At 41.0% G+C, this 144,179-nt stretch overlaps 2 protein-coding genes and 2 long non-coding RNA genes across 5 annotated transcripts; 1 reads left to right on the forward strand and 3 right to left on the reverse strand.

The window, feature by feature from the left end:
• Positions 1-34,876: 34,876 nt before the first annotated feature.
• LOC145434927 (uncharacterized) lies at positions 34,877-36,604 on the reverse strand. The gene is made up of 3 exons (XR_013913635.1): positions 36,108-36,604; positions 35,588-35,718; positions 34,877-35,078 (listed from the first exon to the last, which is right to left on the reverse strand). It is a non-coding gene; the product is annotated as an uncharacterized LOC145434927 (long non-coding RNA).
• A 1,967-nt stretch (positions 36,605-38,571) lies between these two features.
• On the forward strand, positions 38,572-42,908 carry LOC145434921 (uncharacterized). The gene is made up of 4 exons (XR_013913627.1): positions 38,572-38,952; positions 40,261-40,355; positions 41,656-41,841; positions 42,735-42,908. It is a non-coding gene; the product is annotated as an uncharacterized LOC145434921 (long non-coding RNA).
• Positions 42,909-49,764: 6,856 nt separating this feature from the next.
• Positions 49,765-109,859, reverse strand: LOC145435805 (protein patched homolog 1-like). The gene is made up of 28 exons (XM_080313078.1): positions 108,935-109,859; positions 103,988-104,180; positions 88,112-88,289; positions 86,360-86,432; positions 85,598-85,704; positions 83,486-83,600; positions 82,297-82,389; positions 78,768-78,889; positions 70,295-70,439; positions 69,565-69,711; positions 68,058-68,213; positions 67,300-67,398; positions 66,203-66,328; positions 63,983-64,101; positions 63,322-63,472; positions 62,631-62,873; positions 61,320-61,598; positions 59,131-59,305; positions 58,665-58,799; positions 57,659-57,843; positions 56,758-56,977; positions 55,934-56,163; positions 55,037-55,200; positions 54,198-54,314; positions 53,478-53,690; positions 52,914-53,241; positions 52,269-52,430; positions 49,765-51,449 (listed from the first exon to the last, which is right to left on the reverse strand). The coding sequence occupies exons 1-28, from the start codon at positions 109,667-109,669 to the stop codon at positions 51,183-51,185; spliced, it is 5,277 nt and encodes a 1,758-aa protein (XP_080169204.1). The 5' UTR covers positions 109,670-109,859; the 3' UTR covers positions 49,765-51,182.
• Positions 109,860-116,517: 6,658 nt separating this feature from the next.
• LOC145434902 (uncharacterized) lies at positions 116,518-136,114 on the reverse strand. 2 transcript variants are annotated; one of them, XM_080312134.1, is made up of 11 exons: positions 135,904-136,114; positions 132,727-132,849; positions 129,734-129,881; positions 128,896-129,070; positions 126,725-126,988; positions 125,696-125,933; positions 124,607-125,031; positions 123,444-123,660; positions 122,572-122,705; positions 119,721-119,823; positions 116,518-118,808 (listed from the first exon to the last, which is right to left on the reverse strand). In XM_080312134.1, the coding sequence occupies exons 1-11, from the start codon at positions 135,946-135,948 to the stop codon at positions 118,587-118,589; spliced, it is 2,094 nt and encodes a 697-aa protein (XP_080168260.1). In that variant the 5' UTR covers positions 135,949-136,114; the 3' UTR covers positions 116,518-118,586. The 2 variants fall into 2 exon arrangements, with proteins under 2 accessions (XP_080168260.1, XP_080168259.1); XM_080312133.1 differs by having other exon boundaries at positions 125,696-125,936.
• Positions 136,115-144,179: the final 8,065 nt, after the last annotated feature.

Genomic DNA, 144,179 nt, shown 5'->3' on the forward strand with positions numbered 1-144,179 from the left:
CAATGTATTCCTGAGGCATCAGATTAGACCTGGGCATTATACGGAGCGATTCTGAGTGGTTCGCGAAAAGTTGCTTTTAATTCAAAATATAAAACCCACTTTTTAATGTTATTGCGTCGACTAAAACCATAAGCTGTATGAACTGAACCTGAAATTCATGTACTCTGAAGCCTGTTTACTGATGCCTCACGATTACGTGGTCAACGTACGTCGCATGCATAATTCTGATTGAAAACAAAGTCAATGTAGCAAAGTATGCCTTAACAATTGAAGTCACAAAAAGTAACTGTTTCCATATAGTTAGTGTCCATATAGTGTCACATTACGCATTACACCGTCCTTGATCGCTAAACAAGTCAACAATTGCTCGCGATTACCATCAGTCATCATCGACCGTGAGAATGAACGGGCATGCCACAAAAAGAAAGGTGAGGGCTGAAGGCAGAAATTCTAATAACATTTTGAGCGGTAAATGTTAGTTTACTGGACTCAGTGGTAAACCTGTATTTTAGATGATTGTAGGTCGCCGTGTTTAAGGACTAATTTAAGTCGGCCTTATGACAAAAACAACAAGGACAGCCAATTGGCCGGGGGATGGCGAATTTTGGAAGAACTACTAGTTTATCTAAACATACAAGGCCTTTTCCCCAAGCTGCTGGGGAGGCAGCGATTGAGTCAAGCATTTTAGCATCCCGAATACATTTTGATTTCTTTATAGAAAAACTAGCCTTTGGGTTAGAAATAGTTTAAAATGTATTATGTTTAACGTTGTGTTGAATTATTAAAGGCGAATAAATATTATTTTTGGTAATTAATCGTCACTTCCCATCACGTACGTCCTATATCATCACGTCCACCGAACAGCATGTAATAACAATATAGATCATTGCTTTCAATTAAATCCAAGAAGCTCTGCTTTCACTTTAAAAATAAACTTAATACACTGCAGATTATAAGTTAGAATTTTTGACTCGGCCCGCCAACGTATTTTCTGTTTTTCATTTAGCCAATGGGGAGAAATAATTACCCAACCCTACCCAGGACTATTGCTAAATTACTACAGATAAGAGTGAAAAGCCGATTTCTATATACTTGCTACATATATTACAATATAGAGCTAGCCGCAATGTTATCTATGACGCAATGGAGTGCGAGCTAGAAGTTCAATAAACCCACCCAAGCACGACCTTGCCCTAACCATGTGTACATAATGCGTGTTGTTCGTGCATTTACGTTCGGTGTCGTACAACTCTTTCTTTCTATAGGATTAGTAATTACCGCCAATCATTATTTCCTCGTGTGTCGTGCTTGTATTTATATCCTGTGTTCTGTTGTCTCGTGGTCTTTCATTTAACTGCACTCTGGATCGTGTTGCCTGTCTTAAAGTTATTCTGCTGTTAATATATACTGACTTCATATTGCAACCTCGTCGTATTGAGTTATTGTTCGAACAAGATCAGAACATAACAATTGGTGTCAGAAGTCGGATTCATAGTTATTTCTGCGACGAAGATAAAGCATGGATTCAGGTATACTGAAGCTGCTCGAGAAGCAGCAGGAAATGATGGCGGAACAACGCGCACAGCATGACGAAGCAATGGCGAAAGTGATGGCTGGGTTGGAACAGCAAAAAACCCAACACAAAGAAAACATGAAGCAACAAAATGCTCAGCACAAGGAAGAAATGGCGCAATTAACGCAGAGATTGAATCCCGGTGCATCAACATCTGAAGCTGCCGCTCCCAAGTTTGATTCGTTTGTAAAATCAAAGGAGAAGTGGGACCAATATCTGCAACGATTCAACCATCACCTTGCAATTTACGGCATTTCCAACATGGAGAAGAAAAGAGCGTGTCTACTCTCATGGGTTGGACCTGAAACGTACTCGCTCCTACGTAATTTGTTTGGTGCTGCTGATGTCAGTGCACAAACCTTCGACGCGTTGACCGAGAAGTTGTCTACACACTTCAAAGACTCCATTCATGTGCAAGCAGCCAGGTACGAATTTTACAATTGCAAAATGCAACCGGGGCAATCGTACGCTGATTGGATCGCAACTCTACGCGGAATCTCCAAGGATTGCAACTTGATATGCTCAAGAGATGGCTGTGATCAGAGCTACGTTGATGAGCTAATGCGCGATCTCATTATTAAAGAAACGCCGCACGCGGATGTGAGACGGCATTGTCTAACACAAACCAATCCATCCCTTGACGACCTTCTCAAAGTAGCCGCAACGTACGTGAGAACGCTGGAAACCGATAGGGTTATCCAGGGCCAGAGTAGCGGTAAAGACACTTCCATCGTCAACAAAATGACGGGAAGTTATCAGAAGGGGAGTAAACCTTCCAAATCCATTCAAGGCAACTTCCCGGAAAGACTGAAATCCTGTAGCCGCTGTTTCATCGATCACCAGAGAAAAGACTGTGAATATCGACATGCAGTATGTCAGAAATGCGGTCGTAAGGGTCATATCAAACCTGTGTGCATGTCCAACAAACCTAGTGTCACGCAACAGGTCACATCCGTCAATTTCTGCTCAGTACCGCTCCTCTCCTTCGACATCGATCAACTATATCGACGCGTAGGAAACCAGCTCTGGATCAACTCCAGCATCAACGGCATTCCGTTGCCGACACAGTGGGACACTGGTGCACCCTCCGCCATGGTGGGATTGACTGGGTACAAAACTTTGGGCTCTCCGATACTCTCAGCATACCATTGCTCTTTCGTAGCGTATGGCGACAAGCCACTGAAAGTGAAAGGTATTTGCACTGTAAGCGTGAAGGTGGGTTCTGAAGTTCGAGTTGGCTTAAAATTGGTGGTTCTCGACGAACACCGTGGGCAAAACATTTTTGGTCACAATTGGAGCGATGCTTTCTCCATGACCGCTAAGGGAACGTCTGCTTTGGATGCAATTTCCTCGCAGATAGTCAAATCGCAATCATGTAATACTATTGACATTTCTGATTCGAACGACAAACTGGTATCTTTTCAGTCCAAATTCCCTCCGTTTTCTCTAATGTATTAGGACGATGCACCAAGACGAAGGTGACAATTCACTTGAAACCTGATGCCAAGCCCGTATTTAACAAGCCACGCCCTTTGCCTTTCGCAAGGCAAATCGCTGTTCAAACCGAATTGGATAGATTAGTCAATCAAGGTATCCTCGAACCAATCAATTACAGTGATTGGGCAGCACCAATTGTTGCCGTCACTAAGTCTAATGGATCAGTACGCATTTGTGGTGACTTCAAAGCATTGAATCAACAAATTCAGATAGATCAACATCCCCTGCCCTCCTTGGATGAAATCCTTCACAAGTTACAGGGTGGTTGTATATTCACGAAAATTGATCATGCCGATGCTTATTTTCAGCTAGAGTTAGATGATGATGCGAAGAATTTGTGTGTCATCAACACGCAATTCGGTCTATTCCGGTATCGACGCATGTGTTTCGGAGTCGCATCTAGTCCCGCAAATTTTCAACGCTGTATTGATGCCATGATCGCCGGCTTACCCGGTGTTGCTAGTTTTATCGATGACATAATCGTTACTGGCATTGATGAACGCGATCATTTTCGCAACTTATCGCTACTCTTTGAGCGCCTCACCGAGTACGGTTTCACCGTCAACTTCGCGAAATGTGAATTTTTCAAAAGTAGTATCGAGTACCTTGGTCACATAATCGACAAGGACGGCAAACGCCCGTCTAACAAATCCGTTGAAGCAATCAAACAGTAGGGTTGTTCAGAATTGACCGACTTTCAAAAAGTCTAGGTTTTCAGTCCGTTTCCCATGCCTTATACCTTAAAAACAAATTCTGGCTACTTTTTTTTGTAATTCATCCCCTGCATCCGTGTGCATTTTGCCGTTTTTTCATGCACCAAAAAAATTCTTCGGAATTTGGGGATTCCCCCGTTGTGAGTGACTCGACAGCAATCGCATGTGTTCTCATCAGAGATGGGCGGATTCCCAAATTTCGGGATCCGAATCTATCCGGATCCGGCTGGCAATGTGAGATTCGGAGTCCGGCTGTTGAAAGTCCAGCTTGGAATCCAAAAAAAATCCTGCCATAACAATGCTAATTAATCATATTGCAGCAAAAAATCCGGCTAAAATCCGACCGTCACCGCAAATTCAAAATCCGGATCCAGTCCGGCCAGGTAAAAATTCAATGAAATCCTGCTCCGGCTCCGGCTCCTGAACCGGACTGTGGCCATCTCTGGTTCTCATTGACGTGAAGCGGATGTTCTATTTTTGGTGACGCGCTAGGCACGGCAGTGAAATGGGGATCTTTGATTACTCAGGTGTTTTGCTGCTTTGTTGTTGAAGAACTGTATTTACGATTGAGGTGCAGGACTTACCAGGTAGCTTTTTGACTCATGGTGTTAGCGAGTCTAGCGCAGGATTAGTGATTATATTATTCTAGCAGTATTGAATTAAATAGTATATTCATATTGAAATGAACCCGAATATTTTCGGCTGACACTCGTCAGGGGTAATCGTCAGCAACTAGTAGAGAATTGGAAAGAACATTGTATATCAACAATCGTATCACAAAATATGACGTCACCAGCATGAAATTTCGAATGAGAGAACGTTCAATGTACTATTTTTAGGTGATACACGAACTCCTTTTGTTGACAGAGTTTTGGTTGGTGTATTTTGATAAAAGTTGATTCCAAGGCACACAAATGGAATTGTGCCTTGGAATCAACTTTTATCAAAATACACCAACCAAAACTCTGTCAACAAAAGGAGTTCGTGTATCACCTAAAAATAGTACATTGAACGTTCTCTCATTCGAAATTTCATGCTGGTGACGTCATATTTTGTGATACGATTGTTGATATACAATGTTCTTTCCAATTCTCTACTAGTTGCTGACGATTACCCCTGACGAGTGTCAGCCGAAAATATTCGGGTTCATTTCAATATGAATATACTATTTAATTGTATATTGAAGTTCTGTACCTCCAAGAAGCTCTTCAGTATTGAATTATTCGATCTAATGGACCTGATACTCTTTCTTGTCTACTGGGATAGAAAACAAAGCTTGTAAATGTATTTTCCAGTGACTGTGGAAAACAGCCAATCGGTTGCTCTGAATTTTATGTTATTTCCTAAGATAGCAATATACTGGTCGGAGTATTTCCAATTTAGGAATCATTATCTTCCAGAATCAATAACTGGATCTAATCCGACTATTCTTGCTCAAGTTCTGCAGTATGCGTTTGACCTAAGAGAACTGAAATGTTTCCAACTATTCTTTGTTGCTTGACTGAGTTGATGTATATTTATTTTTTTAGGATTAGCTCTAGTGCGAAATGTCTGAAAAAAAAGAAAATTGCCATCTAGTCATATAGTATCAAAGAAAACTAGAAGATCACGGTCACAGACACAGCATTTCCTAGCTGGGACATCTGAGGAAACATTACGAGATCGAAGCTGCTTACTCTTAGGAAAGTTATGCAGTATGTGTTACACCTAAGAGAGCATTCATATGCGAAAAATGAACCAGTAAAGTTACACATCCAGGTCGTAGGAGATGAAGTACGGTAATAGGTTTTTGGTTCCTGGCTGCCACAAAGACCATCACACAAGTCAATGCCATTGAAAGATTAGAGACAGTGGGAAAACAGAAACCAAATGACTGTCACTAAAGAAAACTGCAGGCCAGCAATATGTATCAAGAAAACAAAGTGACTTTGAAGCCAATTTGAGTAAGCTATGGGCAATGGGCATAGAGGAGCTCCTGACGCGATGACGACAATTGAAGCAGGTCCACTTCTCTCCGGCGATAAGAAACATGAATACAAAACAATTTATTAGGATCAAAGGGGTCCGTGATTAGCAACGATTGGTGGCAAAGATACAGTGTTGAAAGTGAAAACCATGCAACAAAAGAGACGGACCATGAGTGCGAGAGAGTGCACCAGCTTCAAGTAGCGAAGGTGAATTTACAGAGAGCTCATCTATATCTTCGCAGGTAGCTGACACTTCCCACAGCAGTGATTTCGAAGTGGCGCAGTTGACATCGGGTCATTCCTTTAAATTTGTGACTCTAAAAGCGCCTGTAAATCTGTTCAACGACTAAGACATATGCCAGGTTTCTGATCGCTTGAAAGTCAGCGATAATGCTGCTACCATGATAAATGCAGCACTGATTAAAGCTTGCGATGGTGACCCTAATGACTTTCATCTTTCAAGATCTGGAACCTATCGACGACGCATTGCAAATCGTTTTAAAATTCCTATGTCGATTGTTGAATAAATAGCAAACGATCCACCAAAGCACATCTCATTGCGCTGGAATGGAAAGCTCTCTAGGAGTCGTTTGAGGCCTTGGCAGTGCTGGCATCGTCTGCGTGTTCCAACGCATTTGAGAAGGGCAAACTTCTTGGCATTCGAACTCTGAGAGTGCTACAGGAAATTACGGGCTGATCCGTCATTTGAACTGCTGGAACTTTATAATTTAACAAAAATGTCGGAGCTCTTGTGTTTGACGCAACATCCTCAAACAATGGAAAAAATAAAGGTGCTGTTCTGTTACTTGAAGAATTGTAAAACCGGAAAGTTTTCTACAGTGCTTGAATCCATCATATTCATGAACTAGTCATCCGGGAGATATGGAAGTGAAGTGTGTATTTGGATCGGCGACCACAGGCCCTGAAAACACAGATTTTAATACCTTCCAAGAAGTGGAAAGATATTGATCAATTAAGAAGCTCTGAAACACTTCTGATTGATGAAGGCAGCGGGTTGGCGATGAAAGCTGATGAAGCAAAGCAAGAAATAATTCCACTGATTAAGCCATATAATGGAAAGCAGAAAGAATTCTTGATAAGAGATGAATACAGAGACTGTGCAACAGGCGCCTTGGTGATTTTAGATGAACAATATGTTGATAATCGTTTTCGCAAGCCTGGTGCTACTAATAGCACTGGATGGACGAGTCAAGTGCTGTACTGTCAAAAAATGTTCATGTGGAGTGAGCAAATGGGCTATTCTGAAGAGTTCATTAGAAACTTGGTACGAATGAATATTGCCCAGTTTTATGTCTCAGCTTGAAAACTGGTATTGCATGTGACGCACAGAGTAATGATCTCAAATTCCTTCATGACATGACGGACTTAGCATCATGCGATTTCGCGGTTGCTGATATGGCATATAAAAAGATGTGAAAACATCATTGGCATCTCACCAAGGAAACGGTGGTATCTACAATGTTCTCGGCTAAACCAATGATTCCTGACAAAGTGAAGGAAGCGATGGCTGCTAAATTGCTGCAAATGCCAATTCTTGAACAATTTCGCAGATGTGTACCTCTGAGTCTAATCTCTGACTCTGTCTCTGAGCCAATGAGTATGGTTGATTTAATTGGACCGGAATCGTGGTTTCTATTCGATGCTATACATACTGAACATGATTAGTTGGGTCTTCCAGTTTCGGAATGGCACACTGATCCGCATTTTGTGACTGCTTAAGAATTTGTGAGTAGCGTAGTGTTGAAGTAGTTAAAGACGCAGCAGAGCGTTTGGTAAAATTGAATACCGACTTTGATGCTTTAAAAACAGATGACAAAGAACAGCGGGCGAGCCTCTTACAAGCCGTGGGAGATCACGGGAACAGATATGCCGATTTCTCTAAAGCAACCATTTCATCCACCTGATTTAAGTAGTAATTGCCGAGTTGATCTATTTCTTTTCCTTCTTGTTTCGTTTCCTGTGAACAATGTGATGTTTAAAATGTGGCTGTGAGTGAATGTACATTCACAGTTGTATTCTTGCACATGGTGATCCCGGAAATCGATGGACAATCTCAGGTAGGGTTGAGGAGTGTAGGATATGTGATCCAACAAAATGACTATCAGTCTCAGGCAGTTTTGAGGAGTTCTAAGGGAGTGTGGGACATGAAATGGTGTCCTGAACCGGCAATACTTTCTATAGTAAGGTTATGTAGCACTCCAAACCGCAATAGCTGCATAAACCCAGCTTACATATGACGTTAACTAGCCTAGTCCGAATGGCGATACCCAAATTTTAGGGGAATCCCCTATTTTTAGCCGATATTCTTCCAGCTCAAAATGCACACGGATGCAAGGGATGAATTACGAAAAAAAGTAGCTAGAATATGTTTTTATGGTATAAGGCATGGGAATCGGACTGAAAACCACGACTTTTTGAAAGTCGGTCAATTCTGAACAACCCTATCAAACAGTTGCCTAAACCTCAGGATGTTCGCCAGCTACAGGCATTCCTGGGCAAAGTCAATTATTATCGCGCGTTTATTCCAAATTTCACGAATAAAGCCGCTGCCTTGTACCGTCTTCTTCAAAAAGACGCGAAATTCATTCGGAATACGGACTGTGACGCAGCTTTTCGCATTCTAAAAAACGACGTAATCGACGCTACGCAGTTAGCTCATTATGATGTAAACAAGCAGCTCATCTTGTCAACTGATGCTTCTCAATTCGGAATCGGCGCTGTCCTCTCAATCGAGCACAATGGCGAAGAGAGACCGATCGCGCACGCATCGAAAACGCTTTCCGATTCGCAAAAATCCTACTCTCAAATCGAGAAGGAAGCTTTGTCAATCATTTACGGAGTCACTAAATTTCGTCAATTCTTGTATGGTAGAAAATTTACGCTCGTAACGGACCACAAACCGCTTTTAGCTATTTTCTCGCCGGACAAGAAAAATCCCGTGATTACAGCGCAACGCTTACAGCGATGGGCACTAACGCTCATGGCTTACCAATACGATATTCGCTATAAACCGACTAATCAGCACGGAAACGCCGACGGTTTATCTCGCCTACCAAAGGGTCCAGACCCTGAGTTTGACGAACTGGAAATTCGTGAAAACGCGGAGATCGTTCACGCTATTAATATGGCATTCGATGGCTTACCGTTAACTCGCAATGAAATTCGCGACGCGACGCTGAAAGACGAAACCATGAAACTAGTAAAATTATCTGTCACTCATGGTAATTGGAATCCAAAGGTGCACATTGATGATTTTTCTTGGTTTTCGACTCGCAAACATTGGCTTTCTCTGCACGAAGACATAGTCATGCTCAACATTGATGGTTTTCAGCGCGTAGTAATTCCGCAGTCACTTCGCTCGCGAGCCTTATCATTGTTGCACGAAGGACATTGGGGTATCGCGAAAATGAAGCAGATGGCTCGACGTTACATCGCATGGCCTTCCATTAATCGAGACATTGAAAATCTCGTGAAGAGTTGCGACGCTTGCCGCAAGGTAATGAAAGCGCCTGATCGTCAGTATCGCGAATGGCCTAAAACTTCTGAAAGCTTTGAACGAATTCACTTGGATTTCGCAGGTCCAATAAACAATAAAATGTTTCTTGTCATCGTCGATGCGCATTCGAAATATCCTTTCGTTAAAGTAATGAATATCGGTTCTACCACAACCTTGTGCGTTGTCAACGCTTTGAGGGAAGTCTTCTCTATCGAAGGCTTGCCCATAACAATTGTCACGGATGGCGGGCCGCAATTCACATCGAATGAATTCGATGCGTTTTGTACGAATTTGGCAATCAGCCATATCGTATCACCGTCTTTTCACCCTGCCTCGAACTGGAAGCGGAGCGTTTCGTCCAGACTTTGAAAGCTGGATTAATAAAAAATTGCGACGGGGGAAAAGATCTCAACTTCGCGCTCCAAACACTTCTCGCTACGTACCGACATGCACCGCACCCGGGCATAGACTGGAAAACGCCTGCCGAGATTTTACATGGTCGACAGCCGCGCAATTTGTTAAGTTTGTGCTCGCCCTTCGATAAATCGAAACCCGTTACGCCTAGACAACCAGTCACTCATTTCGAGATTGGTTCCTCGGTTTACGCTCGCAGGTACCGAAGCGGACCAAAGTGGGTTGCTGGCGTGGTAACGGAAATACTGGGGCGTGTTGTGTACATTGTAAAAACAGATCATGGGTATTGGAGAAGGCATAAGAACCAACTCCAACCACGCTTGATTTCAGCTGGCCATAATAATACAGCCACACAGGAAGTTGCTCAGCCTCCGCAGTCGCAAGCTGAGCAACCATTGGTTAGGAATAGGGCACAACGTCCTGCAGCTAGTCCTGCTCGATCGTCGGGCAGACGTTATCCTATTAGAAATAGAAAACCCACCGATTTCTATAGACCGTTAATGTGGGCAACCCTCTAACTTACAGGGGAGGACTGTTATGTTCGTGCATTTACGTTCGGTGTCGTACAACTCTTTCTTTCTATAGGATTAGTAATTACCGCCAATCATTTCCTCGTGTGTCGTGCTTGTATTTATATCCTGTGTTCTGTTGTCTCGTGGTCTTTCATTTAACTGCACTCTGGATCGTGTCGCCTGTCTTAAAGTTATTCTGCTGTTAATATATACTGATTTCATATTGCAACCTCGTCGTATTGAGTTATTGTTCGAACAAGATCAAGAACATAACATATTACAATATAGAGCTAGCCGCAATGTTATCTATGACGCAATGGAGTGCGAGCTAGAAGTTCAATAAACCCACCCAAGCACGACCTTGCCCTAACCATGTGTACATAATGCGTTTGATTGATCCACTGTCGTTGAAATTTGAGGTACTTCCCCATTTGACGGACGCCCCGGCGTGTCAACCGACAATTACACCATCACTGGATTACATTTTCAGGCTATTGATTTTTTAAAGTCGCTAACTCCGTGTTTTTGTAATGCCCTGGCTCGAGCTGCAGACCCGGGGGTTGGGGATGTGGTATGACTTGTTTTATTGGTTATCGCTTTACTGTTTCATTTTTTTGGGAATAATTACTTTTGCATTGCGTTGTTTTCCTGCTGCGTACCGGCGAAAATGTAATTTCGGCTGTCTCGTCAGGCCACCCGTGAAAAGGGAAGGTAACAAATTCGCAACTTTGCAGGAGCTGACAACAAAATACTGTCTCGTAGGTTTCAAACCTAAAGAACATAAAAATCTATGCATGATCGATTGAATAGCGCAGAAAGAAACGGAACAAGCGGACATCCTGCAATTTCTCAAACTGTTTGGATATACAACGGAACGTTGCGATTATCTCATACCTTAATAATTCTAGAAAGTTATTAATGCAACTTTATACTTCAACTTTTGTTAAAATCACTATTCTCACAATTTCAGTGTATCAAAATCTGACCATACTTATCAGCAGAGCATGGTATGGTATGGAATGGTATGGTATGGTATGGTATGGAAGTATGGTATGGAACGAAATTTCGGTATAGAATATGGAAGAGTGCAAGTGTGGCATGGTATGGAAATTTCCCAAGTATGATATGGAATGTTCTTTCCATACTACCATACTTTTTACATAGGTTGGCAGTTTTGCCAGAATCATGGCAATGATCCTACTTTCAATTTGTCAAATTGATTGCATACCTCAGAAAATCGCTCACTGCCTATGGTCATATCTGAAATTGCGATTTATCACTCACCCACCCCGGTCAACATCTATTTAAAGACAACAAACTAGCGCTACTTGCATATGAAGGAATATAATATCAATATTGAATATTCAAATCAAATCGAATATAAATATAAAAAACGAACGATATTCCACCGCTGTCGCGTTACAACTTGCATTTCAACTTGCACTTCCACTCCGTAAACTACCAAGGGAGTTTTAAAATCGTAGATTCTCAGAATGTAAAAGTTACTTTTTTATTTTTATCAATTTGTTGAACTTGGAAATAATTTTCTGCGCTTTGGTAGAATGATCATCCCGCAATATCTATTTGACATAACCATCATTGTAATTCGAAAATATGTAGCTTGTCTTGGAGCGACGTTACGATATGCCGGCCTCCAACACACCTTAAACTTCATGAAATTTGGTTATTTCTGATAAAAGAATATAACGAATCTAATGTGTGGCCCACAGATTGGCGGGGAGGATGGACATTTGATCCGCTGTACCAAAATGATTGTAGTGATGTAAATTTATATTCCAAGATATATTCTAATTCAGTGGTTTCGAACCGCGGTGGGCAATTTATGGGTTTCTGGTCGGGTATAGACTCACTTGTAAAAATATCTTTACATTATTAACCTCGCTTAGTAAACGTCCGTATGAAATGCCGATCTATATCTAATATTTCTTAGCTCATTTGCAATTCAGCGATTCGTATTATCAGTGACTCCAATTAGCGAGAATCGACTGGACAGGGGCACGCGATCTCCCGCATATACGTTGTTAGTCGATCGCATGCGAAATGGTGTGATTGAAATCTCCTGATTCGTTATAATAAGAGTTTATATGTAGGCCTATATGAATATGTATTCAGGGAGATTGGGTACTTCCTAATTCAGGGGTCGGCAACCTTTTGGTAGTCACGGGCCAAATTTCGAGTGTACAACTTTTTCGCGGGCCGGAATTTTTCATAATACTATATTTTATGCTCACTTCGGTATATTATCCTACATTGCTGCCATCTCAATCATACCAATACCAAAACACATTTATTTACACTTCAACAACGCAGAATAAATGTGACCATAGACGCAGCTTGCATTGTGAAAAATTTTCAACTTCTGGTAACAAGTCAGATGAATGGGCGTCTGAAATAGTGATCTTAACTTGCTTTTCGTGAATTTCATTGTTGAAAACTATTGTTTACATGCGTACGTGCTACCAAAAATAGATGCAATTTCTTTTGCATTGTTGGTCAAGCTGGGATAAAGACCAATTTGAAGAACGTACTCTTTGTAAAGTCATGCTGCGATATGCTCTTTGTATGAAATTTGTCATTCAATTCAACTGCATCGCATTTCAAAGCGGCCCATTTGAAATTTTCAGGCAATGGTATTGGCGTCCACATTAAACGGAGTACGGAATAGTCGGAATTTATTTGGTAGAAAAGGAATTTAGAAAAAGCGGTTGAATATTCAGTAATTAAATTTCGCATCACAGTTACAAATGTAGTGTTGGTACTAGGTTTTCTCTCCTCCAGTATAGGAACGTGAGCATAATTTATTTGTATTGTTGAGATTCCCATGGTCGCAGATTTGTTTCGAATGCGACTCAACATATCATGTATTCAGCTGTTTTCCCCCGAAGTTGCAAATTCAATTTTTTCAGGTGTGACGTTAAATGTACAAAGAAAGCAAGATTGGATAACCATTTTCGATTACAAGATTATGAGTCGACGATATTTATATTTTCGAGGAGAGTTGCTATTTCATTTCTCAGTTGGCCCACTCGTGCAAGCACAGCTGCTCGGCTTAATGCGCCAACATAGCAGATATACAGGACATGGCCATATTAATTCTCTGCTTCTAATATTATCTGGCGTAAATGTTGGTGATTCAGTTTGTGAGACCAAATCATATAAAACGTTTTCATCATTGTGGCCAAAGCACTATTCAGGTTTGTTGTCTTGGCGCACAATGCCTTCTGATGAATTTAACTATAAATAACTAACCTACGGAGGCTAGTTACTATAATTAAACAGTGTAAGTTTGAGATTTTGTCATTGCGTCTGAGATGTTTCAAGCGTTTTTGGCGGAGGGCATAGCGTATGGTGGTGACGATAAGCGCCTAACAATCTGGCGGCCTGGCTCGATTCCCGTCGGAGGTTTATCTGGGCTCCTCTTCCCCCGCCGTCGCCGATCTTATGGCGACAAAAAAGCCCAGAAAAAGACCCGAGAGAAGAAAGAAAGCACTCACTAGGAATGGAAAGAACTAGTAGAAGGGTCGCGGCTTCAAAAAGATCAACATCGAAAAGAACTGTGACATCGGGCACTCTAGGTCGAGGTGGATGTTAGAATGATAGGATCGCAACTGCGTGTCGTTCGACATCCTCCTATCTTTTCATGACATCACATTGTGTCTTATCGCATTGCACATTGTGTATGGCTTGTTCAGATGAAAAATATAACTCAACGATTGATTGATTGATTGATTGATTGATTGATTCCAGCAAGCAGAGGAAGGACACCTTTATTGTCACACCCGGTTGCGAGATACACCCGATTGATAAGTAGCCTACTGATGTAGTCTACTCCAGTGCTCTTCAACCTTTTTCGTCGTGGTACACCCTTTTAAGGTTTACCTGAAACTGGTACACCCCTGACCGGAAAACTAAGCCTAGGCCAGGGGTGTTCAACCTCCTTGGTATTCACGGCCGTGCTTCGATTCCTTACATAGCATACTACCGCATTCCAGCGTAGAGTCGTCATGACCCATCTGGACGTCATTTACTCAGGACTCTAACTGCCGTACCCCAAACCCGTCAATTGAGGGGGGCGAGCCCGAAGGGGTCCAAAAATTATTTCTTGAATAAATATAAATTATCGAGTATATTTTTGAAAAACTTTTCAACTTTATTCAATTTTTTTCGCCCTAAGCTCGATTTAATGTCAAATTTCTTGATTATTGGGTACCCCTCCCCAAGAAAAAAAAATGCATGATTATTAGCAATGGGCATTTCGGTGTCGGCCATTACCGCGCCGCGACGCACCAAGACATATGACGTTTTAGGCCATGTAACAACATGCGATCCGAGAAGTGTGCCAGAATGATCGGCAGCGAGAAAACATTGGCAAAAAGGACTGCCCTTATGCTGACTGAAAACCCTGAGGGGACCAAGGGGACCGCCCGAATTATTATTATTTACGGGCCCTACATTTTCCAAAACATTTCTTTTTGATTGTAAATATTAAAGTAAATCTGATTACCTGTGCAGAGAGAGAGAGAATAACAAAATTTATAACAGTAGATATGCAAATTGTGATATTATTGACAGATTCAATCATGAATTATAGAAAATTTCACGCCTCGCGCGATATTAGACGCTATGAACTAGCCAACTACCGAGTATAGCAAATTTCGTTGACAAAGTAGCTGTTAAAACGTAGACCGTGATGAGGGGTCTACTGTTTGGTTAATGACGCTATGGGGGCCCAAGACCAACGATTTTTTTTGGGGGGGTGAGGGTGGCTGACGAAATGCTGTTTCGGCCCTGCATATACTCATGTTAAATTGGCTACTGGCAACTTCACACGCGGAGAGTGCGCCATCACTGATTTCTTGAGGTATACCTTGCGTATAGAAGTTTCTAATTGTAACAGTAGTCGCGAGGGCGCTAAAAACTTCTAGATATGGAAAATTTATTTCGTCTAAAATATGGCTTGTTGTATATATTACCGTCAACTATGGAGAAGCGAGTGGCGCAGTTGGTTAAACACTGCAGTCACGACACCAATGGTTGGTGGTTCGAGTCACGGCTCTGCCATGTTTCTATGTGTCGGAGGTTTATCTGGACTCCTCATCGCCGATCTCGCTGTATACACAGCGCCTTGAAACGCACAGAAGAAGAGAGAGCCGAACTCTGGAAAGATGACAGCAAATATCCAGAAAAAGACCACAAAGACCTTGGCCTTAATGCAATTTCCGTGCCGGGCGCAAATGACCCAAGTTGTTAAAAGCGCCAATTATGTGTGAATAAAACTAACAAACAAACTGTCAACTATTTATCCATTCTTAGCACACGTGATTGATTAAGCGATAGAGCTGATGGAGGGGGTGTAGGCATAGGCATAGGCATACACGCATACTAATCCGTCTTGGTATTTCTTTATGGGGTAGGAGGCTACATCATTTTCCTTCACGGTTTGCATTTGTTCGGTGGGACTCAGATTACACTATATATAAAATACGAAACAATTCTGGTCCCCTGAATCGCGCCAAGCGTGAGTAATATTTTCAAGTATAAAATCTCTCAAAGATTTGAGAACCTATTCGTTAATTCAAATTGCATATTAACGGAAGCAAAAACACGCCTTTTAAAATTTTGGTACACCCTAGGGTGTACGAAAACCCCGGTTGAAGAGCACTGGTCTACTCTGCAGACAATCTCAATCTCCTACTTCCACCTCCTTCGTTTTATGGCGTAACAATAGACTAATACCATGTAGGATAGTAATGCCGCATTCTTTCCGAGCAGTGCTGCACTGCAGTTGGAGACTCATTATGAAACGGCGGGCCGTATTCTTGTGATAACTGATTATGATGTCGCGGGCCGGAAGATTTCGCTTGGCGGGCCGGATCCGGCCCGCGGGCCGTAGGTTGCCGACCCTTGTCCTAATTGATAGCATATAGCCGGACTCGTTACAGATGGAATGACATATTTCTTTTCAGTTATGGAGCGTGCGAAAGTGTAGCTTATGGCGGCTTATATCTAACAGCAGGAAGTTTATCTGGCCCATGCATTTTTTGGCATTTACTCATGTAAATTGATGTAACCTCGCTACATTTGAAAATATTTCAAGACCTTCCTATTTTTTTCTGCCGGCTTACTCATACATTTGACGTAGGCGCAACATTCCGTTTACGGTCATCAGTTTAGTGCTCATTCATTTCATTCCGTGCTGGTCAATTCTGGTGATCTTAACTTTCACCAATAGCAAGTCTTTGCAAAACAAAGTCTTACCAAATTTCATTGAAGGGAGAAATTTTAAAGGATGGAAATATAGATCTCAGGTTGTGGGGAATAAAGAAAACTGGGTTGGGAGCCAATCTTCCAATTTCACAATGCCTTTGGTTTGTGTAATTCTATGGATCAGGGATGGCCAACCTTTTTCTCATTCACGGCCGCATTTCGACTACTCATGTTGACTACGGCCGCATTCCAGGGCATGGTCGTAATGAACTAGCTGGACGCCAAATACCCATGTTAAAGTGTCTACTATATCCATTTCCGGTGAACTCCGGACCAATCTATTTAATCATGTATAGGCATATTACACGCACCGAAATCGCAAGTGGCACTGTTCAGATTGTACAATGAATTTCGTCATTAATATTAGTGGTTTTACATATTGCTATCGAACATTTATCTATCGAATGTAAATTCTATAATTTATCCTTTCTCAGCCCATGTGATCAGACTCACCGGTAAAGTTGACGGAAAGTGTGTTTTCGAAGATTTAGGGAAAGTTATGAATGATGAATTGATGATGCATCTTCGGGTGGGCCAATTGTTATTACTCATTTTGTTGTATGTTGTTATTTCTAGGCCTTCCATCAGGATTGTCGGTATAGTGAAGGAGCGCACGATTCCGAGTTGATACTTCTATATGGGGAGCGTCATTATCCTCTGCCGTTCGAATCGGTACTGTTGGCTCCGATTTCAAGGTGCGCTCGATAAATGAAGCAACATTGAATCGCGCGCGGCGCGAAAAAATTTCATGATGAATTAAAATCTCTCAAGAAATCGGTAGTCAATTCGTAAATTCAAATTGCATGTTGACGGCCGCCAACACATACTAATTAAATCACGAGTACACGGCCGCACAAATTCCCTTCTACGGCCACAGATTGGTCACCCCTGCTATAGATTATGTTACTGCTAGCAGTCCGTTACCACACTAGATTTACATGTCATGAGATTCTGTTGTGATTTTCAAATATTCCCCTGTGTAGGCTTATATATTATACGTTCCGTCTTCGATGATTAGGCAACATACATTGCTGACGACGTATGAGATAAAGAAACTGGGGATATCATTGGCGCTTCAAGACTGTTTAATTGAATAATTTTATCCAAAATAAATAGAATAAGAACGCCACAGCATTTCCACATACCAAAAATAGAATATCACTTGAGAGGTTGGGCAAGTCGCGAAAATATGGAACAAGTATCAAATATGTTATGGAAGAATGTTGCTATGTACAGAAAATTGTCAAGAATGGTACGAAACGATTGAGGCGGGTATGGAGTATGGAAGATTCCCATTCCATTCCATACCATACCATGCCCTGCTTATCAGGTGTTTCTTGGGGATGCTATATTGCGAGATGACAATGTGTCTACAATCCGTTTGTCAAGACCTGGCGACTGATTAGCAAGATGACGTAATGAATATGTATATCCCGTTATAAATTTCCCCTTTTAGGCAAATTAAACTCTGATACAAATCAGAACGGAATATATTAGATTTTGTGTACCTATACTACCTACTACATACCAAAAAACGGGGCATCACAATGGAACTAACAATAATCAAATTATACCGTGGACTTAGGGGTTATATGGAGACGACAAACAACTGTATGTGCATTGTGCAATTTTACAACATGATACCATACATGTACGTAGCAACTGGCAAGAAGCGTCGAAGCGATCATGCTCCGCACGCATACTGAAACACATATGACAAGTAACAGTTAGACACATCCACGAAATCACCACAATATCTAATCAACAAATCAAATACATAATAATCAGCACAAACGAGTTAACGCTATATGGCATTAAATACCATATCACGAGCAAATAGTCGGATATTTGGACGAGATTCTTCGGATTCGGACGGATAGTCCTGCAGGCACTCAAACTGTCGAATGAATTTGGATTCTCAAAATTCAACTTCCGCTCATCACTGTTGTGGCCACAGCCTGTTCCGCGCCAATATTGCAACGATTTTCATTAACCTCTAAGTTTGCAATGTGCTGTGTTAAGTTTGTTCTGTGAGCTACGTATGCTCCGTGTTGCTTCAATGCCCAAATTATATTAACATCAGAAAGATATTCACCATCCTGCTGGTACAAGTCGCAGAAATTAGTCAATAATTCAGAGTGCGATTGATTGCAGCTCTTCCATAACTTTAGCATGAATTTGACCGTTGAGGTTTCTACAAATTTCCACCGACTTTCCTTAACCATCGTCACACCACATCCAATAGCAACTACTTGTAGCACCACACAACTTCCGTAAAACGCCGTGCAAATGAGCGTTGAAGCGTTTTCACCGTAAACGCACACGTATAGCTCACTCGGCGCTGCTAGTCTGTAATCGCACACAAATTCGTTCCCGACGTCTGACACATAATATTGAGCATATGCCACCAAAAATGATGTCTGCAGTACAAGAGATATGACCGTAACAATATTGCGCAGCAAATAACGACTGGCCACTTTACTTTTTCCGTTGATGAGTTTCAGTAAGTGATAGGCGTTGAGAAATTTTGCTGCTTTCTCAGCATCCGTTTTCAGATATTGTCTATAACGAATTTCCTGATCTGGCTCATTCGTCCCTTCAAGTAAAGGGTGTGTATCCGGAGGTTGTTCATTGTTCTGCTCAGACTGATTCGTCAATCTATTTAGATGGCCTGTAATTACTTTCAATAAATCCACGCGGATGCCGATATCTAGAACAGCATCACGCATCTTGTCGAAAGTCCGGAATGAGTCAATTACCTCTGGGAAGAAATACAGCCAGAATGACGTTACTGCCAAAAGCCATATGGTAGCAAATTGAAATATAAATCCTGCATGTCGTATGGGTGACAGTACAGGGCTATTACCGCAATACTTGTTAACATGCAACGACCTAAATGTGCGGTCTGTGACGACAGTTCCATTGAAATAACCGGGAATGCATTCGACTGATATGTCATGGTTGTTGTAAGTAGCGAATAGGGATATTGTCACACAAGCATAGAACAAGTATCTCCGGATTTTTTCCCAGCTCGGTTCCAGCTTCAACTCGTCAAGAAGAATACTTGCAAATAATTTCCCCACACTAATTGAAGTCATACTTCTGTATGTGATATGTAGGGCGATATTTTATGGCCTAAAACAGAAGATTTTGCACTGAAAAATGAAATATTTGACACTTTTTGACGACAAATAATATTAGACAAAATCTTGCTCTCCTATGTAAACTAATTGCTTTCGCACATAATGTTAGAATTGTACTGCTTTTCTACATTCCTGGTTGGAACTGATTGTCTTTACGACGTATAGCTTGGCCTGAATAACTTTTTTCACTTGAAAAATTACAAAAATTGACATAAAAAAACTGAATTTTTGCGATATCTGGACCTATGAAGAACTCCAGTAGTTATATTACGCATTATGGTGAAATAAGTAAAATTTGTTTTAGTACAACGAAGGATACTTTCGTACATTCTCGGGTCTTCCCTAACTCAGTAGCTTGCCAAAATGGAGAAAGAACGTTCAACAGCAGCAGCAGTTGTTAGCTAGCAACGCTGAAGTTGTGTGTACACTGCTGGTGATACACCGTGTTGCTTCATTTTGACTAGGGTTGCATTTAAAAAAAATAGTTGTTCAAAGAACTTAGTTTGAAACATGTTTTGAACAGTGTTTCAAACAAAGGCCTTTTTGAAGAAATATTGTGTTTTTAGGTGTATAATTATGCTGTATGTTCACTTTTCAAAAATATATTGTATGAGCCTACGGACGACGATTACCACCGGATATATTCGACTTATATGATATGGGATGGTTGGACACATCGAAATAGTCGGTTCAAAAGCTATAGTACGTAGGGGATGAATGTTCTGATCCTGATGATGATGACTGCCGGCCGTAAAAACGCTGCAAGACGATGTAGTCTTGGTTCAAGATATTTTGGTCCGTATATGACAAGGGTTGGAAGCCTATTCCGTCAAAGGAGCTATCTTTGGCCTATATTTTCAATTGTGAATATCAATTCATTATTACGTCACAAGTTAATATGCGTGTCGTTATTGCTAAGAAAAAAAAAACAATAAAAAACAAGTCCAAAACAAGGGCCTTGTTTTAAACACGTTTGTTTTAAATTGATTTTTATTGTTAAACACAACCCCAATTCTGACAATGCCGTTTACATCACAATTTTCATCATGCGCTTCCTGATACGAGAACCAATGCCCACGCAGTCCTCCTTCAGTTAGGATATTGAGGTACGTAAAGACAGTGGTTCTTTTTTCTTCCAGTGCCCCCTTCAAGATAATTGCATGGGTTGACACCCCCTCTTCGCCCATGTTTTGAATGTTGTACTAAAAGAGGATGCAGTAGAGGTCGAAGTCCAGCCGTTCTAAACGTGTTTGGACGTGACCATCGGGAATATTTCATCCTTGAGTCGCGCTCGTTACCAACTCAACTAATCATCGGTAATATTTTCGGGATCAAATCAAGATGTTATAAGAACTGTTGGGTTCGGATTAACACATCGAGTTCGAGCCTAATGTACACGATGTGCGATTGACGATAGGGTAAGTTGTATTGTTTTATTGATTTTTGCGACCACGACTCACGATTGCACGTTCTCATCCTCTAAAATAAATTGATTTTGCGCCCATGAGCACCACGTTCTCATGCTCACAATAATTCGTCGGCCGGATTTTCATGTCAGTCATTTTTAGTGAAGCGCGAAATTGGACAGTGTGTTATTTTGTGTGCCAGGGAACAGGATTAAATTCCTTGCCCCAAAGGCTTTACGTATACGGTGATCGGGAAATGCTGCGATACAGCCCGATTTGGTGTGACATTGAGAAAACAGCGGCCGCGAAGCAAACTATACTCAGAACCAGATTGATTTCAACGCAAAAGATACACGCTTTCTCGTTTGCAATCATCTGTTAGGTTCATTAATTCTTTTTTTGCGATATACATGTAGACCCGTATTCTCGAATTTTTTCCGCATCTTCGCATACAGTTTAACTCAAAACTCATGCGACGCATTGTGCGTGACGGGATAGCGTTTTATTCATAGCTGCAACACCCATAGGTAGGGCTGGGCAAAATTGAGTACCTGAGTGATTGGATTCTGAATCACGTAATATGCTCCGAGTCGAGTCGACTAATCGAATATCACTCATTGTGACGTCATTGCAAAAATGTAATATGTCAAAGTTCCAATGTACTTTTTATGCGACCAAAAAAATATAATGCCTTTTATCCATAATTCCGCTTGGTTACAGTGTTGTGGGGTGATGATGGCTTCGGAAATGTGCTATTTCTAGTAACGTTCGTAGCTTTGTACAACATGTTTCGTATGCTACGATACGGTTATGAAGGTTTCAAAGCTTCAACATGGAAAATTAGTATCGAAACTATAATTCTCATTGATAAATTGACTTTCAGTGGCGAGGAGCGTATATTTCAGTACTCGAAAAAATCGGATTTAACTACTCGACTCGAACCAATAAAATTAATACTCTATTCAGATTCGAGCACTCAAATCAGTGTGCCCAGCCGTACCAATGGGTTGCGAGTTCGAGGCCGACCGAATTCGACTCCATAACCTAATCCCAAGTGTTGGAGGTTTATCTATAAAGGCACATACTCGCCATCTCATCCGCGTTAGCCGTTTCTTAAAAAAGTGGGCCGTGATACAATTCGCCAGCTACGGAATCAGAATGAAAAAAATACTGGTTTTGTGTAAATGGCCGCTGCAGTCGAAAACACCAGGAATACCAGAAACAAAAACGACATCGCATCACGTTTTCGTTCGTTTTGTCATATCTGATGGTGGGTCGCACAATAAAATATGGATGAAAAGTGGGTCGCGAACTAAAAAAAGTTGGGAAGCACTGGTATAGAGTATAGACCACCGCTGTCTGCTGTACGCAGTGTGCTGCAAGATACAATACCTATAGTTCGGAACATTTTTTCGGGAAAACCCTTGTCCAATGTGATAGAACTGTTAAGGGGGACTGCGCAATCTAAAATGACACGCATGAAGCACAAAGTCTACATTCTATATGAATTTCAGTAGCCACTGTAATCTGGGAAATATTTCAGACATTGTAGGCATATTTCGCGAAGCGCAACGAAAAATTTGGATATTTGACGAATTTTGTCAAAAGTACATTTTCAGCGAAGTAATAGTAATATATACATAACCATGGTTTTATACCAGGGGCGGGCAACTTCTCCAGTCGGCTGGCCGGATATGCGGAAATTAACTACTTGGCGGGCCGGATTCCTGAATTGATATATTAAACGCGTATTTATCCACCTATACAAGGTCTAATCGTATTTAATGTAAACCAAGACAGTATTCAACGAATTCATTAATGTCATGTATTTCAATAGCTGTCAATGAGACAAACGGTGGTCGATCGAAGTTTTTAACAGATTCCAGGAGCTCTGGCTTCATGTCGCACACAAAGAAAACAAAGAACTAAAGAATAACTAAAAATAACAATTATTTGTGTCCGAGGAAAAGGATGCATAACCTACAGTCACTATATAAGTAGTGGAGAATTGCTGCACAATGTGACCGCGGGCGGTAGGTTACGCGCCCCTGTATAATGCATTGTAAACGAACACCGTTTGTTTTAAATGCAACACTATAGTCGCAAGCATAGGCGCCGAGTTACGGGGTGGCACAGCCACCCCATGACATATTTATGGAGTGGCAGCCACCCCATACAATAGGATTAAATGCCCGCCATCTGCAATTTCAAATCAGCAGCGCTGTCAATTAGCGAGTCCGTGATAGCGCGTAAATGCCAACTATTTACCATTAACCGATACGCGCGCGAATAATTGAATCCGCAGCTTCGTTAGTGACGACCAGCCGGTGCTTAAAACGCCCCAATAAATTGTATTCGAAGCAACCTCGTCTACGACGTCGATTTCGACACGCTTGCGATGAGAAACACCATCTTCTCTCTCGACCAGACGAGCGAATTCACGTTCTCCTTCTCTTAATTAAATTGTATTTGCGCCCATATTCGTTTACAAAATAATTCTTGAGTTAGTTCCGTGATAGTCTCTTTAATTGGAGGCTTTGAGCGGGAAATAGGACAGTGTGTTTGTGTATGCCTGCGAATTGAAAGTCATTTCTACGCAAGGTGCGCATTACTCTTACAAGGCTTTGCCAACTTTTATCGGGAAATGCAACAATGCAGCTCAAACGTCGTTATATTGAGCAAACAATTGTCGCGATGTCAGACTCGGAACCCCATTGTGCTGTATGTAAGTTGTGAAATTACTGATTAGATGCGCGCTTTCTCGTTTGCTGTCATCTGTACGCCACTCATTCTTGTCTGCTTTATACACTCGTGTTCCCTCGGTGTCACTTGTCAGTGTTTCATTTGTTATTAATACTGCGCATCGTGCAGTGCTTGGCGTTGAATTAAGTTGTCAAAAATTGATGCAACACGAGATTCACGGTGGCGCAAATTCTGAATTTATTCGATTAGTTTGAACGGGGACCTTCTATGTTCCAATAAACTTCATTGCTGGACGGAGTCTATCGAGCGCAACCATCGCGGATCGAATTTCAAACCTTTGGGATATGTACTTCTATAGATAAGGTCGCGGCATGCGCCCATATAGCTCTTACTGCAATGACACGTGGATAATAAAAAGGGCACCGTAGGCCCCCTGGGCTGATATTAACCAGCGCGTTGTTGGCATAGAAACCCCAGGTGCGTAACCAGGGAGTTTCTCATAGCTAGAAATCCCGTCCTTTTGAAATGCCAATTCACTAATTCGTGTTATCGGTGCTGCGTATTGCAAATTGGTGAGAATCATTTGTATGCGAAATGGGTGTCGGTGAAATCGTCGGTGATTTGATTTAGCGCGTCCGCATTCAGGCCTGCTACCGTCCGCAGAAACACTTTCGCCAAACAGTAACAATCTCTGAGTGTAATATTGTTTGTGTTTATGTATCTTTTTGATTCAAACTTATGCCCGCGTTGCTCGTTGCCATGGCCGAATCAGGGTATTTAGGTATGACTAGCGCACCCTGTAATTTTAATTGTCGCAGATTCGCGGCATGTCTACAATTTCGTTATCAGCGCAACTTTGCAGGCCGATTGTACAGTGCAATAACATTGATCACTACTATGTATTTCGCAAAGCGTACTGATGCTGATTTCAGCAAACTAACGATCCTTATTAGATGTACAAATTCGACCTCATCGTTAGAAACGTAGATTTCTTCGCGCGCTCTGAGAAACACCATCTCCTATCGCGATTTGACTTCCAAATATACGTTCACCTTCTACAAATTAAAGTGCATTATTTGCACCGATGAATGCCGCAAGCCGTGTTCAAAATATTTTATGAAACATTTTTGTGATAAATATTCTCGGAGCGCAAAGTTGAACAGTGTTTTATTGTGTGTGCCTCTTAGTTGGAATATGTTCCAGTGCCCATATTATTAATCCAATCATGTTTTGCGAACGTAAATCGGGAAATGCAGCAATGCAGTCTAAATCGATGTTTTAATCAGCAACCAATTGTCGCGATGCGAGCTACTCAATACTAAATAAAACTCATTGTGTTGGCGGTAAGGTATAATTACTGGTTGGTCGCGTGCGTTTGTAATCATAATTCTTGTCAGTCTTTCGTATTCCAGAAGTGTCGCGCCGTGTTACTTCTCACTTGCTCAGTCCAGCGACGAATGCCGAGCTCGCGGCAATCAATGACCTAATTTCGTAATCATCTCAGCGGGAGATCGGGCCGCTAACTGATCGCGGCCCCGCGTAACACTGATAATACGATTTGTTGAATTGCAACTGAATATTAGCGTCAGAATGGTCATTTCAAAAGGACGGGGTTTTGCGCTTCAAAAAAAGGGGGGTCGACACCCCTTGGCTACGAGCTTGCCGCCACCCCATCCAAAAATAAAAGTCGGCGCCTATGGTCGCAAGTGTTAGGCAAGAGAATAATTCGAGTGAGTACTTTTGGGCCACCATAAAATGCGCTTCTTAGGACTGAATTTTCAAAATCTGCAACTATAACTACTCACTTTTCAATATCCGAAACTAGAAGCAGAACTATACTCAATTTTCAAAATCTGCAACTAGAACTATGAACTACTGAAAAAAAAAAAAACGTTAGTTAGTTGATCGCCAACAAACTAAATGGGTAGTTTGCACAAGTCTGCTTTGCATTCTAATTCAAATAATAGTCTTGTTTATATGAATCAATATCATTTTAAACACTGCGCATATTGGCATAAAGGTGACGGTGAGAAGATTAATAACAGTATTACAGCTGACTACGGGTTCGATGCTTGTGATATGATTGCGTTCGTAAGAAGTATTAATCCAATCCTTATGAAGCGCTTTCTGTACAAAGTAACTACCCGACAATGAACGCGTACAATTCCACAGGTGTGGCAAAGATGGCGATAACAATGGCCAACTGTCTATCAATGCCAGTTGCGGCCAACGTTTTCGGCCAAAGGACGACATGCAATTGACGAGCCATTGCGCGGGCCACTAGCCGAGTGGGGCGCGAAAACATTTCAAAGTATATAGGTCAATAATAGTTTAATAATATTATTACTCGTGTATATCGCTGGGCTCTGTTTTCAAGGACAAGACTATCCGGCGCCTGGAAATATCGAAATCTTCAACCAAAATGCGTTAATCATTTTGTGCCCATTGGTCTCATCGTCGACGGTCAAACGAAAGGTCGCATGCTGGACGACACTTCCTCTCGTAATTGCGAATATAGTTAGACTTAATCTGGTACGTCAGGCGTTTTTTTCTTCGATATCAGGAGGGGTAACAATATTAAAAGCAAGAAACCGACTGACAACATATTGCGCCAAGCGTGAAGAAAATTTTAACTTTAGATAAATCTACCGCAAAATATTCTACTTCTATACTTTGTTGTATTGCACGAAGATCTACAAAAAATGCACTATGCATCTGCCAATTTGTCGGAACTAATATTTTAGTCATCAACATCCCAAGTGTTGCGGCCAGACTAATCCAATTTTTGATTGGTTTTGCAAGTTCACAATCTGGGCAATCCATTTTTGATAATATAACTAATTTCGAAAATTGCCTCGCGGGCCTCTCAAAACCTTCTCGCGGGACACGAGTTGGCCGCCACTGATCTATGCAGTATCATAAGCCCTACAGTTATTCCATATTATACTGGCTTTGTATTGGGTGGTTGTTTTGATTTGCATTGGAGTTACAGAGCTTTTTTGAATGGGGTGACTCTGCCGGTAGTAACTGTAATGTACTAACTTGAGACTTTATTCATGCGAACATAACAAAAGGTCCTGACGTGCAGGGCAACAGAAAACGAATGACTATCGTCGTTTACTGGACGCAGTACAACACAATTCAGTAATTGTAATCAAGTAATAATAATGTCCAATCACGATACACATCATCTCCCCTCTTGTACATTCACTCCGGGATATAACGTTCAGGGCATCGACGATTGCGCATACTTCGACGTGGTTGATTGTGGTTAGCATCCATCTCCCCCTTCTCTCCCTCCTCTGTGGTTGGCGAAACGTGATCTATTCTCAGAAATCGTCGATTCCGCCACCATATCCGCCCGTTACTCAGTTTAACCAAGTAATCCCGAAACTTACCACTGGCGACAATGATACCGCGATGATGCCAGCGTCTTGTGATCGGGTTTTGAATTCGAACGGAAGTTCCTATTTTGAATGGCGACAATGGATGTGCATATCTGTTATAATGATCCTCATTGTACGTCCTCATAGCCGCTGCTTTGGAATCACAATCTCGAGCCAGTTTATGCCACAATGGTGCAAACAGCTTGTGATGTGCCGGTAAACAGGTGCGAAGTGGGCGTCCGAAAAGAATTTGTGCAGGAGAACGTCCGTCCACTCTTGGCGTGTTTCTCCACTCTAGCAAACCTCGCTGAAATTCATCTGAAAAAATATCCCCATTGGGCGACGTTTTAGCCAAAAGATATTTCATGGACTTAACGGCAGCCTCCGCAAGACCATTTGATTGCGCGTAATGCGGCGTCGATACAACATGATTAACACCCCATCGGTCCATGAATTTCCTGAAGTCATTCGAAGAAAATTGCGGTCCTCCGTCGCTTCGCAAACGCACTGGAACACCTGTGTCGGAAAAGAATTTGCGAATTACTCTGATTACCTGACGAGAGGTTGGATCCTTGTCCCATTCACAGATGCTCGGCCAACCGGAGTACCTATCGGTGTACACGAGGTATTTCTTTCCGCAATATGAAAAGAGGTCGGTTGAGACATCTTCGAAAACTCTGCTAGGAGATGGCTCAATTTCCATTGGCTCTTTTGATAAACTTGGCAAATATTCCTGGCATCTCCCACATGACTGTACCACATTCTCTATGTCAGTGCTCATACCTGGCCAGTACAAAGTTTGTCTCGCCCGCCTCTTCATTCTGACTATGCCTTGATGAGCATCATGCAAACGTGCAAGCGCTTCTCTTTTAAATCCACACGGGACTACAATTCGTGCATTGTATAGAACCAAGCCATCGTCTACACTCAGATCATTCCGAATCTTCCAGTACGGCTGCACGGCAGTAGGTGCATTTTCGCATTTAGCAGGGAACCCCTTTCGGATAATCTCGAGCAATGACTGATAATTACTGTCAGTGAGTGCAACTTGTCTCATACGCGATAAGACCGGGTCTTCCGGTGCGTTCAACGATCCACCCGCTTGCTCGCTTCTGAAAAGTTGGCTCTTGATGGTGAGATGGCATGTCATGCAAGCGGCGTCGTCTCTTTCCGGTGCGTGATCCTCTCTTGTTGGGTCTTGCACTGGCGCTCTTGACAATGCATCAGGAATGGCATGAAGTTTTCCTTTCCTCCATGACGTCGTAAATACAAACGCCGATAACTTCTCTTTCAGTCGCTGAAGTCGTGGGTTCTCAATGGAATCCAACGTTTGCATATTTAGAATGGAAACTAGCGGCTGATGGTCGACAACCACTTCAAAATACTGCAATCCTGTCAGAAATGGTTTGCATTTGCGTGCTGCCCATACAACTGCAAGAAGATCCAGCTCTACCATTGCATACCGCGATTCTGTCTCATTTAGAAACCGGGAGCCGCATTGAACCAGTTTCGATGTGTCACCATGCAACTGTAATAGAGCGTATCCCAAACCTCTTGTCCTGGATGCATCTGTTTGCAAACTCGTGGGCAACTTCGGATCAAATGTTGCTAATACAGGTGTATTAGTCAATGCTGCTTTCGTCTTCCGAAATGCGTCGGCCTGTACGCTTGACCAGATGAATTGATTTTTCGTTTTGAGTAGACATCGAAGAGGCTCTGCCACTGTGCTTATATCCTTCGAAAATTCCCCCAATTGATTCACCATTCCCATGAAGCTACGTAATTCTGTGATGTTGGTTGGAGCAGGAAATTCTGTAATCGCCTTCACTTTATCAGGATCTACAGATATTCCGTCCTTAGATAGGCCCATAATGAATCCCACAAATTTGACTTCGCTCTTTGCGAATCTTGTCTTTTTACGGTTCAACGTTATTTTATTTTCACGACACCGCTGCAGCAAACTCCATACCTGATGGACGTGTGATTTGAAGTCTTCGGAATGAACGAGAATATCGTCAACGACTTTTGCGACATCCTGGAGCCCTCTCAGTGCTTCGTCCCCTCTGCGACAGTATTGATCTCCCGTTGAAACTAAGCCCATTGGTGCGCGCAGAAATTTGAATTTTCCCCACGGAGTCATGAACGTAGTGAGCAATTGAGAGTCCTTCTCTAGCGGGAGCTGCCAGTATCCGTGTGTCGCCTCAAACGTGCTCATGTACTTCGTGTTGTTCGGTATCTGCGCGACAGCTTCCTTTGCTGTCACCAAAGGGTATCCCGGACGTTTCACGAACTTGTTCAAATTGGTCAAGTCAACACATAAACGTATACCTCCACTGGGTTTCTGCACCAGTACCATCGGATGGCACCACTCTGTGGGCGAGGTGACCGGTTCGATAATACCGTTGACTATCATCTCGTCGATAAGTTTTTTTCGCATCTTCCCTTTGAGGAAACGGAACCGCCCGTGCAGCGTGTATGGCATAGGCTTCGAAATTTTCTTTGACATGTATCTTCATATCAGCACCCGCCATAGGCGACAGCTTGACATCGTTTGAAAAAACATCTTCAAAATGCTGGAATACACGTTGCTCGACTCGACAGATCTCAGCCATGTCCGGTTCTGTAGGTATATCACCGACAACCTCACGTAACATGTCTCGTTTATCGGTAACTACTTGTTTCGCAATAGGTAATGGAGACGGATAATTTTCCGGGATAATCCCCAGCTTCTTGCAAACATACCACGAAAGCATCGCTACTTCGCAATCAGTACAGATGAGAACTTCGAGAGTTGCCTTTCTACCGCCGTATTCCATCTTCAAAACAACATATCCTACGCATTTCATCGGTTGTAAATTTGCAGCGAGGACAGCGTCGCAAGGCGGCTTGGAATAATCAGCACGTTTCAATCCGATCGACATGATCCACTCTTCGCACGCGATTGAAATTCCCGCTCCACTGTCAGGCAACACGGCATGCCGTTCCAAATTACGATCTCGAAAATCATACACAGTAATGAATACCGATGGTCGTGCTCTTCCAAAGACACGCCTCGATAGATTGTGGCATGTTATCACCATATTCTTCGGCAAGTTTGTTGCTTGGCACATTCGAGAGAAATTTCCACTCTTTCTACAAGAGAAGCATATTGCCTCTTCTGCTGGGCATCTATAACGGCTTCTGCATGAGGTAGCCCACAATTCCGACATTTGTTCGCCTCTTTGCTCGCTGGTTTCCTGCTTTTTATGACTTTACTCACAGTATGCCCATTCCATTCTGAACTTGCAGTCGCCAAGGCTTGGTCACCTATGGATGCCGATTCCATACTCCGACATATGTCCACAGCTTCCTTCAAACTGGGAAAGGATTTGGTTTGCATCAGACGTTTCCTCACTCCTCCTGATATGACGCCTGAAATAATGCGTGTAGTCAAACGCGTTTCAAAACAATGCTTGCAAAGTTCGGAATTATTGGCAATCTTCCTCAGATCCATATAAAATGAGTCAAGCTTTCCCCAGCTCATTGTTTGCGTTCTTCAAACTCCACTCTATCAAGAGCAACATTCCGCTGATCTCTCAAGTATTTATAATTTCGTTCTAGAATATCTTTGACCGTTATATCGGTTTGTTCGAAGTATTGTGGATAAATTACGTGGATAAGTGTGTCCAGTAATTTTGGGGAAAAGAATCCTTTAAGGTGGGATACCTGCTCGCCGTTCGGTAAACTCGTTAGTCTCATAACTGTTGCATAATCCGCCCATAATTGCTCCCACCCTCGAAAGTCTTTTATGTCAATTTCTGCCTCAAGTCTTGATGGTTTATTCGGATACACGTGACTGGGTGTATTCTCCGAACGCTCCGAGTTAAGCTTAAGTTGCCCCAAAAGAGATGCAATGGCATCTTTGTGATCAGCTTCCATCCGCTGCAACACCTCTTTGTGGTGATCTTCCGATCTCTTCAACTCATCTTCCCTTTGTTTTTCGCGTTTCTCTGATTTTCCAATCAAGTGTTCCTCCATCTGTTTTCCTCTCGTAGCCATCTATGATACGTTGTGTGTCCTTTTTTTAGATGGGTCCTGCCGACAACGCCATGTAATGTACTAACTTAAGACTTCATTCATGCGAACATAACAAAAGGTCCTGACGTGCACGGCAACAGAAAACGAATGACTATCGTCGTTTAATCGACGCAGTACAACACAATTCAGTAATTGTAATCAAGTAATAATAATGTCCAATCACGATACACATCAGTAACCGGCAGTAAATTTCCAAATAATAAAATATAGTATTTGAACCAAATAACCAAATGTTATTTTGCCCAACAAAGAATACTAGTGCTGCCTGCTCATTGTATAGGTTCTGTTAATGTGAAACGTTTGAATATGTCGCATTTAAGTAGAAAATTACGTCGGTCTGGATAAGTATGATTGAAAGAGTTGTCATGACATTCCATACCTGGATCTGGTACCTGATTCATGTATAACGCGCGGCCACTGGCGTGAACAAACTTTATAGTATAAAATAACTTACGTTCCTACTTCGTATCATGCATACAGAATGCACCTGGAGATGTCACTCACAGGCAGTAGTTGCAAAAGACAATGACTTTCTTGAGACCATGTAGCTGCCATGGCTGTTAGTACAACAAGTGACACTCAAATAATATTAGTTTGATAACACTGGTCAATACATATTTTTAGGCAGACAAAGTATAAGAGTGGTTTTGGGGGTTCCCAAGGGCAGTGATTCCGAATATATGAACTCACAGCTGGTACAGCGGTCAAATCTATTTTATATTACGAGTGCGCATGCGGTAGTTATGTCTCATAACATACATGGATTTAGGTTAAGCTACGACGCGAAACCACGGAATAATTTGAAAAAAAAACGGAATTTTGAACACTTGAGTAAATATTTTCTGACCAGCAATAATTTGTTCAGAAGAATATTACCTCAAGTGCTTAAAACGTAATATATGCAGCTGGAACAATGTTGTCATAGTCTACCGTGATGATAGGAACAGGAAGTTACCATGCATAAAAACAAGTGCTTCCAAGTGTCTCTTGACATGACTCGTAATAATAAATAAAATAGGAAGTATGAGATGGAGTCGGTGGTAAGATTTACCACCTCGGTGCAGCTGTGGATTACACCAATATGCTATATCGCCACTGTCTCTTACGTGTATTAAAGCTACACCAACACTTGGGTGTATGTAAGCTTGTTTTAATTCGGATGATGTAGAACAAAAGAAACATGAAGTCCTATATTTATCAAAGCCAGGGTTTGGAATAAATTCTAAAGAATGTATACTTTTCCAACCGGGAATGCCGAGTTTAGATATAACGAGCAGGTTTGGTTATATGGGTATAGATTTGCGGAAGGTATGGGTACGCGTCACCTGCACGTTTGCACTTCGACTACCATACAAGACTAATACCTTAAGATTTGGGCCTTGCATAGACTACGCTCACTCAAATCCAATGCGGCTTATGGTATGATGTTTCGCTAATATCGCGGTCCCGCGAGGCACCAGCATGTGTGTGTTGGTATAAACAACGGAATTTAAACCTAAAGCCGGTATCGCGGAAGATTTCATGGAAGCCGGTGATTTCTCTTCGAACGCGGGATGTCTGTTAATTTCGAAATTGTATCTGCTGGATTAGTTTCACCAGAACGAGAAATTACTTTTAATAAACTTGTATAAACCGGCGGAGATGTCTTCGATTATTAATTATCGCTTGCGTGAAATAGCTTTCTGAAGCCACTGCAAAAAGTACAACATCAGGTCCTACGTATCATAGCCAGGGTCACAACGGAACCGGAATGTGTGTCTAACAAATCACTGCTCAAAAGATTCGGTGCCCTTAACATAGAAGATATCCGGAAACTAGAAATTGCCTTGCTTATGCATCAGTTCCACTGCGGCCACTGCTTCGAAATCTTCAATAACTTCTTTACCTCGGTGTTAAAAGTGCGTATGTGCGACACACGCGCGTCCATGTCGTCCAACTACCGTATGGCAGACTAAAAATATCATCGCTCAATCAAACATGTCGGACCTGATATGTGGAACAGTATCTCGCCGGCTATCCGGTATGTACACATTCAAATCGAAGTACAAACAATTTATACTGAATTGGTATCAGTTAGCCAACGAGTTTACCGGACCATGACATAACAAATCTGTCTCGCCTTCCCATACATGCCACCTTTTTTGTCACCTGTCCTTTTATATTATCTTCTTTTACTTTTCATTCAATGTGCATGCCTCTTTTTTACATCGCCTATGCCAGGTCGATGTCTGATTTCGAAGGATACTCCTTTCGACACCGTATACTATCTTTCATTGTATGGCAGTATTGTGGTGCATTGAAATGATGAAATTTTGAGAAAAAAATTAATGTAGGCTATTTGAAATCGCGACGACGTACTTTGTTTTTTCAATCCCACATCGCTTTCTATTAAGCCGGTGGTCAGAAACCGTGAATATCGCATAATCTGAAACTGAGCCACATAGATTGACTGCAATATGAAATGTATTTACGAAATTCCGCGGGTTCGGCTGTGTTCCAGGAATTGATGCATTTCTACCTTTGCGTTGATATAGATTGCAGACGTCTCTTGTCGATTGGTGAATTTCGTCTAATTTTTATCCAGGACTTCGATGTTTGCAAACCATCTTCCAGATGATGGCTCCAATCAATATATACGAGCTCCACGAGACCGCTAGAGTGTGGACAGGGCCAGAAACGAATACTCAATATGTGGCAGAGAAAATTGGTCGAGATTGGAAACTCATCTCATCGTTCATCTGCTACATGTTAAATTACGTTTAATATTGATTTCAGCCTTTTGGATTTTGTAATCTGGTATTCTATGCTGTTTTGCAAAATTACTTATTGTTTTCTCTTTGTGTGTAACATGAGAACTTTCTTAAAACTTTTCACACCTCCCTTATTATTTTAATTACCCACCCGCCGATTTTCTTTGAATGCCAATATCACAACGCTTCAAAACAATATCATGTAATATTTGGGATAAAATACATGTAAAACAAAGCCTTAGATATATCCCGACCATGTCGCCAGCGCCACGTGTGCGGGCGTGTATTTGTGATACTGTGAATTGTATGTATCAATGAAAGTATGGGGAGTCTATGGAGCGTAGCCCTCCAGAAGTTGTGTTGATTGGGACCAAGACCATTTTCGGAGGTCGATAAAGTGTTGTTACGGCCCGCTTGAAACAAACACTCTTTATCGCCCGTCTTATTCTTCAGCCAAAAAATATCTTTGGGGGAGAGTTGACTTTTTCAACCATCGGGCTGATTCATCATTGGGGAGATTCTGGCCTAAATTTCGACCGAATGGATAGCGTGCACACAAAAAAAAATTACCTCGATTTACCGCGAAATGTCTGGAAGCAGGGTGGCCAGCCACTTGGCAGTAATATAACATTACCGTCACTCAATGTAAATTCAACTTACACCCGTCCGGTAATCTAGCTTTACATGCCATACGGTAATGTTACAGTCACCTCTGGTATATTCAATCTACATTCTCTCCTGTACATTTACGAGCGAGACTGTAATTTTACCGCCCACCTAGTAACTACAACCCTACATGTTGTCCTTTCTAAATCAGATTACATGCCAGCTTCTAAATTCACATACATCCATACCTATCCCAAAGCAACGCGATGCCAAAATACCGCAAAAGTTTCTTCACGCTCTAAAAACGACATTGGGACAACTGTATAATATATAACAGTGTATATTCATTCATGATTCACGATGAAAAAGTATTGCTGCTGGAGGTCTAATTCTTCTTTAGGAGGGATGCAAATATAGCACAAGTGGTCCCAAGAAAAGGTGAATTAATTCCACCGCTGGATAAACTTCCAATTGTGTCTTTTTCTCGTCTTCATTCCTTCTGTGTGACTAGTATCTTGCAGTTCCACTAAAAAGAACTCATGCGTAAGTCGCTATATTAAGCAAAGTTCCTAACCTAGACATGACATTACAATAACTACTAAGACAAATAGGCTAACAAAAATATAACAATTTTTGAAGTACCGGTACTGGTACATTGTGTGATGACGGCTCCGCCTTTTACATGATATAGCAGAGATTCATGACTTACTTTATCTAATGCAGCGGTTCTCAACCTTTTTGGACATGCGCCACCCTCGGCGATGGCCAAAAAGTTTGCACCCCCCTGCACTTATCGTCACGTCAAAAAGAGCACATCATCTAATACAGAGATAGGCAACCTTTTTGCTAATCACGGTCACATTTCAATTACTTGGGTAGCGCAAGGCCGCATTACAGGGCATAGCCGCCGCATAGCAACCTATATTGCATTTAAGTCAGTCTTAAGTAGTGCAGTTCGCCAGCTATTACCAACAGCTACCCAGCGAACTGAGCTTTAGGATACTGGCCAAATCTATGAAGTAATGAATGACTTACACGTGTGAATTGCTCTAAATCTTCAAAGAATATCAAAAATTTGCTCAAATGAAGTTGAGTGCGACTGCTGGAGTTTGAATTTGGCGAGCTTTCTTGAATACGAAATAGGTTTCTTCTTCAACAATCGTCTTCTGAAAATGGTTGTGAAACACATGTTTAGTCAAAATTCAAACAGACTTAGTCAATTTCTCGCGCCCCGCAGGTTGAGAACCACTGATCTAATGTATTGAAGCAAGATGTTTCTTATTTGAGGTGGCATGTGTGCCAAACAAATCCAGCAGGGGATGGAAACATCTCTATGCTATGGCCCGAAAATTACATGAACAAGCCAACAGTTTCAACTCATCTGTGGCGGAGTATGTGGTGTCACAGGTCACTATGTGAGTCGACTAATATCCCAAAATAGAACAGAGAATGCGGCGAATGAAATATTTCAATAATGAAATCAAAGTCATCCCGGTGGTGTGCAGTGTGCACAGTCGCAGATATTCACGGTAACAAATACTATGCAGTACTGTACCTTTTACGATGCGTATCCCATTCAGCATTCCTAGGAATCTTTAACGATCCACTTTCTTCAAGCACAACAAGCTTCGCTCCACCCGGGTTGGAATCCCGGTACTTTCAGCGAGACACCGACTCCATAGTCCATATTGGCGCTCCACCCTTTGCTCAAATCTCAATAATAGCCAGACGACGATACGACACTCGAACGATTTCAAAATGAGTGGTATTCATCCGCTGACATGCCACGAATAATATTTACTGGCCATGTTATAATGTTTGATTTAGGTCGTATTTTTCCATATAGAAACATTTATCATTACATATAGTCCCTTTCTTTTCCATCTAATCTCGTATAAATTGATATATATGCCACGTGATGTTACTACTTACTGTACTTACGTAGCTAGACGCTGCTTGTGATGTCACAGTTGTGCGTTGGTTGTTTACTACGAAACTCAGAAAAAGCAGTAACGCGTAACCCTAACCTACTGTAACCTATGACAGTGACAGATCGCCATGTCCGCCATTAACAAATGGTCGACTGAGCACGCGGTGCTGACATTTCTAGTTTCCCGAACAATATTATGCATCCTAAACTGATATTTTAACTTATCAGTCCTATCTGTGGTAACCAACAAGACCGGCCGTATAGCCATTAGCCATAGCCTTATAATAGAATATAATGGCTATGGTGTGCCACATTAGCTACGATTGTCAGTTGTTTCTTCTACCCTAGTATGTACTTTACTGAAATTGGTACTAGGGCCAACAATTAGCGTATGATAGACCCCAGTCTCGCGAACATGGTTGAATCAGGTCAAATCACCACAAAAATGATATCAGTAACATTTAGTTCCACGTATAACATTGGCCGCAGCGATTTTCAAGCTAATCAATTTTACCAATAGCCTGATAAACTCCAGGAACGAGTAACTGCATGTAATTCTGCGAAGAAATTCTGGTAACTTGACTTTACAGCTAAATTAAGGTAATATTACATTTTAAAATGTAAAATTACAAGCTACTCACAGTTATTGGCTGCGACTGGTAATTCGTTGCAAAATTTACAGAGATTTCTCAGTAAATCTACCAGATTTTTTTCAGTGTGGTTGTAAAATCCACAGCTGCTGCACCAAGGACCATGGTTGACTTAGAAACTCCTACATCGTTGGAGATATGCCTATAGGCTCCTCTTCACCACCTCATCCGCGTAAGTGGTGTCTTAAAAACGACTAGAAGTGGACAATGCTACAAGTCGGCAGTTACGGCATCAAAACTAAGAAACATCGGCCTGGTGTAAATGACCATTCCAGTGCACCAGTGTTTTTCAAACTTTTTGAGCAAACGCTTTTGTGCTTATTGTGTAAAACGTTTCAAAGACCACAAACAGTCGAAAGTAAATTAATATACTTCAAATAAACATTTGCACTGCTTTATTTGATTGATTTAAACTGATATTGCTTCTACTCGAACAACCCAGCAAACACAAAACCGTAAAAGGATCATCCGGGATCATCTCGATTAGGTTCTGATTTTCTAAGTGTCGAGGGAATGTCTAAAATACGTAGTAGGATGGTCTTGTGGTTATATTCAATCAGAATAAATTCATACTCGGTGTTGTTCCATCTCATGCATTAGGCTTCGTTATATCCGGTAGTTAACCTAATAATGCAAATTTTCTATCTCTCGCGGGTACGACTAAAATACGTAGAAAGGATGACTTTGTCGGTACATTCAATCACGATGAATTCTATCCGGTTTTGTTCGATCTCATGCGGTAGCTTCGTTCTATCCATTAGAAAACAATGTTCTCCCTTCGTTTTATTGCGTGAGGATGTCACCGATGTTGTATATTCGTGTTGTTGCTCTAAGGTCGAATAGTTTTGTTTTCCTCTGATATATATGATCTTCATTATATATATATTCGCTCTTTCGGTAATCTCGCATGTTCAACGAGTATGGTTAATAGTTTTATTCAGAGAATAACTAAATAAGTGATATGATGTACATTTAGGAATATGATTATCGATGCGTGACTTCTAGAATATTTCGGCGATTCAAATTTTACGTCATCGCGCCATAAAAAGATTTGAAGCGCAACAGGTCGCAGCCAGGCATAGTTCGCTCTTTCTGTATGGTAAGTGCCGTAAATATATAGGAATTGTGACTGACTGAGGTAGCGGGTTAAAGGTATATATGCAGTAGCATATAGCTTATGGGGTATTTCGAATTGCCTGTAGTATATGACGCCTAGAGCTGTTTGACTTTCTGCGAAACAGGTGTAGATAACTATAGAAAAGTTTCAGCTTTTCCAGGTTAGAATTAGAGCTAAACCGTTTTTCCGAATTAGATTACAATTATATTGCTGGCATTTCGCTCTAATTTAGTGAAATTAGACCACTATAATTCGCTTCAAACATCTGAATTACCGGTACCTATACCTACGGTATATCATAATATTTATACTTGAATTTTCTAGGTATATAAGTCATATAGATACATTCCTGTAGAACACTGATTCATGATTTTATAAAAGTTGGTGCAAGAATGGAAATTTTCAACTTGATGTTGATTAATGGAGCAAAATTTGATATTTGAGTGCAATTATACCTCGAATCCAGTGACAAGATTATTAATCGTTGAAACCAAACGCAGCTTGATTATGTTGGCCCAGAGAATTTGGCTAGCCAGACCATATTGATGGAATATGGTCACAGTAAGATAATATTTTGGGCTATTTTACATGAACTTTCCAACATTTGATTTGATATGTCCACTAAAACAGTTGTTATTCTGCTTTCGAATAAGACCTTAATTGCTGGTTTCAATGGTAACTGTGTTTGTCAAAGGCTGCAAAGGTAATTTCTTTTCCTTGTTAGATGTTTATTTGTTTGTTTGTGGTGTTCATGGTGGTGGTTCGACTACACTGGTCATTTTACACCAGGCCGGTTCTTCTTATTATTATTCCGTATCTGCCCGATTACCAATGAACTCGGCACTTAGTGAATTCGGCCGCACAAACTCGGCACTTGGTGAATTCGGCCGTGGTAGATCTCGTAGCGGTACCGGTCACCATGATTGGTTACTGGAATGTTTGCCGGTGAACTTGGCACTTTGAGTGGTTGTCAATGTTGTACGGCGGTCAGGGCATGCGTAGATCACACAGTCACGGCGTGATTAGATCACAGATTGCGTAATTGCGGGAAATAACGCGACGCTCTTCACTTGGTGAACTCGGCCCTTGGAGGAATTGGCACTAGAACACCTTCGCATTAGAAATGCATTTAGTATGAATGAACAGTATCAAAAAGGAAATTTAAACGTGTCGTGGCTCGTGGTAGATCTCGTAATCTTGGGATCCTTCAACCGTGTTATCGAGACACCCTAATCCCAGAGTGAAATCGTCTCTCCAAAGGCAAAAAATAATTTATTTTGACGTGATCATGCGAAACATTTGTTGATGAGGAACACTGGCTTGTCGTGATCGATAAACGAAGAAGCGCCGCTTGATGTTCCACAGTTTTGATCTCGCATACAACGCCAAGATCCATCTTCTCAAAACTTACACGACACAGGCCCGTGACTCACGCCATCGATTCCAAGCAGACCGCGCGTGGTCGGTATATGAGCGCTGTGTTATTTCCCGTGGCTACGCAATCCGTGATCTAATCACGCCGTGACTGCGCGATCTACGGATGCCCTGACCTCCTTACAAGATTGACGAATCACTTGATAATACTATTATAAGTTTGATAATTCATATTAATAGCTGTAAATACACTTCATTTCAAAATTTCCCGAGGACCGAATTCACCAAGTGCCGAGTTTGTGCGGCCGAATTCACCAAGTGCCGGGTGCATCGGCAACCATCTGCCCACTTACAGCACGGCCCACTCCTAGGCTTTTTAAGACATGGCTATGCGAATCAGATGGCGAGGAGGAGCCTAGATAAACGGCCAACACTTCGGTAGGAATTATGGAGTCGACGTGTCACGCTAGAACCCGCAATTCATTGGTGTTTAGCTATAATGGAACGTACCACTACGTTTCCTCGCCATACCTTGTAAAATGAGACCGTAGCATTTGGCATTTCGTGTGGCAATTGACTTTTGTGTGGAAAATTGTGTTCGTTTTAGAACTTATCCGAAACTTTTATTCCGCCATAGATTGTATATGATAAAACAATATCGGAATTGATCCTAGAAGAATTCCAAAGCAACTCACCACAAAGGAGGATTTAAAGAAGTTTGCAAGAGATGTGGTATGTTGAATCTGCTTTGGTATTTTTAAATAGGCCTACTTTGTTGTGCCGATAGCAGACAGTATATATAGACGTAAGATGTGGAAGCTATCAAGGTGTTTTTAGAAATTCAGTCAGTCAAAGTGGACGATCGTATTGCTTGGATTATATTTAGGCTTATTTTAGCATCTTTGAGATGCAACTCTAAACGTGGACGGTCATGAACAGTAGGGCTCTTCAAAAATGACTTTTTTTCTCAAATCGTACTGGCTACTTGATAAAATTGTTAGGTTACCTAATTTAAGCCTACAAACAAAATATGGTTCAAATCCAGCCAGTATCCGCTTTGCTACAAGAGAAAAAAGTTCCTATTTATTATATAAAAATGAATAATAAAAAATTTGAAGATTTTCTGTTAACCCCATGAAAGTGTTAGGCTGTCTATAGAAACGATGCTCACCAAATTTGGTTCAATTCCAACCAGTGGAAGCGGAGTTATTGCTGTCGAAAAATTTGGATTTTAATAAAATAGTACTTACGGTGAGCACAACTTTAATAAGTAAACAAAGAATCGGTCACCGTAAGTACTATTTTATTCAAATCCAAATTTTTCGACGGCAATATCTCCGCTTCCACTGGTTGGAATTGAACCAAATTTGGTGAGCATCGTTTCTATAGACAGCCTAACACTTTCATGGGGTGAACAGAAAATTTTCAAATTTTTATTACCTATCTATTTTTATATAATGAATAGAAACTTTCTTCTCCTGTAGCAAAGCGGTTAATGGCTGGAATTGAACCAAATTTTGTGTTTAGGCTTAAATTAGGTATCCTAACAATTTTATCAAGTAGCCAGAACGATTTGAGAAAAAAAGTCATATTTTAAGAGCCCTAATGTCCATGTCAGAGAAACGTTTTAGGGTAGGCCTACTCATATGTCTCGCAGCGTTCTCTACATAATTGTCAATTGCGATACAAACTGTTTGCTTGTATTGGTAAAGCCATCCAACTTCGAATTGTAAAATGTTGGGAGTCTTGATATCAAATTTTTGAAAGGTGCACTTTGAGAAGATTTCGGAATCTGTCAAATTATACAAAAATTTAGCAAATTCTTTGACATATTTCATCTATTTGGGACTCGATCAACGTAAAAGAATTGGTAATCATTTTATACAATATATTGTATTTGTAGTTGAAGCATAGTAATAATTCCTATGGTTACCGCACTTGTAACGATTCACGGCCATAACTGGAATAATTAGAATGATGTAACTTTCAAATTGTCATGCATTTTGCAACAACATTGTTCTCAATTTTCAAGGTGCTGACCATTCGAGGAAGAATCACCCACCGGGAATTCACGATCCGTAAACGCGGCCGACTGTTTCTCTCCTCAAGCGGAAGCGACAGAGAAGAGGAACGAAGAGAAAAAAGGAGCAGAAATAGCAAGAGTGTGACAAGTCGCGTCCGTTCGCTTTAATGCGTATTTCCATCCGCGAAGTAGTAGGTGGGAAAACTAATGGGCGTTTGGTTAGGGCTTATATAAGGTTGGCTCCAGCGCTGTATTTGCTAAATGTTGCTATGAAATAGGGGTGGTGTCATTTGGTATCAATATTGACTATTGAAAGACCATTTGTTAGTGGTCATGGATTTGTTCGGCCAGTATGCAGTAATTTCTGATGGTCACTTCCCGGGCTTCTGTTCTCTAACCCCTCATGATTGTTATTCTGCTTCTAGTAAGACTGTCGATTCTAATGTTTTATCGTATCATTTGTCGGAGGTTTCGCTCGCTTTATTTACAACGTTTTGCTCTCTGCTAGGTCAATTACTGGCTGAGTATCACTACAGCCTAAGAAACTGCACTAATTCTCATTTTAATGTCTTGCTGGTTATCTTGCTGTCAATTCTAATAATTTATTAATGTCTATACCAGTGCCGCCACTCAAATGTTTTGTTCTCTGTACACAATATTGTTAGGTCTTCAGCTTTCCAGGCAGAGTATCATTCCACTTTCTAGACTTGAGTATATATCTCTCCATCTAGCTGCCAAATAACTGATTCATTTGGATTGTTGAATTGATCATTTTGGACAGAATGTGAAGAAATTTTAGTCAAGAATTCTTTTTGTGTTAGTGGCTGTTTTCAAAGAGTGCTGAAGTAGTCATCGTTGATCTTGATAATCAAGTAGAAGTGACGATTGAAGTCAGTTCTCTAGTCATATAATATTAAAAAATATAATAATAAAACTTGAAAACTTGAGTGGAAATAGTTCAGAATCGAATCCATTTTAGTAAGTATGGGCGAAAAAAATGTAGGAGTCATTCGTTAGTCGCTACCTCTGCCATTTTCGCAGTACGAATGTCTTAGCTATTAATCATCATTTTCATTTTATTTCTGCAGGGTGTTGAAAAAAAAGGCCGCATGCTGGTTATTTAACTGGCTCATCAGAAGATGAAACCTGATGATAAGGACTGTTTTCACTTTCTTTCTAAAGACATTTGTTCGTTTGTTCGTTTTATTTTTTACAACGGCATTATTGCCAATTCGTTTGAAATTAAATTATCACAAATGTGATTAATATGTAGTAAATAATGTGGTGTGTGTACGCAGCCGTGATCAGGTTAAGCCCATAGTGGTAGAAAACAGGTTATTATATCAGGATCTTCTTCTTCTAACGTAGGATCTACATTCTACTCACCATGTTTAAAGGCTGTAGCATCTGCATAATATTTACATTATTGAAGGACATGGAAAAGACGTTGAATTGAGTCGACACAAAATCCCCCTTTCTACGACCTGCCGAGATCTAATATCTACTACATCGGCTCGGCTTTTCTACATCTTTGGTCTGTACTGTGTTTGCTGGGAATAGTCAGCTAACATATGTAAGATCCAATCTACTCTGGTATCTTACCCCCATCATCTTCAGATGTTCAGAACATTTTCTCCTTGCCAATCTCTGACTATGTCATGATTTTCGGGGAAATTATTTAGATCTTTTATCTTTTTAAGTGTCTGCTGTTCGACTTGAACATATGGCAGTGACACGCGCGTATCAAGGTTACATGTGCATTGTGCATCCCTGTTGTCTGACCACTAAGAAAACACAATATTTCAAAGCTGACACGTATGATCCAATCGTGTTCGTGATATTGCAACAATTCACTGTTTCTGTATTATTCTCGATGTAATATTCACTAAGACCAACGGAGAGTGCAATTGTTACTGCACCTAAGACGTTGCCATTTTGGAGAATGCCACACTTTAGGATCCTTGTTGAGCTATACCTATAGGCATTTGCCATTCACTTGAGCTGTAAATCGGGATTCCTAACTCCTCCAGTAATCCATGCTAACAGTATCATTCCATTGCCAGTATCACGGCAATACTCAAAGCTACCGAAAGTAGGCGTACGAGTAAAAGACCGTTTCTCCTGATCGAAAGTGAGATACCGTCTCTACCTTGCCAAGTAATCTTTTCTCACTTCGTAGGGATGTTAAAAGTTCCGAGGATTTCTATTCCAAGTCCCAAAGCTTATGTCAGGTCAATACCTCGTGTTGATGAACTATACTCTATGTCAGAGGTCTCAAACTCAAATGTGCTCGCGGGCCAATTTCCTAGTTTTGATGACGGCGTGGGCCGCAGCATCAACAATAGGCATATTCAATGTATAATTTCCAAGTAAGCCTTATTTGGACCTTGCATATAGGCATTCCACAATCATCGCTAAAATGTAATTTTCTATTGTGCTATTCACGCTTAACACGGAAAAAATCATTGTCTTTGTGCCGGGCAGAATACTTTTCAGATGAATGAATTAGCCCGAAAGTGTTCCACGTTTTGTTGGTTTGCAAAATAATTTTAAGCACTAGATAGCATATAGGCCTACTTCCACAATGCATATCGTACCCCAATGCATATCGTACCCCAATGCAGTGCTTCGTAACCCGAAGGCATCCGTGGAGTCGTGGACCCCTGGTTAAAAATCACTAGAATAGAAATGTCCAATCGCCGAAAATCCATTGCAGCTGTGGATCGTACCACTACCTTACTCACCAACGTTGATAATAACATGAATGAGGAGATCAAAGATCTCTCAGGATGTAACTAACTATACATCATGGGGGCAACATAATGTCAATGGGTTCCACACTGACATTATTAGATAGCTATATAGGCCTACGCAACGCAGGCTATACGATCTATCTATTCCCCATGAAAGATTGATAGTTTGTAGTGTCCGTGGCCGTACAAGGTCACGGCGTTCCGAGTCACAAGTCATTCTCTGATTTTAGCGTTCAACCCGACTCGACTCGAGTCATCATTATTTTATCACCCGGCAGTCAGTCCTAATTCGAGGTAATTTCCCGAACTGTCGCGCTCAAGTCCAAATCACAAATTCAGTCACAAATCATCCACTGGTCGTGTTTTATCATCATGAACTAGAAATGCGACATAATAGCTGATCTTCCACCACATGGTAGATATTGCAAGTGTTGTGATAGTGAAGTTTGATGAGATTTCAGATTTGTGAAATAGTTTTACATTGAACTTTCTGTAGTCAAATACGAAAAAGATATGCGTAAGTTAAATGTACTGTCGAATACATGCAAATCCAAAATCCCGTCGCGGGCCGCACAAAATGCTCTCGCGGGCCGCGTGTTTGAGACCTCTGCTCTATGTTCTGAATCACCTTCGATTTCAAAATCTTCATCATTAGGCCTGCTATCCTTAACATCTTTATCTTGATCCAAATTATCGAGCGTAGACGAGTTTCAAGTTACGCTGGGTAAGCTGAATGGGGCATTGGACTTATAGCTCATATTAAATGTAACGTTTATTTTTCTTGTCATATCCTGCAGTTTGCATCAAATATGTGGGTGAAATATCCTCAGATAATTGCGTCCTGTGACTAAAAATGGGTGACACCATCGTATTATATCGATACCAGTACATTTTTTCTGAATAATTCAATCAAGCCCCTAGCTATATAGGCCTAACTTATTATATGGTAAAAGTGTGGATTTTTATGTACTATGGGAAAATAATATGGCTAAATTCGTGACAATTTGCATATTTTCAACATATGTCGTAGAGCAAAAACTTGACGTGATGGAAGGAAACCAGTGGCATTTTTGGACTCAGCACTCCCAATTAGCCTAAATCAAGTTCAAAAACAAAGTCAACAACTTTTTCGCTTAAAATTATTTCCCAGTGTTATCAGCATCCTCGTCATATTGGATTTAGTTTTGATAAGAAAACTCATTCTAAAATATCAAGACTTCACGTCCAGTAATGTTAACTCGGTTTCTGCTTTGAGTCATAAATCTTGCGAAAAAGCAGAAACTAAAATCAAGCAAGACAGTTTCTCTCAAAGTGCCATAACGCATTGTAGTGAGCAATAACTGCTCAAATACTTCGTAGTACTCACACCACACAATGAACCACGCTTTCTAGGGATTCTGCCCCCATTTGCTTTCTACACCCCCTGGCACCCAATTTTATACCCAGGGTCCCCAATCGCCCATTTCATAGGCAACACTCCTTTCACGCCAGCGAACGTGCCAAGGCGGCGCTCGCGCCTACTTTGGGAACCATTGTAGTAGACAAAAACCATGAATATCATCACGCCCAACAACGACCGAAGGGGTCCACGAGATGAAAGGTTTAGAACCACTGTTTTATGTGAACAAATGAAACATTTAATTTAGAGCAGTGGTTCACAATAAGGATGATGTGAACGTGAGGTTCATGTTCGCGTTCTGCGTGTGAACCTCAGAGATTTTGAGGTTCACGTTCACAAACGAACCTTGGTAGGTTCTGGACTGTGAACCTTTTACATATATTACAATTTTCACTTCATTATAACAACTTTGGTTGAAATTTATTGCATTTCAACTCCGGACCACTATATGCATGGCGATGGCAGCATTAAAATATCAACATTAAACTAGCATGCACCTTGACAATCTCAAAGATTTTACTTGCTTTATTGTTACAAAAGTTTGCTCGAATATTTAGTGACACTGTGCTGTGAGATTGACCCGCAATCAAACAACATCAAGAGCGCGAAATACGCTACAGGCAGGTAGTCAGCGAATGATTCTTATTCAACCAAGCAATGAAGTTGATATCGTTGTCCGATGTAAAAAAATCTTCATATGTTTACTGTATCATAAAAACCAAATAAATCCATGCGACTGGGGTGTTTGCTACTGCTGTATAACTGCTCTGCATACTGCAAGTATAGAACCCCGTTTTACACTCTGCTCAATATCAACGTAGCAATACTCACACGCCGAATACATTGTCCGGCCTGGCCTAGACCGTTAAGGCGTAAGATTATATTGCTTGCAAGTCCTCGTCGAAATTGTTGGCAAAGCGACGGAAGATATTGATTTTATGGGAATATTATAACATAACATAACATAACATAACATGGTTGGGTTATATTTTTGATCTGAACAAGTCACTCACAATGTACAATGCGATAAGACTCAATGCGATGTAATGAACAGATAGGAGGATGTAGAACGACACGCATCAGTAGCGATCCTTTACTCTATTATCCACCTCGGCCTAGAGTGCCCGATGTCACAGTTCTTTTTCGATGTTGATCTCTTTGAAGCCGCGGCCCTTTCTACTAGTTCTTTTCCATTCATTGTGAGTGCTTTCTTTCGTCGGGTCTTTTTCTGGGCTTTTTTGTCGCCGTAAGAACGGCAACGGCAGGGGAAGAGGAGCCCAGATAAACCTCCGACGGGAATCGAAGATGGTTCGCCTGCGTGCTGGGCGCTTATCGTAACCATCACACTATCTCCCCATTTGGTTGCCCCAGTTGCTGCATTTGGCGACGTTTAAAACGTCAATATGTACTTCAGCATTGTGACATTATGTGACACGAGTAGTCGCTAGGTATCGTGCACTTATCGGCTATCACTTCACTGAAATGTAGGGTTGGAATTAGCATCATGACGTCACGTGACGTCATGAGGTTCACGTTCGCGTTCACTCAGAACCTTTCAAAAGGGTTTGCGTTCACACGAACCTTATCCTTTCAGAGGTTCACACCATCCCTATAGTTCACAACCTTTTAATCTTCGCGGGCCCTTTTGGACCGTCGCAGACCTCCAAAGTTTTAGTTCAAATCTAGCCCAATAATCGTGCAACTGTCATCTGTCTTGTGCAATTATTAGAGATGGTGTGAACGTGAGGTTACGTTCGCGTTCTGTGTGTGAACTTCATAAATTTAGAGGTTCACGTTCACAAATGAACCTTGGTAGGCTCTGCACTGTGAACCTATTTCATATAACAATTTTCACATCATTATAACATCGTTGGTTGAAATTTATTGCATTTCAACTGCGGGCCACTCAATGCACGTCGCTGGCAGCATAAAAAATCAACACTAAACGAGCATGCACCTTGACAATCTCAAAGATTTTACTCGCTTTGTTACAAAAGTTTGCTTGCAAAATCCAGCTTTTCGTTTGTGAATATCTAGTGACTCTTTAGGCCAGTGGTTCCCAACCTTTTTCGACTCATCACCCCCTTTTCAAGCTCAAGGCCGATCATCGCTCCCCAGATTTTGTGAACCGAAAAATCGGTATACAATCTGTAGTCATCGGCGGGTTGCTTTTGCAACTTTTGCAAACAAATTTCCGTGGGTTGACCAAAAAAAAAAGGTCATTTCTCCGAATTGACTCCAAAATAGCCGTTTTAACACGTCATCGCCCCCCTATCGCCCCCTTCGGTATTTTCGCCCCCTGTCGCCCCCATTGTCCTTTTTCGCCCCCCTATCGCCCCCTTCGTCATCCCCCCCCTAGGCCGCCAAATCGCCCCCTGGGGGGCGATATTGCCCACGTTGGGAACCACTGCTCTAGGCTGTGAGCTTGAACCGGAATCACACGTCATCAAGAGCGAAATACACTACATGTAGTCAGTGAATGATGCTTATGCTTATTCAACCAACGGGGTCAATCTTGACTTCATATGTTTATTGTATCATAAAAATCAAATCCGTGCGATTGGGGTGTTTACTACTGCTGTATAACTTGCTAATGAGGTAGGGTAATATTGATAGCAAGTATAGAAACTCGTTTAACGCTCTGCTCAATATCAACGTAACAATACTCAGACGCCGAATACATTGTCCGGTCTGGCCAAGACCTAACGTGAGCGTAAGCGTAAGCTTATATTCCCTTGAAAGTCCTCGTCGGAATTGTTGGCAAAGCGACGAAAGATATCGATTTTATGGGATTATTGTATCATTTGATTGCCCCGCAGTTGATACATTATTATTATATCATTTGATTGCCCCAGTTGATACGTTGAGCGACGATTAAAACGTCAATATGTACTTCAGCATTGTGGCATTATGTGGCCGAGTCGTCGCTAGGTATCGTGTATATTATTATAGGCTATCACTTCTCTGAAATGTAGGGCTGGAATTAGCAATATGACGTCACGTGACATCATGAGGTTCACGTTCGCGCTCACAGAGAACCTTTAAAAAAGGTTCGCGTTCACACGAACCTGTACCTTTTAGAGGTTCACACCATCCCTAGCAAATATCACCTGTAGGCAAGTGATCAACACCAAAAAATGTCTTTTCTCGAAAATAACATCATATTCACATAAAAATTAGATAGATCTTTAATATTTCCAGGAATTCTGTAGATGCATTTCTTAACATTGGCAACACTTTTATATTCTCCCTATACAACGATATATTGACTCGATGCAAACCTTGTCTATAGTCAGGTGACCATTTACCATAGTCAGTCCCATCGCCACTTTTTCGAAACATATTACCATATCACCACGATTGTTCTTGAGGCTGGTGGAAAGCTAAAATGTATCTTTGTCTCTCTAATCTCGAAAACGCTTCTCCGCGACACCTACTTGTAAAATTTGAGATGTATGGTGATCCTTTAACCTTTGCATTTGATAAGTAATTCATGCAACTTACACGTATTTGCAACGATTCATGAAATCGTCTAGTAATGTCAAAATCTTCTTATAGTTACCTATAAAATCATAACGCAGTGAAACACTACTATGAGGGGCACAAATTAATTTAACTCGCCGATATGTGGCTTAACAATCCGACAATTGCAGCCGAGTGAAACAACGCGTCATCGGTAATCGACATCGGGAACCGCCGATGCATCATGAATTTTAAAGTTGCCACGGCCAACATGTTACGTTCTCCAACACGTTCTCTAACATTGTAGTCGTTAAACTACTTTAAAGCGATCAGTGCCTCACCATACATGAATTTCACCGCACGTCACTGATGACAGTACCATTATAAATTTATACTATGTCTAATCGTTTCTCTTTGATTCTAATCTTTCTATGCGGCCGACATTCTACTTCCTGCACACACTTTGAACCTGACACAAGCTGATTACACTAATCGTCAATCCCGTTGTATCACTGTTCGACTCGTAGCATGAGGTATATTAGGTTGGGCGGTTGATTTTCTAGCGAGAAAAATACCACAAACATTGAAGGCGTATGAAGGACACTTGCGAAACGATTTAACATTAGTATCAACAAATTTGAGAAACCCCATCCCTGATAGCTAACCCATCACAGGCGTAGCCAGGCAGACAGAAACGTTGAACAAACGTAATCGGCATTTTGAAGTCACACTGAATATGACATGTCCAGAGTTGGTAGTTGCTACTGAAGTACATGTAGAAGTAATGTCGTAAATTTCTATTCAATGATCAGTAGATCTCGAAGTGCTGTCAGAACTACTTCAGGTAGAGGTATGGAAATAAACGCCTGAAAAATACTTGAGTAAGTAACTTCAATTTGGCCAATGTTTCACATACTCTTTTCAGTTAAGATGTGAGAGCAACATTTAAAATTGCAAGATAAATCAGCGACGACTAATGAAAACTGACGAAGAACTTCGTCACCAACCATCTCTGGCCATGTCAAGGTTAGAGCGATGTTTTGCGTGGCAGTAGTCAAACAGGCGATTTATGTGGTGTAAAATTTCCCAAGGACCCGCCATTGATTGATTGTGACGAGACCAGACACTATGATGTCACCGCGTGACTCGTAGCTAGCAGTGAATGGGGCAATGAATATCGTCTATTGTACCCCTGGCTACGCCTGGATTAGAGTAACAGTTACCACATGGACATACTTTTTGCGTTATAATCACATGATTCGTAATATTACGTGAGGCAACTCAAAACATGATTGATATGTATAAGTAATACGTGGCGGGAAGGATTAACAAATACTGCATACCAAGTATACTACCACCAATCTATCTCTACTGCATCAAGATAAAACATGTAAGGACCTCAGTAGCGAAAAGAGACATTGAGAAGTCGTGGTCCAGGAGCGATAAATAGTGTTCGACTAGGGCGCGAAGTTATCACCCCAAACGCAGGACCGCAACGCGGGAATCAAGCCGTAATATGTACAGTACACCTTTAAAGTACTAAATTTGTACAGGTACAAAAGTAAACGTAAGTTGATTGATGTTCGTAAAAATGTAGTTGAAGAATATGAAAACGGCTCGAAAAAGGAAAACTCTGCCCATCGGCGAAAACACTATTAAAATATAATATCTCGTAGGTCCGGCACGCGCATCGATACAAAAGACGTGAACAAAAAGGCGTGCAATGACAAGCAAAATAGCAATATACTGCTGTGATTTTGAATGCTGACTTTCAGAGATAAACATAAACATTTCCTCGGCCTAATGAGCTGGTGACATAAAATATCATCACACGTGAATAACTTCAATGGTTTTGGTATCGAGCTTGCGCCAATAATCAGTCCATAACTGCACTGAAGACGTGGTATTTATCGTGGTAATTATCATGCGATTACGTCATCGCTACCGAGTTGCGACAATGCCGAGTCCACAGCCTCTGAAGGTTCATCTGTACTGGTAGATATCCTAGCCGGATCGAACGTTCTTCGGTGATAATCATCTCGGAAAGTTTCGGAATAACTCGGAACGCGTCGCGGATCATAGATATCCGACTCGAGTATGGGTTGGAATTTCGTGTCCGCTACGGCGGAGTTGGTCGACGTCGCGGAATTGCTTGCGTACACGGGCGTCGCGAGATGCGGTGGGTATTGCTGTATAATTCAAACGAGTTATGTTACCGTGCGCGAAAATTGAACCATATACAGTGCGATGACGCACATAAAACCGACAGAGAATGACCATTGAATAAACACTATTGAAATCGGATATATGTCTGGGCAAATTTGGTACCTGAGTTATATGCATACGAATCAAGTTAAGCATTCGTGTACCACTGATTACGACACAGTATGGAATACTTGGATAACACTTATACGTACAGATAAAACTCGCTACACATTGCTACATCTTCCATCTCGCGAATATTGCCGAACTTGTTAGAGGTAAACTGTGCCAAGCACTTGCTGCGTTTGCTGTTCTTAAAATTGTAGGCATGTCTATATTCGAATTTCGGTATGAGGGTTTTCGTAATATATTATAGGACAACCATTTTCAATATCATATATATTTGAAGTGAACACTTAGGTGGTTTGTTATAGTTAGGTGCATGTAAGGTGCATGCTGTATTTGGCAAAAAGCGTTAGACTTGAGTTCAGGTGTTCTGCCCAGCTGTACTAACAACCTCATTCATTGTGCATGTGTAATGCCAAATATGGCGATACATTTAAAAAGGGCAAGACTAATTACATTCAAAGACAATATTTGGGACTGAACCACTGTACAAGTACACTGCGCGTTTTGATTGAAGAAGCTTGGCTATTAAATGCATCTGTCATGCTGATATTTGACAACGGCAATCAGCAATAAAGCGCGGACAATCATAATTGTCAGAAAAAAATAGATGACATTAAATTTATTTGCTGAGAATGATTATAAAATTGAATTATAAATTGACTTTCAATAATTCCCACCTGGTGTCTAGGATGCACGACTTTTAACGTAATAGACGACGTCACTGTGGCTATAGGTTGACTGGGGTGGTTGGAAGGTCCGGCCGATTCGTCGCCGAGTACAAGATCATGATCTTTGCGATTGTTGGTATACCGGGCGTCCGCTGGAGATTCACGCGAAGACTGAAAAAAGGACAGCATCTATATGACATTCATGCCGTATTGGTAAGCCTTATTGGGTGGGCGTTAGAATAGATACATATAAAGTCGCATGCATAAATCTTGTTGAACGCGTTTCCTCACAGATCGTATTACACAACCCGAGGAGAGCACTCATTTCGAACTATTCCAACTTTAAAATATACCATCTCTCACATGCGCCTAAAGCTGTGCTAAAGGTGTATGTCAGAGGCATGTAAAAACGCATTTTAAAATCTAAATGAAGACATCGACAATTACATATACCGGCGAATTATACAATTCGACTTGAATGCTGAATTCTCCGCAGGAATAGATCAACTATGTCAGAAACAAATCACAATCGTAAATCACGGTAAGAGATATGAGTTGGTCGCTCTTTGATTGCAATTGGATAGCAGTATGATGAATATCCGGCGGGCTCAATTTATCACTGGTCAAACCTAGCAAGTAGATAAAATCACTTACATCACAGTGCTGAGCGTGGATCTGACCCGGGTGCCTCTGCGTGTATAGGACAACGTCCGGCTGACAAATATACACCCGCCCGTCGTTGAGCGCCGTCCTGGGCGTGCTGCAACCCGAGTTTCCGTTCGAAGGCGGGTGGCTGTACCCGGGATTGACTTGACATTGCAAACGCGGGTCCGCGGTTCTATGCATTCGGTGCGGGTAGCCGTAAGGCGGGTAGTAAGGCCCGCGTATATAGTAGCCGTCTCGACTTGGCGGTCGTGGAGCGTAGCACGCTTCATCGCGAGATGAATATCTTGCGTAGGGATGGTTGTGCTGCGCCGAAAACCTGTAAACGTCAAGGTAGAGTAGCGCTTTCCAAGTAAGTGAAACCAAAGTATCCTAGGCCTTGTTTTGCTTAAAAAACTGCAAACTATGAAGTAGAATAAGTCTAAAATCATAACCAATTTAGCAAGTGGTGCTGCAGTAGGTTAAAGCTACATGAATACTTGATAAGTAGTTAGTGAGAGTACTTGTTTGCTGAAAATTTCAGGTACTATACCCGATGTACCAGCTCTGTCTTACCTTCCGTTATTGCAGTTGTTGCAATTCGGACACACAGCCTCTTCCTCTTCCGCGGGGGGCGTTGGAGGTGGCGTGGGCGTTTTTAAACGGCTGCCTCCGCCGCGTGGCTGGACTTCGGGCGGCGGGCCGATCAACGATAGGACAACGGGTAGAACCACGATTCCGTTCCAAAGACCCAGTAACACCACGACCGCGAGTACTTGGAAGAAATAGCTGGAAATACATTTGATTTCGGTTATGCAGTGTTTGACATGGCGATGAGACGGATACTGGATTCAGTGGCGATCTCTGGTTTTGTTTGATTCTAGATTTGATAAAACGCTCGTTAGACTTCGAATTTCGGTATTGTTCGCACTAATGACTAGAGCTGAGAACAACGAGAATACACTCGAGTAGCAATTGTAGTGATTCGGGTCGACTTATTAGACATGAATTTTCGAGTCACTAAAATACACGACTTTGCCTACATACCATGAATAATATTTTAAGAACGAGAAATTAGTTTCAATAAGTCATTTCCACCGCCGGGATATGTCAACGTCGGTAATTCATTCAAACACTCCCGGTTGACAACGGAAAAATCGCAATCAACGAACTGGATGAATTCCATCACTTCTGCTTGTAAACAGAACGGATGAACTTCAAATTCGTCATGTTTTAAAACGTTTATCACGTCTTGTCATTCGATATAAGAAACGTATACCGTGAAATCAATAATACCTTATTATGAAGTCGAATTCGGAACCGGAAAGCACCACAACCCCTAAAAACGTCGAAACGGCGCCATCAATGACAGGACCCAGCATATGAGCGAGGGCGGACTGCACCCGGTCCTCCCTGGAAAAAGTTAAAAATCCGATCAGGTATAAACAATATTCCGCCTTCTTATCCGCCAAGCTCACTACGAATAGCGTTGTACTAATAGCTTATACCGGTGATGTGCAAGTGCAACTTTTTTTTTATAGACGGGTGAGATTTAAACACCGCTAGCGACACATCGGCTCAGTAGTAGACGTAAAAGCCCATCATCACATTAGGAATAGGCAACAGTAATGGCTACACTTATCAACAGAGTTCGATACTACATCTAGTAATCGGTAATCCGTGGAAGCACCTTTCGTTAAAATATTTTTTTAAATATTTTCATGTGGAACAGACGTCGTATAACAGTAACAGAATTTATTTTTGAAAATCGCAGATAGCTGCATTGTCACAAGTCTTGTTGCCTTGCCCGTAAGATGCACCCCACAATTACGTAAAGAACCAGTAACCACCTCTGTATAACTACATAAAGTCTGTGGCCCTTCAACCAAATCTGCACGTTGAAACTACTTGAGTGCTTTTCAGACTGTTGTTTTCTACATACACTAATACTTTCTTTTGCCACTACCACTTTCTATCTAAAGATTAAGGCGTCACTTCTACTTCTATACTCGAGTTCTGATGCCAGCTACTTTAAGCTACTCTGCATATATATTTTATTAACAATAGGTCTATATGGTAAAACAAGCATTTTAATCCAAGTTCAGTATTGGTTTGTTTTCTACAAATTGAATTACCTTGATCCGCACGATGTTATGAACGCGAGCGTTATATGAACAGTGAATTCCACTCCAAGACCGACTACGGACACGAGAATGACGGCTGGTACCGCGCTCAACTTGATACCGACGATACCCATGAAGCCGAGCATTTCGGTGGATATGATCAACAGAAACAGGCCCTGAAAACAAGAATTTCGGAATATTTGTCAGTCAATACGAAGGAAATGGCATGACAAAACATAACTTCAAGGCGCAGAGAACAGCAAACAATTTCACATCCTTATGGTCATGTGCATGTATAGCAGATATATTGAGCATCGAATCTGTTCAAATTGTAAGGATATGTCACAATTTCTCGTTGGTATTAACAACACAGCATAATTACAACAAAGAAAACCAAGAAACTGGTGACTAAGATAACTAAGCAAGTACACTAATTCATCAGTATAATAATCACGATAACATAGCGATATCGAAGTGAATCCAGAATACATAAAACATGTATCTAACGCGATCGAATACTGAGAATGCTTGGCACAGTATGTGTGGGGTGTGGGAAAACAGTTTCCATGGCGGCCATGCAGATCAGCCTGTCAAAACGGCACCTTCGTTAAAAAAGGGTTCTCGCTTGGACTTGATGTCCATCATCTAATTGAGTCTCTACATTACATCCAATGGATTATGGGTATTGTTATACGTACTCCGGTTAGACAAGCTTCTGCAGAAGAATCAATTGCATCTATCACATTCAATTGTGTTTCTTGCTTTTAATTGGTAGTATTGTACAGTGATAACGCAAATAACTAATTATTACTGGCATATTTGATTGAAACAAGCCAATAATGACTCAGGTGGTAGGCCTACGCCGAGTAGTAAAGAGCAGAGAGAAACGCGGAGCAACAGTATACTCACCGTAATGCCTCCGGCCCACAGATTGAAAAGCACGAGAGAAACGAACGCCGATATGGCGACGATCCCCGCGCCTAAAGCCACAAACAGCCATTGCCGCAAGTCGATGTACTGCTGCCAGAACAGGAACGGATATCCGGACGGGTACGTCAACACGCCCTGCTCCGCGTAGCGGTAACACAAGTCCCGCACGGAATTGATGGCTTCCACGAAATCTTCGTTTTCTCTCAAGTCTGCGGAAGATTGAACAGCTATAAATATATGGCAGCACGGTTATACTATACTCGGAAGTCGACCCTATTAGTGTATCCGAATTTAGGTTACTACGGCGATTGGATTTTCCTGTGAATAATTCCACAACATTTCAACTCGGAATATTATTATTATCTCAGTATTAAAACTGGCGAAATATAATCGGATATACAATAATTAATGAAATAATGAAGCTTGGAGTCGAGTCTAGTATTCAAGAACAACCTATTCGAAATTTTGAATATGTATATACATCAGATTAACGATTATATTTCTTCGACAATATCTATTTCATTGGACCTTGTGACAATGCTGTGGGTTGATCACAGATGTGACATTTCCACAAATGTGCGTAGCGTTATACTACATGCATCGTATGCTGCGATACCATCAATTGATGTTTCTAGCCTTCCATGGTGGAAAATAGCATTAAAAGTATGACTATCGTTGATAAATTAACTCTTGTTGGCAATGATTGTATAATTTCAGTACTCGAAAAGAATCAATCTATCACCACTAGATTTGAAACATTGTACCTAACACTTAGGAAAACGCATCACATCAGAAAGACTCACCGTTGAGGTAATACGACATCTGCGCGTACGTGATTTGACTCGACCTCGCGATGATCAGATTTCCGCCGTCTTCCGCGTCCCAGGTGGCGGGAGTTGGCACGATTTGAGCTTGCGACGCCATGTAGGCCAGCGGGTCGTGCTGCGACCACGCCGTGAGATAGTTGTAAAAGCCGTCTTCGCGAATAATGCCCTCTTTTGACACCAATCGGACGATGTTGACCTGGGGAAAGACCGGAGGTTAGCAAAGCGGTCAGCGCTGTTACTCCGCCTGAAGAAGTAATGATGGAAATTTACAGTCGATGAGTAGACGTAGCGATTCCAAAGATATCGCAGAGTGTCAGTAGGGCAAGTTTCTGAACATTCACAACATTTTTTACAGCTTCCGAGAGCTTCCTAAACATTCTGAATTTATGTACGATGGTGTTCTAAGCTATGTGTAGGAATTTTACATTGCAACGTTTTGGTAATTTTCTATTTTTTTAGTAACTTTTTACTGCTACTTTTATCAGGTGTTGCGCAAAATGTAAAGGAGTTATTTGAAAAACATGCTGAATAACAACTTATGACAATTGAAATCGGCGATATTTACCTAAATATTCAGTCACCGTGACGTACGAGCTATTTCCTGCTATTGTCAGGACAAGTTGACCCGTCAAAGTTATGCGAACAATCCCAAAACTACTTTCTAGTTTGTAAACTCGAAAGTTTAAAATGTTACGTAGGTTTTGCCACACAAAAACGTCAACTACACGTGATAGAAGTCGATGAGGTTACCTACTTTAGTCTGTAGTGCATGCAGGCAAACCTACAATCTCGGTAAAGCGATGAGAGCATGGAATTGATGTATAATCCAATCTGACATCACCTTGAGGCAGTCAGAACTTCGTTTGAAAATATCTACCTTAGGACAGGGTTTCGAGTTAGGCGGGGCGCATCCTATCCTCCCGAAATCGTTGGTGTCTTCTTTCTTGCCAGTCTGGAGTAGAAGCTTGAAAGCCAGTTTCCCGTTATCCGACGCGCTGGGCTTCCACGTCGTTTCGTTGATGTGACCAAGCGTCCAATCTTCGTCGAACGCGTCCATGAGATCTGAGTGGTAACGCGAGAAAGAAATTAATACAACCCTTCAAAGGTGTTTGAGTCTTAGCTATAATGTTAATGAAAACCGTATATTTTCCGCGAATTCTACCATAGATGTGCATTAGGGCTGTTCAAAAATAACTTTTTTTCCCGAATTCCAGCCACTCACTGATTAAATCGTCAGGTTACCCCAAAAAACGCTGCACATCAAATTTGGTTCAATTCCAACAACTACAAGACTACGCAGATCCAATTAAAAATTTCAATTTATTAGGGAAATTCAAAAAAAAATTCAATTTTTTTTGTCAACCTCATGAAATTGTTGAGCTGTCTTCAAAGACGATGCAAAACAAATTTGAGTCAACTCCAACTAGTAGAAGCGGGAGTTATTTGAGTTTTCGTTGATAATTCTCGGATCAAGGAAATGCTGGTGATCTAATTCCAATCTAATTTGTAAAATATTTTTATCCTCCAATTTCAATTCTAATCGAATTCTTCTCATCCTGAAAATGCTGCAGGAGAAATGGATAGTGCGAAACGAGCCAAGCGCGATATACACACATTTGCTATTCCATGCTTATGAAAATGATTTAATTGGACTGAACTTAATTCAATTCAACAATTCAACTAAAACAATTCAAGTTATCACGAATTCAAAAATTCTAATTCTAATCTAATTTGGAAAATGTATAAGTATAATTCGAATTTTAATCGAATTTTAAAAATGCCATGTATTGATAATTCCAGTTTTAATACTAAGTATAATTGAAATGCAATCCTTTAAATACTAGATTTCGCCCAACGACAGCCGCCACAATTCAACCCCTCACCTAACAACCAGTCTCTCATTAATTCCATCCAGAATTTGGTCGGCGTCCCGTCCGCGTTTTTCATGACTTGTCTCAAATTGCTGATTTCTTGATGAAGCATCAGCAGCTCCTGTTGCTTATGGGCGTAGTCGAACTCTAAAAGGGATATCGTGTTCGTACATTCGAAAGAAATCGAATAATTTCGAATAAATTGTTAATGTTAGCTTGTTCATTGTTATGTGTGCAGAGAGCCCGATCGCTGAATACAATTCCTTTTAACGTAAAACAGCATAGAAATGAAATAAAAGTTTTGAAAAGTGGCAGTAGTCTAAAGCGCCACCATTTGAGTGAGTATTTAAAGTAGAAGAAACCTAATTATGTACATTGGAATATACAAGTACATCGCTACTGAGATTCTGTACAGTTTGAGAGCTTGTTCCATACGATGCAAGATGGCGTTGCCGCGATATTCACGGCTATTTCTTACCTTTAGAAATCAAATACATCTGGTAGAAGGAGAAATACTTGGATTGCGCCGACACGGCGGCGTGTTCGCGCGTGTCGCGAGGGAAAATGTCCACGAAGTCGAGCCCGTCCCGCACCATCACGCATCCGTATATCGACCCTCCGAGCAAAAGACCGCAGAGTACCAGGACAGTTATCTAAAGTGAAGGAGAGTTCATGCTATAAATGACTGACTTGGAAATAGGTGTATTTTTCTGATTTCCACCTAATCCATGGGTGGCCAAGGGCTCTTTCTGGTTTCAAATTTTGTCTTCAGACTCATTCGAACAGGTGAAGACAACTCAATGTACCAATCCTCATGGAGATATATCGCGGAGGAAAACTTATTCAGGTTATTGATTAATTACATCGATGTGCGACGTTAGCAGGTGCTTGCATTATTGATTTTGGTGTTTTTTGCCCATGTTCTACTAGTCACGCGAGCACAGAACAACCAAACCAAATTGGAAACCCATTTCAAGGCCGCACGCCACTGACCATCTGCACTTTTACGCTGGTGGCGCGAATTTTTTTTTTGAGGTCTGAATAAGACTCCAGCGAAAGAGATAACTAGATAATTCTAGATGTCGAATAAGACTAATTAGAGCGAAATGCCCTTAATCTACTAGTTCTAATGTAATTTTTCAAATGTTTGTAAGCTCGCATTTTAATTGTAGTCTGATTTATGGTATTCCTGAAAATGCTACAAGACAACTGTATAGTAGAGCTGTTCAAAATTAACCTTTTTTCCCTGATTCCAGCCATTCACTGATTAAATTGTCAGGTTGCCACAACAAAGGCTGCACACCAAATTTGGTTCAATTCGAACATGTCCAAGCGTCCGCAGAGCCAATTAAATTTTTAATTTGCTACGTAAAATTACAATTAAATAGTATATTCATATTGGAATGAACCCGAATATTTTCGGCTGACACTCGTCAGGGGTAATCGTCAGCAACTAGTAGAGAATTGGAAAGAACATTGTATATCAACAATCGTATCACAAAATATGACGTCACCAGCATGAAATTTCGAATGAGAGAGCGTTCAATGTACTATTTTTAGGTGATACACGAACTCCTTTTGTTGACAGAGTTTTGGTTGGTGTATTTTGATAAAAGTTGATTCCAAGTTGATATACAATGTTCTTTCCAATTCTCTACTAGTTGCTGACGATTACCCCTGACGAGTGTCAGCCGAAAATATTCGGGTTCATTTCAATATGAATATACTATTTAATTGTATATTAAAGTTTTGTACCTCCAAGAAGCTCTACGTAAAATTTAAAAAAAAACTAACATTTTTCTCTCAACCCCATGAAAATGTTGAGATGTCTTCAAAGACCATGCAAATGAAATTTGAGTCAATTCCAACCAGTAGAAACGGAGTTATTTGAGTTTTTCGTTGATAATTCCCGGATTATCCACCAATCAAGGATAATTGGAGAATTATCAACGAAAAACTCAAATAACTCCACTTCTACTAGTCCGAATTGAGTCAAATTTTTTTTGCATCGTCTCCGAAGACAGCTCAACAATTTCATGGGGTTGACAGAAAATTTGAAATTTTTTTTTTCAATTTTTCTGTATAAATTAAAAATTTTAATTGGATCCGCGGAGCCCTATACTAGTTAGAATTGAACCAAATTTGGTGTGCAGCGTTTTTTATGGTAACCTGACAATTTAATCACTGAATGGCTGGAATCCATTGGGTGGCGACTGACTCTGAAGGCCTAACGGCCCCTCGTCGTCTCCCAGTCTATTCCGCAATATTTGTTTCGTATACTTCTTTATTTATTGATGTGACGAATAAAAGACTATCTATAATCCGAAAAAAAAAGTTATTTTTGAACAGCCCTTCTGTATAGTGCTATACAAGCCAAGCTTACTGCACAGAGGTTTGTCAATCTCGTGCTTATGGGAACGAAATCTGACTCGATATGGACTATACTTGACTCAATTTTTTTAATAATTCCCATTCGAATCTAATTTCGAAAAGAGTATTTAGCTATAATTCTAATTCCAGTCAAAAGTGACAAAACTGTGTAGCCATAATTATAATCCTAACCTAATTTCTAAAAGCTAAAAATGTCCCAGTTACCGTCTCTAGTACGCAGGTCGCGCGCCACTTTCCTGAAACTGCAACATCTCTCTATCTGTAAATGACACCCACCTTAACCGCCTTCTTCATTAAAAACGGCCCGTAATACTTCTTCGCGAAAGCGCTCAACGTAAAAAGCGGCAAGCGCTGCGAATACTCGGAGTCTTTGCCGTTCCAGCAGCACCATTTTCGTTTCTTCCGTTTTCGCAAGGGCACGAGGCTATGCGTGGAACTGCGAACGCTCTCCATGGGAGTGACCAGATTTGAAGTCGTGTTTCGATGCGAAGGTCTGCTGTGTCTGATCGGCGAACGCTCCGGGGATTTTCTGCGTGGAGTTGGTTGGCGAGATGTCTGCAAATGTTACACGATTACTACGGTTTCAACATAGGCACAATTCAGCTTTGCGAGAGTAAAAGCTGCTACGTTGCAATCTATCATAACGAAAGTCCTATAAGAGCCTGGTGATTACCAATATCTATTAAGTGTATTCGGAAAACAGAATCAAATCTGTTTAATTGGGTGTTGGATATCCATTTACAAACATTTATCGGACATACACCAAGTGGTCACATAAATGTACAGGGTTCGTGTTTGATCAAAGATATATGGCAGGATATATTCGGCCTTACATCAAAATGACGAATCTTAAAATGGGTTTGCGATGTGAGGCATTCCGACTGGTTAAAAAATCAAGTATGAAGACGCGGCGCCATCTGATTGGTGCGATTCAGCTCATTGCACATACTATTTTGATAGAAATGCATTTGTATGAGCACTAATGTACGGCAACCAGCGCAGCAATTAGCCGACTAGATTCGTGTCAAGTTAGTAAGTCATAACTGGTATATTTATTTGTCGTTACCCACTGGAATTATTACACACTCGCCTCTGGATGACAGTAAGCACTATTCATTGACGTCATTTGAACTTTCGAATACATATCAAACCATAAAACGTTGATCACAAAGTTTAAAGGTATATCATATAAAATTGCGCTACAACAAAACCAACAATCTCGTTTGAAGAAGAAGTTTATGTCCAAAAATAATAGAATTTTGTTTTTCGTGAGGTGATGGCCAGCGATAAAAACGTTTGATCATCAAGTTAGCTGGTCCCATATATAAAATTGATAACATAAATAAATAAAAACATATTCTTTTGTAGCCAGTATAACGCAAAAGAAAAATAACAATGTGTATCTAATACGCATAAATTAACTCTAGACATCATATATATAACTATATAATTTGCTGAGTTTATTGTTAGTCAAACTGCATGAACAAGTAACTATACAAAGAAACTAATATACAAATAACGCGAAATATTGCGAAATTTAACCACATTTTTTCACCACCTGCATCACCCAGTATGGTCAATCCTCACCTGCATCATACGAATCTGCTCAGTCGGCTCCTGAAACGCCACTTTCGGTGCACTGGGCGGTTCCGGCACAGTCGGCGTGACGGGCGCGCTTCCCGGAGTGTACGACGGCGGCGGCGAAAACGGCCTTTGAAATTGCGCGGGCGCGTTTTCGGGGCTGATTACGTTCACAGTGACACCGTTGGGAGCGTAGGCGCCGTCCGTGCGCGGACCGAGGTAGGTGACGAAGGAATCGTTGGAAAAGGCCTGCAAGAGAGATAATAATCGGATGGCATAAATACGAGATCGTATACGCAATGTCATGGTCAATTACTCCCAGCAATCAGAAGTTTTAGTTGAGATATGTCACATTTTCATACAAGTATAACATATATGTTTGTCGGCAAAATGTCACCTACAAGTTTACGATATTATTCCGACATAGAACCATAGGTAAATGCATAGACAAGATAGCGTAATGGTGGATGCTTCTTGATCGGTATGTCGTGGGTTCCAAAGACCTGATCAGTAAAACTGGTATCCATGGCTTCCCCGCTTTGCGATCAGCATCACCAAGGAGCATTTTGCGGCGTTACTTCCACTTCTACATAGTAGCAATACTGAGTACTCTGACCGCCTTAGTCTGCATGTTACGAAGGCACAATACGACCTTTCACAGACTTTCAATTCCACTGCTGCTGATTTTATCACCTACCTGTATGGTCTGGTGCATTGTAAATGTCGTTCCCGACTCCATTTGAGGATGGTGCGCTACTTCGGGCGCACGCGTGAACCGTACGTCCGGTAACCGACGAGGCGCGTCGTTTACGTAGTCGTTTAGCGCCACCACGTCGTTGGCACTTGAACTGAAAACATATTCAACAATAAGCGCACATTACTTCTCACTGTGTACAAGGGATTGGTCGCACATCACGGCACATACTACATTATAAATATATCAGTGTTAAATAGTTGTGTTTCGCATATTTCCCACATAGCGCGGGACCAGCGGTACTTTCTCGTACCCAATTGTGCGTTGAAACCGAGTACAATAGGGTAAAAATGTAGAGTTTTACACGCATTTTGCACAAATGGGTACAAATGGACACAGAACGAATCCAAGAATCATAATGCACCAATCGAGAAAATTGGAGTGCTTATCTCAATGGCGTTTACAATAAAACGAAGGGTCTCGTAGCATTCTTCTATGTGGGCAGTACTTTTCTGGTAGTAAGGAACACGGTTATGTCACAGAAATCAAGAAATTCATACACTTCCGACAGCAGATGCATTCACAATCACTGAGATGTAAACAGATTTTGCCCGTTAGAAATCGCCGCAGTTTTCAGATTGCGACGCCTCGCCCGGTGACTTACCTTTGGAAGCAACAGAAGATGTCGAGTTTATTGTTCTTTCGTCTTTGAAGGTCGAGACTTAAAACCGCGGGGAAGACAATCAGCACGCAAAAAAGATTGAAGCAAGTAACAATGGCAGCCTGGCAATGAAAGGAAAATAATATTAGGAACTGTAACGTGGGGGATATTTCGTAAGTAGGACTTGAAAATGAAACTATAACAAAAGTTACGTCTGAAAATATATAAGCGTCATTACTTCTGAATTATACAATTAAAAATTTGAAAATTCGCTCCAAGGTAAGAGCTTCTTCGAGTTACAGAACTTCAATATACAATTGAATATTATATTGATATTGGAATAAACCTGAATATTTCCGGCTGACACTGTATACTTACTGTACAATAAGCGTGACTGCATTGCGGAAAACGGGTGTATTTATCGCAATTCTAGCATAGCATAAGGTGAAAATCATGAAAACATCTTTTTATGGAATACGTTATTTTCGAACCCTTTCCGATGGGTGAGACCTGAATAGGCCATCCCCTGGGATGTATGTGCGCATGAATTGGTGTATTTTACTCGTTTTCGTCTATTGAAATTGGTGCGAAACCAAAATGATGCACCACAAAGTGCCGTATACCTAATTTCCACTCTGCATTATGGTGGAAGTCGGCGGAATACGCAATTCTACGTTCACAAGTATTATTATATACATCTCGCGAGATCTATTTGGAAATACTTCTACGATTATCCAGTTTAATAATGATACATCGTACGAATGAAATACCATATATCTTATTTAGTGAAGGGGAATTTTGTGGAGTTACTGACAAAGAGTGACGAATACACGTTTCAAGAAATAGGGCATGCTAGCATTAATTACGAATCGGTGAATTCTGAGTACACACCGTTCCGAGCGCAAATCCTCTTATTTCGATTAACCAAAACACGCCCGCAATATACAATTACGGTCTACTCCAGCTCTTGTTTCGAATTCGCCGTATCGACTAATGTCAAGTATGCGAAGTTTGTAGAGAAAGGTGACACCAGCCCTTGAGTAAGATACTACGCACGTATGACTATTTTGAGACGGTGTTGACGAATACGTGACAAGTATGGCGTCTGACTGGATGAAGGTTGATTGGCAGATAGCTGCGTATTGCGCATAAGTTATGAGCGCCAATGATTTGACTTGGATGTAGACTAGCGCATACAGCGGTGTTTACTAGACTGCTGTGATTTTTACTCAGTTCTATTCCAGAAGAGGTACAATCAGGCCGTGTACATCGGCTTTGAAGTAGAGTCCGATCCAGGCTGGATTTCCGCCAGAGATCAGCATGGGTTTGGATTTGGTTAAATAATGGATTGAATGGTTTTGGTAGGGTTGGAATAGAATATGGATTTACGATTATTTTAATGCTGTATTTGGATTTGGACTTGAACTAAAAGCTTTCTGATCCCTTTCAATGTTCATACGACTGTTGAACCGCTAGTACTAGATTTGGAAATGATACGAAATTAATTTTAAACTAGTATTAAGACATGGTTTATCCGACAGAATAGTGTAATGGTGAAGCAACCGGTTTCTTGATTGGTTGGTTGTGGGCTCGATCCCCGGCAGGGTCAGATCAGATTTGTCACACTGGTATCCATGACTCGCCCTCTGGGAACTCAGCATTAAAGAAATAGCATGGATAGCTGGTGCAAGACTTAGAAATCTGCGTCTTCCTTGTCCGGCGCCATATGCACATCATGCACTCACGGTATGCATATGCGCAGATCGCGTGAATGTATATCATGAGTTGGTGTATATGCCGCAAAAAGCATAATGGACGGAAATATACAACGTCGGAACGTCCTATTCCTATCGACATTATCCTACACTGTAAACCAACATCGTGTATTTCGCCAATTTACACCAGAATATCGAGTGCACATTTAGTAAACTGCATTTTAGGGTACTATCGATATATCGATAACAATTTAGCAGTGAAGGAAATTGGAAAATGCGAACCTCAAGCCGCGATGCAGTCGAATTCCAAATGGAAAATGTAATTTTGCACACACGAGAGTATGCCGAATTCTGAATCTCTAACCGACATTCGGTTCAGTACCGATAAACCAGGAATATAAATCCCAACACCGATTAAAACACTGAGTCAAAAGCCGCCAAAATACGAACATTCACGAGATATACAGTGAAGAATCAATTCCATGTTGCAAATCTGACATTCAATCACCTGCATTGCAAATGAACGTAGCGCCGGCATAGGAATGATCATGGAGAACAGGAACCCGGAAATAATAGCAAAAGACGTAATAAATACACTGACGCCGACTCTCTTCAGACACTCCCCAGTACGCTCCTGAACAAACAGTCTCGTATTAAAAAGTATCAGCAATACTGGAAATGGTAAGGATCGCAGTTTTTTAGAGAACGCGTTTACGGAGAGAGAGTTTTTGGACTGCGAAATGAGGATGTTGTAAGGATTAGAGTCTCAATCCTCGATTCTGAAAATCCACAGGGTTATAAGACAGCCTTGATCTTGGTTACCGGAGGAGTCAGTTACGAAACACTCCCACCTTTTCGGAGTACTCAAGTAGTGAAGTAGATTCGGAATATACTTGCACCATTCGCTCAAGTGGTTGTTAGGTAGGTATTAAGGGGAAGGGGTGGAATTTAGCTATACTTGGCTGTTTTCACCAGGACAGGAGTTAGCAATATTCGTCCAAATAAGCCAAATCTTTATTCTTCCCTGTATTTTCGTTATGTTTCTCTACTATTTATCCTTCCAAATGAACAGTGTTGTAGGCAAGCTGCATACCGTTTACAATTTGGATGTTAAAACGTGGAAAGCAGTTTCAGCATAAGTTGAATGAATTAACCAGTGCACAAATGACATATCCGTGAAGTAGTGATTAACCCACATCATTGGCAAGTACAGAGGACTGGGTATGATTAAAAATACACCAAACCATTTTCAATGTGATGTAGAACTGTGAACTGGCATTATGTTTTTGTGGTCGCACAAAAGGTGTATCTGTCAGCTATCCACATCGAACAGACTAATATGACGTCATAACGGGTGATATTCGATTTGGCTCGAAGCGAAATGTTCGAATCCGAATCGAATCATTAAAATCAATCGTATTCGAGGACACGAATCGCTACGCTTAGCCCTTAGCGTGGGATATGCGAGATCAAGCCTTTGAAGTCAATGCGGTTCGCGTTTCCAATCGTGCAGACGCGATCCGTCAAATTGTCTTTCATGGTTCAAGGCCGCCATCCGTCACCGTATTACAGGATTAGAGAAATTCAAAGCGGCGAGGCACCCACCTCAAAGACAATAAAATTAAGGCAGGCGATCTCCCCGAACTGATGCGCGATAAGGAACATGTCGTCGACTCCCAAGCCCAGCATGAGGAACGGAAGTACCTAAACGGGAGATTATACTCAGCAATGCGAAACGTCCGTATGAAAAGATATACCACTGCATGATACACCCTAAAAATTTGAGGAATCCTCTACCGATATCTCGAAATTCAATTCAGGAGTTTTCAAACAAAAAATACTTTTAACTTTCGCCAATCCAATTTATAAAGTATTTATATCCAAGAATATTTCATGTCAGCGAAATAACCTGAACTTTTCGAATTTCGAATTTGTATGGTCCGCACGCATGAATAACCAGTCGGCCTATGGGCACGAGCAATGGTCATTGACATTAACATAAAAATCATTGCAAAATGACGAAATCCATTCAAGAATATCGGCATTATCGGGAAATTCAATGCTTTCAATTCTTTGAAATATACTTCGGAATTTGAATTCTAATCAGGAATTTTATTACACAATGATGTGGTATTCATAAGCCGGTTTGTTGAGAATTCGTAGAAAAAGTTGAAGGTTGCCAGGATTCGAATCGGCATTGAATTTCAGAATTTTGCGCAAATGAATCCTGATTCCAATTCATAATCGAACACCATTCTATTGCAAAAATGAGGGTCAAACTACACTCAACATCATTTCGATAATATCGTTCGCCACATACCGTAGTATTCTAGCATATTACTGCACTAAATCGCTATACTTACTTGTGTGGTAGCGGCGTTGAACGCAATTCCCAGCACAGAACAGATTCCCAATCCGGCCATGACAGACAAAGCCACCAATAGGACACCGGCCATGCCGATGGCCCCTTGCGACCGTGACGCTTTGCATCGCAACATCGTCAGGCAAGCGTACACCAACTGAAAAGTTAAAATAAGGTAAGCCAAGTATGGGGTTTGATTGGTGAATATCTCGAAAATGGGATGATGTGTTAGTATGTGCAAATAGGATTGTAATTCATGCTGAATGCGGAATGTTTGAAATGGAAATTAACTCGGGGGCATATATATATTACGGAAATTTGCTGATATTGCAGAGAAGCATATAATCACTGCTCTAGGAGCTGAAACCTTTTCAAAAAGACTTGTCGAAATTACCAAACTAACAATCTAGTTAGCTGAAGGTCAACTAAATAACGGATTTTTGAGTAGTTCTAGTTATAGCTATAGTTGCGAATTTTGAAACGACAGAGCAGTTCCAGTTCTAGCTGTGCATTTTAGAAATAATTTGGTTGTGGAATAACTACAACACACGTGTCGTAGTTTGGCGCCAATCGTGATACCGGTGTTCTGTTGCGCCATGTTCCTGACGCCATTCCTAGCTCAGTTTCGTAGCCAGGGGCGGGATCGGGGGGTCGAGAACTCTTCCATTTACAACTCAAAACCACGTTTATTTTGATGTGCAGATGCTATGTCCAATACTTCGCTCATTTGCAATAAAGTAATTGGTATTATCAGTTATTAGTTAGTGGTGTTAATCAGTTGCGGGTTTAGAAGGTAATTATCTCTAGTTCCAGTTGCGGGTTTTGAAAATGAGTAACTCAAATTCTAGTTGGAAATTCCGTAAAAAGAGTAGTTCTAGTTATTAGTTATAGTTATAAGTTTTGAAATATGAGTAGTTCTATTTCTAGATTTAGAAAAATGTGTCTTCAAGGCCACGATGGAATGATTTGATATCTGGGTTAGTTTTCCGCCATGTCCTTTAGTACATTTGAGCAAACACGCCGTGTAAATTATTATTCTGACGAAATGGACTAATGTGTTAGGCGTTGGGCATCTGCGGAGACGATTGTCCAGCATCACGATATTAAAGAGGGAGAGAGAGAGAGAGAGAGAGATTACTCGCGAAGACGGGTCCAATAATTACGAAATTACTAATCTCTGATTAACTGCTAAAACCCTAGACTTAATTCACATTTTGAAGTTATTTACTTGACTAATGTTGAGACATTCATTTTTTACTTCCGAAATATATTTTACGGGTCTTTGAAATCGCTATTGATACTTGTAATCTAGAGTAATTTTACGGCTGGACATCACTTCTACTCGAGTGCCAACGCTGGCTACTTCGACCACCTCTAACACCACACTAACGCGAAAAGTTCAAATTGCATATCGATGGGTACACATCCGTTCATTATTCCAAAAACGCTTAACACCAGCAGTTTCCATTACGTACAGAGGCAAACCAAATTCCTGTACCATACATTACCATTAAAAGATATCCGCCGGCCACCCGCATGATGCTAAAATTCGAAAATTCCAATATGAGGTCTTCGGCAGTGGTTTCCGTGAACGCGTGGATCTCGTCAGGCGTGCCTTCGAATAAGGAGCCATTGATCTTCACCTTGTACATTTCCTGGAAGGTAAAATCGTCAAAAACCGGTCGGTAAGTGGCAGGTGCGCGGGAGAAACGCGGCTGGTGGCGGTTGCAAAAGAATTGTCTGCCTAAATTTTGACACTTCTGTCAAAACATTCCTTTAGTAGCAGTTCGTAGTTGGCAGGAATTTCGATATGACGCAGACATGTACACAAACAAGTCAATAATAACGCATATACGTAATGTTGCTTTATCCGATTTGCCGAAATATGCAGACTTTGTGACACTATTCGCACGATTATGGGGTTGTATATGGTTTAGTTAGACTCGTACACGTACGTAGTAGATTGGCAAGTATTGTATCCGAAATATGGCAGGATGTTGTTTTACCGTTCTCTGATACTGGTATACCAAGTAAAGTTGAGTAGGTAATTAAAATAGCATAGGAGGTGTGAAGTTTTACCAAACATATCATGTTACAAACAAAGAAAAAACAATTAGTACTTTGTGAAACTGCATAGAATACCAGAATACATAATTGCATAACCCATCCAAAAAGGCTAAAACCACTAACAAACGTAATTTCACATGTAGAAGATGAACGATGAGATGAGTCTCCAACCTGGACAAACTTTCTCTGCCACATATTGAGTACGTTCTTGGCCCGGTCCAGACTCCAGTGCTTATCCACCTTGTTGGTCTTATCGTGGAACTCGTACATGTTGACGGGAGCCATCAAATGGAAGATGGTCTGCAGACCTTGAACCCTAGATAAAAATAGACGAAGGTCACCAATCGACAAAAGACGTCTGCATCAACGCGAGGGTACAACTGCATCAATTCTAGGAACACGGGCCGAAGCTAGGAATTTAGAAAATTCCTTTCATATTGCAGTCAACCTTCTTGGCTCGGTCTCAGATTGGGCGATACGCGCGCGAACGGACCACCGGGCGAGTAGAAAGCGAAGTGGTATTGAAAAAACAAATTACGGCATCGCGATTATATTTTACGCAAGCGATAATCCAACACATGTCCGCCGGTTTGCGCCGGTTTATTAAAAGTAATTTCTCGTTCTGGTGAAACTAATCCAGCAGATACAATTTCGAAATTACCAGACATCCCGCTTTTGAAGAGAAATTAACAGCTTCCATAAAATCCTTCGCGATACCGGCTTTAGGTTTAAATTCCGTTGTTTATATCCACGCCGACAGGCTGGTGCCTCGCGAGACCGCGATATTACCAAAACGTCATACCATAAGCCGCATTGGCTTTCGACCAGACTGTAGTGAGCGTAGTCTATGCAAGACCCAAATCATTAGGTATTAGTCTTGTATGTTTCACTGAGTGCACACGTGTAGGTGACGGGTACACACTTTCCGCAAATCTATACCAACAAAATCAAACAGCTTTATCTAAATGCGATAGACAGGATCATTAATTATGTTAAGTTTCATAGAATCCGCCGGAATATAATCCAAACGAAGGCTTAGATTACATCTCCGATTTTGCATTTCTTTTTTTAAAGCTAACTGAATTCTAACAAGCTTAAATATGACGCCTGACTGATATCGTGGTTCCGGGTTTCGGATAATTTTGAAAATGGTGAGTGCAATGCAGCTTCCGAAATGAAGTAAGGACCGCAGTTTTTCGCATTCGATATATTCACGAGGAATTGAGCGACTCAAAGTGTAGTTGTAAGTAAATTTCTAATTATACCAAGAAGTGCTGAAAGATAGCTTAATGAAGTGCTGCTTCAAGCTATTAGGGAAATATTCATTTCACGTGTCCCTGTCCCTCAATATATCGCAATCTCCAAATCGGTTGCGTATCATTACCTGAAAACGTGGTTAGTAGTAACGTAATAATATCACTCTGTTCAGCAAAGTATGACGGTACCGTCGTGGGTGGCCGTGGCTGTGTCGGATCGCTAGCGGTCGCAGCAATATGAAGTAGCTTCGACTTGACACGAATCGTCAGGTAATTATAAGATCATATCTTTAACGATGAAGATGATAAACGAAGTGATCCATAGCCTCGCGAAGCCGAAAACACAGCGACTTCAGCGCCGAAGACCACTACAACGTATACGCTTGAAGAGGAGTAGAAAGGAGACATGCCATGGGAAGCTACAACACAAGCATGCACTTGTCACTGTAGTCTGAGTATCTACCCTGATCGATCCATGATAAGCGGCACATTCAACAGTTTGCATAGAGAGTCAAAAGATAACCTAAAATATGGTACATTATGACGTAATCGTCGATATGACGTCACTTTACTGTCACGAAAAAAGATTACGCATCTTTAAATGGTTTCATTGTGTTTAATTGTTGATTTATAGCAGTAAACTGTAAATACGTGGTGGCATATTGGTGTATTTAACATATTTACAGCATAGCGTAGGATGCAAATAAGTCCCCGTCGCTTGCTAGTATCAATTGTTGTTTTAAAACCCATGCCGATGGGTGAAAACGGGTCAAATGAGCTCATTCTTATAAGAACATATATATAATAAGGGTGTCATGAGTTTGGTTTACGTTTAACGCCTTATGTACCTTCTTGGGGTGAAAAAACGAACTACACTCCCGGGATATATCTTCCCACTTCATCCAGCGGAATGAGTGTGAAATCAAACCTTAGTAGCAATCAGTCCCGCTGCACCCTACAATATGATGAAAATCGTGTGGATACGAAAATCATGTTTATACTATAGCAATGGTTTCAACTTCCAAGCCTTCACTAAATAATGACGTAAATGGCATAAATTTACCACATCAGAGTAGACCTACTACATTACTTTGGAATTTAGATTATTGTACAGTTGATACTAGAACAAAACCATTAAAGTATGATTCCAATAAAGAAAAACGAATGTGCTTAATGAACGTGTCTTGCAAATCAATGAGACTTCTGCTGTTTTGAGATACAAGCTCAGAAATGCCAGGCTCCCCTTGGAAAGTGGTAATGAGCAAATGAGCTGGTAAATATTGGAGATAGAACTGGCATTTCAGAAGGACGGATTTGTAGAATGCACTGCCTCTATTTAAAATCCCTATCTCAGCGACGGCGCCTTGACTCGTTGTTATTATACGAACGTGACCGCGCTAATCTGCGACCTTGAATCCTGTAATCTGCCGGGGGTGCGTTCGCAATCGGCTGCGTAATGTTTACAGGTAAAATAGGGTGCTGGTGGTAAAACAAGGATTTTGCGGATATACGGTGTGACGCAATCTGTCTGGTTACATCCCCATGCCATATCGCGTTTGTCTCTTTGACCCGAAAATATTACGTCACATTATTAGGCAGATAGTAAAACTAATTGGCGAACGGCTCATCACTTAAATTGATAATGAGTGGAAGTAATATGTTGGATTGAATTGTGGTTAACTTCTTCGATAACGTGCCAACAATGCTTCCCAAGCAGCGCGGGTCGCGAAGCATTTCTAAACGTTACGGTTTTCAATTCAATATGTCATAGTGGATGCATTCGGTTGTTATGAAATGCCAGCAATCTTTTTATTGATATGACAGTACTTCTATAGCTATAAATAAAAAATAACTTTGGAACATTCACTACAGTACATGCGGTGGTTGGTCAAAAATAGGTGTACCTTCATTTTCAGGTATTTCTGTATATTTTACGAGTAGAAAAATCAAGTCAATCAAGCCTAGTCTGATCTCATATTATCTAGCACGCATACTCAAATGTCGCGTAGATGTTAAATTGCATGTTTATACATTAATATGTTTTTTAATCCTATGATCATCTCATATCCCATACTATAAGGTGCTTGTACACTTGACACAACCAAATACTCCGATACGTACTTGGCATTTCTATGACGGGAATCAAAGACTATGCGCTCTGCACTGCCTAAGGTTTCACCACTGAAGTCTACGAATCTTGAATAATCACAAAGACATCATAGGTTTTACACGCGAAAAACGAAGTATAGAAATTCCCAAATTGAGATACGCTATCTCTCTCAATTGACCTTCCCGGCTCCGGATATTATGGGATCCCAGGTGTATCGGTGTGAAAAACTTTCCGTACTGGCACAAGATGTATACCGGGCAAGCTTCCAAACGTTATTTGAGAAAGGTACCCGCACTAACACCGCTAAAGCGTCCGCTCATGCGTATCGTGACTCATTATGAGTAACAAAGACAAAATGGCCTTGAAACGGGAATCTCGGAATGAAATATGCGGGTTTCCTACCTTATACTTGAATCAGACAGCTATAGACATATCAACGGTCGGGAACGAAGGTTAATTGAAATTATCCGCCTAACGGGAACGCTCTTTGAAAGGTGCTTCGAAAATATACCGAAATGAAATAATTAAATACGCATGCACTTAGTACCGCATTAGCGAGGTTTTAAACATTCTAAACTGCTGGTTTATATCGATAATAACCGCACTACGGATGACGCACACCGGCCGGCAACATTTATACCTGTCAACTATTTACAAATGAGTACTTGACTTTCACTGTACCGCTTACGAAAATATTTGAAGAGCTTCTTGGAGGTACAGAACTTCAATATACAATTGAATAGTATATTCATATTGAAGTAAACCCGAATATTTTCGGTCGACACTCGTCTGGGGTAATCGTCAGCAACTAGTGGCGAATCTGGGAAGACTCTTATTTCTAGTCATTCGAGTCGAAGCGCGAAAGATGGTTCTTTCCAGTAACGAAATTGTCCGGTCTCAGCCACAAAAAGTAATTTACCAATGATGATATTCATACCGTCGATACTATTTCCCATTGTGGAAGCCTGGTAACCTCGATTGATCGTATCGGAACATGCTTAACATGTTGTAAACAGCAGGGTTGTAATGACTTGATTCATGACTCGAGTTGTACTCGAGTCATTGTGGATGACTCGAACTAAGTCACATGACCCGAGACTAGGGCGTCCAAGAGAGAAATTTCACTGCAACTTCGGCGAATAGTAAAGTTACCACATTATTGATATTTCGTCAATCAGTCCTGATACTTGGAAAATAGGCCCAGAAACTGTCAAGGATGAGGAAAACTAGTATATTATGAATGCTAGCCACTCTATATCACTGGAACAGAGTTGAAAAAAAGTGGGTGCGGGGCCTACGATAGGGTGGAACCGGATTGAGTTCGAAACTGAAAAGCGAACACAATGACTTGGACTCGGACTCGAGTCACAACACTATGACTCGGTCACTAATACCTACTCACTGTCTTGGACTCGGACTTGACTAGGTGGTGATTTGAAAATGACTCGACTTGACTGGAGTCAAAACTATATAAAAGTGAGATTGATTTGTGACTCGTAATCATGTGACCTGGTTACTTCCCGGGTACAAAGCCACGCACGGTGGTGGAATTGACATATCTGTGAAGAGGTGATCGAGATCAACTGACAGCATTGTCAAAAAGCGCGAAAAAATACTCGAGTCAGATCGAGTCAACAAAAATTGCGACTCGAGTCATTACCACCCCTCATCAAAACAGTAAGACAGACTTGAAGTGTTCAAATATGTAAGTTGCAATATTCCAAATTTTTAAGACCAATATGTCAATAGTGCAATAGCGCAGGTTTATGATTACTAAACACGTGAATGTCGTTTCTATGAACGATGGCAGTGTTTTGCTACATGTTGTGAATTACATGCTACCTCATATCAACGTCTCCAGGATTCCGCACTGGGAGGAAATAGTGAAGACACTTTTATCAAGTCATAAAAGTTAGTTTGTCTAAATTGAAAACAGCTGATTTTGAAATATTTACTGGAAATCTTGTTTTGCTGACTAAAAGAAAGGTAGTCTCTCTGGCTCGACTCCCGAATCACCCAGTTTTTACCTATAGCTCTGTGGTTTTGAATGGAGAAAGACGATTTCTCCCGTTTGGACTCCCGAGATACCCACTTTCGCCATGTATTATTATCAATTTTGATAGAAACAAGTTACTTTTCAGATTTTACTGCCTCGTAACCCGTCGTCTAGCTTTCAGGCCAACATTTAAGGTCTTTCGTGGTATTTTAGGGCTAAAAAGGAGAACAAATTGTCAAAAAGGGTGGACATTTAGCCTTAATAAAATGTTAGTAAAAACTGCGCTAGTACGAACTTCATTTCTCACTAGTCTAATCGAATAATGAAAATTGAGACTCGATTCGTGTTCGGCTGCTCGAATCGTTATGCCTATAGTCCAGAAAACCAGAAAAGAAAATGCTCATTCAAGTCAGGTAAGTATCTGCACTCCGAGATGCAACGTTACCATTACGACCGTGGAAAACGCTTTCCCAGTTCCCAAAACCGTGAACCTGCTAATATTTCTTACGCGTATATATCATTGCACGGGTTGCCTGACCTTTGGCGGTTGAAATATGATACTTGAAATTGAAGCAGCGCACGCGAAGCGGTTTCGGGCGGTGGGAATGTACAGAATCGTGGTGTATCGAAAGGTATGAAATCTAGAAATCTACCACAACGCTATTCCTGTACGCATAAATAGAGCCAAATTTCGGGTACGCTACAGGCTGATAACCAAATTTAATATACCGAAAAGGCAATATGCGACATCTAGCAATATTTAGCTACAAGATAATTTAAGACAAACTGCACAGTGATGAAACTGTGTTTCAAGGGCTGTTCAATAAAAAACCTTTCCTTCAGATTTCACTGGCTACTTGATGAAATTGTTAGGTTGGTTTAAAAAACGCTGCACACCAACTTTGGCTCAATTCCAACCGGTAGAAGTGAGATTCTTGCAGTAGAAAGTTTTGAATTTATCATTAAAAAAAATCAAAGCTTTTCTGTCGACCCCATAAAATTGTTAGGCTGTCGGTAGAGATGATGCCCACGAAATTTAACTCAATTCCAACCACCAGAAGCGAAGTTATTGCAGTAGAAAAATTTAGATTTGAATAAAATAGTTTTTACGGTGACTAACTCTTTAATTATTTATTATAAAATCATGGAATTAGAAATATTTCTACTCTATAACTTCGCTTTTAGTGGTTGGAATTGAGCAAAATTTGGTGTGCATCATCTCTTCTGACAGCCTAAAAAGGTCAATTTTCAAAATACAGTTTTTCTGCCACGTTATCAGTTGGTTGACTAAAAAAGTGGTCTACTATTCGGCTCAGATCCCGGGGCCACCGGAGCGTTACTTCAGTGCTAATTTACTGTATCTCAGTTGAATTTGGCACAATATATTTAACCCAGATTCTCAAAACAAAGAACAAAATCTCAAAAAGGAGGATATTTAGGCGTCCTCGGAGGACATTTTCAAAAAACCTGAAAAGGAGGTCAAATCTTCCTTACGGAGCGTATACGGACGATAGCAATACACCCCTATCTAGAGTTGCATGTAAAACAAATCGTTGTTTAAAACACTTTGTTTAAGACATGTTGCATGAGCCTACAGACGATTAACCCCGATTAAGCCGACGCATCGATATGGAATGGTACGGACCCTCAAAATAGTCGGTTCGTCAAAGGAGCAATATTCACCCTATATTTTCAATTGCCAATGTCAATCCACAATGACGCCACGTCACAATTGAAGAAGATGTTTTAAATGCAACCCTATCCCTATCATTTTATATAGCAACGACATTCTCAGTTGAAAAATTCCACCCCCAAACCCTCAATATACGATTCATCTAGCACTATCATGTGCTCCCATTTACAAATATGATTTGCTAAAATTGACTGATTAGTAGTTTTTTGAGTATTACCTAATAAAATGGTGTAGTTATACAATCTGATAAGAACCAGAACCAGCTTACATGCGAAATCTGACGTCATAGATATTTGGTTAACACCCTCTATAATACAGCTTGAATTTTCCGAAATACCCATACGCTACTGTCCTTGAAGATAAGTCACCTCCCCGCGCTGAAATCGCTCCTCGATTGTAAAACGTAGGCTGAAGCAGGTCAGCGGGAATAACGTGCGGCGTGCCGATCGCAATACAAGATGACGCAGAAAACCGCGGTCGCCAATAGTTTGAGTTACAGCGGTTGGTATTGGCCAATGACTCGACAAGGTATCGACAGGTGGTTGTCACGGTGGTGTAGACGCGAGTCAGTAACCCCGACACCGATTAAATACGTTGAGTGACACATTTCCATTCCGACTGTAATCCAACGTAACGCAGCTTGCATGGGGTATTGGTAATCCTGTTTCAACGCTTAACGGGATTCGACGCCCTGCTATAATGGCGGCGCGTGACCACCAATGCTGTAGTCACAGCTTGTCTGAACGAACAGTGCACTATATCCAGATTCGGCGAAACCAAGCCCACCTAGTAGAACATAATTCTGATTGAAAACTCTGTCTTCCGTGTATTCAACCGCGCCTTTATCGGTTTGAAGCCGTGGATTATTCAATCGAACTCCCACATCGATTTGACGTACCACTGATCAGTGATCACGTCTCTACAAATAAATCAAGCACGGGACTTCCAGTTACGAATATATTGTTTCTGTCGTTACATAAGTGATGTGAACCAAACCTTGTACACTGTACACTGTAGTGTACAGCTAGCAGTCCGCTTAGTATTCAAGGTTCAATTTGATATCATGAGCAAAGAGCAAATACGTGACCAACTCTCTTGGTGCCTATAATTCTGTATCCAAAGCTTGTAGAACTGCTCGATATAGCGAGATCATACTTTTAATGGTTAAGATAATGTATAATATATATATTATTCCTTATGGGCTAATCTCCGTTCATCTATAATTCTAGATTCTATGCCTGTTCTAGGTTCTAAGACTTGCGCAAAATATCAACTGCGAGCACAGCGCTTACAACACTGCCTTACTTTTCATATCTTCAAAATATGCCCAGTCACTTCATTTCTGATCGTTATCATCGCCATACCGCGGCTACTTATCGACGAAGTGGTCACAAATAGTGAGTGGTAACATTACAACTATTACCGCACACCACAGTGCGATGACGTAACATTTACGCCATAGAAAACTGGGAGGTACCACAAAGGCTAGGCCTGTGCTGAAGTTTGTTAGGAATGACCACAGTCAGCCCAGACTATGCATACAAAGGATCACAAGCAAGGAATATTTAAGTTATAATCAGCCATCAAACCTTGTAATAGTCCCATCGCTTCTTTTCTGCACGCCGCCTATCAGCAGATCGTTCGGCCATTTCATATACTCAGTGGCGTACCCGGAACATCCCTTCTTGAAGACGCTTTTCACGTCTGGAGCCTGTGAAAAACCCACATGAAAAATGAGGTAAGTGGAGGAGAATAGGTAACCATCAGCATCACAATTCACGAAATCATTGAATGCATATGCATGTTCCGCAACCGTAACTGCTGGCGTGGCACGCAAAGTGCCTAGAAATGATATTATTTCACTAAAATAGATTCTCATCAATCATGGTGTTAAATCTATGCCTCGGTTGAATTATATTTGGATGTTGACCCAAAGAACCTTGCTTGGATTCCGGATTGCTTTCGTCAAAACATCAACTACAGTCGGTAAGACATTTATTTACACTAGACGACTTTTCACGAGTTATCGACACACTAAAGGGATTTGAAAAGATTCAAAATACATTGATTCTGCGATGCTACTATAGTACTATCGATAACTAACCAACGGATAGATGCGCATCACGTGATTCACGGTCGAGTGATGCTACAGTCGCAGATTTGTCGTCCCTTCATAGCATGAAACGGCTATGTAATTGCTAGTCCCATAGATGACGACCCGAGCGCTCAAATTTAATGAAGTTGATCTTATTTGAAAGCTACAGTCGTGCTGATTCTGATAATATACATCAAAATTTGATCAGGGCAATGGAACCCCCCTCGAAATCCCCCGGAGAGTCTGAAAATCGGCATTGTTCTGAACAATCGCAGCCACGCAAGGACATCGTTATGGTCATTCTGCTGCGTCGTTGCGATTGTTTAGAACAATGCCGATTTTCAGACTTTGAAGGCTATTTCGGGGTGGTTCCATTGCCTTGATGAAAATTTAATGTATATTATCAGAATCAGCGCGACTGTAACTTTCGAATAATATCAACGATAATGAATTTGAGCGCTCGGGTCGTCATCTATGGGATTAGCAATTACTTTTCATGCTATGAAGCGACAACAAATCTGCGACTGTAGCATCACTCGACCGTGAATCACGTGATGTGCATCTATCCGTAGGTTAGTTATCTATAATAGTACCCTATCGGCGTATAGTTCAAAGTTTCTTGATTTCATTGTTAGTATACAAATTTCATGGTCTGTGATTTTGATGATTACGTCATACTTTGCCATATTGGTTTAATTTTTGAATTTGTTTACATCCCTTTAGTGTACGGATTAACTCTTGAAAAGACGCACTGTAAAATTATTGGAATTCAAATAAATGTATTACTGCGACCTGCGACGGATGTTGTAATGGAAGCAATATTCAAGTTTTGTACCACGAACTAGCTATTTAGACTTCGATATGATAAGGACATAACGTTTAGAAAAAAAGTTGAAACAAAGAGTATGATTTTATCAGCTAATTCTGACGAACATACACATTTCATAGTGGAGTTAAGTCACAAAATAAAGTCATGTTACAGATTAGATTTCGCGTCATCCTATCTTTCCGGAATAAAGGCAAACATTGCACCAACAGAGGTCACCGGCACACTGACTGTATATCCGCATGCTTTGTCGGTACTATTTACAATGCGGTACAACACGGTCGCAAATGTATTATTTTCCCAAACAAGCCCAAACAAACGAAACACAAATTCGGCGGTTTAGGCAACAAATAATAACTTGAAAATCTGATCCAAGCGTTATCTGCCTACGATTCCGCAAAATGATGTTATCAAGAGCCAGCATATCTATTCTAGCATTTTCCAACAAATCTATACGAACGGACCACATAGCGAGAACGCATACTTAAACTAAGCAGTCGCTCCTCAGATATTGTTTTGATGTTTACATCCGTTGCTACCACGCAGCGTACGCTGCCAGTTACGAGCATAATTGAAATAAATCGCAGGTATATTATATTGATCTGGCATTGATGGAAACACACGATTTTGAAATCATTGCAAGAGAGCAAAGGCGCTTAGAATTAGTGTGGTGCGTTGATCGTGGCTTAGAAAGCTAATCTGCGATTAACTTGATTAAACCAGTCTGACTGGCTCTGTTTTGTCACCCGAGTGACAGGCGGTAGATATCTCATGAAGCAACTGGTTGGCAGAATAACTTACACGCCTGGCGACATGAATCTGGACGGTTCAATTTATTACGGATGCTAAGCTGAACGCCAGTGAACACTTTTGAAGGGGCAAATATTTTGAATTCTATTATTATCTTTATTTTGTCCTCGTATGATGACATGCCTCTCGGCTGGTGTTGAATCCCCAGAAATCGTGGTCGCTAATGACATTCCGATCGTGACATCACGACCTCAATGAATTACAAAGAACCTGCTCATGATCTCATGTTAACGGTTTAGTCCGATTGCATATATATCCTTTTCATTATCATATTTTCGTGTATTATATTCACTAATCTTCACCGTTAGCGTTCGACTGATTCTGTTACTTGTGTATTTGTGATATTGAAAAAGATGAAGACTTACTGCCGGCCAAGTCCATGACTAGAGAACCTTTTTGCATTGTGCCGTGATTATTTCCTTCTTTTATCTTTTTTTTTTGTCGTACCTTGTTGACATACAGTTGTAGCGTATTTATGCCTATAAACTGAGTTATACCGATTGCTGAATTGATGAACACCCCTCTTCCATCTGATTATATGAATAATATGAATATATATGAATGATTATGTCTGTCTGCCACTGCCTCTCTGGAAAAGGTTTTCTATTTTAATGCTTCATAATGCTGGACAACCAAGTATTAATACAATAATTATGAAAGACAGTTGCAGTTCTTCACTTTTAATCTGTACATCGTTCCACCCGCTACAGCGAAACAACTCTCCGTGACCCATGACAATTATTCAATATGGGATCCACCAGCGCACCCACCTGCGGCGGATTTCGGGCGCCGTGGGAAATTATACGCGCACACTTCGTTACTGAAATTCGAACTGGTGTTGGTACTGCGACGGGTACGAAATGCGAAGGGTTAGTTGTACGCTACATTAGTTTTTCACTTATTAAAGCAAATAGGATAAGTTCGAATAAGGCAAGAAGCGGAATCATAAATAGTATCACAACAACAAGGCCATATCATCGATAGCACTACAACTAGAGCACCGGTTTTCTACTGCATCCGATACACGGTAAAGTTAAATGATGTTACTTCGAAGACTTCGCCTTTTCTGTAACACAAAATGCCAAGGTTACAACAGTATATGGCTCACCGGAAGCCTACGTTAACTTAGTTATCATAAGCCCCGTGCTAACTCAAGTCAAGACCAACTCCCTGATAAATGCACTATTTGTAAACCATATGATTACTTGAGAAATGTAGAGTGAACCCGAGCCAGAAGTCCCTACAACATGCTGAACCGCTAGTCACATAGTTAGTCAAGACATACTCATTATATCTCTATGAATCCACGAAAGGTCCATTAAAGATTAGGGTATTGTAAGAAGCCTGAATTCTCATGAGTGCAGATAATTCGTTGAAGTTGGGTCACCTGCTTCGTGTCTTTGTTTGGCGCCAGGACGGGACAGTCTGAGCTGTTTGGGTTCAAGCACCACCGATCTTGATAGCCGTGTCCGACCCCAGCCTGATTTAAATACAATATATTGGCAAGATAGTCCGATATCATTTGATCTTAAATGTCCTTCGGATGATCAAGTATGCTGAAATTATCCCTGCTAGCTATTACGGTAGTATGGTGCATTATGTAGAAATCGAAAATACGCTCAACAGAACACACTACTACAAAGATACAGTCTGTTCGCGTGGATTAACAGATTAGTTCCAATCACTAGCAGTGCAGTTGGTTTAATAAGATCACTTACTGGCAATGTACACATGCGCCACTTCTAGGGGGTAGGGATATGCGTTGAGCCATATCTGTTATGGCTGGCTCCAGACGCGTCTGATTACTTGAAGTAGGAAAACGCTATCACTAAATCAACCACGTTCAATCAACGTTGTCAAGGTGAGCTGCTGTATGTCAAGTGACGCCACGTATCTAGTTCAAAAGCAAAGTGCGAGTTGTACTTCACTGGGTCCAACAATCTCGAAATATCACATCAATTGGCAACGGTGTTACTGAAGTACTGACTTTGAAAAACGGTAACTATTATTATGACATGAGGATTAATATGAATTATGACGCTAAGTACAGAAGGTGACACGCTGTGCACGGCATGTTACATTACAACCGTCTAAGAATGAAAAAAGAAAAGTATATCCGGCTTCAAGTTGGGTTTAGTAAACAAATGTTAGTTCTCGCACTTGTACATATTGATGAAGACTAATAATGGCATCGAAACGTACAATTTCGTGTTACTGTATCGATAATCGGGTTTTCTACAAATAAATCGCTCCTTAAGCTTTCTACAAAGTTTGAACCGAAATAAAATAGGATCAAGTTCAATTCGCCGGCATATACTTTTCATTTAAAGCACTCAACGTTTTATTAAGTTGTGCAATACGATATGCGGACTCGAGCTGTTTGTAAGTGCGGACGATGTTGGTCATTAGTATTGATGAAGCTTCGATATCAATGGTCATTTTACATCGTATCAATACTTTACAAAAGCCCAGGTGTGAAAAAGATTTGACTCAAAGAAGTTTTCAGTCGAAAACTATTTAGTCGACGTGGAAGTAGCTTGAAATGTTAACCACTTGAATATAACAATGCTACTCACCGACTCGATTATTTCCCGAAATTTAACAAGCGATAGCAACGTGCTCTTCGCTTCCATGGCTGCTAGCCGTTCCGTAAGTCCGATTGGGTCCAGAGTCTTCCACTGTACTTTTTCCCTGAAGATGCATGGATTGAGATACTCCAAAAGTGTGGCTTTTCAAATAATTTGTTACTACGATATATATGCCAGCGTATGGCGAGTAATTTACATCTACGTCCAGTGCTGGGTAGCATAATAGTCCAATAGCGTAGTTTATAGCGGATTTTCGGTCACTGCAGACCATGATACCAAGTCTTGTACTGACGGAGCTCATGGTAGGTCTAAGTTCCATTCGACACCGTGCGTAGACCAATCATGGTCAGAGCCGTGTACGTTAATGATCATTATTGTCAGCTGATTTATAAATATTTCATTCTCTCCAATCGTAGTGCACGTGTGAATAGCAGGAATTGCCACCAACAAGAATATCAAAGCATACCCGCCAAGAAGTAGCAATTAACACACCGTGTCATCAAAGGCATCCGACCCAGAAATTCCGAAACCGACCACGAAACGTGTTATTTACGCGCCGCCGGCGCTCCCGTCGGCACCGCCACCCGCGCATTAAGGTGGCAACATCGCGCGAGAGCCTGCATATCTGCGTAGATCTCCAGATACTACCGTAATTTGAGCGTGGATAATACCTCGTTAGCGCAAATACTGTGGATAATGCGTTGATTCGGTGAAGCCACCCATACATCAAGTGGTGGAACAGTAAATACGAAAAGTTGTTCGCTAATGAGAGCGGCAATTAGCGGCGGCGTGTTGGTGGCGAAAGCGAAAAATAGTAGCTGAGGTGTGGTGCGAACCGATCGACTGAGCCGAGAAATTTCACGTATGAGAACTTGGCCGAAAGGACGAACACGAATTTGAACTTGCGTGAGACAGATGTGAACGTTTTGTGCAGATCCAAAGTCACAATACATTCGAGATAGGATTGGATTCGTAATTGAATTCGGAATGTTCTGAGCGCTGGCTACACGTAGGGGTATAGCTTTCAGTCATTACCAGCTATATGCAGCTGGATTTATCCGAGATATCATTTGGTTTTGGACTTGGATCAAATCCAAAATCAGTTGTCACAGTAATACATATGTAGAGCTTGGAGGTACAGCACTTCAACTTATAATTAAATAGTATATTCATATTGAAATGAACCCGAATATTGTCGGCTGACTCTCGCCAAGGGAATCGTCCGCAACTACTATAGAATAGGAAAGAACATTGTATATCAACAAACGTATCACAAATTATGACGTTACATGCATGGAATTTCGAATAATCGGGGCGAAGAGAGAGAGCTTAGGCTTAAGGTACTATTTTTAGATGGTCCCCGAACTTCTTCTGTAGGTAGAGGCCTGGTTGGCGTATTTTGAGAAAAGTCGACTCCAAGGCACCCCAATGAAAGTGTGAACGGCCTCTCCCTACCACACGAAATCTGTCGTCTCGATAATTTTTCGCGCAAACAGGATTATCCATCAAATGTTTACCAATGACAGAATTAAGGCATTTATTCGCCATTCATCAAGCTGTAAGATTGGAATTTCGGGATGTATAGACTTTCTCGGGCTGAAAGAGGAGAGATTTAGTGGTCACACATTTCCGCTCATCACTGCGGTGTGGAAACAACACACATCACAATTCCAGCGCTGGTCAGCTATAATTGGTGCGTATTTCGAAATTCTCCAAGTCGGGTATTAGGAAGTAGACCTACGCTTCCGTAAAGGATATACGTTGCAGCCATTCGGAAAAGAAAAATCCTAATCCATTCCGTCCAACAATGTCATTGTTGCAGCTATATTCCTGGGATGTTGCGGGCGTTACATTCCAGCCGGTATCTACGGCCGCTGGCGACTATTCAAGTACTGTATCATCCAAGTCGGATAGCATTTCACTTGAGGTCGCAAAGACGCAAAAATATGCATATTTGAAAATTTCAAGTCCTTATTACTGTTATGGCTTCGTAATGGGTGGTACTCGAATGTACTTCTCGACTGGAATCTTGATGCTCCGTTGGGAGTCGATTCACCCAACAGTCCGATAATAATCCACATAAAATAAAAGCGCACTTACTCCAAATAAGGTATAAGGATAGGCGTATCCGGACCCAATAGCTCCGCGCCGTCGTAGAAGCAATCCAAAGGACTTATAATAAGACAAGGAAACACAACATCTTTTATCTGCAATGGAAGATATCTGCTGAATATCGATCTGATGATACACTTTATTGGCTACAGCTCCCTAGTTAAGACTGGGAATTGATATACCACCATCCAAACGGATTAAGGGTGTACAAGTGTATGCATAGGGGGAGAACTCCTCGGCAAGTGAGGTTTTTGTATCATGCCTGTTTACTTATGAAACAACACAGCAAATTATATTAGGGATTGAACCGTGTAGGAATTTTATTAATGAGCTAAATGATAGTGTAATCTTGTATATGCGGATTGAGGTAGATAAACCCTGGATCACGCGTAACGGTTGCATGGTGTAATAAAATGCCCGAGCCTCTCTCGTACACAATATGAATCGCATGATCTGAACATGGGTTTGTAATCGTCACGAAACAGTGAAGCGAATGCCAGCCGTAAAATGTTGGAAGCAGTTGATGCGCTGACATCATATCCTTACAATAAGGAGAACAGAACCCCATCCAGTAAACCTGTTTTCGAAGAACCGAACTTTATGTAACACGAATTACAGTTAATGAATACTCCAATGTTCACCTACTGAGTATAACTGTGGAGCCCCTCATGCCGTCTTTGTAGCAATTTTCATTCTGCACTTTGCGACTGTTTTGGATATCCCAAACGGGGGTTAATTTACGTCACTCACCGATTCTAGGACCCCGTCAATCTCCCCCAGGTCTGGTATGTCCTTAGAGCAAATGTCTGGCAGTCCCCAATCGCTGAAAAACAATTGAAACTAGGGTTGGTATCGGGGGGCACGCGTTCGGAAAAGCGTCTAAACACAATTACCGTCTAAGGGGGCACAGTAATTGATCTAATCCGCACGAGGTTGGATGCCTCATAATAGCATGATTCTTAACAGAATTAGGCACGTAATGCAATCAATTCGACGTAAGCTACTCAATCTTACTTCGGCCGCCATCAGAAACGGAAATATGTGGATAGTATTAGTCTGTTTTGCGTAGATCTTATCCCGGCCCGCTAACCTTTGAAACGGAGCTATTACGCAAGCAATTACCAGTGAACTCTGCACTTGGCGGAGTTAAAATAACACTACCAACAGACCCGGAGATTTAGCCCGTTTATGGACGAACACACAGTACGAATTTCCAAGCGATATATTTGTGAAATCAGAGAACCAGGCGGAAATAGTGAGCAACTCCGAAACATCGATTAGCATATCCGTGAAAATCGCTAGAGCTTAATAGCTCCTCCGACCTGTGACTTCTATATTTGACAGTATTCAAGCTGTTCCGGGGCGAAATAAAGTCGAATACTTAAAACTTGTCAAAAATCAGTAACGTGATGGCGATACGTACGTTTGTCAATGATCCAACTATACACAATGACTCTTCGCCAGCCCGCATAATCATAGTATGACTAATAAATTTCACCGGGCTCTATGACCTAAACAGACTTCATCTACAAATACCCGCCCCAAAACGCATCAGTATCCAACAGTTTGCCGTATTCATTTGTCTTATAATGGTCGATTTCGAAATTAATTACCAAATGCATAAATTTAAATATCCACAAATGAGGGTAATCACAAAATCAAAGTATCACAATCGTGATAAACTCTCTACATGTATAAAGTCTCAAGTCTATAAACACATGATGCTGTATCAGCATCGACATTTACCCTTTAGTACCCCAGCATATTTAGACAAGCGATAGTTATTGTAGCAATTCGACGATACAACGAAAGGCAAATATTATGCGTAAAATGAACGCAAATGGTATACACTCGAACATGATTTTAAACCTTAATACAAAAGATCGGAAAACTTCTACTCTATAACGTACAGAAGCCAAAGTTTATGCATGCGCCTCATGAGGTGTGTTATCACTTCTAGGGCTGGGCAAAATCGAGTACCTGAGTGATTCGATTCTGAATCACGTAATATGCTTCGAGTGGAGTCGAGTAATCGAGTATCACTCATTATGACGTCATAACAGAATGTAATACGTCAAAGTTCAAATATGTACCGTTTATGCCACCACAAAGAATATAATGCCTGTTATCCATCTCATAACTGATACTTTGGTATTTTTCGACCATACCGATTTCATTCCACTTGGTGACAATTTTGTCGGATAATCATGACTTCGGAAATTTGCTATGTCCAGTAACCTTCGTAGCTTTGTACGATATGTTTAGTATGCTACGATACCGCCAATCAAGATGTCAAGGCTTCACTAGTGGATGATAGTATCGAAACTATAATTCTAGATGATAAATTAACTTTCAGTGGCGATAAGCGTATAATTCCAGTACTCGAAAAAATCGACTTTTGCTACTCGACTCGAATCATTAAAATTAATACTCGATTCAGATTCGAGTACTCGTATCATCGTGCCCTAATCGTGCCCTAATCACTTCCCATACACTACTCACGATTCATAAGCGGTAACAGTGACTTTCGTGGCAGCTAAAGCCGCTTGGAGATGTAGCTGTAACGACGGTACCGACGCTGTGTCGTTTCCAACTTGAATCAGCAACAGCGACGACGTTCCCTTCCCTTCGCCCAACGAATTCCTTGAATATTCCAGCTCACGCTCCAGTACGCCGCCAGCTACAAGGGAAGAATAATAATATATACGCTATTATTGGATTCGCTATCAACAAATATGCATCGGGGTTCCAACGGGGGTGATTAGACTAACGCCTTTCTTGTGACAGGAATTGCAAGAATGCAGATTGCATTGTATAAACTAAGTAAGAAATTTGGTACACTTGTAAAGGGATATTTTGTCCCACTCCAGTCATACTCCACTACTACATAAATTTGCCAGGATTGCATTTCAACGCGCTGACAATGTCAGCAAAGGCTTCAGTACTTGTCATTTTACAACCTTCTGTCATTTAAACATTCAAAATTCCAACTGACTGGGTATTTCCAATAGCTCATATTGAAACACCGATTGAAAATCACCACCAGAAAAAGTATTCGTGACACGCGACCAAACAGTGGATTCCAAAGTGCTTGTGCCGCCGTTATCAAACGGTCATTTTGCGTGAGAATATTTGGTCTATGTCTCCTAACGTGTAGTTTAGTTTGTACCTTTTAAAAATAATCTTAAAATTCTGTTCTTCGAACCAGGGTCATAGCAATTTTTCACTTTATTACCAATCCACACAAATTTCCACGACGCGTACATTCCACATATCAAACATACGACTACAAGTATAAAATACCGAATACATCTCAACGGCTAAACCTTGACTGAGTCACAGATGAAGTTGGTGAAAATCAGACGTTGCAAAGCGCGTGTAGGAATCGCTGCGCCTCAAATACGGTGTTGACAAGAACTGTTATTTTCCCAACTTTTCTGAGTGCTCCGACTAGGATTAGGATTCGCAACTCCTCATAGTTGCCTCGAACGGCACGGACGAGATGTAATTCTAATCTACCGTTGAAACGTCACGCCGTTGCCCTCGCCTGTCTGTGAACACGATCTTGGCTTTTCTTGGAATACACTTCGATGGAAGCGATTAAAATAGCACTATTTCACCCCTAATCGGCAGCGCGAAAAGGCTGTGGAAAGATCTCGAAACTAGAAATGGGAGCGATAATGCTATACTTTCACAGAGCGTAGTTAGAACCATGCAATGCTGTTTTTTATTGAGCTATTTTCGTTCTCACTTGATTCGAACAGGAGCAAAACGTAAATAATGAATAGCAACTTACTCTGAGATATCGCTACATACTTTAGTTAATCTAGTTCATCATATAGACACTGACATTGACAGTTTACACACTAGAGCATCGATCAAATCCACAATTCGCATGACCCACATACCAGGCTACAGCATGAAATATTTTCAAGCTATCATTAGTGAAAATTGGAAGCGCCACTTCGGACAATCGATAAATATTTATTGCTGATTCTCTCGTCCACAGATAGTCATTTTCGATTGGACAACCTGCGAGTTACTGTAGAGTAGGGCTGTTCACTATATTCGGATGCCTCCATAAGAAATTTATCCGGGATAACTAGCGTTCGGTTCAAATTCATCTTCGGTACACTAGCCTTGATAATAATAGGTTCGTGTTAGCAAAAGAACCCGTGAAGATTTTCGTGGAATATCACAATTTTACAGTTATACCAACATTGGTAATCGAGTTTCCTTGTATTTCACCAACCTACCAATGGCTGCATCAAGATGAAAGCTAAAAGGATTTTCAACGGAAACTAAAATAAGCTTTGTACTGTCAAAAATCAAAGTGATTTTCGAGAATATTGCGTGACATATCTCGCGATTACGATTAGCTCGCTTTACTGGAAGAGATCTAGAGCGAAATCATGAGCCTATCTTCCCTCGTACTGGGGACTAAGTTATTGCTGATGCACTTTCAACTGATGTTGGGAACCAGTGGTGAAAAAGTGTTGCTATGGAACCCAACAATGCCGGGTGCAAATAAAGGTCCCCTGTAAGCAGGAAAAACACCTGCTCTATTAAAAATTTACCGATAACTTGCTATAACATCCTGATAGGACATTCTGCTCAAGTCACATCGTCATAAATTATATATTTTGAATGATAACAAACACCCATATTTTATAGTTGTACTTGTCCAGATGAAGGCGAAGACAAGACCGAAAAAGGCGAACTGTAATTGAATAAGCATTGTGCCGCCACGCGATATGATATTTTACTGCCCACGTTTTTGTGTACAGCTAAACTTTACTGGAATATCGTGTTCACACAAACCGTAATATATATCAATAGATCGAGGCCTACGATAACCGAATAGATTCTATAAAATTTTAAGCAAGCCAAATCTATAGGACTACGACTAATTACTGATATATATGATATACCACAGTCTACGCCCGTGTATTTCTCCAGACAATCACTGGCAAGCGGATTGCATAGTTGCAAATCTAAGTAACATTATTGATGTATTAAACATCCAGCCGATGATACAATAAACATCGTGTCCAAAGATAATTCCACACCCATGATCTATCAAGGGTCACATGAAAATCCAGCAAGCGATATGCGCACATCCAATCTCATTTTATTGAAATGTCTTCAACATATTCCAGTACTAAATCCCGTAGTATAACTGCACGGATTCTGCGTAAAACGCATGCTTCAATATGAATCACATGCCCGCCAATTTACGGCTGCTCTATCAGTGTTAAGTCTATGAGAATTTGATGCGGCACAGCCCGAATGGCGGTCAAACATCACACATGCGTGATTCAAACACACTAAAAAATGATGAATCGCGTAATTACTATAAAGTGCTACTGGCAATCGCTAAAACACGGGTGACGCGTAAGCCCACCGACGCTACACAATGCAATGCAATTTGAGCCACACACGCGATGGCCACCGTTACCGCCAAATTGTCCGTGAAAATCCCGAAATTACATAACCCAGTTGTTGGAATCAGACGATATGGTATCATCGAATGATGCATGGTCATGGTCACACCTTTATCACTCAATTAATATTCCTATATGCAAAGTCGAATGAACTCTATAGAACGCGAGATTCGATTTACAATATGATTGCGGTGACGGATAGCCAATTAAGCGAAATTAGATCTTATATTCATATCGTTTGCGACCTCGTAACGTTGATGTATCGATCCTTAGATTTTTCTTTATGTGGGCACTGTGCAGTACATTCGTAAATGTAAATATTATGTGGAACACCATGTTCATGTTACATTATTAAATTGGCGTAATATGTAACGTCGCTGGCAGTACATTTCGTCTGGACTTTTCTGCTTTACAATATTTATTTGGATATAAAGTTATAGCAACACAGCTTTTTTTCAAATTAGATTAGATTTAGAATGATAGCTACACAATTAATGCAAACTAAATTAGAATTAGAATTGCTGAATTCGCGAAAACTCGGAGATCTAATCCAGTCCAGTTCATATTATTTTAGTATTTCTGAACACGGCAAATGTCTGTACAGCAAGCTTGGCTCGTTTCGTTATGCACGGAACAGGTCTCCTGTGAAATATTCAGGAAAACACAAAATTAGATTTGAATAACAATAAGAACAAAGAAATAGCTTAAAAATTTTACTTCAATTAGATTACCGGATTTCTCTCTCATCAGCCCACTACAAAACTAGAATTTACTAGTTGTCCAGCCCTGCCAGGAACCCAGAATTCTTGCACGGCACGATGCCAATGCGCATCGCCTGTCTAGTTTGTGAGATTACAGTACTACAATCCGCATGGGATACACAGAGTATATAAATAACCACCGCAAAATTGATATTTAGGCTACCTCTCCAATTAACCAAACAAAACACCGCTTCCGATAACCATTAGACAGCCTTGACCCTGAACATCCGGCCGGATCGTTTTTGTGAAAATACCATACACTTGGTAGTGTATTCGGAAACAGAAAATCAATATAGGACATTTCAATTTCAGTCATGATTTTGCTCAATATGCGCAAACGGGCATCCCTATTTTGTATCCTAAAGTAACATCTCACACTTTCACACATTTGTTCCATTCGTTATTGCATTATTCTTAGCCTGCATTTCTAGCAGTGCAGAGCATGAGTCAATTTGATGGGTAGGTCGCGGGTTCAATCTCGGCCGATCAGACCAAAGATCTGATTAGTAACATGGCTTCCCCGCTTGGCGCTCAACATTACCTGGAGAGCACGGAGGGGTGGTACAAGACTTAGGAAACCTTACAAGGCTATATCTGCACCTTCCTTGTCCGGCGACATATGCACATCATGCACTCATGGTGCACAATGCACATGCACAGATCGTGTGTATGTATATCATGAGTCGGTGTATACCCCGCAAAACTATCAAGGCCAGAAATATACAACGTTCTTTTAGTATTCCTATCTACTCAACAATAACAATTTCTAACACTTATATGGGACCTGTCTAAGAACATGACCCATCCGAAACGGGTTTATAGCAATTTTTATACAAAAACATTTGATTGCGTAAGGTACTCTGTAAAGCAACATCCTGATGCTGCAGGTCAAATGTACCCGGAAATCGACATGGATTAAAGGCCCATTCCGCGACTGAATGTCTAGTTTCCTGATTACGCTCTTCTGCGCGTAACTTCTCAAACATTCGTCATTGACTTGCGCGTATCAGGCGCTAATTTTAAGTACTGCACATCAGACGTAGAAGGTATATACTTGCTTGCAAAGTCACCGAATCTGTTAGCCTACCAATTAGTTGAACAAGCAGTGATTTTTGCGACATTGGGCAAATAGTAACATTTGGATATGGTGTTACGAATATGGTCGACTTTACATGCGGTACGTAATTGATATTTCGGAAACATGCTCGATAGCAACTTGGAAGAGGATATGAAAATTGAGTGAATTCAGTCTTTCGATATGGGTTATAACACTGGATTAGGAGATATTTAATCTGCCCGTCTCTGGTAAATAGCAGCTGTGGAAGTTTCTATAAGCATAGTAAAAGATTGGCAGCCTACGTACAAAGTTTGAATTTTTTAGTTATGTCAAGCGATCTGCCTCTATAATTATTATGCAATGCTTTGGCTATTTCAAGTCAAAAGCAGATGTTTGGAACTTTCAATTGTCGATAATCATAACGAATTGATAAGTTTCAAGCGAATGGGACCTTGAAATTTGTATATTCATATACGGTAACCCGTTTCAAAGTTATGCACGCCGTATTTCATACAGCCCTTTCCGCTCCGTCTTCGAGGTATTTGACGTCGCTGAGGCATGAAAGCAAACCGCATTCTTCCAGCGCACAGCCGTCAACTTGTGTGGCACGGTTTTGAGGCGATTTTGTAATAAACGAGCGCATTCCGAAAAATGGAAGGTGCGAAAGGTGAATATCGAAGCTCGCCAAGCAGCAGGCCATATCACACACGCTAACGCCGTGACGGAAATGATGAAACGGGTAGCAATGTGGGCATTGGCGATCTGGGTTTATGATTTATAGCGCCGCGGTTCTGTAAGGCACTTCGTAAATTAGGTCAGGGGATATGAAAATGTCTGAGTGGAGCAGAGAATGATGTTGGGAAGAACCGACCGATTCTCATCTGCATCATAGCAGCGTTGTTTCCACAACAAACATGTACTCGCGTCCATGATACAAAATCATTGTTAGTGATAACTCGGGTGAGTTTATTGACATGTCAAAAAAAGTCAACATTTTGCCAAAATTATAGCGTTAATAAGTCAAAACGTGTTTGCAATCCGCATGTCATTTGTATCGTAGATGTTTGCAATGTCGGTGAATTTATTTGACATTTTACAGATTGTAGCTTACTTCATAGGCCTACCGTTGTAGACCATTGGCTTCTCATTGCGAAACAATTAGTGAAACAATTAGGTTGACATGGTGTTATGTTCAACGTACCGCAATACCCAAACTAAAGGAAGACTGCGTGGGCATCGGGTCTTATGTCCAGAAGAGCATGATGATGAATAGGGATGTAGACAACATTGTCGGAATGAAGCAACACGGTTTATCACCAGCAGTGTACGCGCATTCGAACAACTTCTGTTTTGCCTGTTAACAACTGCTACTGTTGAATGTTATTTCTCTATTCTTGGCAAGCTACTTGGTAAAGACAGACACTTTCTAGCAGAGAATGTATAGGAAAGAATCTTCGTTGTGGTACTACATCTACAACAAATTGTAATTCTTCCTACCATAATGCGTGGGGTAACTACTGGACTTCTTCATAGGTCTAGATTTCGTTAAAATAAAAGATTTTACAGGTACAAATTTGTCAAATTTCAAGTCAAAAAGTTGTTTTCATGCCGAACTACTCCGTGAGGTCAAAATCGTTTTTTGGAAAAAAAAATCGCCCTACTGATACTAATGCTGGGCACAGTGATGCGACTACCCATGGCCTGTTTTTAGTAGGCCATGGAGTACCCGATTCTGAATCTTGCATTAACTCTAACGATTCGAATCGACTACTAAAATATGATTTTTTTTCGTGTACTCAAATTATACAATCATTGACACTAAGAGACAAAACTTGTGTCACATTTTTATTCGGCTTCAATTCCTCATTGAATGCCACCATGTGGAATCTCCTCTTGTTGAAGACGAATTCATACAAATCAAATATTTGTTTGTTTGTGATATCAAATCAAAAACAAAAAGTGCTTGATTAAGTGGTCGATCGCATATTATTTTTAAATTTTGACATGCCTGGATATTAGGATTACATTGAACTACATTACATGCATATAGTTGCCAGAAGACATGTTTAGATACACATATATATATCACAACATAGCATATTAATGGTGAGGATTCACCTAGCGGGATTCACACTGAAATGGTGAAAGTGTTTAGAACGTAGGAAACACTCAAACACCCATCAGAATTCCTTAATCAATTCGGTCAAAAAGTCTATGGCTTTTTCTCTATAGCATTACCGACCACAACGTGTCGTGTGGTGGATCATTGGTAAGACACCGGCTTATAGCGATGCCATTACAAGCGCTGCACCTTGTATGAATGAAGGGTTCTGATATTCCTCAATTGACACCGGATTAGAGTTTGCCTTTCATGAATGCGCGGGAAGATTTACTTCGTGAACACATCGACACGGATGAACAGTTGGAAATTGTGGTGTTGACTAAAATTTCCACAAGGGCGGGTGTATTTATTGCATGACGATGCATCAAATATATACTATTTTTGTCGAGTACTGAATTTCTTGGAAATTTTATTCAAATAACCACTGGTATTCTGTGATATCAAGACACTGCGTGCTGCTCAAGCCATGTTCAAAAATCGACGGCACATGAAACGTTTGATATTGAACTACCATGATCCAGTCTCTCGTCGATAACCCCAATTGTTACTGATTCAAATAACTACACTCGAAGTAAAATAATGAAAACGGGAAACCGTAGGACAAGATAGAAACAATAAGGACCCAATATCATATCTTCGCATAGATTAATTAACACACCCCGACTTATCTCTTCACTACTCTGCACTACCATCATATAAGGAAGAAGAGGAGTCTACCCAGATTGTAGTGAATGATATCGAGACATGCTCAATGCTTACAGACATACAGCAGTATTTCAATCGAAAAATAAGTTCAATATGCAATGTTTGACATTACCGAAACACAAACACTTCTTTTTCATGTTGACATACAAAATTGTTCCATCTTGAAAACCTTTTGCTGGCGTGTATATTTATCAAGAAATAATAATAAATTCATATTGAAAAGACCCGAATTTTTCAGGCTGACACTCGTCAGCAACTAGTAGAGAATTGGATAGAACATTGTATATCGACAATCGTATGTTGTTTCCAATTCGCTGCTATATATACTATACAGTTACTGACGATTGCCCTGACGATTAACCCTGAGTGTCAGCCAAAAATGCACGGGTTTATTTCAATAAGAATAGATTTGTCAATTGTATATTGAAGTTTTGTAACTCTAAAAGTCTCTTGCCAGGAAATGGCCAATAGCTGTTTGTTAATATTGGGTGTTCAATGTCCAGGCTTTCCAATGGCTAGAACGCAGAAAACCAGACAGACAATTTCACGCAACTTCACGGTCCTAACATCGCGCTCACTGCTACGTACCGCAGCGGAAAAAGCAACGATGACGCATCTCGATTACCACACTACAATCGTCAGAGATCCCGCTGCGCAGATATCTGCGACAGTTCCCTCGAAATCGCACATTTCACGCATCGCCAGGCGCGCGCACGCTGGCCGGAATATCACTTACAGCGCATTGTCTTCAGAGATGGTATGCGCCGATAATGTACAATCGAACGAATAGGTAGGTGGTCGGATGCAGAAGCGGTTGCTTGTTTTCCGGTAAATATTAGGATAGTCTTGACCGAAACATGATTACGCCGCAAACATAGTAAATCTCTTTTACGACTGACCGCACTGCGAATGATAAATGCGTCCGTGTGTAAGCGGGTGATTCAAGTCCATTCCGTGTCGATTTCGATGTGAAAGTAAAATTTGTTGAATATTCTGGATGGGTATTTTACGCACATTACAGGCTTTTATAACAGTCTATTAAGACCTCATTCGTGCACACATATTAATACTAGTACTATTTGAAGAGCTTCTTGGAGATACAGAACTTCAATATACAATTGAATAGTATATTCATATTGAAATGAACCCGAATATTTTCGGCTGACACTCGTCAGGCATAATCGTCAGCAACTAGTAGAGAATTGGAAAGAACATTGTATATCAACAATCGTGTTCTTTCCAATTCTCTACTAGTTGCTGACGATTACCCCTGACGAGTGTCAGCCGAAAATATCCGGGTTCATTTCAATATGAATATACCATTCAATTGTACTAGTACTATGCAAAATGGAAAATCTGGGTGATTCGTTATCTAGGCTATTATTAAGATTGTATGTCATCATTACAGCAATAATAGCTTTTAAGGTTGAAATATATACCGCTTTTGCGGCCACGACGATAACGTGACCAGTTAGACGTCGTCCAGAATACTTTTCTATTTCTGAACCTAGACTATTTCGTACCGCTGTATAACCATTGCCGTGCCGATCACCACAAGATGTAAATGTCGCTGAATGTAAAATCCGTACCCTTATGCAACATGTCATTGCTGGGATACGGATAACACGTGATTCTAGACTCCGGCGGTGTAAAAGAGTTATCGAAACTACATTTTTCGTTGACGAAATTGGTCCACCTGGCGGGAAAGCTTATATTCGGTGACTCGAAAAATTCGACTCGAATCATCAATTGGAAGACTCGAATCGCTACACGCAGTTCTAATAAATACCATGTAATGAACTCAATAGACATCACTGGAAGCTGGCAATTAAGTTGACAGTCGTGGTTTAAAGCTGTACTGAAGCATTCAATTTCTCATTAATCTAGATCAGAAATAGAGTAGTACAAAATACCGATAGCGAAGGTACGAAATATATGAAGTTCTCGTCCATATAGAGATTCAAGCCCCCTAAATAGTTAAATTAAATGCCGTGCATCAATAATATCATTCGCGCATTGTAAATTTCAATGAATCTATTTCTTATTTCTTTGTCACCTCGCCAAAATCAATTACTTCCACCTAAAATTTGACCGTACGAGTTCGTCATTTGGGATTTGTCGTACGCTCGTGATGGAACATAATTTGAGTCACATTACGTTCCTAGATATTAGGCGTAGACCAACGCGATTTCACCTGTACACCAGATATGAACATCCCACGAATTCTTATGACAACTTATCGCCATGCTGCAAAGTCGATAATGTCGCGATACACCAACAGTAATCAAGAGTTCCACATCAAGCTACTTATTTTACGAGGCATCGCTTGGTAACACCGGCTCTTAATCTTTCTAGCCACAACAGCGCATTGCGCAGTCACAAAAACTGTCTTGCTACACGTCTATCTCCGACAAATAGCTCGTCTCCAATAAAAGAAAGTCAGACTTTCATAGCGAGATGTGGGGCGTACTAATTTATGAAAATATTACAAAATATTTGAACTCAAAGCAGATTGAATCCTCAATTGAATTGCAACTGAAAATTCAGCCCTACACTGTAAGAAAGAACAACCTTTCCATTTGACAGTTTATGAAAATGGCAGGTGGTCGAATTTGAAAATCTACTCGAATACTCGTGTATAGTCCCACCTTATAAAAGGAGCCGAAGCGGGTTCGGTAAAGATATGCAGTTAGCACTCTCACAGGTATGCTTATTGGCACATTTATAGTTTCAATACCGTGATATAATGTGGTTTGACACAACTATGAACATGACAAAAGGGTTTGGATAACCATGAACGCACGCACAACGTTTGGTTTAAAATTTGAGGCAATAAGAGCGTGAAAGTGTACAACACTTTCAAACTAGCTTTCCGGTTAGAACTGATCAAATTCTTGTGTAAAAATTGCGGTGTCCTAGTTAGAAGTTGAGATTTTCGAATAACACCAAAGGATATCAGTATACTATTGCTCATGTTGCGTGGATTAGCCCATAAGCGGTTTCGATTTCGAACGAAGTATTAAAGAATAAACGAAATTAAGGCATCATCGGTTACTTGCATGATTTCAACGCATTTAATTAAGAAAATTTCAATTCCAGCCGGGGCCTCCGATAAGTATCGTAGGCCCAGTTCCAGCGTTGAAGTAAACTCACATCATATCTTAACAGTGTTTCCCCATTCATAGAATCATTGTTATCAAGGTCACTTCGCGATTGTGTTATTGTTATCAAGGCGTATAATTAGGCCTCCACCCACTCGTTAAAGACATCATCGAAAAACCGCGCGTCGTTGTTGATTCGAAAATGACATGCGAACCAATTGAAAAGCATATCATTACCCTCTAAAGAGGCAGACAGAAGCGAAAACACGGAAATGCTATTTCCAATCGGTAGGAATTTTTGTGGATGAGCTGATTTATTGGTACAAACTGCAGGCGTTGTAGCTGCATGTCGCGGGTAAACCGCCTTAAAGTCTGTCTGACGCTTGACACGGTATTTTAATCACGTGATTTTCAATAGAAAAGTTAATGACATTGCATCTAGATTTGTAAATTCGCTTGACTGCATTAGATCACGAATTTGAACGGCGGAGGAGAGGTCGCTCGTATGGCCTTACTTGAAATTATTACTCATGCAGACGCTAATCTTAAAATATATACTCATTCGGCATGATAGTTACATCAAAGCGGTAATTAATGAATAAAAGTCGCTTTGAAACTTACTGATAACCAGGTTTGAATTACAGTTCTATGCTCAAAGCGGGACTAATGAAGCATTAATCGAGAATTCTGGAAATGGAGTTGAGTATTTGGGTGAAACGATGAACATTAACATTCAACGACACTATATTCATATGTGAACCTGTATAACTGATTGAATCAGTCTGGGAGGCGTGTAGTTGTCTTTACAAATCTATTGGAAAACAATTGCGATAAAGCCGTGGTTCTGACCACCGAAAAGTGCTGGAATACTTGAAGTCCCGCAAGCCATGAAGCTACCTATAGCTATATGTAGTGTTTATGTGTCTAGTCAACTATAGAGATACTTGGATAGACATAGTCGTAGCCGTAGGGGTGTGGGGCTCAGAGCGGTATGCGAGTGTCTGCTTTGTAACCCAAAATAACAGCAACGTCATTTCACATCTGTGAATTCTCAGCCCACCCAACATTCACCTCTGCTGCGATAGTAACCCGTGCCTGATGCCTATGCAGCTACCGTGCGTTACACGTGGCATTCGCTAAAATATCAAGCAGTGGAGTGTTAGTACTCTTTTGAATAAATATCCACATCGCATGTGTAATAAAATGCCGAAATTCCTGCACGAAGACTATAAGTCCATAAGCCAAAGCTAGAGCGGCATTACACCGAACGTACATTGAGACTGCCTTTGATTGATGACCGTAGGATTACTTCAACTGTAACGCTCCATTTATCATAATTTCGGTCACTAAAACTATTTCAACCTTCCCAAGACGCGATATATATGTTTTCCGACGCTTGAAAGAAAATTCCGTCAAATACCGCGATACATAACCGATATTTATGGGTTTGGAATGGAGAAAAACAGTTAATTGGGTCATTTTCTGAAAGGGATTCTGAATTGGATTTGAGGAAATATAACAAAGTTCAACTTTGAAGTGCGTGGCGCATGCAACCGGCGTCTATTTTTATATGTAATGCGTGATGTGACATATTATACAATGCTCGGAATACTAGCGTCATATCAATTAAATTCTATTTGGATGGAGTCGTAATACGACATTCAGATGATGTGCTGTCATAAGAAGACATAAATTGGTTTACATACGCCGATGGTCCTACCAATACCTAGTCGCTACGTGTTCCCTATACCGTGTATACACTATAGTATATCCGAATGCAAGTGAACACAGCATCACGTTTGTAAGTTGCGTATGTGTACCGTGATCAGTTAAAAATAACCTTACCAAATTATCGACCGATATCACTTCTAGCATATTTGGTCATGAATATAAAGCGGATCGCAGTGTAGACAACGATTTAGCATGTACTATCACAGCCCCAAAGCTTACCCTAACTCCGAAATAAACACGTTTATATCTGCTAACCCCAAACCCGACCCGAATCAAATCATCAATCTAACCATACCCGGGACTAACCCCAAATTTTACCCACATGCTCAAGTGCCGCATGTCATATTGTCGCATGTTCAAATGTCCAAGGACCACTTCTAGCGCCAAAGACAATACAGAAAATATCACGTTTAATACATATTTATGTACCCACCGTTGGATAGTAACGATGAACAAGCGGTGATGCAAGAACAGTGAAATCACGCCTACAATACACCAGAATGTATCATTCCAATATTTTGATGTTACAGATTGAGGATTATAATATAATTGAACTCAAATTGATCGAAAGCTATCATTACGACAAACACCATCTCACACATTACAAGTGGATGCAGAATGTCAAACTCCATCCAACCACAAGTAGAATGTAGCTTGCCAAAATACATACAAAATACAAAGTAGAAGATCACTGGTCTCAGGAGTACTAACGTCAGTCACACCAAAAATGAGACGAATGACCGTTCGCCATGCACTAGCCAGAGACATCTTCGCCCATTACAAACTGATACAAAGAGGCGTCATTACTAAACTATTTACTCAAGTATTTACTAGAGTCCGCAGTAGTAGATATATATATAGTGAAATTTACATGTTAAAATGCTTGCTACTTTCAAACTGTTCGTACTAGTGCCAATACAATAAGTGTCGTAAGTATAAGAGACCTGGCTGGGTTCTTTGGTGAAAGTAGATGCACTTCAGCAAAGATCACCTCTGATAATATGACTGAAGTATAAGACACGCTTCAGACAGGGCAACCAGGTAAAGTCTACCGTACTGCTCCAGTGACATTGAGCCTAACCAAAATGTCGAGTTGACAAGTTTCCTTCCGGTCCGCCAGATGTACTAAAATTTTATATCTCCATTCCGAAATGCCAAAAGTTGGGTGCTTGTCTATTGATTAGAGAAATAAACATGAAATTTAAATTTTATTCAGAAGTATGCAACGTATTTTGCATGGCGTCGAAATAGTAGGTGTAGGTCTACTTCAGGCGTTCTTTACAATTGTGTTAAGAAACTGTCGAAAATTAGCCTGCAACTAGTTTCGGAGAAGTTATATTCGAAAGCTGCGGATACTTTTAGACAACATTCTGAGCAGCTATTGGCACTATAGCAGTGCATATGGCAAATAGCAAATACGAATTTCTGTCATAGGACCCCGAACAATCACAATCAAGTTAGTGGTCTTTAACATGACTTTGCGAACTGCGCCTTACAGATACTTCAATAGAACCAACAAAGCTATAGCCTATATATCTAGTATCAATAACGGTTGCCGTGATTAAATTTTGGGTGAATTTTAGTTTTGAAGGTTCACCGGTCCGCGAGGTCACAAAGGTTGAGAATCACTGGTATACACGGTCTATATGCCAGTTTCATGCACGGAAGTACACCAGCGAGGTCAACGCAAATCTTCATTATTGTTGGTAAACTATTAGTTATCGGTGTCGAATTTATATGAAGAAAAAAGCGGTCGGCCCTTACTCCGTTACAACATCCTGTTTTCATGCAACATCACGACGGTTTAGAATTGCAAGCCGTAGCCACAACGAGGTGATATTTCCAGAGGTTGCCATTTTGTAGATCACCGGAGTTCAAGTACTTCAGAGCTTGGCCTTCATACGATCGGGATTTCCGGACTGTGTGGACCACCCGCGCTTTCGCTTCGTTACGAGGTCTGTATAATACTGAGAGCGGAGCGATAGGCGCTACTTTCACTGACAAGATTATACTGTTTACATTCCAATAGGTGGCCTTGATCGCCCGAAAATAACAAAGAAACGGGTCCGTTTACATAACCCGCGTATCGAATCATACGCATTGATCACCGCTGTAGTACACACACGGCAGTATAGTCATAAAATTATAGAATGCTTGCTGTTCAAGTCTTTCTCAATATGTAGGATGATTACAGTGAGAAATTGGATAGAAACGGGATCAGAACTGTCGACTGCTCTTTCAAGAATCTACAGAAACCCAGTGCTCTAAATAATACATTCACCAATGCATGAAACACATGCAAGTGGGTCAAGACTTTAGCCTAGGCTGCACGCTATATATGCGGACTCTTTTTGTAAGAGTGGCCGCACAAATGAATTGCAGCATCTTTACATGATACGATATCCACAGCTGTAACAGAGTAACACCAATGGGTTGTGGGTTCGAGTCCGAACGAGGTCGACTCCAGAATTCCCACCTGAGTGTTGCAGGTTTATCTAGGCTCCTCCTCGCCATCTCATCAGCGTAAGTGGTGTCTTAAAAAGCCTAGAAGTGGGATGTGCTACAAGTCGGCAGCAACAGAATCAAAATGAGGAATATCGATTATCGACCTGGTGTAAATGACTATTGTTGTCGACTAACACCATAAATACTACAAACAACAACAACATGATTTGATATCAGCCTGATATTTCAGGATGAAATTTTTTCGGTGCGTCAATACTTAACGCTGCAGTATCAAGACATCTCTAATGGTTGTAATTAAGAATGTGTATACCACTAAACCACTCACATACTATCCACTTTGCGTTTGACATTCTATATCAAGTGTTTATTGACGACGTTCTTAGTGCAATTGCGTGTTACGATTCGCCACCTAGACACAGCAGCACAGGAAAGACACGCCTCTAATTGACACAAATGCTACATATCTTCACATATCTCAGAACATGAGAGGTGTCGGGGATTAGTAACTACTTGACTTGCAAGCTATAGCTTTTCGATGCTTGACATGTCTCAACATCGCTACAACTTTCAAGATTAAATAGCGCCAGCACACATCGATGTGGGTGAGCCTGAGCAACAAGTATTTCATAAAGGCGAAAGTTCTGCGGGAGTACAAACACCTGCTAACTAAGCGAAAACACCTCGAAAACACTATATCGCGTAATTAGATGAACCTTCATGAACCGCGCAGTGTCTACAAATTAGCGATGTAAAGGCGATAAGTGTGGCTGAAAAATCATCGCCTGTTCAGTATGCGAGTTACGAACACTAGTCATAATAGCTGAGTTGGCTGTCTTCGCATTCACGATTAAGGCACTTTAGCCGCGCAGCTCTACAACGCACATGACTGAAAATTAACTAATTCTGCGATAGCTTTCCATTTTGGTAAATTCCCGCAATGACCCTTTGGATACCGCGAGCGTGAATCAACGCCAGTCGTAAAAATACTCACATTCCACCCACAACTTTTCCACTCGCGTCTCCAGCTCCAGGTTTTTGAGACCAACGGCGCAAGCTGTCAATAATATTAAGCTCGGTATGAGTACGACGCCGGCCCGTCGCTGTATCAAACATCCCAAGAAAAATAAGAAGCGATGCATCAACGAGCGGAGTCCGACAGCTCTTTTATTTCCTGTGGCTTTACCCTGGAAAGGCGAAGATAAAATTACAGAGTGTTTAGGATTATGGCTAAGAAAAATAGAGCATCGTAGTATTCGAGCATCGCATATGATGACGTCATAAGAGTATGAATGACGCGGTAAGTTCAAAGGTCTGACGCTCATGTGACCATGAAGTAGATAATGCCCGTTTTTCCACCACATTATATATAGTTTGGTAGTTTTTCGACCATTTCATCGCACTTCGTGGCCTTACTGTGGGTTGATCGGTTTCACATAAAGGTCTAATCCACTAACGTGTGTAGTGTAGGTTTCAACTACAGGTTTTTGATGCCGTGATAAGACCAATGGACGTTTCAAGGCCTCCATCTTTGGGAAATAATTCCCGTCTATAATATAATAAAACTTTTGGTAGAGACTTGCGTACCATTTCAATACTGAGAAAATCGCCCGTCATTACTCGGCTCCGATCATTACTCAATACACCCGGGTAATCCAGCCGCCCGAGTGGTCCATGTGAGTACTAACCAGGTATAAGAGTTGTACAGCATCGAACCAGGTGGGCGGCTGAGTATTTCATAGGCGTATGGGGTGGAAGTACAGTGACGGACTCTACTCAACCTCGTAATGAAATGAACTACAGAAGTGGGAATCCAAGAGCAGTTTTTAGTGGATTGTTTGAAAGAGTATATGCACAAACTGATGCGGTTACAACGATTGCGCTCGTAAGATTTATTTCATGAATTTGTGGTTATTCAATGCGTGGATAAAAAGTAATACAAGAAGTGAAGTCTACCTCATCTCAAAAAAAGTTAGACTGCTCATAATCGCTAGTCGTTTCACCTATACTTCAAGGTGTGCGTATGTAATATTTTAGTAGCATGCTACAGCAATTACAATATATAAGTTTATCACGCGAAACGGAACGTCATCCAGTGCGTGAACCGGAAACGTTCACGACACGGTTCATGTCCGATATGAAACGAGCTAATGTATAAAACACTAGCTTCGTTGCCGGTTCATCAAACGATTTTAATATAAAAATACACCCCTCATGCGTAACATAAACGTGCTCAACAGCTGTGGAAAAATAACACCAAATTGCCAACATTAGCAGTTTATAACTATAATGTACTGCTATACGAAAGCGGTCGGCCAGGATTAAAAACCGGACCTATACCGGTAAAATTCTTCATGATTGTTGTTGTATATGTCACGTGTCACCAGCTCACCATATTTAGGATATGATCGAGTTGGGGTACTGGAGATTAGAAAAAGTTACGAGTGATCACATCTATATTAAAACTTGCTGTACAAATGTAAATATTTCCTATTCCCCAACGTTAGGTTAGGCGAGCTTTATTGTTTCGTAACTTTCTCATTGATAACACGCACCGCCCATTGCTCCCATGAATGTATGTATACCAGAACCAGCTACACCCCACAATCAAAAATAAGGAGTAAATCAAGTAAGACGCACAATGACTTGTGTCACACATTGCAGATGTGAGATACTGCTAGTGACTAGTCATTCAGATATCCCACTTTGATGTCGTATTTCCCCTAACAAGGGTATTTCCGCATCATAACTGTGACGAATCAAAATTATGCAGATCCTATATACTGGATATAGTTGGCAGCTTGGCGTGATTCCAAAATACCAAACTGTGGGCATTCAAACCGTATTGCTACATGCGACAATATTCAACTTACGTCAAACGGAAACTCGAGGTCAACCGACCTTCTCAGCCCAACCATGACACCGATGCAACATTTTGCCTCGCCGTATTTTCATAACAATTCGGTGATAAGACTTACTCATAATAGCGGGACGCAGTTGCAGAAAATTTTCGTGATGACGTCAACGCTACCCGCTTAGGTTGGGACTACTTCGGTTAATTATCGATTAGTCACGCAACCAGTAAGATACTTGCTTGGTAGATAGCTAACAGTTTGCCAAACTATGGGTTTGAAATAGCAGGGAGCGGCCCCAGTCATAAACTCAATATTTGTGGATAGTCGGCACTCGGCAGATGTTGCGTGATAGCTAACGTTGCACAATCGACCTTGCCAAAATTCCGTTTCAATAACTGGTGGACACCGTGCACGTAATCGGACACTGCGTTGAAAAACTGGTCACGGTATACTCGAATTCTTCACGGCTCCGACCATGAAATCTAAATAACCAAGTTACGAAAGGGCGGTGGATTCATTTTACCAATTGGGTCGCACGCTTCCCGCCCGCTTGGAAGTTTTCTGTGTACGAATGAACACTGCGCTCAAGGCAATGGCGATTACCTAGTACCTATAGCACTGAGTTTAGAACAGAACACTCTCAAGCTTCAAGCCACGGAGATAGTGAAGGATGGATATCTAAAGGCGTCTATCATGATTAGCTTTCACAAAACAACCGTGATGATAACGGTAATAAATCACAACAATATCTTGAAATTTAAGACAGGAATCTCACGTCAGATAACCCACGTGAAGTGTCTAGCTTTGCACGATAACACGAAATATTAGATTCAGAATAAGATGTTTCAGTACTGTAGAGGTGTAATTGTGTTTGTCCAAAACTTCTGTGTTTACTGGCAGGCGCTCATCCAAACCTGAATTTTCATACGGTGAGTGTGCATAATGGATGTTAAGAAAGTAGTCTTGTATCTTGTAATTAAACATAAGTCGTTCGTGGAGAACGAGCTGGTCATATATACATACAATATATTGATATATAAGTTGAGTTGAACATAAAGTTATAATCGTAATGAACCATCAACATTCGGATGTGAAGACATACCGTCCAGTAATCCTTACAATGCATATAGGGCAGTGGTTCTCAACCTGGGGGGCGTGAAAGCATCAGAAGGGGGCCGCGAAGAAGGGGTCAACTGAAAAAGTATTTTGCGCTCTGCGCGATTTACCTCCAATTCACGCGTGATTCTCTACATACAGACCGAATTTCGTATCTTTTAATTCTGTCATCAACAGTCATAACCTTCCATGCCATCAAACAATCTGTTGGGGTTGCTAGCATCCCGTTTGGATTTTGTGATATGACGATGAGGGGGGCGTGAAATTTTTCACTATCATAAAGGGGGGCATGTCTAAAAAAAGGTGGAGAATCACTGATATAGGGTGACTGATTACAGCTACCTGTGACGCTGATAAGTTCCTGGTATGATTCCATAGAATGAACAGAGAGCGTCATATGATATTCGGACTTCGGTATAGGGTTTGTCGGCTTGATGGGAGTACGGAAATTATGTGGTCGTTCAATTGGTTTTCCGCATAGATGTAGGCTTAATGTGGATTAGCGAAACTTGGGTCACTTGGTTCTAGCAAAGAAAATAGCAAGGAACAAAACTCGCTACAAGACGAAAGTGACCCTACCAAGGTACGCGGATAATAACGTAATCAATGCGATAAATACCACCCGATTTTCCATTTATTCTGAAAAAAACTTTATCCAAGAAAGACAACGCAACGCAATGAATATTGAATACCTGAATTGCACGATGAATGGCAATCAAAGTTCGATACCGCAATTGGGTGACCTGTTCGCCGTTAGGAATGTGAAAATATATAAAAAGGTATTTCAGTATTACTATCGTGTCTAAGAGTCATTAGGATAATATATCTCAGGTAAGGGAACACCGAGATTCGATTTCGCCGTTTATCAAGCCTTGTACCGTGTCATTTTCTTTTCAGCGAGAATCTAGATGCGATAACAATCCGATAATCACGAAGACCGAAGATATTATTCGCCTAACAGGAGTTCATAGCGTCACCGCATAGCCCGCGGCCATTAACGCTAAAGACCACCTACTTCGGCGAGCATGTATAATATGTAGCATGTCAAGGAGGTCTATTGCGCTGCCTCATTCGGATTTGCCGTGCTTCTACGATCAATAATGCCAAGTATGAGTAAAATTACTGTCAGACAATCGAACGCAGGTCTATTGGAACGAATAGCTTCGAACCAAAAACTGTTAGTAGTACTTATTGCAATAACCACCAAACCGCCTATTTTCAAGACAACCTCATGCTATTATTAATCGTCTCTCAGCCCAGTACTAGCAACTAAAGCCAAATTGTAATAACGCAAATATTGAATCCTGTAACTTTGCAGTTCCCTCTCAATGACACAAAAGTATGATTCTGAATCAACAACAAAACGTTTGGGCTCGAACTCCATGGACAGGTTAACCCATATGCGAATATGTTCAAATACTGGTTTCGTATTTGTGAAAATCGATACTCATTTCCATAACAAGAAATATTGATATTACACTGCGTGATGTTTTCAACTATTTTGGTATGGGTAGAAGAGCAAATTCTTTGAATATCTGTGCCTTGTATCAGTAACGCACAATATGGATCTGTGGAAGTTTATGGTTCGTTATCCTAGTCTCGGGTGTTCATCAGGTGTTCGCTGGACGTCAAGACACATAACTCACTCATGCAGCACAAGTTACTATGATTTGCAGTAAATATTCATTAGTGACCTTTTGTTTTGTGTGACTATGATATTTTTAAAGGCTTTTCTCTTTCAATATTGTTGGGGTCGCCGAAGGCTTGAGGAAAATCTGTATTAGAATGAGCCACGTGCCGCACCTTGAATACATCAGGGTGTTCTCGAAAGTCAGAATAGTCTTTATCTAGTGAAACGATTTCAAAGACAAATCTCTCCACACTTGGCATAGACGCGTTTCCAGCAATGCGAATGAGGAATTAGAAACGGGAATACGCCCTACCAAGTAAGTACTGCATGCACTACTCACTTGAAGAATTTGGTTATAAGCGAACTTCGCGTCGCACCAGCTGGGGCGCGACAAAAGCTCCACATCAGTAGCCAGCCTGTGCCTGCTCGCCCTCGCGTCGTTCCGCCGTGACGTAACGGCGGTGTTTGACAAGTCTCTGCTGTTCGAATGTTCTAAACTGTCGTCTGAAATCGGATAACTGGAACAGGGGCGGGACCCGGGAATATCCTGCCGTCTATTGCCGCGGTTACGTAGAATACCGTTCACGCAATCGTCCCTAGAGTTTAGTGGGACGTGACATCGTTGATACTGAGGGTTGTATTCAACCCCCTCTAAAAATACACCAGGGCCGATTGCATCGCCCTTTATTTGCACGGTTTCGATAGGTTTCGCAATAGGAGTTTCAGCGAATGCATTGCGATTCGAAGGCTTTCTAGTCCTTGACGCGTTGTTATGCGATGTGCCCGCTACCTCATGGCGACCGCTGGGAGCAGCGCTCAGCGTGTCTTTTCTACCTGTGACATCATGCGTGATATCACTCGGAATATTATTACCGTCCACAAAACAGTCCACGCTGCATCCCGCAGCGGTATCGGTCGGCTGTGAGTGGCGCGGGGTTTTGTTATGATAAGTTCGTGACGTACCGCTACCGCGCGGTACAGCTGTGAATGCGCTGCGAGGCGCTTCCTCGTCGACTGCGAAAGGATGGCTCGCTCTATCGTCAGTTCCATGGTTGCGTTCGACTCCATCAGCCATAACGAAGTTTCATTTTTGTGATAGATCCACTGTGGTTATTCCTCCATCAGTAAGAAAGGGCTCACTGTGGTCGGCTTGTATATGAGCTGAATAAATATATAATTCAAGTGACAGAAACCTAAAACCTGCAACATACATGTGAAGACCGACTTAATTAGGCGTGCTCAGTAAACGTTGACACTACTCTTGACCGTAGGCTTACAAATCGCAGCACTGTAACAATAGGGTTACCATATTTTGGAACCGGGAAAGCGGGACACTTTTTTAAAATTTTCAAACGTAGAATACCGGAGGGACATCTTGAAGAAATGGTAAATTCCCCCACCCCCCCACCCCCCCCCCTTTCGTGGTAGGTTGACTAAAAAAAGGGTAAGCTTTCAGGCTCGGCTCTCGAAATTGCCGCCGGAGCGTCACTTCAGTGCTGACTTACTGTATCTCAGTCGGATTTTGCCGAATATTTAACCCAAATTCTCAAAAAAAGGACAAAATCTCAAAAAAGAGGACATTTAGACGTCCTCGGAGGACATTTTCAAAAACCTGAAAAGGACGACAAATTCTCCTTAAGGAGGACGTATTTTTACCCTATGTAACAATTATTGACGGTCACATTGTCATGCGTTATGACGTAATATGATATAACGTAACCAGGTGCATACTGAGCTATAATAAATAGCATAAACTGTTGAAGTAACCCAAAATGTTTATTATGAAATATTGCACAATGAAATATGCGGCCAGGAAATTGAGATTGGGTTTATTATAATCGAAACACATCGTACCGAATGCTTGCACACGCTATTCGATTATAAATGCAACGCATTTGGCGACTTCAATCAATATACTATCTATATTTGATCTTGAAGCTAGTCGGTCTGTACAGTATCCAGCCATCCAGTCTGCCACGATGTTATCTTCAAAAATTAGGGTAACGTTGAATCAGTGTCTACCCAAAACTACCAACACTCTCAACGAAACACCGATAGTCAGTCTAATCGAGACAGAATCGACAACACGGTGCCTTATCTACCACATGACACCCAAACATTCCACATAAATACCATCTACCGTTATAAACAAAGCGTGCAGTAACACCGTACCGTCAAATGTAGACTTGGGATCGTCGATGCAATGCTATTTAGGAGAGATATAAAGGCTAATATGCAATCCGAAGTATAATTGAAGTTTAAACTGCTAGCGAATGCATCCACAATAAAACAAGCTGAGAAGGACGCCGTTAAACTGTTTATTTATGTCAAGGGAATAAATCAAATGAAAGATATAAAGCTGTCTCATGGGGGTTAATCGCTTGATCTTAATCCTTTAGTTTACCTAATACGACCTTTTGAAATAGGCTACAAGTCGCTATCCTCGTCAACTGCATGCAGTGATAGCCTATGTTATCGCATTTACCATTTTTTCCGCGCCAGTACGTGATATAAAATGCTAATTGTTGCTGAAGAAAATTATAAGCGTTGACCATAATCATGGATGCGGTATTATGCAATCGTTCTTTAAAACATTCAACGTTTATCCAGAAGGAAGGACACGCAATGCACATAAATAAGTTCCTTTCGCAAGCAGAGTACGTACATCAACACACAGGAGTAGTTTGCGAGAAAAAGGATCAGTAACCGGGATCTTTCAACTTAAGCTCGTGCCCTGTAGATGCCGAATCATACGCGACGTTGGAGTAATATTTCTCTGAATAACGCGCGAAGTTGTCTATACTATAGTAACATGTGCGCCGGGCCAGTCTATCAAGGCGATTAAACTGCCACATTTACGCCTTGTCCGACATCGAAATTTCCCGCCGATTGCCAAATAAGCCTCCGGGATGAGCTGCGTTTGAAGGTAGAATGTGGTATATTGAAGATAACAAGCCAATGTACCTAACCACGCAACAATGTCCCACCGTGATACGGTGCAAATGCTGTCACTGTAAAAGTATTCTGCCCCTGACTGTACTGTAACTGTAAGCATCATATTATAAACCAAGACACAGGAAAATTGCTTATATAATTCCATTTCCACATTCTTGGGCATGGTGAAAACTGCTATTTACACATACACGGACTGTAGGCCGGTAGCGCATCCTATTTAGATAAATGTATCTTCGTCACGTCATAAATCCCGTAGTCAGAAACGCAAAGGAAGTAAACCCGACGTTTCACACCTGCTCATATCGAATTATAAACCTGACTAGACGACGAAAAGCTCGGCCGTGAGCGAAGTGCTTCATGCCGTGCCTCGGAGCGACGATAATACTATCTGCTGTATCAAATAGCCGGAGTTGACGGAACAAAATGTAGACAACACGAGAGTAGATGGCGAAAAAGAGCGAAAACGCGCTCTGCAAAATACGACCACCCCGAACAACACGAGCGCGACCAGGCGTGGAGAAGACACAGCGAGAGGGAAGAACTGATGCCGAATATTTGCGTTTATTGTAGGTTGGAAATATGCAATGGTAGCCAAGTAAGCAAAACGTTTCAAGTGGAGTTATTTTCTCACAACGCAAACGTAATCATTAGACGTCTGATGCAGGCAACGATATCATAAACTACAGAAGTCTAGGCTAATTCGATGTATATAACTAGGTGATATAAATATTAATCAATGCTTCGGCTAACAGAGGTCGCATGCAGCATCGTAACTGCCGCACCCCAAGCCCCCCAATTGGGGGGGAGGCGAGCTCGAAGGGGGCCCAAAATTATTTCGTGAATTAGCATAAATCATAGAGTATTTTTTGAAAATTTATGCCAATTTTTCAAAATTGAAGTTTCCATTTATCTTTATTATTGGGTATTGGGGCATTACCGCGCCACGACCCACCAAGACATACCATCAAGTTTTAGGCCATATAACATGCGACTCCAAGAAGTGTGCCAGAACGATCGGCAGCGAGAAAACCTTGGCCGAAAAGGTCTATGCCCTTATGCTGACCGAAGACTGCGTTCTATATATAAAATGGACATAGGTTTAATTGTCCATAGGCGCCTAAATGACTGACGCCGAATGTTCCTGTCTTTGCAATCTGAACCTCACAAGACAAATACCATCCCGCTGGGAAAAAATTTATGCCAGTGAAGAAATACCAATTTGAAATCGTGTGCGTCTCTTAGTTTAGAAGCCTACGTTTGGGCGATTCTATATTTTTTGATATAGCAGACTGGAAGTCACGAAATAACATCATGTAACGAAGTCATATCAACGGGTCCGCCCGCTAGAAGATGTTTAATTATTATTTACGGGCCCTCCCGTTTTCAAGACACTTCACTCAGCTCTACCGGTAAATCTAATTATGTGAGTAGAGAGGAAAATAAATTGATAGCATAATATATATGCAATCGCCGATCTGAATGACCGATTTTATCATAAATTATCGAAAATTTTCGCGCATGGCGCTGGCTCACAATACAGTACAGATGATTTCGTGACAAACGCGAACAACGTGATGGGGGGGGGGTCGTTTTATCACCTTATGGATCCCAAGACCCACGTTTTAGGGGGCTTGACGATGTGCTATTTCGTTCCTGCCAACGGGTATACGCCTGAAGATGTTTAATTATTATTGAGTGGTCCTACCTTTTCAAACACACCTCACTCAGCTTTACCGGCAAATCTGATTACGTGAGCAGAGAGAAGATAAAAATTGATAACAATATAGGCAATTCCCGATCATACTGACCGATTCAATCATGAATTCTAGAAATTTTTCCGTGCTTCGCGCGCTAAGGCGACAAAAGCTTAATCACTAAACAAACTCCCAATGAATATGATAAATAGCGGTAAACATTGTATCGCTAGAGGGGGGTCTGGGGGGCGAAGCCCCCCATAAGTTAGGTCTATAACCCTATGGGGGGCCCAAGACCAAAGTTTGGGGGGAGCTGACGAAGTGCTGTTACGGCCCTGGTCGCATGCAATATCCTTATCATGTAGGGAAGTTGACCGGCGTCAACTTTCAAAATTAAAAGTAGCCTACATCTTTCTTCCATGCTTGCCATGAGCTAAAACTGTCTCTGAGAGAAACAGCTTAAAAACTTATGAAAAATTATACAAAAGCCATTTTCCGCCCCGCCAGAAGAGTCAAAATAAGTATATTATATTCACACTTAATTGAAAAAATAATTGCCTCCAAGAGGAACCGCTAAGAAGCTGATGAAAGTTGATTCATAAACCATTTTCTGTGTCGCCAAAAGAATCAAAATTCCTGTATTACTTCATAGATGAATGACGTTAGAGTATAAACATTTTCAAAATGTTCCGATGACTGCTTCAAGTTGTTTCGATTGCCTCATACCTTTTCGCTATATCTCAATATTGTGGTCTTTTGATCTGATGAAAATTTCCGTACATGATGGACTGATTGAAGCTAGACTAAGGATAAAGGCCACCCATTGTCGTACCAAGTTGGAGTTGGATATGCAACAGAACAAAACTATCCCATCCAAATGACTCCGATTATATTGGAAACTGTGTTATTGTCTCTCAATGTACTAACATTAGATAGTTTTACGGCCCGGGTCAATTCGATATTTGAACTTCGAGATTTCGGTCTATATTAATCACGTTTCGTTTATGAATGCCCGGCGATTACTCCAGCGATTGTAATGGCGTATAACCGTTTTAGCATCTGAGATCCATTGAATGTATCTGACGAATCGGCCCACACAAGCTGGAATAAGTATGAGATTACTGCTCGTGTCCTGAAAAGCGGTTGAGTCACTATCTTCTATATTACCGAGCAGCTCTATATGTGCTCTAAAGTGATCGAGTTTTCGCAAAACGAACAAATAAATAGGGAAACAGACGAACTCGCAAAGATACGGCAATTTATCTTTATGAATCATTCAAGTAGAGCGAAATCATCGCTTCTTCTGCAACGGCCGTTTCTCTATCTCCGAGAGTACGTGCGGGTGGTCCGATACCTCAACAGAACGCTTCATTTGGTGTCTGTATAGTTCTGCAGTCGCTGTAACGGTACCGCAACGCCTCCTGGAAATGTAATAACCCACACGCCGCAGTGTACTTTGCCTCGTCGTTTATGGGTATTGAGAGTGCCTTCCGTGCAATAGCGAAAATGTGATTGATTGATAGTTGGTTACCTCTTCTAAATGTATCGACCAGACTAGGCCTTATGTTAGCCTTTAAAGAACCCTTACATTAAAGGTAACCATGATCGAAACCGCAGTACTCATGAAGTATGATCAAAATATATCACAATGAAATGCTACTTCATGAAATACTATGTGTATAGCTTCAATTACGATAGTGTAATCATTACTGGTAATGTACTTCTTTTGCCACTAGTGTACTGGCTTAGTAGCAATATTTGCAGTCACTTGTTATTTACAAATATGTTTCCTTGGGTGTTTTCTGAGGCTAATAGCAAAATCGAATGAATGCAAAAACTTTTGGGTCTCTGCTGTCGACTTTGGAACTCAGCTTACTCATCCCTCCGAGCTTTCAAGACGTTATTTTAACAGGGGGATGGGCGATGAAGAGCTCGTGTAAACCTCCGACGCATAGAAACTTGGCAGAGGCAACACTCGAACCAGTAACCAACTAACCACTGGAGTCGTGACGGTGTCACTTAGCACACGACACCGCTCCCTCCCTCGATTTGGATTATACTGGTTGCGGTTTATCGCTATCCCTAACAGACGTTAGCTATGTCACCACCAAGCTCAGGAGATTCTTGAAATGTCTCATTACCACCTACTATGATTGCATCATGAATTGTGGAGTTTGCATGATAATCATACGATGACAGTATTACGTGGACACCACTCGCAATACTAAACTATTCGGCAAGGCAACTGGATGGTGCTGGAAATCACGTTCGCCGTATGAGAGCAATGATACTATTTTGAATAGTATATTCATTATTCATATTGAAATGAGCCCGAATATTTTCTGCTGACACTCGCATGACGATTTCCCCTGACGAGTGTCAGATAATATTCGGGTTCATTTCAATATGAACATTAGGGCTCTTCAAAAATGACTTTTTATCTCAAATCGTACTGGCTACTTGATAAAATTGTTAGGTTACCTAATTTAAGCCTACACACAAAATTTGGTTCAATTCCAGCCAGTAACCGCTTTCCTACTGGAGAAGTAAGTTTCTATTTATTATATAAAAATAAATAATAAAAAATTTGAAAATTTTCTGTTCACCCCGTGAAAGTGTTAGGCTGTCTATAGAAACGATGCTCACCAAATTTGGTTCAATTCCAACCAGTGGAAGCGGAGTTATTGCCGTCGAAAAATTTGGATTTGAATAAAATAGTATTTACGGTGAGCACAACTATAATAAATAAACAAAGAATCGGTCACCGTAAATACTATTTTATTCAAATCCAAATTTTTCGACGGCAATAACTCCGCTTCCAAAGGTTGGAATTGAACCAAGTTTGGTGAGCATCGTTTTTATAGACAGCCTAACACTTTCCTGGGGTGAACAGAAAATTTTCAAATTATTTGTTATTTATCTTTATATAATAAATAGAAACTTACTTCTCCTGTAGCAAAGCGGTTACTGGCTGGAATTGGACCAAATTTTGTGTGTAGGCTTAAATTAGGTAACCTAACAGTTTTATCAAGTAGCCAGTACGATTTGGGAAAAAAGTCACTTTTGAAAAGCCCTAATGAACATGCTAAACTATTCAATTGTATATTGAAGTTCTGTACCTCCAAGAAGCTCTTCTGGTATGTTGTGTTCTAACGACATTATATAATTAATACTATGGTTAAAGTTTAAACTGCACTATGCATTGCCCACAAATCGGACCTGGAATGAGCAGCCGTACCGTCCTCGTTCATGAAAACCACCGATATCATCACACTTGTTTTAGGCATGGGTATGGTGTATTAATCCCGGTATCAGATATCTTGAATCTCATGCGCATATAAATAGATTATAATTCCAGAAAATTATGCAATACTACAATTTACAAACTTTCGAAATGCTATACAAAATCAAAATTCTCCATCGAAAATGTATCTCTTCACTTTTCCTAAGCCTATATCTTTTGGTAGTTTGTATTCGAGTGTATGATCTTTTTTCGAGGTTCACGGTGAACCTTTGGTTTGCCGTGACAAATTCCGATATCGAAAATGCACCGCTTTATAAGGCACTTAAATCCGGATTCAGATGCATGATTATGATGTATATAAGCACGAATATCAGACTGCAGCATTTTTGCTGGATTAAAGTCTCATCTATAGATTTAGTATTATCGTGATTTTGAGATTTACAATGATTCGAGTACTCAATCTGAATCGAGTATTCATTCCAATGTATAGTGAGAACCGATATTTTCGAGCACTGAAATTATAGTTTAGATACCAATACCACTATAGAATCCTGGGAATCTCGAGCGGGCGTATCATAGCATCCAAAACATGTAGAACAATGGTACGCAATTTAGTATAGAAAGTACATTTCTGCGATGTATACTGAACAACTCCCCAAAATCAAATCATCCAATGTGGTGTATAGCTTTCAATATGTTTATGGCCACATTCCTGCATAAAAGGTACAAATTTGAACTTGTCGAGTACTGAAATTATACGCTCCTTAACCACTATGAGTTAATATATCAACGAGCATTATAATTTAGATGCCATTTTCCACTGGAAGGCTGTAATCCCCGATTTGTCGTATCGCAGCATACGAAACATATAGAACAATGCTACACACGTTAGCGGAAATGGCATATCGGGGAGGTCGCGATCAACCGACATTACTGTCGCAAAGTGCAACGAACTAGGCATGGTCGAAAAATACAATATTGTCTTTAATGTGATGTAGTGTAGATATGGCATTGTATTATCCGTAGTCACCTAAAAACATAAGCTATTTGAACTTTCCACATCATTAATACTGATGTGGCGGCGTAATCAGTGATCAGCAGTGGTCAGTAACGAAGTACTTCTACTTTTTGAAGTACTTGAAGTAGATTTTGCCTACACAAACTACTTTTTAAGTAGTTATGATTTTAGACTACTTCTACTTCTACTTGACAGTTTTCAGTTTTGTAGGCAAAAATAACCGTAAAATGCCTACTTACTTACTTACTTGTAAACCACCACTCCTACTTCTACTTGAGTAGAAATTCCGGCGTTACTTCTACTTCTACTTGAGTAGCGACGGTGACTACTTTGACCACCTCTGTCAGTGATACGCGAATATTCTCGACTGGAACTGACGCCGAATACTCAATGCAGAATCGAATCACTCAGGCAGTCGAATCTTCCCAGCTCTAATTATAATGCGACTGAATTGTAATTGGTGGAGGAAGGGTTGGATCTAAACATGTGAAATCATAACATCTCTAAACACAGTTTATTAGATGCAAATATGTTCCATGCCCTCATTCCATCAGGGGTTCCCAGCCTGTGATCCATAAGCCTTTTTCAAGGAGGCCATGAAAGTAATTATGACCTCTAAGTCTATTCCAATATTACAAGAGAAATAGATTAAAATTGAAACGCTAATACAGCATTAGGATACTTTTTGATATTGTGGATACTGTCTTTGTTTTACTAATAGATTTATTGATATGATTATTTTAGAACTGGCGCAATGGCTCCCTCTGCTGGATGAGGGAAGTATGAAGAAAGTCATCTTAAGCGTGGCATAACCTGTCGACATGAAATAGGAGAGTGCAACCCGCAGTGTGTTTTATGTTCAATAGTTATGGCAAATAAGTCCATGAAATCAAGAAAGCTGAAAGTTGGAAAATAGTAGGGACATTGATTTTTCATAAATTTCAAAAGGTTGGGAACCCCTGGTCTAAATCGATCGCTAAATGATACTATTGTATGTTTGGAACGAGCACGGGGACAGTGTACACTGGAGAACTGATGTGTACTTGAGGAAGTACGCTGCGTCTGCTTTGGAATTGAAATATCAGTCTGCATGCCGGGATGTAGCGCTCCGACCACCGGCAGACCCCGCGTTTCTACTGCCACGCGACACTCTCGACGTCGCGCTTCCGGGTACCCGGTTACGCGTGGCGGTTTTCGAATCCGGTCGTCCTTTCGTCAAGTTGGAGCCCGCGGTTGATCCCTCGAAGCCAATGATGCTCCCGACCTCGTCTGACATCTCCGACTGCTCCTTGTCGACGTTGTCCTGGTTATTTTTAGATCGTGAGAAATCATGTGGTAAGGTCAGAGCCAACTACAAAGCTTCTTTACTATTTTGTAAATTATATTGGAATTAGAATTCCTGCTACACAGCAATTTTCCCAGATAAGATTAGAATTAGACTTGGAATTACTGAATTCGAAAAAAATATGGAAATTGAATAAAATTCCTAATTAAAATACAACAAAAATCCAGTTCGAGTCATATCAAATTGAAGTTCATCCTCATAAGTATGAGACTAGCAGATTCTGCACACCAAGGTAGGCTCGTTATGTAATACACACTTGACCTGCATCATTTTCGGGAGAGCCAGAAATTAGTTTGATTAGAATTCGGCATTTCGCTCTGATCAGGCTAATTAATGAACTAGAATTCTGTAGTCGACCAAGTCTTGTTACGATATATGGATTTAGAATTCCATCTGTTCATATTGTTGAGTACAATAACCTATATGTGGATTCAATATGCTTTAGATCAGTAATTTCTAACCGTGGTTGATCCGAACTGGAGGGGTTCCCTGGGCGGCGGTCAACACGCAAACCGATTCATACAGTACAATTCACACTGATTTGCCGTTAATATTCAGTAATGTGAATTCACAATTCTTTTTTGTGCAATACATAGTCATGTAGGGTTATTAGATGTGTAATTTGGCTTGACTAGGCAAAATAAGGTTAAGAGCGACTGCTTTAGAATATGGCTTTTTTGCGATAGGTAACAAAGCTTTTCGGAATCTTTGCATTCCTAAATCACGATGGCCATGTCGTTTCAATATTAATCCTACTTATTGGCGAGAAGGGCTATTCTAGGTACCTCTCGCCTCTCGGACCATAGTGCGATTTCATCCGAAATAAATCATTACAGGTCGTTCCCGTATGTAGTCTTGCGTATGCATTACCTGAGCGGGTAACGATGGAGGTTTCTTCACGGGCGGCGTCCATAAGCAACTGTCGGTGTACAATCGGAAGATGGTGTCCAACTGGTTGTAATTCTTTTGGTTCCTAAAAGTAAGATTGGACAGAGAATAACGTAGATATATCCATGAAAAAATACGGTGTGTAACGTATTAAAACTTCGCCATGTATATTGTAGCCTATGCATAGTTACAACCTATACTTTTACTTGATAAAAGTCACACGCACCGTAGGATGGATGTAGGCCTACTGATGTAATGATGCAGAAGAAATAACTACTCCAATGATTGACTCATTTCACACCGTATTGCAGTAAACGTTCATATTGCCAAATTTATTCCACTCGAAGCTTTTCCACTGGCTATCATCGGGAGCCAATGTATCGTTTGCTGCAATATCGAAGTTCTGTATGCTTCCAAATACCTACTCGATTCATAGCATACACGCATTTCCGCTCAGGTCTAATTTCCATGCAATATATGTAGCTTTACAGAAATCAAACTTCCCGGACTGCTGGCTTCAGCGAGGGAAGTGTGGCAACCACGACCTCAGATCGCGTTTATAGCAGTATGGAGATAGATAAGAAATATTCACGAGCGCCAGCAGCAGTCTGATTTACATAAAATATACAATACTCCAATCTAACTTGGGTTTCAATCAAACACCCATGTTTATAACTAATAACGTGCTCTGAAAAAGGATGATGCAAATGCATTTTTAGAATTATCAATGATTTTATGTTTTCAGATATGTGATACTGGCTTAATTATTTTCCAGATATCATGTAGTTACGTGACTTACGTCTACTTTCACTAGAAATAGCGGCAGCGTATCCGATCTTCGTCCCATAGTGACATTAGTTGTAATATTGAATTAAAGGTGAATATTTTACCATTTAGGCAGCTGGTTAAATACACCCATCTATCGAATCTCTTCCTTGAGTTGTTCATCAGAAGCGACTATATATAGTGGCTATAACGCCTGAATAACTCGAGACTACGAATTGAACAAAACACATCGATTTGCGATACCATGGTCGACACACCGCGATGCACTGATGCATCTGCGATCCTGGAAAAATTATCATTATGACATGTTTTGCACATTTTGAATGTACATTACATGCTTTTGTTTTGTGTTCATGACGCAAGATGAGCTATGCATGAATAACAATGAACACTATGCCCGAAAGCCATGCAATGGTGACTTTGTCAAGGGAAAAATGTCTTGCACAGAACTCTTGAGCATTTCATTTCTGCACATACATACAAATGAACCAAATATTGTATTTTATACAGAGGTGGTCAAAGTAGTCAAGAAAGCTTCTCAAGTAGAAGTAGAAGTAGCGACGAAAAAATCTACTCAAGTACGAGTAGAAGTACTTCTTCCATAAGCACTCGAAAACTACTTGAAGTAGAAGTAGAATTGACTAACTTTAAAAGTACTCAAGTAAGTAAGTAGTTGTGAAAACGATCCTAATCCGTTCACATGGATTGTAAAAAGGTGCAAATTGAGCTACGCGAAAGGTGACGAGCTTGATTCATATTGATGCATACCAGCAGGTATCCAATTTTCGATAGCATAAGCATTCGTCCTCATCATGAGAAGAAAATGATAGGATTGACATGGAAATGCGATAGTTATCCTCTGTTTTCTCGAACAGCACGTTTTAGAAAATAGCATGGTATGGCGCCATCCCCCATATTATAAGGTCCGTAGTTTAGTCGAAGAGCAATACGGGGAAGTTGTATAGGATACGGTGTAGACGCTAATAAAAAATATTGGGGACCGTAAAAATGCGATATGTGTAGCTTTGTTTCCGGAAATTAAAGGCATTACTACACTTGCTTTTATACTTCAACATGTATGTTATCCAGACAAAAGAACTGATTTTAATTATAACCCAAGGTATATGATACTGCATGGGAATTGAAAATGAAACATAAATACTGCTTCTAAAGGCGGAACACGTTTTTCGTGCCCTTAGTCCAGAAAGTTTCAAAGGTGCTATGCTAAAACAGATCTTAAACTAACAAAAAATGTCAGAGTCCACTTTGCCAGGTTAGGACGCGCCACGGACATGCTAGATTACGATATGGCAAGTAAATGCTAGATTGCGAAACATCAGTTTCAAACGTTTTGAGGATCCATATGTACTGTGATGAATTATTTCATATGGGCGAAGGGGGACAATGTGGTGTGAACGCAGGGATATCTAGATATCTAATTCTAGATATCCCTGTGTGAACGGAACCACGCCAACCCGCTACCTAAATTATATTCATCGATACTTCCGTGAAATCGTACTGGTAACTCCGTATCCACTGCGCGCGAAGCGCGACGAAAATTCTGGGCTTTACTTAATTTTTATGACAATTGAATGTTGATACTCCGCGAAAACAGCCCCGAAATTTCTCAGGCTATCTTCCTGATTGAAAGATTGAACTACTTCTACTTGACAAACTGAAAATAGCGAAAAGTAAGTAAGTAGATCACAAAATATTACGAAGTAGAAGTAGAAGTAGCGAAAATCAGATCTACTTGAGTAAGTACCAGAAGTAGAGGAAAACTACTTGAGTACTTCGAAAAAGTAGAAGTACTTCGTTACTGACCACCTCTGATTTTATATGGTCATTTTCATATGAATGTGGTCATGACCATGACTGATAAAACATGATATAAACAAGGGGCATGTTTTCAAACTCTGTTTTTTTTTCAAATGCATTTTAATTTTAATCACAACCCAAAATGGAGCTATGATCTCAAAACCTACTTGGCTATGCGTCACATTATTCGTGAAATAGAATATTGATGAAAATGCAATGCTATGCGTACTTCGATTTTGGATGGAATTGATGATAATCCGTAGAATCAGTAATGTCACTCTCCGAAATCAATGTATCCAGCGAGAGATTCGAAGTTGCGTGAAGCAGCCTCATAGCCAGATTCGAACCTTGGATTTGCCCCGCCTGTAACGCCAAAAGAATGGTCAGATAGCATTCTCGCAAATACAATGGAGGGGTTATTTCAAGTGCGGAAAAACGGCGCATACCACCTATCGATGCCTGAATTCAAACGTCTTAGTATTCAATAAGTACACATATGTGTTTACCAATGTATACGGCTTTAGGTATTGACACAATAGATTCGAACCGCGGTTTCTATACTATATCTGTACTGCTTGATAAAGCCGATGTATTGGAGAACAAAGGTTTTGTAATCTTGCAATCTTGCATGCATCATGGCTTAAAGTCAAAGGGATCTCTCGTGCGATATCGATTGACGGAACTGTCAATCGAAACCGCTTTGCCCGAAAAGCGATTATTACGTTTCCACAAGTTCATTATTCTCGTTGGTTCACATCGAATCATGTGATTCGATATGGACCTGATATTAATCAAAATGCAGGACTCCAATACATTGAATCGTGTTGTCGATCCATACACTGATTATTTTCGAACTATGTTATTGAAAGAATATTACAAAAAGCATATCTCTACCATGAGTAAGCTCTGGTCGTAGAAAAGCAATCGCAATCCACTTATGTCCCTTGCTGTTTACATACGTGTTTGAGATATAAGCTTCAGCTCTCAATGATAATAACTCAAGACAATAATTCATGAGAAACTTGTATCGTGTCGCAAAGACAACACATCGTCAGATATCGTATTACATTCTCAAGGATAACATCATCAAACCCCACTCACCGATTGCTTTCTCGAATCGTAGCCGGACAGCATCGAAGACGTGTCCGCGTTCGCGCTGTTTATTGATGACTTCCTACGTTGACCGGACGATGTCTTCGGCGGTTCCAATACCGTAACATGCGCCTTCCCCGCTTTCTGCCGTCTCGGCGATGTTTTGTTCTGTCGTCCGCTGATAATGGCCGACATCCATTGCTCCGTGGAGGTGCTCGAAGCCGGCCTGAGAGTAATGATGCAGGACGCGATGATTGGACGTGTTGATTTCAAAAATTTGCGTCGACTGGTGAGAGATGATTATGTCGACTAATGAAATTATTACCTCCTTGTCACTAAGGTTTGATTTATCAAGGCGAAATATAGTTCTCATACTATTTTCTACTACGCAAGGCTGTAAACCTCGATCGATAGTATAGCAGCATACGAAACATGTAGTGCAAAGCTACGCAAGTTCATGGAAATGACATTGTCATTGTCACTAAGTGTAATGGTACGCTCCAAAAATTACAAATAATTATTAATGTGATGTGGAACTGGAATTGTATTCTTTGTGTTGGCATAAAAAGTAAATATGAGTACTGCCACATCATTCATACTGTTGTGAGGCCATATTGAGTGATACTCGAACATTCGACTCGAGTCGAAGCGTAACACTCGATTTAAAATCGGTACTCAGGTACTCCAGGATCCTCCCTGTCACGGGAGCCGCGTAAGCTGAGTCTTACAAAATACTAGAACGAATGTGGCCCGTGCTACAAGTTGGCAGATCACGAAATATAATCTGAAATATCGGCCTGGCGTAAATGACCGAAGTAGTCGACCCATCATGGATACCAAAAACAACAGTAGCCACAACAGCTCAGGTGGCATGATAACGCAGTGGTATAATCCACAGCTAAAACACCAATGGGTTGCGGGTTCGAATCCGACCGAGGTCGACTACAGAATTCCTACTCAAGTGTAGGAGGTTTATCTAGGCTCCTCCTCGCCATCTCATCCGTGTAAGCGGTGTCTTGTAAAAAGCCTATAGAAGTGGTCCGTGCTACAAGTCGGCAGATACGAAATAAAAATGAAGAAAATTAGCTTGGTATAAATGACTATAGAGTAGTCGATAAACACCATGAATACCACAAACAACAACTCAGGTACTCTATTTTGCCCAGCCATACCTGAAGGTAGCGGTGCTGGCTCGCGTGATCTTCCGCCTCGACTTATCTCGCAACGCTTGCTTCAGCTTCTGTATCGCGTAGATTTCCGCAGACTTTTCGGCGTTGATCGCCATCATTTGCAACTGCCTGGCGCTCTCTTGGTAGAAAGGAGATTTGGCGCCTGACGAGGCTGGTGTCTTGGAAGCTTGTCTGCTTTGACTGCGCGAAACCGATTCCCGCCCGCCTGCTCGCGACGGCTGTCCTGAGTGTGGATCTTCTATGATCGATTCCAAATCGTCGAGGCGCCATGTCCTCCGGCTGCCGCGAGACGTAGCGAAGCTTACGGTGCTTTCTGCTCCGGCGTCGCGCTTCGGGGATGTGGTGACTGGATTTGGAAAAGGTGTGATCAGATGAGAGGGATCGGGGGTTTCTTCTTGAAGTTCCTCCTGGAATAGGGTTGGGAGTAGTAGTATTCGATTGGGTGAAATTAATCGATGCACTGCTACGTTTACTACCAAATCAAACTATTTTAATGAAGGAACTGAGACGACAGACGAAAGGCAGGGGAAGACTGATTTTCCAAAGTGGCACCTATTTCTTCATTTGACGTTTGTCGCCAAGATATCCCCTGCAATTCCGATGGCGACCGCATCTGTTGGTAAAAATATGCCACCCGTCGACCACGTCTACTTTTTGAGTGGTTTGCAAATCTGCAGATCGACTTGAACTAGTTTGGATATGTCTTTAAAATGGTCAGGTGAAGTTGTAGAAATCTACTGGGTTACTTCTACGTCTACTAGCAATGCTGATTACTTTGTCCGCCTCTAGTTTTCATATATCCCAATGCTCACGTGTCCTCAATTGTGGCATAGTTAACTGTCACGTGATTGTGTCACGTGCTCCAATGAAGTGCAACCATTTTTAAATCCTATCAATCCAGAGTTGGAATGGGGCCTTGCACACATGACCTGAACCCAGCCCGACTCAGAGACTTTGCACGGGAGCCCGATCCCAAACCGCGGAAACCTACTTGAAACATGTCATACGGACCATAGAATGTAATGACGCTGGAATGAACCATTCAACAATACACGCCTGAATGGAACCTACCAATTTTTGCAGTTGTCGTGACTTGCTTGATGCCGAAAAACGCCCTGTAGAACTTGCAACCGACGCGCCAGTCAACGGCCTTCCCGTGTTATCTTGAGTAGACGAAGGGGGTCTTCCGTGGCTTTCAGCACCCCTTCCTGACGAGGGCGGCCTCGAAAACTTGCCGTAGGCGTCAGCCTCGAACAACATGGACGCAGACTTAGCGCTGTTGAGACGATCTGTCGTTTCGAGCCGTTCGCTGCTGGTAACGGTGAATAAAAAGCATGTCACACTGTCAGGGAAGTATCCAGGGGTTTGATAGCTTGATTAATTTCGGCCATTGTATGATATGTTGAGCTGAAATAGTTTAACTCATCGCCGGAATTATTACATCCAGAGCCATTTCAAAAATAGTATTGTATTCAAGCTAGGTGATCAGGAATGAAGTGCTTCTACTTTTTCATTTTATTCAAGTAGGTTTGACCGACTCCAGTATTTACTCAAGTGTTTATTTTTCAAGACTACTCCCACTCCTAGTAAACAGATTTCCGGGTCAAACTACTTAGTATTCTGTAAAGTATAGTTCGGGGATATTTTCGCATCACTTGAGCCAGTTGAATTGTCACAATATCTTATAGGCGACATACCCCACGTAGCACGTTGTTTGAATATTGTATTACACCTATTTTTAGTGTTCTTGCAGTATAATTGAGCTCATCAATAATGGAGACAGAATTTGCATTTCCAAAGGTATTGATCTCGATTTCTAGCCCTAAACTCCCCATGCACACGTCCCCGGACACGACATATCACCAAAACAGTCATAATTCCACTACTGATCAGGCCTAATAGCCTTCAACCAATGAGTCCCAAGAAGGGCGTGTCATTATGAATGATATGAATGATCGCGTCTGCACCTTAACATCCGTAGATTCCCAAAGACTGGAGAATGGAACCCCTAGTGTAGGCTACCTTTGAACACTGTTTGAATACCTCTCTCAAGTAGCAATTCCAATCACGAACACTACTAAATTACTAAGCCCTACTTACTCATAGGTTTCGTCCACCCCTTCTTGCGACTCTGTCAGCGTGAGAGTCGGAACATCGCCAGGATACTCGTCTCCTTTCTCGTCGCTCGCCTCGTGCTGCTTCGTAGGCGATTTCGCTACGCGGCGGGGTGTTCGCGATTTACGTCCGCTTGGCGACTCCAGCGCGCTCTGCATGGCCTTCCGCTTTTCCAAGTTCGACTTCAACCATTCGGCCGCATTCAAGAAGTGCTCGTTATCGCGCAGGGTAATGCACGCATTGGCATACCTAAAATTCAAATTTTCAATTTCATTCCAGACCATTAAAAAGAATCTATGTATGCAAGTAACACAATAACGTTTGTTATTTCCTCTGATTGTCATCAGATTTCTAGCTATTCTGAAACGCGTTAGACAGGCTGAAAAAGAACACAGAGCAAAGTTAGTTACAGGGAAAACCAGGGTTTGATTTCAAGTGTCCAATACGTGATTTCGAAAGGTAAATTTCACACGCCTGATAAGGAAATTTGTTGTTGTTGTTTCGATATCAATGGTCATTTTACGCCATGTCGATATTATTTTTATAACTCCTGAATTGTCGGATCCCTTTTTTCTAGGCCTGTGGTTCCCAACCTTTTCGCTTCATCGCCTACTTATCAAGCTCGACACATATTTTCGCTCACCCCATTCTTATGGATCCGAAAAAGAGGTCATACAAACAAGAAATTTATTCACCTAAATCTGTGAAGTTGAGTTAACCTTTTATTTTAATCAACTTACGAGCCATATGCATTTTCGCCGTGTTAATTAAATGGATATCACTAGACTTTCTAACAATTTCGCCCCTATTGCCCCCCAATCTTCGCCGTCGGTATTTTCGCCCCCTGGGGGATATCGCCTACTATAGGAACCACTGCTCTAGGCTATTCTAAGACAGATTTAGCGGATCAGGTTGCGAAGGGGGTGACTGAAAGCCTGGATAAACCTTGAACAATTAGGCGTCAGGATTCTTGTGTGTATAGTCGGTATGTCTACCAGTTGTGACTATTATGTGTTAGTATTGAGTCAGTGGGTAGCCTACAATGCATGTGCAGTTATTCAGTTGTGAATGATATAGTAGTACGAGATAAGTTTGTCTTAACTATTTCATGTGGAAGTAGAAAATGAAGATCACGTCCACTAGTTGTCGCTCCATTCACACTTTATGCTCACTGAAACCAGAAGACTAAACTTGTTTGAGCTTATGTATCTTGTATTATAACAGGGGTCACCAACACGCGGCCCGCAAGGTCATATTTTGCGGCCCGCGACCTGATTTGAAATTTCGGAAGAACGATTACTAAAGCATTTTGAAATGCAGACTCCCTAATTAATAAGAGGTCGAAATTATTCTTGCTACGCGCGTTTCAATGTGAGCTGATTATAGATTTTAACATATCAGTGTCCTTTGTAATCTGAACCCCACAGTGAAAATACGAACAGCAGAGGAAAATGTTGCGCCCCATAAAGAAAAATCAATTTGCAATCGTTTTCTAGTCAAAGGGGACTATCAAGAATTGGCCCACCCAAAGATGCAGTGCAGCATTAATAACTTCCCTAAATTTCTTAGAAACTTCCTGCATTAACTCTTCCGGTAAATTTGATGACGTGGGCTAAGAGAGGATAAATATTTGATTGTAATATTTGAAACTATACTATTATTAATGACGAAATTCATTCAGTAATATGAAAAAGTTTTCGCGCTTCGCGCGACTAGGATATGAAGTCCTGTGGTTGTTCATCGCATTTCGGTGCGCATGGTAAGCCAATGTGAGGAAATCGATTAGTCTGGATTTCGACGGCAATGGACATGGACACTGGACAGTTTAATGTGGGTATCTGGCCCCCAGTCAGCCCGTTACGACTATGCACTGGAATGCTGCCGTAGCTAACATGCCCGTCGCCCATGTTGGAGAGAAAAGTGTTGTATTGGCGTAGAGTTATAAAAACCTATGGCTGTGATACTGCCTTGCCGAATTATATCTCGCTATTAAAGTCATGCGGCCCGCGGCCTCAAAAAATTTTGAAAAGTGGCCCGCGACTCTTTTTGAGCTGGCGACCCCTGTATTATAATCAGTAGGTCTACACTGGTTATCGCTTAAGTGTCCGCGATCTACTTCTGGCGTTGTATATTGTTAACAACTGTCGCTTACTCACCTCACCAAATCGTGCGCTATATCGTAATGTTCTGTTTTAATAGCCAAAAGCAACGCTGTGTATCCTTGACGATCGCGTCGGTCAATCTCCAGATCAAACTTAACCAGTTTGCCCATCAGCATGCGGCATATGGCAATATGCCCTTCAAGACACGCTAGCATCAAAGGGGTACGACCTGCAATAAATGTCAGAATTGGTAACCTTTGACACACTAGGCTACATGTATATCAAGCCATCATATGAGTTACGGGTTTAAAAGTGATAATCAACTAGCAAAACAAGCTTTTCTCGTTGCCTGTTGCATCCTATATACGTGGTTGGCAAATTGTTACCAAGATGAATGAATATTAAGCTTATGGTATTGCGCTTGTAAATTACTCAGATTACAATAGTTACATATAAAAATTTAGGAATTGGGGATTGTTATACCATGGTATAAGTGAAATATGCAGCGCATATATAGCGCATGGACCATCGATTATCCTCATGATTATTAAATATGGTGAATATGTATGGCTGTGAAGCCTTTATCAATTCACACTTGATATACATCACAAGAAACGAAACTCTGAGACTAAGAAAAAATGACCAATTATGTAACTATCTTCAGGAAAGATAGTTCACTATAATTATTGATCAAAGGTAAAAGAGATCACCCCAAACAGTGCAACACTGGTTATTCGAGTTCGATTCACATGTACATATTTAGAGCGATACGTTTTCATAAACTCTGATGATTCTGCTTGAATATACGATTACGAACTCGGGACGTTAATGAGGAATGTTCAAATATTTCCATCATATTTTAAATAAAACCGCAATGGCATGGAATGCGTACCTTCATAATCCTGCGTGTTAAGTTCGATACCGTCCTCATTTACAAGGACTTTGGCCACTTCGCTCTTCCCCGTATAACAGGCGTAATGTAAAGCGCTTCTTCCCAGCGAGTCGACGGCATTAATGGACACGTTGAATTTCAGAAGGATCTGGAGTAGGGTTACCATATTTCAGAAACCCCAATTCCGGACACTCTTTAGCGCCCACTAGTGTATTTCAAAATGAGTTATGACGTCACGCTAGCAAAGCTTTGCTCAGAGACCAGAGGTGCTGGTCACGATCCGGTTCAGGAGTATGTGGCTGTGTGTTGTGTAACCGGGACCGAAAGCACATGTTTACAGCCTCCTCCCGCCCAAATATACAATGATTTTGAGCCCACACTATAGGCCTAGGGTAATCGATGCAACTTCTGAGGGGGGTGCTTGCTATATGAATCTGGTTTATATATGCTTCTGGTCGTTAAATTATTTGAATGAATTCTGTCAATAATATTGGTCGTTCCATATATTACTATATAGCTATTGCTCTCCACCTACATGATCAGAGTTAGCGTTAGATCTGGTGGAGGATGATGGGTTCGAAAATAAAGGGAGCTTAATTGCACATGGTTAAGTCATGTTCATGTCCTACCTATAAGATTGATTATCAGCCTTATGCCAGTGCGCACCACGGAGCTTTATAAACTTAAACACCCAACATCCAGTGATTTCAAACCTTTTATGGTGGCGACTCCCTCTCCAATTTGAAAATGTTCCGTGGCCCAGATCAAAATTTGACGAGCTGATTACTAAAAGAAGTCAGCACCTTTGCCCGGACTTACTCACGGGCTATTTTGGAAGCTGATTACATTCAACATATTCGCAAACCTCAGAATAAAGGCAGACGACCCCCACCCCCCACCCCGATTGGACCCACTATCTTTGAATAAAGCATTTAGACGGTTTTAACGATCTCTAGGAATATACCGTTCTCCTATAATTGAGATTACAATTAGGCTTATTGCAGTAAATGAAGGTTGTTTTTATTTATATTTTATGGCTCTTTTTACTAGCGAGGTAGTCTCCATATAAAAATCCATGAATGTGACAGTAAATCGCGTGCAGCGCGAAGAAAAATATCGCGCATCAGCATAAATATTCCCAAAAAATATTGTTTTTATGATGATTCGAAAAAATTATGAGCCTACGTCAAGTCTTCAAAATTCCGGACATTTGGCATATTTTAGAAATTCCTCCCGGACGCTAGTTTGAACAGTGAAATTCCGGACATGTCCGGGAAATTCCGGACGTATGGCAACCCTAATTTGGAGTAAATATCATTCTGCGGAGTAAGACTTCACACATACCCGAGTCGATTCGTGGAAACTGACTTGAATATATCAAAGATTATTTTGAGCTTGAATTTACGAATTTCGCGAAGTCGGATAAGGATTGGATAGTGGAATTTTGAAGTATTTTAAGTTTAGATTCAGTGTTAGTTTATGCCTAATTCTATGACTAATGTTCCACTGGAAAACAACACCGCCAGTAATCCCTTGTATGGTGTTCGAAACATCGATATAGGTGGAGCTATGGTAACCATGTCACACCGCCTCGTGCAGGGTTGGTGTTTTATGTATGATGCTTTTCGGCATTGGAAAATACTCCTAAATCTTTTCTGAACACATCAGCTGAATAGGGCAGCCCTCTATTGGTCACATTAAATGATTAATCATCAGCTACATGTATCATCAGCTACAAATCGCGTATAGCATTGCTCAATCAATATCCGCAGTATACGTGATGAATTGATGACTAAATTAATATAACATTCCCCGTAGATTACAACCGAAATTAGTCTTATATATGGTTTTCGGTAGCTAATTACAAGCAAGCGGGCTCCATTGGGCAGGGTTGTAACCAAGTCATAAGGCTCCGAGTCACAAGTCAATCTCAATTTTATAGTTTTGACTCGAGTCAAGTCGAGTCATTTCAATTCACCACCGAGTCACGTCCGACTCCAAGTCAGCGAGCAGAGGGTCGAGTCCGAGTCATGGAAATATGACTCGAGTCCGAGTCCAAGTCATTATGTAGACTGCTCAGTCTCCAGTTAAAGTCTTGGTAATCCCACTTTTTATAACTCTGTTTGATGGTATCGAATGTTTCGCATTTATTATATACCAATTTTCCTTACTTTTAGCAGTTTGTGGTCGAATATTCAAGTACCAGTACCAACAGACGAAATCCCAATAGTGTGTTGGCTTCGGAAGTACAATGACATGTCGGTCTTGGCCGTCTGAGTCTCGAGTCAATACACAGATTGACTCGAGTCGAGTCGAGTCATTTCAGTATTTTGAAAAAGTGACTCGAGTCAAGTCATGTCATCAGAAAATCGTGACTCGAGTCGGACTCGAGTCGAGTCATGACTCGAGTCATTACAACCCTGCCGTTGGGTGTTAGATACCTCGAAAAAGGGATCGTTATTGGACTGTAGAAATTAGTAAAGTAGTAGCCCTATTTGTACGCTGCAATCAGATAGATGACTATGTGGTCACGTCGTTCGAAGTCGGAAATCGTCACCAACAGCCAACACTCATGTCGATATCCATCATTATCCAACAATGAGTTTTGCAACCAACCAATAACTAGCCTATCAGTCAACGAACATATTTACTAGCTAGCTACTGTTAATGAGAGCAAAGCCTTGAACATTCAAACGTCTGTACAACGAGGTTGGCCAAGTTCTAACCAGGTAACGGACCAAAACGAAGAATAATGGTATGAATGTGGAATTGCCTTGTACGATGTTTGTCGTGGTTTGTGTCCGTCTCAGAATTTGTACTGATTTGCGACCCCAACGTAACGTAGGGTATATCATGCGTCCTACGAATAATATCAATCTGAAACGGCCTCGAGCTAATGTGCTGTGCGTTGCTTTTGGTACCACGTTCGAAACCCCAGGGGTATTGTGTAAAACAGGGTGAGAAATACTGGTATAAGCTCTGGACGTACTTACTTTTAGAAGTCTGAGCGAGGGCTCGTGGTGTTTCACCAGGCATGCTTTGATGAGCGGACTTCGATCCATATCCGACTTATCCTTCAACTCACTGTCGACATCTAGCGACAACAGCAGTCGTACCTGCATCACAACAGCAATTTCTCATTCCCAGAGGTGGCCGAAGTATAGCCAGATTTGCTAATCAATTTGAAGTCAAAGTAACGCCGTGAAGATCTATTCAATTAATTACGAGAAGTAGAAATTGCAAACACATGGCACAACTACTTCAAGTGAAATACTAACGCAAAACGACACAACAAATAGTTACGATTTTCGTAAATACATCCAGAGTTACGGTAAATGCAATGGACACCATCCTTTTCTGGGAGATGTATATTTTGCGATCCCGGTGAGGAATCTTCGTATTATAGCCTACTCACGAGATCAAGTACGAAAGGAATTATTCATTCGATTTCAAATGTCAAAGGGTTGTAATCACTAAAATGCCGTTTGAATATGGGTTTCGCGATATGGTTGTGTTTGTTTGCGGTATTCATGGTGTTTGTCGACTACTATGGTCATTTACACCAAGCCAATTTTCTTCATTTTTATTCGGCAGCTGCCGACTTATAGCACGGCCCACTTTTTGGCTTTTATAATACACCGCTTACGCGGATGAGACGGCAAGGACGAGACTAGATGAATCCTAACATTTAGGTAGGAATTCTGGAGTCAACGTCGGTCGGACTCGAATCCGCAACCCATTGGTGTTGCAGCTGTGGATTATACCACTGCGCTATCCCGCCACATTCACGATATGATAATAATTGTCTATTGGGTAATTAATCTAGCAATGTCACGGAGCTCCTTGCATTAAATTCAAGTAGTTCCGGCGTTAGCAATAATATCTGTGAATGGATGTTTTATTATACCAACTTGAACCCGTGTGGTCATACTCGAATCGCGCAGACGCATATCGCATTACATTGCTAGCACTAAATTCACTCATATGGAGCAGAAGCGAATGTAGCCGGGTAATCAGTAAGTCGGCAAGTACCGTTCCAAGCACAGATGCTCACTACAGTAACACAACGGTATACCCGTGGATATCACGATCGTAAGCAGGTCTGGATTCAATGATTCGAGTACTCGGGTCTGAATCGAGTACTGAATCGCTATTCTCCTTGCCACTAACAGTTGATCTATCATTCTTCTTCGATACTATTCTTCACTGTGGCAGCACAAAATCCACGATTGGTAGTATCGCAGCATACGAAACATGCAATAGAAAGCCACGCGCTTTGATGGACGTGACACACATATATGAAGTTATAATGAACCCACAGCATTGTCAGAAGTTGATTGAAATAGGCATGGTCGGAAATATACTAATAATTACTATTATTACGAGTAATAATCCTGAGTTTTAAGTGGTGCCTGTCGCCGTTTCCGGCTTGTGCGTCACGTGGAAAATTTGTTATCTAAGATTGGATGATCATGAGATGATCATATAAAACAAATTTCAAACTATATATACAATACATGTTACGCCGACGTGAGAGCTGTCTTCACTCGTGTTTGCTTACGTACTTGGTTTATTTTGCACCAGTCCGGGCACTGATTCAAAGTATAGAGATGTTTACTCGTCTAAATAATATTAGTTTGTATGGCACGATAAAGTCGATGGTTATGGTTACCAAACGCCTTTAATTACATTAACGGAATAAAATCAATATGTAATAAGCAAATAGGCCTATATACCAATTCCGTAGTTTGATCAATTGCGATAGTTGCCAGAAGCGTTTACTATATTTATAGTTATAGTTATTATTAGGCAAATGAATATTTAATGTATGACAGATATCTAACATGGAACACGGATCGTAGTTCAGACAACTCATTGCATTTATGATCACTGTAATATCGATTGTAATATAATATGAATCATATAAAATCTCTTTTAATGCTACACCTTCTAACAAAATCTGCTCGAAAATCATGATTAGAGTTCCCAATTGTACGCTCACACTGGCTTTAAAATGTTTGTGCCGTGTGTAAGGTCCTCGACAAAGGCCAAAGTATATAACAGCCGTATTGTGAGCACTGTCTATGACTCTATGTCATAAACCACCTCTTGCAAAACGAATGTGGATGGCTCGTCTACGATCACGAAGTTCTTTACGATTTCGACATGTCGACTGACAAGCGATGTCCAGTTTGGACGATATTTGAGTTGCTGTGTTGCTACACGCAGCAACGTATAGGTTAGGCATTAGGGGCGGTGATTAAGTATAAAGGTACTGGTTCGAGTGAAATATCTACTAGCTTTTCACCTTATCGGCTACTGTACCTCTGTCTGTGCAACAGGGGTTCGTAAAGTATGGGTCGCGACGACACCAGAGAGATCTATTTTATGTATGCAATATTTGTTGAAGCTCTTGCAACGACAAATTTATTCGTTTATGACTGTTTGACAAGAGCGAAATGCAACGGCTTGTTGGTAAATCGACTCGCAAGTGACTCTTGTTCGCATCCAGTATATTCCTGGACAGCTCAAAGAATTTTCGATGCCCGTACGAACAGGTTTGCATCACTAGGTCGAATTAACACTTGCATCAGGCACATCTGTCTTTGTCAGTACGTGCTTATGATCCAGCTTAAAGCTAGCGATCTAACTCTTGCCCGTTTCCTGGCCGACACATATATAGGCTGACTGTGACGGACGCGAGACCTATATATAACCATAATAGGGCGTGATATTCCATGTAACATTCCAAAATTTGGAGGTACAAACTTTATTTTGGTTTTGTGTGGAATTTCCATTCTTGCAAGTGATAGTAATTTGGAATTAAAGGTTAACTTAAGGAGACTCTGATCGCAATATCATGATTGCCGTTTAGTTTAGTTTTTCACATAAATAGCCTACTCGCAGGGTTGAACCTACCAAGGTTTCTTTGCGAACTCGAACCTCTGAATTATTCAGGTATGTTTATTCACCACAAACGTGAACCGAACCTTCAAACCATTCTCGCTATATGCATAGCCTATATACGACACATCGTCTAAGGCAGAGTTGAACAGTTGCCTATAATATGATTATTGACGAAAATACAACTACGTTATCAAAAGTAAGCAAAGCAAATAAAGGAGCAAAAAATGGAAATGTGAATCATGATAAATTCGTAAGGAACATACTTGATGTATTCTCTCTTCCGAGATTGCCTGATTAAGACAATTCATTTTTCTTTTCCGGCAGAAAATCCGTTAGCTCGCCTCAATTCGATATTATGTCTACCAATAGCTCTCGTCTACGATTGTATATCCCACGTTACATTTATTTACACTACCAACAGACGAAAGAATAAATCACTCTTGTACCTCGTACATGATATACGCAGTCTTTCGCCTACGGAGTCCCATCAGATTCCATTATAATTGTCAATGCGAGGATACAATACATTAAATAGATCGAATTACTTCGGTGGGTTATATCACAACTAAAACGGGAGATATGGGATAGGCTGTTATAAACAATACCTCCGAATTAAAGACTAAGGTATGATAGTCTTATTACTTCCAGAATATTGTTTTCTCCAATACAGCACATGGTCGTTCCTGACACTCCAATCATATTATAATCCTATGCTACGTATAAGATTATAGAAAATAGGAGTATCAAGGCTCGTTTGACATTTATCATCATGTGATAGGAGTCGCGAGATAGCGTAGTGGCATAATTCACAGCTGCAACACCAATGGATTGGAGGTTCGCTTCCGGCCGAGGTCGACTCCAGAATTCCTAGGTTTATCTACGCTCCACCTCTCCATCTCATCCATCTAAGGTGTAAGCGGTGTCTTATAAAAGCTTAGAACTGGGCCGTTCTACAATAGAAAATGAAAAAAATTGGCCTGGTGTAAATGATCATTTAAAGGAAGGAAAGGACGTAGTTTATTTTTGTCCTTGATGTTTTTGCGGCATATACACCGACTCATGATATACATACACACGATCTGCGCATATGCATACCATGAGTGCATGATGTGCATATGCCGCTGGACAAGGAAGTGCAGATATAGCCTTTACGACTTTCGAAGTCATGCACCACCCCTCCATGCTATCCCAGTAACGCATGAGCGCCAAGCAGGGAAGCCATGGATACCAGTGTTACTAATCAGGTCTTTGGTCTGACCCGGCCGGGAATCGAACCCACGACCTACCGATCAAGACGCCGGACGCTTAACCATTACGCTATCTTGATCGGTGTAGTCGATTGTAGTCGACTAACACCTTGAATACTTCAAAACAAACAATCATGTGGTAAGAATGTATCACAATGGATGTATGAACATAATACTGAGCGACGGCCCACCGGTTTTAGAGCACTGCAATTCAACCAACATACATGAGCAATGAGCATGGAACAAACGAACAGCTTCTATCATAATCGTTTACGACAGGGGTTCCCAACATTTTTATTCGCGACCCCAAATTACGATTTGAAAATGTTTCGCAACCCCACCTCTGAATTTGGCGTGCTCATTACTGAATAAATATGGTCTGTACCTTCACCCAAACCTTATCACCGCCTATGTGTGAAGATGGCGACTATTTGCTCTGTAATATCAATTATATCCAATTATGAAGTCTCAATCTTCTCAATTCAATCAAGACTCCGGCAATGAGTATATATAGGTCTTTTGGAACGAGTTCTATCTATATCAGAGCGAATTATATTGTAAGTTAAAGTACTGATTTGAAATACTGCGTCACGTGAAATACAGGTAACGATCTACAAGTTATTCGGGCGCGCCGAGCATTTGTGTATGTATTATGCTGTTAACACATAGCCACTTGAAGTCTCCCGTAGACCGCAGAGTGAACACTACTAGACTAAAGCATTCAAAACGGTTCAATACGACATTTGTTGGACGTTATTTCATAACTGCTAATAAGGTTGACTCATTTCTGTACATTAACACACATATTCTATATACACATGCACGTAATTATTCGGGGTTCCAAAATTATAATAAAGACATCAGGTTTCAACAAATCGCGCCGAGTGCGGGAAAATGCAATATAAGTAAAATTTGCTCTAAAAGACTATATTTTATGTTTATTTACGAAATAATTTTGGATCACCCACGAGCTTTGTACATATCGAAAACCTTTGTTTAACTTTTTGCAAAAACATGGTGTCAATATGTCGTTTGCGCGTTATAATTTGGCGTGCCATCAAAAATCATCTAGCATGCCATATCGCCGACCCGGAAGTAGAAGATATCGAAATAAGCAAAGTGCCTATTAGCCTAATCTCATCATTCGTGATTAAAATTCGTTGGATGTCATCCTGACAGCAAGAAAGCAATATAACAGCATAGTCATTACATGGTGTCTGTTGATTTTCGAGAATGATCACGGTCGCTGCATTCTGGTTGTACCATTAGCTCCATTAAACTACGAAGATACTGCCCGTAAGTGCGCAACATCAAGATCATGATCCCAACATATTCCCGTCAAGTGGTGCTATGCATACTGAAACGGCCAATGGTATTTGGGTCCCGTGTTTCTGGACTACTACGCAGGGTCTAGTTAAAATGAATGCATGGTCGATACGATTCAGATTTAAGTATTAGGCTTCGATTCGAGTCGTGGATTTGAGCATCACGTAGTATGTCGTCTAATAAGTATGAATGATGTGGAAAATTCAAATATCTACCTTAAAATAGTTGAACCGAATTAGTGGCGTGCGCGTTAACACCTGAATAGTCATCTTTATCATACGACGTTTACGTAGTGTTGACGATTGCGCCTGTAAACTATATAATTCAACAATCATTTGCTACGACGTCGGAACAATTGTTCTCACAGCTACACTACAAGTTGATGAATAACCACTACTTGGATATTTACGATGCCGCCTAATTAATTGTAAATGGTGTGGCATAGCCTACCGAACATAGAGGATGTAAAGAGATGTACAATAGTTTACAGGTAGGCCTAGCTTTTATTTCCGTATTCTCCGCATAATGAGTGCGAAAGTACATAAGTAATTTTGATATGATGATAGACTTTGTCGCCATTCGCCACAGGACATCAGTCTCCCCGAAAATCAGATAATCCAATCCTAATCCATTAAGAAAAAAATCTGAAATACTAATAAAATCCTAATCCGACAAAATTTCCCAAACCCGGTTTTCCCAAATCCTAATCCATCCTTATCTCTGGTCCTCACGCCAGAGATGAGCGGATTTGAAATTTATATGCCCTTATGCAATCCAAATCCGAAGCTGCAAATCCCAATTATAATCCCAATCCATAAATTTGGTACATTCCAATCCAAATCCGAATCCTAATCCGATTCAAATCTGGAATTTCACTTAGAAAGCCAACACCCTATGGGACCTATGCCTCTAATTATGTAAAATGAAATAAAACGCTAAATGAGGGCCAAAGAACTTCAATGCTTTGTTGCGCCGATATATAAACGTAGCTTTCACACCCTATTCAACGTCCACTTGGGAATAAATATAACTTTATTAGTTACACGAGATGTCGAGATGTCTCTGAATTAAGAGTAACTGGTGAATGAATGATTGTACCTGTTAGCTGATGATTCTACGGTTTGCCTGTCAAGCATATACATGCTGAGTGCGTGTGGAGGCACAAATTATGGAGAAATAAGATATTTCCTCACAAGGTCATGTCTTATGACATGTAGGTTATAATATGCATTTGGAGTATTTAGTTGAATTAAGGCAAGCATCGCCTCTCTGAACGCTGGGCGATGCGAAGCCCTAGTGGTCCAACCTTGAATACTTTCCTATCACTACTACTACCTAGGACGAGTATGGCCGCCAGGCCGTCATAGTCCGACCGGGATTCATGCCATGTACGAGCCTGTCCTCCCGGGGCACAAGTATGGTGGCGGAAGGGATCAGTGGCCGCAGACGCCCCCTTTCAAAGCCTGCTTGTGCCAACCGTTTGTACCCTGAAGTAACAAGACGAAACAGGTAGAAACGATGAAGCAACCGAATGGGTGCTTTGTGGGACCGAATGGGACCCTATTACGGGCGCTTGTGGCACATAGTGCTGTGGTGTAATGCCACAGGGCTGTCACAAGCGTCACGGTGGGAGGTTTACTGCAGTTCCTACAGACCCCCCCCCCCAAAAAAAAAAAAAAACGTTGTGATTGCATTCTGGTTGCTCCTTTTATTATTTTTATGATATGGCGAAGTAGGGGTGAAATATTTAATATTGGTTAAAGAGCGGGTCTAAAAAGTTTGAGATCCAACATTGTCGCGACTCAAAGTTATAACATTCGCACCCTATGGTTGGTTGCAACTACGGATGGTTCGACACCAGAAAGGTTCTGGTTCGTGTGAACGCGAACGTGAACGGGTTACTTCATATTACTAATTGAAGAGCTTCTTAGAGGTACAGAACTTCAATCTACAGTCGAAAAGCATATTCATATTGAAATAAACCCGAATATTTTCGGCTGACACTCGTCAGGGATAATCGTCAGCAACTAGCAGAGAATTGGTAAGAATATTGTATATCAACAATCGTATCACAAAATATGACGTCACCAGCATGAAATTTCGTGAATGAGAGAGCGTTCAATGTACTATTTTTAGGTGGTACACGAACTCCTTTTGTTGACAGAGTTTCGGTTGGTGTATTTTGATAAAAGTCGAGTCCAAGGCACACAAATGGAATTGAGAACGGCCACGCCCAACGACTCGAAATCGGTCGTCTCGATAATTATTCGCGCACATCGGATTATCTAACAGATGTTTTCTGATGGCAGAATTAATGCCCTTTGATCGATCAGCATCAATCTTAAGCGGGTGAGTTGAGGGTGAGCTTTTCACTGAGCGTGATGCAAGTGTTCTGATGAATCTGGGGACATGTTGGTTCATGCGTTCCTGCAGACGTTTTGTCGTTCTTCCTACGTAGCCACAATCACAGTGGCACCTATATTCGTACACTACATTACTTTGTTGAAGTGCAGGGAGAGCGCCTTTGCTTGTTGAAGGGAGCAGTTGTTTTGTTGTAAAAATCACATTGGTTTTGACTGTAACACTTACTGACCGCAGAAATCAATTGTTTTTCAAAGCGGGTGGAGATGGGGCCAATCCAAGATAGATGGATATAAGCTGCATTATGCCACAATATTACAATGCAAGCTGGCTGTTTAAGCATCCTCAAATGTATCATCTGGAACATTTCAGGCACAGTCTTTAACAAATTAGATAATTTTTCAAACTGGTGAGGTGCAGGCTATAGTTTAGTGCTGAATTTCTTTACATGCTACCAGCCCCATGCGGAAAGTGATCCTATGTCGAAATGAGAAGAATTTCAACACGAGATGTTATAATGACGTGAAAATTTGTAATACATGAAAAAGGCTCGCAATGGAAAACCTACCAAGGATCGTTTGTGAACGCGGAGATCTGTATTTCTGAGGTTCGCACACCGAACGCGAACGTGAGCCTCAAGTTCACATCATCCCTACTAATTACATTTCCTAACAAAATGTTGCAACGCTTGGATGCGAGAACTGAAATACGGTCTACACGTCTATGAGGGCCACAGGTGTGCTACCGACTTTCCATAAATATATCTTAAAGCAGAATCGTGAGAGGAAAAAGTTACGCCTCACTTTTGTATTACATTTGTGGCGAGCTCTAAATGAGGAAACAACTAAATTTAGAACCATCACATATCTTTATTGTTTGGTCAATATACCGTGACGGTAATCAGGTAACGTTACGTTGTGAATAGTGATACAAGCCAGCCACACCGATCACATCTCTTTCATTCCAATACGTCGGAAACCTATCCTATATTTGCGACTTCAAGCTGTTTTTCTAATGTAAATTCCAAGTACTGTTTTTGCCGTAATTTACAATTCCTCACGCATGAATGCACATTCCACAATGCACACGAAGCCAATGTTGACTGAGTGAGAAAGCCCTATCGCACAAATCACCCCCGAACCTACTAGACATGGGGTAATCGCAATTAGTAATCGTAATCGCAATCGATTACATTCGCAAAAATTTCGAAGTCAAAGTAATCGTAATCGACTATTTCACATATCTAATCGATTTCTTTGTGAAAGAACGATTACTTTTTATTTGTACATAGACTATGACAATAACTAAACATCCGTGAACAAGGAAATTATATAATACAGGTTAGTGATAGAACAAACGTCTGATTTTCAAACGCCACTGCTGCTCATTATTACATCAGACGTATTATCTTTGATCGTCATTGCGTAAGAAATATTCACACGTAGTAAATAAATATTCAAGGTACATCGTAGTGTGATTGTAAGAACACCCGCCATGCTGTATATCAGTTTATCGATACAATCCAGACGCCACTACCTCGCAGTTGGATAATATTAATAATCACCACTCTGCTTAGTTTCAAATAGTAACGTGTGTATTGATGTTTGGTTATGCTTTGAACGAAGTTTGGCCGTCGCTACTTGGCGAGCAGTAGGCATATACACGTACGTTAGGGCTGTTCAAGAATAACTTTTTTTCCGGAATCCAGCCATTCACTGATTAAATTGCCAGGTTACCCTAAAAAACGCTGCACACCAAATATGGTTAAATTTTAACAAGTATAGGACTCCGCAGATCCAATTATAATTTTTGATTTATCAGGTAAAATTGAAAAAAAAAAATCAAATTTTTTCTGTCAACCCCACGAAATTTTTGAGCTGTCTTCAAAGACGATGCAAAACAAATTTGACTCAATTCAAACTAGTAAAAGCCGAGTTATTAGAGTTTTTCGTTGATAATTCTCGGATTATCCACCAATGGCATTTCGAAAACGACTGGAATACGCTCATTATACGTAGTACAAACGAATTGATTCACACCTGAGCGTCAATTTCGTTAGTGTCAACGTCAACTTCGTAGCGCTAGCGTCACTAATTAAATCGTTCCCGCTCTCGATAATGTGGACATTGAGCAACGTGAGGATACTTTGAACCAGGGCTTTGGAGCCGGAGCCGGGGCCCGAAGCCGGAGCCCCGGAGCCGTGCATTTTCACCGGAGCTGGAGCCGGAGCCGGAGCTCTACATAAAATTCAGCCGGAGCCGCAGCCGGAGCTGGAGCCCGTTATTTGAGGAGTAGCTCCGGCTCCGACCTATTTCTTAAGATGCTATTATTTATGCAACAACCACATCTGCTGATTTATCCTAATTGAACAGCAGGCCTGAATTTTAATGCTGTGCACAGCAATGGCATAGACTAGAGCAGTGGTTCCCAACGTGGGCGATATCGCCCCCCAGGGGGCGATTTGGCGGTCTAAGGGGGCGAAAATGACGAAGGGGGCGACAGGGGGGCGAAAATGGACAAAGGGGGCGACGGGGGGCGAAAATAGCGAAGGGGGCGATAGGGGGGCGATGACGCGTAAAAACGGCTGACCTTTTTTTTTTTTTTTTTTTTTTTTTTTTTAGTCATCCATCTAGCAATGCGGAGCGAAAAAACGTTATTTTCAGCTGTGAGCGGTGAAAGATGACCTTTTTTTTTTTTTTCAGTCAACATGCCGGTGATTACAGTCTGTATGCCCAATTATCGGTGCACAAAATTTGAGGGGCGATGATCGGTGCGGACCTTGAGAAGGGGGCGATGGGTCGAAAAAGGTTGGGAACCACTGGACTAGAGTAAAGTGCGTTCTAGTGCAACTATGATGTATTCATTATGACGTCACAAGCCGGCACGGCGGTACCTATATGTCTTCGTTGCTACATCGGATGTTACTGAAGGCTGACAGACTCTAGATTACTATAGATAACTAACCTATGGGTAGATTAGTAATCTATATAGACCAGGAATGGCCAACCTTTTCGGCTAAAGGGGCACATGAAATTGACGAACGAGTGCGCGGTCTACTAGCCGCGCCAAGCGGGTAAAATTTTTAAAGTTTATAAATTAACTAGGTCAATAATATTATTACTTGAGTATATTGCGGGTCTATTGTATACCGCCCGCTAGGCTCAGTTTGCAAGGACACGACTATTCGGCGTCTGGCCACATCGATATCGAAGGTCTTCGATAATATGCGACTATCATTTTTTGCCTACATTTCACCGTCGACGATCTTTATGCGAGCGCAAACGCGAAAAGACTTTCTCCCGTAATTGCGAATACAGTTAGACTCAATCGGCGTTTTATTTTTATTTTCAGAAGGGGGTGGGCTACCAAGCAAGAAATCGTGTGAAAATTAAACACGCGAAGCGTGAAGAAAAATTTCGCTAATATTTTAGTTTATTGTAATGTACGACGATTTACTGAAAATGTGACTGGACCCTGGATCTGCCAATGCGTCGGAACTGATATTTTAGTCATCAACATCCCAAGTGTCGCAGCCAGAATTGTAATTTTTGGTTGGCATTGCAAGTTCACAATCTGAGCAATTCATTTTCGATAATATAATAGGA

The sequence above is a fragment of the Botryllus schlosseri genome, chromosome 3, assembly GCF_051294905.1.
Source record: "Botryllus schlosseri isolate E-star chromosome 3, Bs_hap1, whole genome shotgun sequence".
In the NCBI taxonomy this organism is placed as follows: Eukaryota; Metazoa; Chordata; class Ascidiacea; order Stolidobranchia; family Styelidae; genus Botryllus; species Botryllus schlosseri.

What these genes read in the sequence shown, in the direction of transcription:
- LOC145435805 (XM_080313078.1), bottom strand. Translation starts at nt 109,669, where the DNA reads ATGGCTGATGGAGTCGAACGCAACCATGGAACTGACGATAGAGCGAGC. An exon ending in CAAACAAAGACACGAAGCAG is followed by an intron (nt 78,890 to 82,296) that starts GTGACCCAACTT and finishes GGTTTTTCACAG; the next exon opens with GCTCCAGACGTGAAAAGCGT. An exon ending in GATGTATTTGATTTCTAAAG is followed by an intron (nt 58,800 to 59,130) that starts GTAAGAAATAGC and finishes TATCCCTTTTAG; the next exon opens with AGTTCGACTACGCCCATAAG.
- LOC145434902 (XM_080312133.1), bottom strand. Translation starts at nt 135,948, where the DNA reads ATGAATTGTCTTAATCAGGCAATCTCGGAAGAGAGAATACATCAA. An exon ending in TAACACGCAGGATTATGAAG is followed by an intron (nt 129,071 to 129,733) that starts GTACGCATTCCA and finishes CATTTATTGCAG; the next exon opens with GTCGTACCCCTTTGATGCTA. An exon ending in ATAGCGCACGATTTGGTGAG is followed by an intron (nt 126,989 to 128,895) that starts GTGAGTAAGCGA and finishes TTTGAATTTTAG; the next exon opens with GTATGCCAATGCGTGCATTA.